The sequence below is a fragment of the Haliotis rubra genome, unplaced genomic scaffold, assembly GCF_003918875.1.
Source record: "Haliotis rubra isolate DU_JTF1 unplaced genomic scaffold, ASM391887v1 Scf921, whole genome shotgun sequence".
Lineage (NCBI taxonomy): Eukaryota > Metazoa > Mollusca > Gastropoda > Lepetellida > Haliotidae > Haliotis > Haliotis rubra.
In genome coordinates, this window is record NW_025767659.1 from 103,632 (window position 1) to 226,859 (window position 123,228).

General features: G+C 41.2%; 3 protein-coding genes and 1 long non-coding RNA gene across 7 annotated transcripts; all 4 read right to left on the reverse strand.

The window, feature by feature from the left end:
- Window positions 1-8,013: 8,013 nt before the first annotated feature.
- On the reverse strand, window positions 8,014-20,596 carry LOC124264393. Of its 4 annotated transcripts, none has more exons than XR_006895122.1 (5): window positions 19,918-20,596; window positions 18,665-19,719; window positions 8,760-9,355; window positions 8,341-8,607; window positions 8,014-8,140 (listed from the first exon to the last, which is right to left on the reverse strand). It is a non-coding gene; the product is annotated as an uncharacterized LOC124264393 (long non-coding RNA). The 4 variants fall into 4 exon arrangements; XR_006895125.1 differs by having other exon boundaries at window positions 18,665-18,726; window positions 19,131-20,596; XR_006895124.1 differs by having other exon boundaries at window positions 8,760-8,944; window positions 18,665-20,596.
- A 9,994-nt stretch (window positions 20,597-30,590) lies between these two features.
- LOC124264398 lies at window positions 30,591-37,627 on the reverse strand. The gene is made up of 7 exons (XM_046699141.1): window positions 37,512-37,627; window positions 36,212-36,366; window positions 33,617-33,759; window positions 31,865-32,058; window positions 31,600-31,730; window positions 31,176-31,327; window positions 30,591-30,828 (listed from the first exon to the last, which is right to left on the reverse strand). Exons 1-7 carry the CDS (start codon window positions 37,625-37,627, stop codon window positions 30,811-30,813), a joined length of 909 nt encoding a protein of 302 aa, XP_046555097.1. The 3' UTR covers window positions 30,591-30,810.
- A 20,301-nt stretch (window positions 37,628-57,928) lies between these two features.
- On the reverse strand, window positions 57,929-62,161 carry LOC124264399 (lysophospholipase 2-like; the record flags this gene model as incomplete). The annotated part of the gene is made up of 3 exons (XM_046699142.1): window positions 57,929-57,997; window positions 61,888-61,942; window positions 62,100-62,161. Coding segments are annotated over 3 exons (186 nt in total), but the record flags the coding sequence as incomplete, so codon positions are not given.
- A 1,404-nt stretch (window positions 62,162-63,565) lies between these two features.
- On the reverse strand, window positions 63,566-73,972 carry LOC124264400 (putative protein TPRXL; the record flags this gene model as incomplete). The annotated part of the gene is made up of 8 exons (XM_046699143.1): window positions 73,898-73,972; window positions 73,182-73,339; window positions 71,063-71,132; window positions 68,472-68,684; window positions 67,217-67,224; window positions 66,648-66,927; window positions 65,299-65,532; window positions 63,566-63,613 (listed from the first exon to the last, which is right to left on the reverse strand). Coding segments are annotated over exons 1-8 (1,086 nt in total), but the record flags the coding sequence as incomplete, so codon positions are not given.
- Between the last annotated feature and the right edge of the window lie 49,256 nt (window positions 73,973-123,228).

Below are 123,228 nucleotides of genomic sequence, written 5' to 3' on the forward strand. Positions count from 1 at the left end.
ACCGCAGACGGAAGGGTGAGGATATGGCGTCGTCGAGGTGAAAGATTCTCAGAACCCTTTGTTTTGGAGAGAGATCGTTGGGGAGGGCCTTCCAACATGTTTTGAGGGTGCCATAAGCTGAGGACGTCATGTTCAATATGTATTTTGCTTCAGAACAGTGGGCAAAGTGGTAGGGGTGTCACTGCCTAGCGCTACATGGAAGAAGTGTTGAGACCAGTAATTCGCCCATTTTATGCTCAAAGAGATCATCATGTTTTTCAGCAAGATATGAGCGAGAGCGCACACATCAAGACGGACACAGACAACATCTAGACGATGGATTGGCCAGCTTGAAGCCTGAATTTGAATCCCATCGAACCCCGCTGGGATGAGATGGACAGACACATTCACCAACAGCGAGTACGTCATGTTTACTGCAACTGCAACAAAGTGTTGTCGACGCAGGAGGTTCCTTTGACGTATCTTAAACACCACGCAGGAGGAGATGTGCAGATGTTGCTGATGTCAATGGAGGTCACACCCGTTATTGACGTTAACGTTTGTTTCCCTGTAAAGGACAACTCCTAAAGGCATGCGTCATGTGATTTATTGGGGATTTCTATGTCATGTGGAGAATATAAACTTAAGTGCTTTCTCTTGGGTTATCGTTATCTTTTGATAAAGAAAGGTTGTTAGAAAAAGCGCCATGTTCTCACTCATTGTAAATATCATGATTTCACACTTTGCGTTTCTTTTGGCGGTGAGTATATATTATTTTAGAATTGAATATGCAAACCAAGCATCGCACACATCCGTTGTAAATTATGTAACTATGGCAATAGACTGTATACGGTTGAAACGGATAGTAATTGAAAGTACTCGAGTACTCGCCTTCAACTACTCGCGAGTACTCGAGTACTCGTCCTCGAGACTGCGTCTTTGTTTCAGGTACGAATGTTAAGCTATGGAAGTGTGGTCTCATCTGACTATCCATGTGTTGTTATGTGTATGCGTACATTATATTCGAAGCTCATTGAATAAGAAATAAACAATGGACCCGCTCTTTCGTAATTAACGCCATGTACTATGTTGTATTCTCAAACTGATAAGTAATTGCATGATCTACTGATATGAATAAATAACACAAGTTTAAAAACAACTCCAAACTTTGGAGCGTGATTGCTCTGCCATGTTGCGACTGACACAACTACACGTGGAATGAGAAGGGAGATAATTCTTTTTAGACGAGTACTCGAGTAACGCTCCTACCGGCCTCGTACTTGCACCCGGGTAACTGTTTAAGACCTAAGGAGACAATATGCGCCATACCCTGCATGTATGTGGTCAACAAACTACATTTGGTACAATATTATGCATAAAAAATAAATAAATTACTTGTCAACTCAGGAGAGTACATACCTTTCAAAATAAAAAAAAACCCTACGTAATTGGGTGAGAATGCAGAATGTTACGTTGTGTGATAATAAGTACAATTCCCTTGGCAATTCAAACCAATTCACTCGAAACTGTCATGCTAGAGTACGTGACAGAGATCGTGGGTGTTTTTGTATGAATCTGTGTGCTCTGTTCAATAATATATGTAGACGATCTATACACAGTCTCAAGAAGTTGTACATACATATGTAACACAGATAGCTTGCGTGCGTACACTTTTCATGTTTGTATTCGTATCTGTGTGTTTGTTTCTGCATTCGTATTCGTTAGCTTGTGTGTGTTCCAAATATAGCATGAAAACGTATGTGCACGTGTGTGTGCTGGTTAAAGCACCGGAAAGAAAGAAAGAGAGAGAGAGAGAGATTTATTGTGACAACCATCCTTCACAATGCGGTAGGAAGGGCAGACAACTATACTTCACAATGCGGTAGAAAGGGCAGACTAGCACGAGCCTAGTATTGCATGTAAGCTTTATTTCAATCTGATAAGGTATGTTGGTGCACATTGAAATATCATATCAGGGTATATGAAGGTCATCTGAGCAAGTTGCATTCACCCTACCACACAGGTGGTCCTATCACATTTACTCAGCTGACAAACATAGTATCGGCCTCATATCAATTGTCTCCCTTTTAATGAAAAACGAATAGCTTGTTCAGATTATTCTCACGCATATGTTATTCACGCATTCACATCCTGGAGGAAACATTATGCGCGCTGTTAAGTCCACAAAGAGTCTCTTATCACCAACCTGCCTGACCTACAAGGAAGTAATGTAAAACTTTGTTGCCGAACTCTTACCGAAGAAAGTGGTGCGTAAGCACAACATGTATGTTATTGACACCTCGACCGGGAAGTAGAGCTTCCATTTGTCTGGTTACATCTGCCTAACTCTGAACCACAATTCTGATAGCTTGACGACAGCTTGTTGTATATCTACTGTGTCACCTGTATATTGAGAGCTGTTTTGGTATCTAGCTATTGACACCGTTATAACGACGCCATAGCCAGGTAAATACGGTATTACCAATGTGTGTCAGAAATATAACACACGATATCTAACTTCCTCCGAGGTAATGTCCAGAAGGAACATTAGTTCACTTATAATAACTGTTGATGCATTCCTTGTAGGACATTGAACAGAAAACATACATTCATATGGTGCCAAATATGAAATTCGAAGCAATTTCTTGATCAAGATAATTATCGCAGCCTGTTCAACTTCACAGAACACCACAAGCAGTGTGCGTGAATACAGCGTGCTTACTACTATGGACATGTCAACCGAAAATACTTGAGGGGAGCATGCCTGTCTTTCACTGAGTTATTTTTTTCTATTCAAACTCTTCACAAGATAATGTGACTTTAAACATTAATTAAAAGTACGTACAGAGATGACAAAACAGTTGGGGATAATTAGAATAGTGAATGGAAAGTTTATAAAAAGGTATTGAAAAAACATTAATAGATATTTAAAACATTCAGTTGTCATAATCTATCATAACACATATCAGTCATATGGGAGAACTGAATTGGCAATCTTTTGGACTGTCCTAACTCAGACGTATTACTGTGAAAAATAACTTTCATAAGGATTAAATTACATTTGTGACGTCATTCCATTGTCTGTTTGCTCCATTACTTTTCAGGAATGGAGCGATGTGTACCAGTTTCAAAATAACACCTTCATTTTGTCATTTTGACATTTAATCTTGATAACAGAAATATTCCCAATACTTCGAATGTAATTTAAGTAGGGTAATATCCTCGTAACTCGTAACTCTCCATTCCTTAAAAATAATGTGCCTCGGCCCCTCCGGGGCCTCGGCTCCATTATTTTTAAGGAATGGAGAGTTACTCGGACATTACCCTCTACATAAATCCAGGTTGCATACGAATGTTTTAACCCCTGAGTTATCTCATGGCTCCCTCGCTGAGTATTCATGCCCTGTGACCTCACGGTTGTTCTGTGATTTTTGTATATGTACATCATCCAGGGCTCCAGATAAGTTTTCATGATCAGGAGCCCTGCATCATCCCTTGCCAAACTGACAAGCAGTAGTGTCATTGCGAACAATCTGTCTCAGGAAAAGGTTCTAAAAAAATAAATGTTGGCACCATATCTCAGTATCCAAAGAAATCACTGTGATCCTATAAGTAAACCTATTCACAAGGGTAAAAACGTACGTTGCAAGATTATACCTGTCGTTTCATTGCTCGGTCCTCTACTAAGAACGGTTCGACCGTTTTGGCCTCATCCCGTGTATTTTCGAGGCGCTGGTAATGGAAAGAACGCAATGAAATCATTACGGAATAGACTTTTTCTTGGCTATTTTCCTTTTGAGCGAAGAATCGCTTCTGGATCCAAACATTCCACCTTAACTGTTTGTAAGGACACAAGGGCTGAACCTGAAGTAAATTAATAATAATTAGTATATAGTGATAGGGAAAGGGGTCATTTGGGCCCACAGAACTTGAATTTGAATGCGATAGGGGCACACAACATGAACTTGTGTATTGTAGTTATTGTTGATTGTCCTCCATTTCTGAATTGCAGCAGATGGCACGGACACAGTGCATGTACAATACATTTTAGGGGCCCTTGTATAACTCTACATAAATCAATCAAAATTTCGAAGAGGCACTTCACCCTTGTTGAACACGTACTCTGCGACACAAACTAACTCTCTAATGTCAACCGGATCAATTCATCAGGAGACTCGTAGAAAAACCAAAATGAAGCGCTTATAAAATATCTTGAAAAGCCCAATAAATGAAGACCTTCCAATCGCCATGTAATCAGTTGTGTTGATTCTGAATAGAGGGGAATGACAGAGAACAACTATCGATGATTTCATTTCCATACAGTTCCAGGATCTGATTTTCTTACGCACCTGTGGGTGAGAAACCGGTGTGAGTGAGTGAGTTTAGTTTTACGCCGCACTGAGCATTATTCCAGCTACAGTCAGCTCTCGTTAATCCGACACTCATTAATCCGACAATCACGTTAATCCGACAAAAAAATTAGGGAACCATTTAAAACAGTGATAATTACTCTTGTTAATCCGACATTCTCGCATTCCGACTCCTACACGCCAATCTAGCAGCTGATTATTGTAAATACAGTGTAAAAAACATTCTTTAATCCGACAATCAACACAGCCGGTCGGATGATCCGACCGTATATCCGACCGTATACAAACAATCACACGTGAGTGATAATTAGCGTGTGCCTTACTGGCTGCTTGACAGCGGCGTCAGTGAACATCAAACTTGTTAATTAGGAACACAGGATAATTAATTGAGACGATTTAATCAAGAAATAACAGTGGAGCGAGCTGTATAAAATGTTTATGATACAACCGACATGAGTTTTCATCACAAGATATTGGTCACGAGTACACCACCTGCTAAGCGACCCCTTGTAGAAGTTACGCCATTGATCAAGAAAGAAATTTCCTTTTGAAGAAAGACAAACCCCAGACAACACAACAAGAAGTCATCACTTTTGCTGAGCAGAAGTTTGATGTGAAGATTGGACGATCAAGCGTATCTGACATCCTGAAGCAGTCTGCTTAGTGGTTGAACGTCTCTATGACTGATTCCAATGCTTCAAGCTATCTGAGGCCAAAACATCGTTGAACACTTTGCAAACATTTCTGACACACCACTTAGATGTGTTTGATGTTAATGACCATCAAAGGTTTTTTCGAGTTATAAATTATATATGTTATGATACACGCCTGAGTGTACATTAGACGTCCACATGTTATTATGGAATTAGTTGTATGGAAACTGTAACATCCGGGTCATAATGGCAGCTGATATGCGGTAAAAACAAACGTGTGCCAATGTGGTCATGAAATAGATATGAAACTGTTCGCTTATGTGAATGTATATGTATGTTATGCCATCTATGAATGTTAATAAATGAAAACAAGTATGTATTGTTAGTATTTTTTATTTCTGTGAATATTTTTACATACGATGAAGATAACTAGATCTACCATTTCTGATATGCATGTATATGTCGGCGGTCTGTAAATAATCGAATCTGGACCAGACAATCCAGTGATCAACAGCATGAACATCGATCTGCGCAATTGGGAACCGATGACATGTGTCAACCAAGTCAGCGAGCCTGACCACCCAATCCCGTTAGTCGCCTCTTACGACAAGCATGGGTAACTGAAGGTTCATTCTAACCCGGACCTTCACGGGTAGAAACCCTGTGAGAAAACTGGTATCAAACATATGTTTGAGATCTATTTCCAACCTGTGATTGGTTACTCCATGGTGATGACCTTGGGTCTTAATTGGTCTCAATTAAAATTCATTGATAAGTTTCTCGTGCTTCAATCGAATGCAGACCTGTTACTCGTGCCAAACACTTTAATTATCCTGCCTTATTTGTGTGATTGTCTTGTAGTATGTTATTATGAAATAAACCGAAATTAGCTTAGATAGCAACATGTATCTATTTTCCTTTTATGTTTTCCTTTGTCGTCTGCTACCGTAGTTGCTGCAGATTAAGCATAGTCACGACTTCAAAATGGCCTCAACAATAAATAACATCTGTGTAAACGATTACGTGAAGATCGATGGCAAAGACAAAGGGCGTGTTATCTCCATTGTGGCCCCCCTTGGAACATACAACATGTACAACATTAGAACTTACACAGGGGAGATGCGACAGGTTTCAAGGTAACGTCTTACGAAATTACCTGACACGGTAACGTCAGTGCCAGTTTGTGGTGAGATCGATTTACCTACTGACTTAATTGATGAACTGATGAAGGATGAATTTTTACCGATGAACCTGGTGATTGTAACGATACGGATCGATCCCCAAACCCTGAACAACTATATGATCATTCGCAAATTGACAAATTCGTTCATGACAATGAGAACCGAAACGCACAACGTAAAACAATGTACAACATGGGGCGTTTGCAAGGGTTCATGATTGCAAATGGCGACACACGTCCTATCGTGTCCATCCAACCAACAGAAGAACTTTGTGACATTTGGTGTACATTTTTATTAGCCTCAGAAATGAAGATGATAGCAATTATGAACCATCTACAGTTCGTGGGATGTTGTCCAGTTTTGACAGGTACCCTAAGTCAAAGCCCTTCATCACTTATTAATGCAAATGATTCAAGAAATGCTGTGATGATCCTTACACCTAAATAGTGTGTGCGCGCGTGCTTGCATACGTGTGTGGCGGGGGTACCCTACATCCGGCCGAAAACTAAACTCACTCACTCACTCATTTGTTGTGTTTAGTTGTCAATGGTTCATTGTCTTCTTGATTTTGTTTCCGTTTCAACACCTTTGATGATCCCCACAGGGTACCAACGTTTCACACGTCTGTGCAGTCTTATTGCAGTAAATTGGGATGGCATGCATCTCATCTTTTCGAGAACTATCCTGTTTTCTGTGGAACAGAGGGGACTTACAGTTGGAAAGTCAGAAATGTCGAATACGTCTTTTAACCCGACTTCATAGATGTAATAAGAGAGGATGCTGTAGCACAAGGAATCAGTTGTGCTTCTGATCCACAGGTAGATACGATGTAGTTGTGGTAGAGATCGTAGAATATTATCTTGGATACATTTAGAATGGAATTCAGATACAATCGCTCCTTGAGGATATGGACTGCACCTAACTTGAAATTTCCTCAAGGCGTGAAAAGAGCTTTTGCTCATGATAATTCCGGCCCTCCTTTGTCCTTAAACCAACTTCACATCCACGTGCCTGCGTAAATTCTCCATGAAGAATTCACCGAAGGTTCATTTCATCAATTTGTAGCGATCCTTTTTCAAAGTGAACCCTGAACCTACACTACACTGGGTTATAATTCAATCTATTCTTTCAGCCAAGATTCGTGGTTGAATTGGAGCATCCAGTGGACTTTGGCCAATCTTCAACCCAAAGAGAGGTAAAATTTCAGATACTGATAATGGATCACTTACTTCGAATTGGACTGAAGACCGGTGATAAGTTTTTTCTGTGCTATAGTCCAATCTTTCAGGACGTGTTCGGCATATGGCGAGAACATGTCTTCTGTCACTCTCAGTCTCACAGATGCTAGGGATATACTTCGTGTAAGTCATGGCGTTCACGAGGATAGTCCCCTCTGCACTATCCAGGATACAGGTAGCTAACATAATAGACTTAACAAATATATATATTAAAGCTGCATCACTTAATCACATCACTAGGAACCACCACTAGTGAGTGAGTGAGTTACTATTTAACGTCACATCAGCAATATCCCAGCCATATCGTGAAGAAAACAATCCATACAATAAACAGTGGAAACAAAAAAGACTAGAGAATCACAGATATAAATATACAACTAGCGAGCAAAGTTAAAATATTCCAATCAAAGAAGACAATACTATATAAAATACGGGCTATAGATCGCCAACAACTGAAGGTAGATCACAATACTAGGAACCCACACTAAGTACAGTTGTACTGACAATAACATGCGTGGACATACACTATCAAGATAGAACTTCTCTATGTACTGTAACAGTTTTTCAGTATAACAATATAATACCGACTGCTCTTCAGAGCAATATACATAATCGAATGTCTGCACATACAGCAACTCACATTACTATCACACTGGCTCTGTAACCTAGCGACAGCAACACGTTGAATTACAACAGATCTTAGTCCCACTGTCACAAATCTGAAACATACAACAAAATGTTAAAATACTGAAAACGACATGCTTTACATAGAAACATGACGTAGTGGCCGCGCTTGCACTGGAGCGAGAATACACAATTCAAGTCTTAATCCCCTGAAATACCCCTGTTTAGCGCCACCTGCTGACGCAGACTACTCTACTCACATTAAAGCTCCACACCACTAGGAGAAAGTAATTACCTTCTTATTCATCCTTCAAACGAGCTTGTCATCCGTCGACTATCAGTCGACACTACAATGTGAGTGAACATTACATTTAGACCACAGGGCATCGATCTTTCGTTGTCCACTCGGTAACTGGCTGTCATGGATAGTGGAGTGCAGTAACATAGATCCCTGTAGATCCTAGATAGCCTAGATAGCGTTCAGGTAGAGTCGGTCTTATCGACAGGTGGTGTAATGTCCCCCTCAAGTACAAGGATTCTGCGATCACCCATCCCTAGTACACTGCAATAAATATAGTTGCGACCAGGGTATGAATAAACGCCTTTAAACATAAATAATTTAAGTTTTTAATTATCTTAATATTACGGCATCTCTTGCCAATTTCTAGGATCCATTTGTGCATAGGAAAGATACAACATTGCTAAAACACTTACCTCACATTCACTACGTTCACTAATATTTTGCTGCAGTTGACCTAATGCTTTGGAAACGTATGTCAGTCTGCACGGTAGATTGACAGTCCGGCTTGGTCACTGGGTCATCTTGATCTGTAGCCAGTCTGGTTTGTCTGTCCTTTAGTCGACTATTCATCGGCCGGGATCATACAGCTGAATTACTACTGCAATCGTCGGTAAACAACAAATGAATATCACAAGTTATGATATTTGTTAAATAGCTTTCCTGCTAGATGTGCAATATAACTCACAAAACCAATAAACAGTGTTGTGTACATTGATTTTATATTGTGAAAACACTATCAACAAAGACGATAACGCGTGCAAGAGATACATTTTATGCAAAAAAATGTGAATAACTGGAGGTATTGCTAATAGAAATTACATATTGAAAGTGCGTGTGTGCTTCTGCGTATGCGTGTTTGAGTGTGTTTGTGTGTATGTGTGATGATGTTTTTCGTTTGAGTGCATATGTGCGTGCGAGCGAGTGTGCTTGTACGTGTGCGTGCGAGTGTGTGTGCGTATGTGCGTGTCGTTTCTGGGCCATCAGGTACACGTATCTCCGTACATCGGATCTGAAAGGAACACACAGTTGCCAGCTACTACGTCAATGAGTGACAAACATAGCTTATAACCAATGCGCACTAAATTCATGGTTCAAGGGTTGGAGGGACAACACAGATGATTGAAATGGGTTCTATCCTTCCACACTTTACGGCAAGTACTATGTACCAGGTCAATACTGGTGGTTTTACTGGTTCCGACTCTACCTCACCTATCGTTTTTCCACAACATTAAGCGCCGCCATATAGCTGGAATATTGCCGAGTGAGGCGTAAAACTAAACTCACTCACTCTACAACATTAAGACAAGCATATATTTAAAGGACTGCGTGCTTATCTTGGAACAAACTGGCTACTTGCGAATGGCAATTGGATTATTCAAACGTGAACATGATACGTGTGATAATAATAGAAGTGTTTAAGTGAAGTTCTGTCATCGAGATTACATGGTACTATCATGGAATAATAATCCATACGAAAATTCATTATTAATTATAACCACTACAAGCGATATATTAGGATTCAGATATTAGGAAAATATAAAATATAGAATATTAGTTTCATCATGTATTTGTAATAGCTTAGAGAAAGACTCCAGTCAAAAGTAGTAAAACTCATCTCACAGACATACTATTGAAAAAGGTATAAGTTACAATATCACAGATGTTGAAGATAAATACTAGCCTAAGGTTTCAAGGACTCAAACCTTTCAGTAAGACAAAGTAATGTCTAGACGATTTAATGAACTGCTTTCATAAAGTAAACATGTCATCACCTCCATTAAAATATATTGCGCAAACACTTTAAATTAGGGTCATTAAGCCATCTATTGTAACACCATAGTCAGCACAATTAGTGCCAGTTAAATAAGGAAGCTTCCAGGACATGTGTCAGCACAATTAGTGCCAGTTGAAATAGGATTACTAGGATTAAGTAATAATAAATATACACTTGTATAGTACTCTCCCTGTCTGGTCATTTCATCTGTAGGACACACCCCATACCGCATATTCTGTATTTCATTGGTTAGTATAGGGAACACCCATTTTGTATCATTCAACGAATCTTTTTATCGTTTCAATTTTAGATAAATAGTGACCAACTCCATTTGCTTGTCAGTAGGGTTTAGACTCCCAACACAAGTCATCTCTAACCCTCAGCCCAGAGGGTTGTACCGACTCTCTGTGGCCACCCCATGTTATTTTGTTCTTGTTAATAAAACTGTAATTAGCTTCTTGTGACTTCGGACTCTTTGCTGAGCTAATTCCCCAAAGCAGACCAGCACGTCAGCTAGATAAGGGGGTTTCACCGGAACCATCACTTGGGCCAAAAGACCCTTATCATATTAGTTGGCGGAGAATCAACGATTTTCGGAACCTCGGAGCCCAGGAACTAACTACAACCAGTTACAAGAACACATGGAATAACAAGCGACTGCATCTACCTCTGATCTCAGCACTGGATTAAGGACCACCAACTCTTAAAGTCACCAACCAAGGAAGAAAAAATCTTCAAAAATTGTAAGTACTCCTTTACATTGTTGATTTCTTGTCTTTCTTAATTATAGTACGGTACATACTATAAGGTGTCATGGCCAATATGGAGTCTGGTATGGAAAGTAACTTTGCAAGTGAAATTCCAACTGTGTCCTTAGTTACGCCCCTTGCCAAAAGTGTAATTCAGGTAACATTTGGCACTGAAACAACAACTTGTTTAATAGATACAGGGGCATCCATTTGCTGCATTTCGTTTGCTTTTCTAAACAAAGCTTTCAACAAACCAGTTTTTGGAAACTCACCTTTTCCACACATTCAAGGTGTTGGCGACGAATTGCACAAAGTGTTGGGTTCAGTTGTGTTGGATTTTGTCATTGAAGATCAGGAATTTTCACAACAATTCTATGTCCTGCCCTCATTACCACAGTCAGTCCTACTAGGTGAAAACTTCCTCAATGACAACGATGCAGTCTTAGATTATAGCTGCCATTCCCTCATAATAGGGAACAGCACCTCAGATAGGCAATACATCAATTTCATTGCCACTTCAGTTCAAGAAATTTGTGGATTAGCAAAAACAATAGATCAAATTTATATGCCCCCTCAGAGTGAAATTCATTTTAAGGTAAAACTGCCTGAGGTAAAAGATGATTCCCTCATCCTCATTGAACCAATCGCCTCCCTCACTGCTCATTCTGAAGTAGCAAGTGGTAGGACCCTCTCAAAAGCGCACAGGAAAACTGCTACGTTTAGGCTTATGACAAGAAGAAAAGGTTTTAGACAAGGGTACAGTTGTAGGCAAATTTTGTTACATTGACAACCACTCTATCTTTGAAACTGACTGCAACCAACCTTTCATAAATACAGTTAACAATAACATTAAGAAAACAGACAATGACACTAGGGATTATGTCAAAATTGCTCAAGATTTAGGATTCGACTTGACCAAGACTCAACTGACGCCTGACCAACAACAAAGACTACTCAGCTTTTTAGGACAAAATAGAGACATGTTTTCAACAAGCCTTGCAGATTTAGGAAAAACTGTCATGCACGAGCATGTCATTGACACGGGCAACCATCCCCCTGTTAAGTGTAGGCCTTATCGTCAGTCTCCCCATCTCCAAAAAGTCACTGAAGAACTTGTAGAAGATTTTCGCAAATATGATTTAATTGAGGAGTCCACTTCAATGTATTCAGCCCCCATCATGTTAGTTAAGAAACGTGACGGCTCATATAGATTTGTTTGTGACTACAGAAAATTAAATTCTGTCACATTACCAATGTCATGGCCACTCCCTGTTTTTGACGATGTTGTTGATCACATCGGCAATGGCCAAGCTACAATTTTCTCCACTTTAGATCTTGCCAATGGCTTCTTCCAAGTGCCATTACACGAAGACTCGAAGAATAAAACTGCTTTTGTCACCCATCAAGGCCTTTATCAATTCAAACGTTTGCCCCAGGGTTTGTCTAATTCTCCACTTTGTTTTCAGCAACTCATGAGCAAAGTGCTAAGAAAATTGCTTTTCAAAGTTGCGTTGATTTACATTGATGATTTGATAATCTACAGCAAAAACTTTGAAGAACATCTCCAACATTTGGAGCAAGTCTTCTACTATCTCAAACAGGCAAAATTAACACTGAAGCCATCAAAATGCAATTTTGCAACAGACAAGGTTTCATTTCTTGGTCATGTTTTATCCTGCGGAGGTGTTCAAGTTGATGACAAAAAGGTCGAAGCAATTAAAACCTTCCCAATACCCAAATCACAAAAACAGGTTCGTTCATTTTTAGACCTCACACATTTTTACAGAAAATATGTGAAAGATTATGCTAAAATAGCACTGCCATTGAATGCATTGTTAAAAAAGCATTCAGAGGCAGAAACTGGTAAAAAACCAAAGTTCCAGTGGTCACTTGAGTGTGACCAGGCTTTCAACACACTCAAACATGCTATGTGTAACACACCCGTTCTGGCTTATCCAGACTTTGACAAAGAATTTTTTCTCGCAACTGATGCCAGCGATATGAGCATAGGGTTTGTCTTAAGTCAAAAAGACGAGAAGAATAATGAACACCCTATAGCTTTTGGAGGCAGAGCTCTTCACGGCAGCGAGAAGAACTGGAGCATCACAGAGAAAGAAGGTTTAGCTTTAGTTGAAGCCATTAGATCATTTCGTCCATACCTTGCAAATTCCCAATTCACTGTCTACACAGACCACATCTCATTAAAATGGCTCAAATCCATCAAGGATGCCACAGGTAGGTTAGGGCGATGGTCATTAGAACTGTCTACCTATACTTTTGATATCATTCATCGCAGCGGTAAAGCCAATGGGAATGCCGATGCGCTCTCACGCAGGGAATATGAGGAAAATATTAACTGTCAGAATCAAACAGAAGAAGATGCTGAGAAAACCGTCTTTACAGTAAGTTCACTTGGGAAAAGAAGCCACACCAACATTTCAACAAGCCCACAACTATCCTCACACGTCACCCAATCAACTCAGACTGAGGATGATTGCATACCAAGTGTTAATCACTTAGTTAGTGAAACACAGACAACTCATTTGTCTGTCACCTTTGAATATGAAGCGGACTACCAAACAGTACCAGCAAACATTGTTGCAGCATTACACGCTACAAGTGACGATGTCACACAAGCCACAATGGTTCAGGTAAATATAAATGCACATCCCAACTTGCATCATCTACAAAGGATTTGTCCAGATTTCACACAGATTTTCGACTACAAAGAAGATGATGTCCTTCCAGAAAATGAAAAGGATCGCCAAAAGATTCTTATTGAAGCCACTACCTTTGAAATCGATGAAGGAATTTTATACAGATTTGTCCCACAGAGACAGAAGGGCCATGCGGACAAATTCATTAAACAGCTGGCAGTTCCAAGAACTCTCAGGAATCAGGTCCTGAGATCCTACCACGATTCTGAGTTTGGCGGTTGCCACCATGGAAAAGAAAGGATGCACAACACCATGAGACCAAAATACTACTGGCCCAAGATGTACACCGATATTGCGACATATGTTCAGACATGTGAGGTATGTCAACAGACCAAGAGGCACTACCACAGCAAAAAAGGCACCTCTACGTCCACTACCTGTTGAAGAAGTCTTCACCCGATGGCATGTTGACATCCTTGGTCCTTTACCAACAACATCAGATAAGTACAAGCACATTTTGGTCATCACTGATGCAGCATCTAGATGGTGTGAAGCCTTCCCCCCTGAGAACCCAAGAAGCCACAGAGGTAGCAGATGTTCTCGTGAGAGAAATATTTTGTCGGTATGGCGCTCCAAGGACCTTAATTTCAGACAGAGGTCAGAACTTCATGTCCAAATTAATCAAGGCTATTTGTGAACTTTTGGCAATCAAATTCACTCATACCAGCCCATACCATCCCCAAACAAATAGCTGTGTAGAAAGGCTCAATTCCTACATCAATCAATCACTAAGAGCCTATTGTAACAAAACTCAAAATGATTGGCCCCGGTTTCTTCCAGGCATCATGATGGCCTATCGGATGGCTCCAAATTCATCAACCCAAAAGTCCCCTTTTGTTATGCTTTTTGGCCGAGAAATGAGAGCTCCACAAGACGTTTCGTTAATTCCAAAGGAAAATTTAGGCCACAACCACAAAAGCTATCTTTCAAATTTGCTTGAGGAGTTAGAAATTACAAGGACTATTGCAGCTGAAAACACCACTCGAGCAAAGGAAGTGTATTCTGAACAATACAATCGTAAGGCTAGAGAGCCAGATTTCTCCCTAGGCCAAAGAGTTTGGCTATATTGTCAAAAAGTAGAAAAAGGCCTCTGCAACAAGTTAACAAAAAAATGGTATGGCAGTTACTACATTGTTCATTTAGGTCCAAATTTCACCTACAAACTACGCCGAAGTTCTGACGACAAATTACACAAACCACTGGTCCATGCCAACCGTCTGAAGCCATATTTCGATCCAGCTGCTCGCCCACAGTATCCGCCAGAACCATACCTCAACAACAGCAACAATATGGATTCAGACGTGGTAGATGACAACGAGGAACAAGTCAACGACCCACAGCTTGACAGCAACAACGCCCAGTCAACAAGTTCAACCAAAGATCAATCACCTGTACAACAGAGAGGTAAGAAAACCAATCCAAAAACGAAGGCACACAAACCAAATACTACGAAGAAGAAAGCCACTCCGGAAAACTCTGCTGGCCTCAGTGCAGCAGTTACTAAGCAGAAGCAGAACACCCCAGGTCCAAGTAATCCAACCAATCGCAAGGAGAAAGGAAATACAAACAAGGGAAAACGAGGAATAAACAACAAGCATCATCAGCCAAAATCAAGGCCACAATCAGAAGCAAGTCAAGTTCAACAACCAACCCAACAACCAACGTCAACAAATGATGCCAAGGTTTTCAATCCTGATGACATTCACTCAATTCTTGCTTCCAAGAGAGCAAATAACAAAATCTACTACAGAGTGAAATGGACGGATCCAGAAAGAGGAAACACATGGGAATATGGCAGCAGCATTTCAGACTCAATTCGGAGAGAATTTCACGTCAAGAGAAACATGTCAGGAAAACGACGAAAACGGCCACTGAAGAATCACAAATTTTTCAACCAAAGAGAATCAACACAAAACGATAAATCGGTCAATGTACTGTCAAAAAAGTTTCAGACAGCAATCAATCATTACAGACCCAGTATTGGACGTTGAACCATACCCAATGGAACCTATACACCTACGAGAAATCAATCCAAATATAAAGAGAGTTGTGGGCATTGAAATAGTTCAAGGAGACTGCTATGTCAAAGTCTCATATAACTATGACAAAAGTGATCATAGATATCATACAGCGTATTTTGAAGCTGTTCCTCTCCTCTCATACAGGATTACCTCAATGAGAGTTGGGTGGATCTCTGTAAATGGTTTGATACTGACACCCCAGAGGATTATGATACTCCTGGTGAATTACCCATCTATAAATCCAAACACTCTTTTGTACAAGAAGAAGGCACCGGCATTGTTGGCTCCTTTGAATACCGTGCAGTGCACACTGATTACAGATGCCATATACCTTACCAATATTCATTCCCGACCCACACCTGTGGTCGCCAGATAGTCATATTCCTGCAAAAGGTACAGCACCTCGTTAACAAATGGATCTGTTAGCTCTGGGTAACGTATATTTGTCCTGTCATTTCACTTAGTGTTACCTGATATCACTAGTTGTGAGCAAATGACATCAGCCTGATCATCTGAGTTATTTGCATCACAACAGATTTTGAGCATTGATCTGATCAACCAATCTCAAATGCAAAGTGAACTCATATAAACTTAGCCAACACGAAACGAAAGCGAAATACTCTGCACCGAAGCAGAACGAACTTAGCCAACACGAAACGAAATCGAAATACTCTGCACCGAAGCAGAATGAACTTAGCCAACACGAAACGAAAGCAAAATACTCTGCACCGAAGCAGAACGAACTTAGCCAACACAAAACGAAAGCGAAATACTCTGCACCGAAGCTGAACAAACTTCGCCAACACGAAACGAAAACGAAATACTCTGCACCGAAGCAGAACGAACTTAGCCAACACGAAACGAAAGCGAAATACTCTGCACCGAAGCAGAACAAACTTAGCCAACACGAAACGAAAGCGAAATACATCCCACCGAAGCGGAACAAACTTAGTCAACACGAAACGAAAGCGAAATACACCATCCTGAAATGGAACAAACCTTACCCAACGCAAAACGAAAACGAAATACACCGTCCCAATGTGGAACAAACTTAACCAACGCGCAATGAAAGCGAAACAAACCTACCAACGCGGAACGAACATAACCAATGTGAAACAAACGAAAATAAGCCATACATAAAAAAATAAAATAACGCGCAAAATGCTGTACTCGAGCGAATTAAACTGAACCTCAGCCAAACGTACTGGGCTGGCTGAAGCGAAATGAACCAAAATTTGAGTGATGTAAACTCAATATAAACCAAGGCTAAAATAACATAAAATTATACAAAAATCCCTAAACAATTCAGATATTTAAAAAGTTGAAACTAACAAAATCAGCCAAATTAACAAGGTACCTAACAAATGGTTCAAAACAAAATATGTATATGTATGAGCTCAATGAACCTATGCACTTGTTATATGTACTAGCACATCTATATATAATTGCTCATACACAATATTATATATCAATATATAACATACCCACGCACATTGTGTAGTCCAACGCAAATAGTATCATTTCATTCCAGGTCACGACTGTCATTTTGTTTTCTTCTATGCATTAACAACTCAAATTTATTAGCAGGTAAATGTATCTCCATATATTTACTTCATGTACATTTTATTTGTATGTACTCCGTACACTTGAAACCATCAGAATAAGTTTTCATATATTTTTGACCGCAAGCTAACTCTCATTTGTTCTGTCATCGAGATTACATGGTACTATCATGGAATAATAATCCATACGAAAATTCATTATTAATTATAACCACTACAAGCGATATATTAGGATTCAGATATTAGGAAAATATAAAATATAGAATATTAGTTTCATCATGTATTTGTAATAGCTTAGAGAAAGACTCCAGTCAAAAGTAGTAAAACTCATCTCACAGACATACTATTGAAAAAGGTATAAGTTACAATATCACAGATGTTGAAGATAAATACTAGCCTAAGGTTTCAAGGACTCAAACCTTTCAGTAAGACAAAGTAATGTCTAGACGATTTAATGAACTGCTTTCATAAAGTAAACATGTCATCACCTCCATTAAAATATATTGCGCAAACACTTTAAATTAGGGTCATTAAGCCATCTATTGTAACACCATAGTCAACACAATTAGTGCCAGTTGAAATAGGATTACTAGGATTAAGTACTCTCCCTGTCTGGTCATTTCATTTGTTGGACACACCCCATACCGCATATTCTGTATTTCATTGGTTAGTATAGGGAACACCCATTTTGTATCATTCAACGAATCTTTTTATCGTTTCAATTTTAGATAAATAGTGACCAACTCCATTTGCTTGTCAGTAGGGTTTAGACTCCCAATACAGGTCATCTCTAACCCTCAGCCCAGAGGGTTGTACCGACTCTCTGTGGCCACCCCATGTTATTTTTGTTCTTGTTAATAAAACTGTAATTAGCTTCTTGTGACTTCGGACTCTTTGCTGAGCTAATTCCCCAAAGCAGACCAGCACGTCAGCTAGATAAGGGGTTTCACCGGAACCATCACTTGGACCCCAGACCCTTATCATAATAGTACTATGCTTTGCTGGTTTTCCAAAACGTAAGCCACAAAGTCGCTAGAAGTGTGCTTGTACGTCAAATGGGAACACTAATATATTTGCTTAGATCACACGAGGTATGAATGGTGAAAGCTGATTGTTAAGAAATCAAGAATTAAGACACAACACATTCTCTATCAGAACGATGCAAATGATCAAATACAGTGAGGAGAAGTATTATTTCCCGAGATTTTACATGTACATTTGGACGTTAAAACAGGTTGGACAATTAAGGGGTGAACGTTTATAGATTGGGTGGTGGATATCCTTTCTCATACAGTCTGATCTGTTAGGCTCCACAGGATAACTTCTGGATGTTTGCAAATAATGTGAACAAATCCTAAATATATGCAATCTCATTTGTATGATAACTGAGTTATCGCCAGTGTGTGTTTATACATCACCATCAAATACTTGGAGTTATACTAGCATTCACGTTAGGCACGTGCACAAGTGCTGACAAAGTTACTGTTTCATTTACCGGAGCTGTGCCTTCTCCATCCTTTGTCCCACACCTGGCTGTTCCTCTATTTGCACTCCTCCCTCGTAACAAAAAGTGGACGTGTAAATACTTTAATGATGATTTGTTAAACAGCTTTTCTTATTTTTAGGACATAAATTCTGCAAAAAAACTCACAGAGTTGGTCTGATGTTTTGATTATGATCACCGTTTTATTGAGCATTATATGTTTATTAGTTTTCGAGTTAGATTGCAGTTCATCGGTCCGATTTTGATGCAAAAGAACAATAGTAAACAATTACTTGATGATCATGCATTATCGTGTTTGTTATCGATGCATAAACCAATATGGTATGCTCCCGGAATATACAAATAAAGGGTCTTTATCCTCGCCAAAGACGTTCAGTACCAATGTACGTTATACATGAATCCATATCACACCCAGGTCAAAATCCTAGTGAAAGTTCTATTCACTTAAAATACTTACCTACAGATGAGTATCCAACATTGTCTACTTCATTTATTGGGCTCCATCACTAGAAGGAAGTAACACTTTGAGCTCATATTCATTCACAGTTGGGTGTTGTGCGAATGTGTCTAAAAACCTTCAGTTTGAATACGTTGAATAAGTTATGTACGTGTATTAAACTAAGCAAAGAGACTGATACATTTTAAACATCACCTTTCTCCCGGAGACGATTTTGTGAAATAATGGAAAGGCATATATTCATGTTTGTTCTTGGTTAATTCAGTTTAACAAAACAGGTGTATTTTCCGCCAAACATAGTGCATTTCAAAACTTCACACTATCCCTCCATAATATTTAATTGTCAGTCTCTCAACAGCACGATGAAATTATCAATTAACAATGATTCATTTATATGATAAATACATTTGTCGCATATGTGCCAGTGTGATGATGAATTGTACCTTTCCATACATACATATCTATATTCTTGTCTGAGAAAACAGGCATATAGTAGCCCTTCAACCAGTAGGATGAGAAGAGCAGTTCCGATCACAGATTCAGCTATAAACAAAAAACCATGCGTGTGAGCACTCAGAACACAAGAGAACTGGAACATAACATTAAGTAACCAATACAATGGTACAGAAATTAACATTGCGAGGGTAGCCACTAAAGATGCATTTGTCTTACTGTGTTTTCTCACATACATGTACACGTGGAAATCAGTGGCCTGAAAAGTTGTTGTCACAAATTGTGTTGAATGTGTATGAACATGCATGTTCTGAAGCATAAACATATCAGGTACCTGAGATGGGTCCTTGCTTCCAGGAAGACAAATGCTGTGGTTGATGCCTCGTACTTTGCATTCCGAGCATGCAGCCGGAAGGTGTATGTCTCTCCAGGTGCCAAACTGTTCACTTCCAACACAAACATGTTACCAGTATCTCCGAAGTAACCAAATACATTCCATGTGGAAGAGCCAAATTTTCGGTATTCCATTACAAACTCCTGGGGGTAGCCGCCATCGAACCCAGGCGTCCATGTCAACCACACAGACGATGTGTCTCGTTGTCAATGACTTTGAATCGTGTTGGTTCATCAGGTGATCCTAACTCAGTTAAACAAAGACTGTCATCACAGATAAACAGTTGATTTGCATAAGGGCAGTGCGACTCAAACTGCACACTTCATTTAAGACATGTTATTTCGAGATCAACAGTGTAAGCGTTAGTTGATTTCACACTGAGCATAAATGAGATATGACATGGAGCATATGTGTGGAAAATGAGAATCATGGCGGAAAGAATAATGAACGAATGTGTGAAAGTCAATAGATAAAAGCAATAGGGCATTTGTTCATATGATTTCTCTAAAAATCTGAAATCAATAGATAGCTGTTTTCAGGTTTGCTTCTATCTGCAAATGGAACAGAATCGAATATGGAGAACGTCATTGCATAGACATGATCGAAATTTGTACCTCGACCATTTGTGTCGCTGTTCCTAAACTCACTATTTACTCACCTTCCTAAAGGGTTAGTTTTTTCACACTCTTAGTTTGGGAATATTCAACTTAAAGGAAGTATTCGAGAGACACTTGACTAGCTTAGCACATACTAATGTAACAATGCCAGTCTTTCATTAGACAAGCCGGGGAATGGGAAATCAGAGAATAAACACGGGATTCTTTTGTAATATAATCAAAACGAAAACACACAAAAAAATAGTTACAAAAACAATCTAGTCTATTGCATTCAATTTACATATAGATTCTCGGCATGCACCTTCAAATCCACTACGATTTTGTCAGGCATATGAGTCATACTACATCTTGCTTTTTTATATCAACGGGGTTGAAGGTGATGTCGGGTGCATCTAGGGAATACAACAGTTAAACATAATCATGGCACGAATTGTCATATAATTCAAGCTGTGGTTAGATGTAGAAAATAGTTACGGTCCAAAGGATTTCCTTACTTGTTAGCATTATCTGCTAATAACCAGCAGCTGTCAAGATTTATGTCACATCTATGCTGCTCTAGCTAATGTGACATACACGACCGACACTTTATGTACACAACGGCCTTGAGAGAACATCCGTACTGTAGACCACTATGTGGTGTTACCTAAAGAACTCGAAGTAAACAGCGGCCCTGAGAGTAGAATAGAAGCGAGCAAACGCTTTACACATCCATACCAAATCTCTGCTAAAGGCAAAGTCGACTGTACAGTCATGGACATTTGTTTTACACCTGCAGAATGAAGTTTGTAAACAAATCGAGTCTAGACCAGAGAGTCCAAAGATTGTCGCCATGCGATATGAAATAGTCAAGATACTAGGTGTACGCGAAAAGGTGAGAGTATCCTGCCCCACCGGTAGCACCATCATAAACATATCCAAAGTCTAGTCAATTGTTCACCTGAAAAAAGTAGAAATGAAAAGTTGTCGTTTATTAAATATCTCGTTAATCTTAATATTATGAAGTATTGTATTTAGTCCATGCAATACGGATTCATTTATCTGAGGAGTACACATACCAAGCACTATACAATAATTAATATCAGACATAAATACAAATATATTTCAAAAGCAATTAATACAAAAACTATTCGTTACACGCTACAAGCTATAGAAGTTCAACAAGTTTCAGAAAACATTATTTCTATAGTGCCTTTAAAATGCAATTATGTTTGTTTTGCTAGTTAAAAAAAAATATAAAATAAATAAACCAAAAAAACCCAAATAAAAACACAAACAAACATTCATTAGAGGTAATCAAAATATTTCAGGCAAAGTTGAAAACAGAAATGAGCAAAAGCTGTTATATTTTCTATACGTCAGGTCTGCACAATCATTCACACGATTCATTCTTTGAAAGCACATTCTCACCAAACATACTCCCTAGGCCTTATGTTTATGTTATCAATTTCAATAGTTGCGGAATTCTGTTAAACAATACACACGTATATACATGGAGATACCATATTGGAGCAGGACCGGACAATATGTTATTCAACTTACACTTGACATCCCCGAGTGACAGAGTCTTGGTGACCACCACTGCTGTCCTGGTGTTTCTCACGCTATATCTGACATCTGGCTTGCTCCTGACAGGACGGAATGTCCGAGTCTGTGACCACGTGGTACTCGGTGATCCTGTCACAGATCCTGTACTTCCTCCTGTAATGTCCGACCCGTCACTGTAGTCCCAGGTGAAGGTCACTCCGGGAGACACGGAGGTCAAGGCCTCACATGTCAAGGTCAGGTCACGGTCCTCCGCTACCACAGTGTTTGCTGGTTTTGTTACTCTCACCTGGTCTGTTTCTGGTCCGTCTGGTTACAAGTAAACAGAATTATCAGTAAAGTTACTAACTGGGTATCTCTTGGTCTCAGGGTTTCTGAAGGAGCAGAATCAGGTGGTCAGGCTCGCCGACTCATTTTACACGTCATCGTATCCCAGTTACGTTGATCGATGCTCATACTGTTTATCACTGGATTGTCTGGTGAAGACTCGATTATTTACAGACCGCTGCCATATAACTGCAAGACTGCCGAATGAGGTGCAAAGATCAGCCGGACACTTTCCATTCAACATGCGTAAATGACAAGGGTGCTCTTTTTGTCGATCAATATTTATATGTATTAAAATATAGTCAAGATATACCCTTTAAAGTTGCCTGATGCAACCTATATAAGATAACCATTACTCAGTAAACTCAGACTCTAGTACAGATCCAATACACCAATACAATACTCAGTCAGTCTGTGTCGACGTACACCTAACCTCAAGTTTCGCACTGTTACACTGTTACTACTTACACCAAATCTCAATTGTGGCCCTGTTAGATTTTGTCTACTTACACCAAACCTCCAGTGAGGCTCTGTTAGACTGTGCCACTTACACCAAACCTCCTGTGTGGCTCTGTTAGACAGAGTCTACGTCCACCAAACCTCCAGTGTGGCTCTGTTAGATTGTGTCTTCTTCCACCAAACCTCCACTGTGGCTCTGCTGAATTGTGCCTACTTACATGAAACCTCCAGTGTGGCCCTGTTAGACTGTGTCTACATACCCCAAACCTCAAATGTGGCTCTGTTAGATTGTGTCTACTTACACCAAACCTCAAGTGTGGCTCTGTTAGACTGTATGTACTTAAACCAAACCCCCAGTGTAACCCTGTTCGACTGTGTCTACTTACACGAAACCTCCAGTATGACCCTGTTAGATCGTGTCTACTTACACCAAACCTCCAGTATGGCTATGTTACGCAGTGTCTACTTACACCAATTCTCCAGTGTGGTCCTGTTAGACTGTGTCTATTTACACCAAACCACCAGTGTGGCTATGTTACGCAGTGTCTACTTACACCAATTCTCCAGTGTGGTCCTGTTAGACTGTGTCTACTTACACCAATTCTCCAGTGTGGTCCTGTTAGACTGTGTCTACTTACACCAAACCTCCAGTGTGGCTATGTTACGCAGTGTCTACTTACACCAATTCTCCAGTGTGGCCCTGTTAGACTGTGTCTACTTACACCAAACCTCCAGTGTGGCTATGTTACGCAGGGTCTACTTACATCAATTCTCCAGTGTGGCTCTGTTAGACTGTGTCTACTTACACCAAACCACCAGTGTGGTCCTGTAACACAGTGTCTACTTACACCAAACCTCCAGTGTAGCTCTTTTAGAGTGTGTCTACTTACACCAAACCTCCAGTGTAGCTCTTTTAGACTGTGTCTACTTCCACCAAACCACCAGTGTGGTCCTGTAACACAGTGTCTACTTACACCAAACCTCCAGTGTAGCTCTTTTAGAGTGTGTCTACTTACACCAAACCTCCAGTGTAGCTCTTTTAGACTGTGTCTACTTCCACCAAACCCCCAGTGTAACCATGTTAGACTGTGTGTACATGCACTAAACCTCCCGTGCGAAGCTGTTGAACGGTGTCAACTTACACCAAACATCCAGGGGAATCCTGTTTGACTGTCACTTCCCACACCAAACCTCCAGTGTATCTCTGTTACATTGTGTCTACTCATACCAAACCTCAACTGTGGCCCTGTTAGAATGTCTACATACACCAAACCCCCAGTGTGGCCCTGTTAGACTGTGTCTACTTACACCAAACCTCAAGTGTGGCCCTGTTAGATTTTGTCTACTTACACCAAACCTCCAGTGAGGCTCTGTTAGACTGTGCCACTTACACCAAACCTCCTGTGTGGCTCTGTTAGACAGAGTCTACTTGCACCAAACCTCCAGTGTGGTTCTGTAAGACTGTGTCTACTTCCACCAAACCTCCAGTGTGGCTCTTTTAGACTGTGTCTACTTACACCAAACCTCCAGTATCACCCTGTTAGACCGTGTCTACTAACACCAAACCTCCTGTGTGGCTCTGTTAGACTGTGTCTACTTCCACCAAATCTCCAGTGTGGCTCTGTTAGACTGTGTCTACTTACACAAATTCTGCAGTGTGGTCCTGTAAGACTGTGTCTACTAACACCAAACCTCCAGTGTGGTCCTGTTACACAGTGTCTACTTACACCAAACCTTTAGTGTAGCTCTTTTAGACTGTGTCTACTTCCACCAAACCCCCAGTGTAACCATGTTAGACAGTGTGTACATACACCATACCTCCCGTGTGAAGCTGTTGAACGGTGTCAACTTACACCAAACATCCAGGGGAATCCTGTTTGACTGTCACTTCCTACACCAAACCTCCAATGTATCTCTGTTACATTGTGTCTACTTACACCAAACCTCCAGAGTGGCCCTGCTAGTCTGTGTCCACTTACACCGACCCTCCAGTGTGCCCCTGTTAGAATGTCTACATACACCAAACCCCCAGTGTGGCCCTGTTAGACTGTGTCTACTTACACCAAACCTCCAGTGTGGCTATGTTAGATTGTGTCTACATACCCCAAACCTCAAATGTGGCTCTGTTAGACTGTGTCTACTAACACCAAACCTCCAGTGTGGCTCTGTTAGACTGTATGTACTTATACCAAACCTCCAGTGTAGCTGTGTTAGACTGTGTCTACTTCCACCAAACCTCCACTGTGGCTCTGCTGAATTCTGCCTACTTACATGAAATCTCCAGTGTGACCCTGTTAGACTGTGTCTACTTCCACCAAACCCCCAGTGTGGCTCTGTTAGACTGTGTCTACTTACACCAAACCTCCAGTGTGGCTATGTTAGACTGTGTCTACTTACACCAAAGCTCCACTGTGGCTCTGTTAGACTGTGTCTACTTACACCAATTCTCCAGTGTGGTCCTGTTAGACTGTGTCTACTTACACCAAACCTCCAGTGTGGCTCTGTTAGACTGTGTCTACTTCCACCAATTCTCCAGTGTGGTTCTGTTAGACTGTGTCTACTTACACCAAACCTCCAGTGTGGCTCTGTTAGACTGTGTCTACTTACACCAAACCTCCAGTGTGGCTCTGTTAGACTGTGTCTACTTACACCAAACCTCCAGTGTGGCTATGTTAGATTGTGTCTACATACCCCAAACCTCAAATGTGGCTCTGTTAGACTGTGTCTACTTACACCAAACCTCCAGTGTGGCTCTGTTAGACTGTATGTACTTATACCAAACCTCCAGTGTAGCTGTGTTAGACTGTGTCTACTTCCACCAAACCTCCACTGTGGCTCTGCTGAATTCTGCCTACTTACATGAAATCTCCAGTGTGACCCTGTTAGACTGTGTCTACTTCCACCAAACCTACAGTGCGGATCTGTTAGACTGTGTCTACTTACACCAAACCCCCAGTGTGGCCCTGTTAGATCGTGTCTACTTACACCATACCCCCAGTGTGACTCTGTTAGACTGTTTCAACTTACACCAAACCTCCAGTGTGGCTCTGTTAGACTGTGTCTACTTCCACCAAATCTCCAGTGTGGCTCTGTTAGACTGTGTCTACTTACACCAAACCTCCAGTGTGGCTCTGTTAGACTGTGTCTACTTACACCAAACCTCCAGTGTGGCTCTGTTAGACTGTGTCTACTTACACCAAACCTCCAGTGTGGCTCTGTTAGACTGTGTCTACTTACACCAAACCTCCAGTGTGGCTCTGTTAGACTGTGTCTACTTCCACCAATTCTCCAGTGTGGTCCTGTTACACTGTGTCTACTTACACCAAACCTCCAGTGTGGCTCTGTTAGACTGTGTCTACTTCCACCAAATCTCCAGTGTGGCTCTGTTAGACTGTGTCTACTTACACCAAACCTCCAGTGTGGCTCTGTTAGACTGTGTCTACTTACACCAAACCTCCAGTGTGGCTCTGTTAGACTGTGTCTACTTACACCAAACCTCCAGTGTGGCTCTGTTAGACTGTGTCTACTTACACCAAACCTCCAGTGTGGCTCTGTTAGACTGCGTCTACTTACACCAATTCTCCAGTGTGGTCCTGTTAGACTGTGTCTACTTACACCAAACCTCCAGTGTGGCTCTGTTAGACTGTGTCTACTTACACCAAACCTCCAGTGTGGCTCTGTTAGACTGTGTCTACTTACACCAAACCTCCAGTGTGGTTCTGTTAGACTGTGTCTACTTACACCAAACCTCCAGTGTGGCTCTGTTAGACTGTGTCTACTTACACCAAACCTCCAGTGTGGCTCTGTTAGACTGTGTCTACTTACACCAAACCTCCAGTGTGGCTCTGTTAGACTGTGTCTACTTCCACCAATTCTCCAGTGTGGCTCTGTTAGACTATGTCTACTTACACCAAACCTCCAGTGTGGTTCTGTTAGACTGTGTCTACTTACACCAAACCTCCAGTGTGGCTCTGTTAGACTGTGTCTACTTACACCAAACCTCCAGTGTGGCTCTGTTAGACTGTGTCTACTTACACCAAATCTCCAGTGTGGCTCTGTTAGACTGTGTCTACTTACACCAAACCTCCAGTGTGGCTCTGTTAGACTGTGTCTACTTCCACCAATTCTCCAGTGTGGTCCTGTTACACTGTGTCTACTTACACCAAACCTCCAGTGTGGCTCTGTTAGACTGTGTCTACTTACACCAAACCTCCAGTGTGGCTATGTTAGACTGTGTCTACTTACACCAAAGCTCCACTGTGGCTCTGTTAGACTGTGTCTACTTACACCAATTCTCCAGTGTGGTCCTGTTAGACTGTGTCTACTTACACCAAACCTCCAGTGTGGCTCTGTTAGACTGTGTCTACTTACACCAAATCTCCATTGTGGCTCTGTTAGACTGTGTCTACTTACACCAAACCTCCAGTGTGGCTCTGTTAGACTGTGTCTACTTCCACCAATTCTCCAGTGTGGTCCTGTTACACTGTGTCTACTTACACCAAACCTCCAGTGTGGCTCTGTTAGACTGTGTCTACATACACCAAACCTCCAGTGTGGCTATGTTAGACTGTGTCTACTTACACCAAAGCTCCACTGTGGCTCTGTTAGACTGTGTCTACTTACACCAAACCTCCAGTGTGGCTCTGTTAGACTGTGTCTACTTACACCAAACCTCCAGTGTGGCTATGTTAGATTGTGTCTACATACCCCAAACCTCAAATGTGGCTCTGTTAGACTGTGTCTACTTACACCAAACCTCCAGTGTGGCTCTGTTAGACTGTATGTACTTATACCAAACCTCCAGTGTAGCTGTGTTAGACTGTGTCTACTTCCACCAAACCTCCACTGTGGCTCTGCTGAATTCTGCCTACTTACATGAAATCTCCAGTGTGACCCTGTTAGACTGTGTCTACTTCCACCAAACCTACAGTGCGGATCTGTTAGACTGTGTCTACTTACACCAAACCCCCAGTGTGGCCCTGTTAGATCGTGTCTACTTACACCATACCCCCAGTGTGACTCTGTTAGACTGTTTCAACTTACACCAAACCTCCAGTGTGGCTCTGTTAGACTGTGTCTACTTCCACCAAATCTCCAGTGTGGCTCTGTTAGACTGTGTCTACTTACACCAAACCTCCAGTGTGGCTCTGTTAGACTGTGTCTACTTACACCAAACCTCCAGTGTGGCTCTGTTAGACTGTGTCTACTTACACCAAACCTCCAGTGTGGCTCTGTTAGACTGTGTCTACTTACACCAAACCTCCAGTGTGGCTCTGTTAGACTGTGTCTACTTCCACCACCTCCAGTGTGGTCCTGTTACACTGTGTCTACTTACACCAAACCTCCAGTGTGGCTCTGTTAGACTGTGTCTACTTCCACCAAATCTCCAGTGTGGCTCTGTTAGACTGTGTCTACTTACACCAAACCTCCAGTGTGGCTCTGTTAGACTGTGTCTACTTACACCAAACCTCCAGTGTGGCTCTGTTAGACTGTGTCTACTTACACCAAACCTCCAGTGTGGCTCTGTTAGACTGTGTCTACTTACACCAAACCTCCAGTGTGGCTCTGTTAGACTGCGTCTACTTACACCAATTCTCCAGTGTGGTCCTGTTAGACTGTGTCTACTTACACCAAACCTCCAGTGTGGCTCTGTTAGACTGTGTCTACTTCCACCAATTCTCCAGTGTGGCTCTGTTAGACTGTGTCTACTTACACCAAACCTCCAGTGTGGTTCTGTTAGACTGTGTCTACTTACACCAAACCTCCAGTGTGGCTCTGTTAGACTGTGTCTACTTACACCAAACCTCCAGTGTGGCTCTGTTAGACTGTGTCTACTTACACCAAACCTCCAGTGTGGCTCTGTTAGACTGTGTCTACTTCCACCAATTCTCCAGTGTGGCTCTGTTAGACTATGTCTACTTACACCAAACCTCCAGTGTGGTTCTGTTAGACTGTGTCTACTTACACCAAACCTCCAGTGTGGCTCTGTTAGACTGTGTCTACTTACACCAAACCTCCAGTGTGGCTCTGTTAGACTGTGTCTACTTACACCAAATCTCCAGTGTGGCTCTGTTAGACTGTGTCTACTTACACCAAACCTCCAGTGTGGCTCTGTTAGACTGTGTCTACTTCCACCAAACCTCCAGTGTGGTCCTGTTACACTGTGTCTACTTACACCAAACCTCCAGTGTGGCTCTGTTAGACTGTGTCTACTTACACCAAACCTCCAGTGTGGCTATGTTAGACTGTGTCTACTTACACCAAAGCTCCACTGTGGCTCTGTTAGACTGTGTCTACTTACACCAAACCTCCAGTGTGGTCCTGTTAGACTGTGTCTACTTACACCAAACCTCCAGTGTGGCTCTGTTAGACTGTGTCTACTTACACCAAATCTCCATTGTGGCTCTGTTAGACTGTGTCTACTTACACCAAACCTCCAGTGTGGCTCTGTTAGACTGTGTCTACTTCCACCAATTCTCCAGTGTGGTCCTGTTACACTGTGTCTACTTACACCAAACCTCCAGTGTGGCTCTGTTAGACTGTGTCTACATACACCAAACCTCCAGTGTGGCTATGTTAGACTGTGTCTACTTACACCAAAGCTCCACTGTGGCTCTGTTAGACTGTGTCTACTTACACCAAACCTCCAGTGTGGTTCTGTTAGACTGTGTCTACTTACACCAAACCTCCAGTGTGGCTCTGTTAGACTGTGTCTACTTACACCAAACCTCCAGTGTGGCTCTGTTAGACTGTGTCTAGTTACACCAAACCTCCAGTGTGGCTCTGTTAGACTGTGTCTACTTCCACCAATTCTCCAGTGTGGTCCTGTTAGACTGTGTCTACTTACACCAAACCTCCAGTGTGGCTCTGTTAGACTGTGTCTACTTACACCATACCCCCAGTGTGACTCTGTTACACTGTGTCTACTTACACCAAACCTACAGTGTGGCTCTGTTAGACTGTGTCTACTTACACCAAACCCACAGTGTGGCCCTGTTAGACTGTTTCAACTTACACCAAACCTACAGTGTGGCTCTGTTAGACTGTGTCTACTTACACCATACCCCCAGTGTGGCTCTGTTACACTGTGTCTACTTACACCAAACCTACAGTGTGGCTCTGTTAGACTGTGTCTACTTACACCATACCCCCAGTGTGACTCTGTTAGACTGTTTCAACTTACACCAAACCTCCAGTGTGGCTCTGTTAGACTGTGTCTACTTCCACCAAATCTCCAGTGTGGCTCTGTTAGACTGTGTCTACTTACACCAAACCTCCAGTGTGGCTCTGTTAGACTGTGTCTACTTACACCAAACCTCCAGTGTGGCTCTGTTAGACTGTGTCTACTTACACCAAACCTCCAGTGTGGCTCTGTTAGACTGTGTCTACTTACACCAATTCTCCAGTGTGGTCCTGTTACACTGTGTCTACTTACACCATACCCCCAGTGTGACTCTGTTAGACTGTGTCTACTTACACCAAACCTCCAGTGTGGCTCTGTTAGACTGTGTCTACTTACACCAAACCCCCAGTGTGGCCCTGTTAGACTGAGTCTACTTACACCAAACCTCCAGTGTGGCTCTGTTAGACTGCGGGGATGTCTGACCGTTGATGTTTTCAGCCTGACAACGAATGCGCCCCCCACCCCCACCCCCACCCCACCCCCACCCCTGGTCACTCCTACTGACAGTGAATGTGACGGAGCTTGTTGTTTTCACCAGGACACCAGATGTCGTCTCTGTGCTAACTGTCGGTGTCGTTCCTGATGGCAAGGTCGCCCAGGTCACAGTAGAAGTGGGAAAACTGGCTGAGGTTACGCAGGTCAAGGTCAGGGATTGACCTGCCATTAGTGCTATCTTCTCATTATCAGAACTGATGTTTGTCAGTGTCACCGAGGTAACTGGGACTGCAACAGCAAATATAACTGTTATAACAATTTTAGTTAAAGCAGTTTTAGAGGTAGTATGTTTTGCATCACTTTAATATAATAAATAGAAACATTTCTTCCACCTTAAATGCATTGTAAACAAAAGCACACATGCCTTATGATATCGTTATTTAAATCTTGACATGAATATAATTGAGAAACATATACATCGTCATACATCCTAGCGTTAACATAACAATTTCTATTGTATTACCTACAGATACCCCATAAATATTTAGTAACACATATCTCAACACGTTAAAGTCCATGTAATTATAAAAAATCAGTGAAATAGTTGTAGGTTTAATTGCCAAGTGACCGCTCACCAGGAAACTGTATGGGGTTGGATGTGACAGATTTGTATACGTGGGGGGATCGAAGGAGTCATGTTCCACACTGACAGTGAGAGACACCTGCCTGTTGTAGAGACTGACTGTGTTCCCTGGTAGAGACAGAGTGTTGGTTGTCTGGACCTGACCTGATGGACATGATCCCTGGGTTGAAGATGTACTGCTGGGAGGGACGCCACTCACACCCTGTAAACACAAAACAGTAGTTAGATAGACTGACTGTGTTCCCTGGTAGAGACAGGGTGTTGGTTGTCTTTTCCTGACCTGATGGACATGATCCCTGGGTGGAAGATGTACTGCTGGGAGGGATGCCACTCACACTTTGTTAACACAAAACAGTAGTTAGATAGACTGACTGTGTTCCCTGGTAGAGACAGGGTGTTGGTTGTCTGGACCACACCTGATGGACATGATCCCTGGGTGGAAGATGTACTGCTGGGAGGGATGCCACTCACACCTTGTAAACACAAAACAGTAGTTAGATAGACAGACTGTGTTCCCTGGTAGAGACAGGGTGTTGGTTGTCTGGACCTGATGGACATGATCTCTGGGTGGAAGATGTACTGCTGGGTGGGACGCCACTCACACCCTGTAAACACATAGTTAGTTAGATAGACTGACTGTGTTCCCTGGTAGAGACAGAGAGATGGCTGTCTAGACCTGACCTGATGGACATGATCCCTGGGTGGAACATGTACTGCTGGGAGGGATGCCACTCACACCCTGTAAACACAAAACAGTAGTTAGATAGACTGACTGTGTTCCCTGGTAGAGACAGAGTGTTGGTTGTCTGGACCACACCTGATGGACATGATCCTTGGGTGGAAGATGTACTGCTGGGAGGGATGCTACTCACACCCTGTAAACACAAAACAGTAGTTAGATAGACTGACTGTGTTCCGTGGTAGAGACAGAGTGTTGGTTGTCTGGACATGACCTGATGGACATGATCCCTGGGTGGAACATGTACTGCTGGGAGGGATGCCACTCACACCCTGTAAACACAAAACAGTAGTTAGATAGACTGACTGTGTTCCCTGGTAGAGACAGAGTGTTGGTTGTCTGGACCACACCTGATGGACATGATCCCTGGGTGGAACATGTACTGCTGGGAGGGATGCCACTCACACCCTGTAAACACAAAACAGTAGTTAGATAGACTGACTGTGTTCCCTGGTAGAGACAGAGTGTTGGTTGTCTGGACCACACCTGATAGACATGATCCTTGGGTGGAAGATGTACTGCTGGGAGGGATGCTACTCACACCCTGTAAACACAAAACAGTAGTTAGATAGACTGACTGTGTTCCCTGGTAGAGACAGAGCGTTGGTTGTCTTTTCCTGACCTGATGGACATGATCCATCGTTGTAACATATAATTACCAATCAAAGACTTGTATTAAACGTCTGATCTCCCATAGCCATCAATCATTAACTACTGTGATAACCGCTGCCAACTTCAGGCATACAACATTATAAGAATTATTATAATAATGTAAGGAATTACAATACTTATAGCCCTATGTACGGCTATACATGTTTCATCCTAAAATGCACTGTTGTTTCTAGTTTATCTGAAATGAACAAAATAGGCAATCTTTTATCCAGAGTTCTCAAGACGCATTCAGTGAAACACATGTTATTCAGTAATTGGATACAAGTGGCACTTTCGGTTACAATTCATGTCCTCAGAACAGTTTATAATCGCGTTTTTCAATGAACTCAAATACTTTCAGGTACATTCTTGCAGACACTTGGAACAATGTTTTAGTTCTATACCCCCAGCAATTTGAAAGTCTGAAACACAAAAATCTGATTCAAAGGCTTGCAGTTTTTAGAGGTTGAGTGTTCTGTGTTCGGAGGATTGTCTATCACAAAATGCTAGTTATCTTGGTTCTCAGCAGGAAAAGAGATGTGCAAAGGTTGAAGGTCTTCAGTAACCTTTCAGTAAGATGTTTCAAACAAGATACGCATAAAATATTTTTATATTTCTTTCAACTTTGGAGATTTGGTAGTTTATGTTTTTTTCCCAACGGAAAGATAAACAGATCTTCAGCATATACATTGATGCCAATGATGATATTGATGATGTCAACTACAACAATGAAATACGTTTATTCATGACATGATATCACGTCAGTGAAATACATAATATCGTATCTGTTATGATAAATAACGAACCGTGACTAATTTTTCAGAGCTTTTGCCGTAATAATTGAAAAGCGATAAACCCATTGTGTTTACTGTGCACATTCGATGCAGAACTACAGTGGAGTAGATATCTCAACTTTTAAAACCACGGGTTTGTGTGCTACAGAGTAAAACAAAAGGCATTTACTCTAGGCTTGCTCTAAGACTGCATCAGAATTATCATTGAAACATGCATACACACGACGATCTATTACATACAGTTCCTACCTGTTGGTATCTCCATGTGACGACGGCAGCAGGGGAAGTACACGGAGTGGTCACAGTGACGGAGATGGTGTTCTGTGGGGTCACGGACGGCGGAAGAGATATCAGTTGTGGAGAGAAGGTCACAGAGCCCCAGTCCAGGACAACTAGTAAAAAGGAATGACAAAATTATACGTCTTGTGTAAATCTATAACCGACTTGAGAGTTCGCAGGGACCAGTGAGTCAAGATATAGACTCTTGATCACATTGCAAGGCTGCATCTGGTAATGCAGGTACATTTCTGCTATAATCTGACCAGTATGTATTTATGTAATTCATGAAAAAACTGAAACGTATATATTCAAACATAAATCATTTTTTGCAAACTGTTTCTCAACACCGTCTGTCATTACTGTTTTTACGTGATCATTTCTTACTATTTTCATAGCTATTTTCAATTTACACTAAACGGGAATTGTCCAGGCATGGTATTCGTTTGACGTCCTACATTTGACCAGCTATATCATGCCGTGTGTCTGTTTGATCTGGGAGGGAAGCCCGCCATGACTAAGCGTCGACGTGGACATGAAACATTCAATATTTATTAAGGGAAAGGAAATACATGTATTGTCATATAGAGTATTTGTAGAGCACATAGAAGTGATACACATAAAGACAAGAATGTTATGGATGTCAGCTTCTTTACTTTGATGGAAGTTTCGGAGTATATTTTTATTCCTTCATCAGGTGAAATATTGTCAATAAACGTTGTGCATTACTAGAATCTTTGGGGTATCACATACCGAGCTGTTGGGTTACGTGATTTGAACAAACAAGAAACCTTCGCTGTACAAGTTTATAAATAAACCCGTTCGATGTCACATTATTTACTTGATGTCTTATGCAGAAAACTCCAGTTGTACTAGGGACTAGCATAAACATATTGATCATTCAGTTTGTATGTATTCCACATAGGTTTACAGCTGTTGTAACAGGGCGTCATATTGAACATATTTGGCATCTTCATAAAAGCTATACACACTTGTTTATGATATTGTCTGGATCATACAAGGGAAATGTTTATGATTGTGGAAAGGGTATATAATCGAATGCTTACAATTTTACTGTGTATTCTGCTAAGACAGTACACAGCGTTAACCAATTTGCATTCTTTCCATTGCCCTTATTCCTCAAATAAACATATTGTTCTTCAAACAATTACCTTGAGTTGTGTCATTGTTAGTTGTCAGTGCACTTTCATACTGAGTCAAAATTCATATTGCATCCATAATATGTCGCCCTTTGCTTTGACATGTTTAAATAAATAGGAATTAAATCAAATGGGATGGAGAAGGACAGGGTCTTTGACAATCTGAACATTCATTGTGCAAAATGATAATGTTTGCGATATGTAAGCAAACTAAACATTTTCTTCCACATTAATCACAAAACTAAGTATTGCATTGCATTCCCCATAGGTGAAAATATTCAATGAAGCAATTTTCAACTTGATTAATAAAAATGATATGTCAGTTTTCAGGTTTTAGTTTAGCGTTGCCGGCCGTCATAGATTTCTCTATTTTGGGGCATTGTAGGACATTTTTGAGCTTGGCATACAGCATATTTGGATTCAGCACCCATCAATACCCCTAAAAAGCTTGTACGCCAAATATTAACACGATTTGCCTTCAGCGCCTTAAGTAAGCACTTTTCCCTCAAAGCCCCCTACACTATTACCGAAGTCACACTTCTTTGATGTGCATTCGAGATATAGGATGCAAATATTGATAGACACCATAAACACCTGGGCATGCTCACGATAGGCATGAGATACACCCGGGATACATGATACATGTTCAGTATATAAAGTGTCAGTGATAAACTGCTCCCATTGGTACTTACAAATATTTCGCTGCACTCGAAATACGATATTATTCAATGTTCAGTTTGGTAGAGATCAACAGCCCATAGTCATTCTAACCTGTATTTGGCTTAACAACAGGTAATGTTGCACAAATAGACGCTTGTCGTCATTAGTAGTTATATCTGGAATACGTGACAAACAACATCAGTTAATTCACTTATTTACTTGAGCCAATCACCATGGTGTAACCAATCACAGGCTTGGAAATAGATCTCACACATATGTTTGATACCAGTTTTCTCACACGGGTTTCTACCCGTGAAGGTCCGGGTTAGAATGAACCTTCAGTTACAGAAGTTGAACAGGCTGCGATAATTATCTTGATCAAGAAATTGCTTCGAATTTCATATTTGGCACCATATGAATGTATGTTTTCTGTTCAAAGTCCTACAAGGAATGCATCAACAGTTATTATAAGTGAACTAATGTTCCTTCTGGACATTACCTCGGAGGAAGTTAGATATCGTGTGTTATATTTCGGACACACATTGGAATTCACCTGGCTATGGCGTCGTTATAACAGTGTCAGTAGAAATACCAAAACAGCTCACAATATACAGGTGACACAGTAGATATACAATAAGCTGTCGTCAAGCTATCAGAATTGGGGTTCAGAGTTAGGCAGATGTAACCAGCCAAGTGGAAGCTCTACTTCCCAGTCGAGGTGTCAATAACATACATGTTGTGCTAACACCTGTTTCTTGGGTAAGAGTTCGGCAACAAAGTTTTACATTACTTCCTTGTAGGTCAGGCCGGTTGGTGATAAGAGACTCTTTGTGGACTTCTAACAGCGCGCATAATGTTTCCTCTAGGTTGTGAATGCGTGAATAACATATGCGTGAGAATAATCTGAACAAGCTATTCGTTTTTAATTAAAAGGGAGACAACTGATATGAGGCCGATACTATGTTTGTCAGCTGAGTAAATGTGATAGTACCTGTGTGGTAGGGTGAATGCAACTTGCTCAGATGACCCTCATATACCCTGATATGATATTTCAATGTGCACCAACATACCTTATCAGATTGAAATAAAGCTTACATGCAATACTAGGCTCGTGCAGGTCTCTCCCATACCACCACCCCCTCTCCTCCCTCCTCCCTCCTCCCTCTCTCTCTCTCTCTCTCTCTCTCTCTCTCTCTCTCTCTCTCTCCGGTGCACATACCTTTTCATGCTATATTTGGAACACACACAAGCTAACGAATACACATGCAGAAACAAACACACAGATACGAATACAAACATGAAAAGTGTACGCACGCAAGCTATCTGTGTTACATATGTATGTACAACTTCAGCCTTCTTGAGACTGTGTATAGATAGTCTACATATATTATTGAACAGAGCACACAGATTCATACAAAAACACCCACGATCTCTGTCACGTACTCTAGCATGATAGTTTCGAGTGAATTGGTTTGAATTGCCAAGGGAATTGTACTTATCATATAACGTAACATTCTGCATTCTCACCCAATTACGTAGGGTTTTTTTTATTTTGAAAGGTATGTACTCTCCTGAGTTGACAAGTAATTTATTTATTTTTTATGCATAATATTGTACCAAATGTAGTTTGTTGACCACATACATGCAGGGTATGGCGCATATTGTCTCCTTAGATCTTAAACAGTTACCCGGGTGCAAGTACGAGGCCGGTAGGAGCGTTACTCGAGTACTCGTCTAAAAAGAATTATCTCCCTTCTCATTCCACGTGTAGTTGTGTCAGTCGCAACATGGCAGAGCAATCACGCTCCAAAGTTTGGAGTTGTTTTTAAACTTGTGTTAATTATTCATATCAGTAGATCATGCAATTACTTATCAGTTTGAGAATACAACACAGTACATGACGTTAATTACGTAAGAGCGGGTCCATTGTTTATTTCTTATTCAATGAGCTTCGAATATAATGTACGCATACACATAACAACACATGGATAGTCAGGTGAGATCATTATTTTTCAAAAGACCACACTTCAATAGCTTAACATTCGTACCTGAAACAAAGACGCAGTCTCGAGGACGAGTACTCGAGTACTCGCGAGTAGTTGAAGGCGAGTACTCGAGTACATTCAATTACTATCCGTTTCAACCCTATACAGTCTATTGCCATAGTTGCATAATGCACAGACCAAATGCATGATAAGTCAGGCATGTTATGTATCGAGTTTACAACGGATGTGTGCGATGCTTGGTTTGCATATTCAATTCTAAAATAATATATACTCACCGCCAAAAGAAACGCGAAGTGTGAAATCATGATATTTACAATAAGTGAGAACATGGCGCTTTTTCTAACAACCTTTCTTTATCAAAAGATAACGATAACCCGAGAGAAAGCACTTAAGTGTATATTCTCCACATGACATAGAAATCCCGAATAAATCACATGACGCATGCCTTTAGGAGTTGTCCTTTATAGGGAAACAAACGTTAACGTCAATAACGGGTGTGACCTCCACTGACATCAGCAACATCTGCACATCGCCTCCTGCATGGTGTTTAAGATACGTCAAATGAACCTCCTGCGTCGACAACACTCTGTTGCAGTTGCAGTAAACATGACGTACTCGCTGTTGGTGAATGTGTCTGTCCATCTCATCCCAGCGGGGTTCGATGGGATTCAAATTCAGGCTTCAAGCTGGCCAATCCATCGTCTAGATGTTGTCTGTGTCCGTCTTAATGTGTGTGCTCTCGCTCATATCTTGCTGAAAAACATGATGATCTCTTTGAGCATAAAATGGGCGAATTACTGGTCTCAACACTTCTTCCATGTAGGGCTAGGCAGTGACACCCCTACCACTTTGCCCACTGTTCTGAAACAAATTACATGTTGAACATGACGTCCTCAGCTTATGGCACCCTCAAAACATGTTGGAAGGCCCTCCCCAACGATCTCTCTACAAAACAAAGGGTTCTGAGAATCTTTCACCTCGACGACTGTTGTAAGGTTGTGGACTTTTTGGTCGGCCATTTTCTTTTTATGACGTAACATACGTGTGACCTTTGTGTGACCCACCCTTCTTCGGGAGTCCCCTTCTGGTGTGTGTGTGACCTTCAGGTTGACCTCATTTCACAATGAGCTGACCGTGGTACTTTCCCAGAGGTATTTTTAGACTCGTGTGTGGGCAATATAAGGCCTCCGAACAGTCCCCATGTCATTTGGTCGCCAGAGACAAGGCACGCATCCTCTTGACTCTACTGATTCTGGTAGCTGTTTACCTCGAAGATGGAAGCCGTTCACCGTGATATCCTGAGGAAGAATTACTCCGGCCTAGTGCAAGCTATACAGTATGTACAAGAGGTGGTCGACAAACTGTTACAGTTTGAAGTCCTTACCATCTTCATGAAGGCAGAGATTATCAAAAAACCACAAACCTCCTTTGACCGGGTCAGAACCTTAATAGATACCCTTCCCAGGCGGGGACCAGAAGCCTACACCCTCTTCTGTAAAGCTTTGGAGGAATGCGGAGAGATACAGGCCATGACATTGTTGGGATTAGAGACAGACAAGACAGAGCTACAGGATCCTCGTTGTCATATAGACTTAGGCAACGACGTATTTGTGACGGCCAATATGTGGAATGATGTACTGAACATTCATGTAAGGAAGTACGATGTTTATCCCAGTGGGAGAACTTATCCTACCAAACGTGGTATTGTTTGAAACATTGGCTGGAACTTCGTGGAGTCCATTTCAAGCTTCAGGAGGCCATCGATCAAGGAAGGGCCCATGATTATGCTCATGTGGGAGCCAATATGTATGCTACTTTGGATTCAAATGGTGGTGTAGATCTACGACACTGGGAGAAAAATGAACAACTGGGAAGACTGGTACCTACGGCTAAGGGTATCTTGTTGTCCCTGGACCATTGGAAGAAACTTAGAGACTGTTGTGATGTGATGACAGATTTCGTGCCCGAACTCAAAGACATGGTTCCCTGTCTCCTTCAGGATGATCATCAAAACCAGATGGGACCTTTAACGTGTTCCTTCTGTAATCCCAATGACTATGAATGTTGGAGTAACTGACTATTTTTCTATGGATGGAAGTCTCCCTTCAGTAATTTTCATTCATGCACATTACACATAGATGATCGTACTGTTATAGTGACTAATTCAGGACAGTCATCGTCCAAATATCTAAAAAGTCCAAAACTATGTACTCAAGACATGTGAGACCTTATTGTAATATATAAATGACGCTAAGCTGTATTTTTAATCACTACTGTACATCCTTATCACTACCGCATTGTAAATTGACTTGTCAGCCCATTAATTATTGTATAAGACATTTATAACCTTCATTGGTAATCCCCCATGGCCGTGTCTGCCATCACATCAACTGGTCAAGGAAGTACTATTGTTTTTCTGTCTGTCCATTGATGAGTCGTCACCTGACCATTGTTGTCAAAAACTGTATATATATATATATACTAGGTATGCTCACATGTAGACAGTGAATGAGGACAGTGGAAGGAGTACGAGTTCGGTAGTTGGACTGTCCGTTGGGACGACCACGAGCAGGATAATGCCGCTCGTTGGAAACGCCCTGTGGTTGAGCTGGTACTCCGCTGTTTATGTATGTCTTGTGTATTTGTTTGTCATGTAACTAAAGAAGTTTGAACTCAACTATGCCTTCGTCTTCATCAACGCACACTTCATCTTAATTATGAGCTAATTCCCCAGTTGACGCGTAACACCACGCGTTGACAATTTGGTGTTAGAATCCGGCTGGAGTAACTTTTTAGATTACTCCCGATCTTGAAAACCTCTCTATGTGCCTACCATTAACATTGTGTATCAAGGATGATTCCCCAAGTTCTACATCTACCTGAAGAGATTACAAGCGTCTTGATCAACAAGGATCATCAACGCCACCATCTTCACTGATGCATCATACAACAACCACCTGATGGACAACCTACAAGTTAAGGATGAAACACCCAGATACCACAGTCCAAACAAGTACTTGTGTCTTTCCCACAGAGATCTGATCACAGCCATCATTATGGAGACCCTGTATTTTCATACAGAAAATACCTCAAGGACATCTTCAAGATGGACATTGTGTACAACAGAACTCATCAGGACGTATTTATCTGTGTGTTCTTAATTGGACTCAGTTCAGGATATACAATGTGTTATTGTTGATAAGTGCAACCAGGTATGTTATATCACAGACCAGTACATTATTACGTTCTTATGTCTATACCATAATGTATTAATTGCATGTGAACAATGTGCACCAAATTACTTCTGTAAAATTAAGTCAGAATAGGGATATTCTTGGGACCAGCCACCCACAGACGCACATGTATATTATGTGTCAGTATTAAGAAGACATTAACAGCGAAGTAATATTCAGCATTTTAGTGTTTTGAAGTCAGAGTAGGATTATTGTTATTTTTTTTCTCATTGGGCATAGCACCCACACTATATGGGCAAGCTCTGTCAACGACACAGGAATAGCACCCATTGTAGGATTATTATTTTTTTATTGGGCATAGCACCCACACTATATGGGCAAGCTCCGTCACAGACACGGGAAGAGCACCCATCGTACTTAAACGGGCAACAGTACCCACGAGTACCGTTTGAGTCGCACGGTAAAGTTTGACTCCTGGTTTCAAATTTCTTAATGCAAAATATTTGCTGAGATGTTTATGTGTACTTTTTTTATGACGCTAATTACATGTATTGTCATTATTTGGTACTGAGACTCTAAAACTCTCAATTCTAGCTTATTACTAAAAATCTTGCTTCTCACTAACAATTGTAATTTAGCAATGGGATAAGATAGGTCTCAACCTTAACACGTAGGTGTTATTAATAGTGCTAGGAGATAGAGACGGCCGCTCTACTTCACCCCAGACTTATCTCACCCCTGATTTCAAAAATCTTTTTAATGAAATGTTTATTGAATCTGTCCAACGCAGTAAATACCTGCATGTGAAATGTGCATTACAACACATCAGACTGGCAAGATAATCACTCCTATACTGGCATTGCATAGGCATATCTGTTGCACGAGATTTCAATGACTTTAAGAATTGTTCCTTTGTGATTATTTACTAATCTGAACTGTTGGTATTTATATAGCTTCACTCCTATCAGTTTGGACTCAGTTTATTTAAGCTTGGGGTCCAAGCTTTACGGAGCAGAGGGAAGTTGTTATAGTGACTAATTCAGGACAGTCATCGTCCAAATATCTAAAAAGTCCAAAACTATGTACTCAAGACATGTGAGACCTTATTGTAATATATAAATGACGCTAAGCTGTATTTTTAATCACTACTGTACATCCTTATCACTACCGCATTGTAAATTGACTTGTCAGCCCATTAATTATTGTATAAGACATTTATAACCTTCATTGGTAATCCCCCATGGCCGTGTCTGCCATCACATCAACTGGTCAAGGAAGTACTATTGTTTTTCTGTCTGTCCATTGATGAGTCGTCGCCTGACCATTGTTGTCAAAAACTGTATATATATATACTAGGTATGCTCACATGTAGACAGTGAATGAGGACAGTGGAAGGAGTACGAGTTCGGTAGTTGGACTGTCCGTTGGGACGACCACGAGCAGGATAATGCCGCTCGTTGGAAACGCCCTGTGGTTGAGCTGGTACTCCGCTGTTTATGTATGTCTTGTGTATTTGTTTGTCATGTAACTAAAGAAGTTTGAACTCAACTATGCCTTCGTCTTCATCAACGCACACTTCATCTTAATTATGAGCTAATTCCCCAGTTGACGCGTACATACACGCGTTGACAGTACCTTCAATTGTACTGAACAATATTACATGTATTCTAAGGCAATTTACTTTGGTGATCATACACTCGCAAGTCGTATTTTACAAGAGACTGTTCCGGCTAAGCAAAAACGTCTTGGGAGATGTGTGAAAGGCTTTACTCAGAAAGTGTGGGACACTGTCAGTCTTGATGTTATGACTAAGGCATTAATGGCTAAATTTTCCCAAAACAATGACTTGAAACAGATATTGATTCAATCCTACCCTAAACCGTTAGCTGAAGCTAGCCCTTTTGATAAAAGATGGGGGATAGGCATTGATGTTTCTCATCCTGATATTGACAAACCCTGGAAATGGCCGGGGGAAAACCTGTTGGGAAAAACATTAATGTATGTCCGTGAAAGGTTGTTGTTGTAAATATTGTGCTCGATATAAATATAATTCTTGTATTGTATTTTTGTCTTGGGTTTTGTTTAAATAGCATGATGTATGTGAAACATGTTCAGTTGTGTTTGAGATGGCACCTTGGGAACAATACCTGAATAGGATCTATTACGATCCAAAACACACTGGTAGTTATGCTGGAACCAAGAAGTTGTACGAAGCTGTGAAAGCAGAGGGTCAGTTTAAAGTTGATTTACATCGAATTAAGAAATGGTTGAAAGGTCAGGAGAACTATACTATGACTCATCAAGTCAGAAGAATATTTCCAAGAAATAAATATGTGGTGGAAGGTTTAGACAGTCACTGGCAATCCGATCTGATGGATATGGTATCACTGGCAAAGTACAATGATGGTGTTAAATACCTATTAGTCATCATAGATCTATTTTCACGATATCTATGGGTGTATCCACTCAAATCTACAAAGGGAAAAGAAGTGGTGAAAGCATAGACCCACTTATGGAAGACACAAGATCGTAGGCCTGGTATTTTTCAATCCGACATGGGTTCAGAATTTAAGAATCGGTGGGTAAAAGCCTCTTTGAAAAAGCACAAGGTAACCCAGCTGTGTATACTGAACGAAACCAAGGCCCCCTATGCTGAGAGAGTGGTTAAAACCATTAAAATGAGATTGTATCGATACATGTTGAAACACTTTACCTACAGGTATGTGGATATCTTACCAGATGTAGTCAAGAGTTACAATCACACTTAACATAGAATGTTCGGACAGTCTCCTGCTAGTGTGACTGAGAAAAATGAAAATGAAGTGAGACTCTCTCAGTATTTGATTAAACCCCCAAAAGTTAAACACAATAAAGTGGGGGATAAAGTCAGAGTGAGTCATCTGAAGAGAACTTTTGATAGAGAATATCAAGAGAAATGGTCTGGTGAAATTTTTACAGTAATAAGAAGATATTGGTCTCAAGGTAACGACTTGTACAATTTGAAAGATTGGGGTGGTGATCCTATCGAAGGTGCCTTTTATTCATCAGAGCTACAAGCAGTGGTAGAAAATCCCGATCAGGAGTATAGAATTCAAGACATTGTCAAAATGAGGACCAGAATTAAACGAAAAGAAGCGTTAGTGAAATGGTTCCAATGGTCTAAAATATACAATTCATGGATCCCAGAAGACTGACTGACTGAGTTTAGTTTTACGCCGCTTTTAGCAATATTCCAGCAATATCACGGCGGGGGACTCCAGAAATGGGCTTAACACATTGTGCCCATGTGGGGAATCGAACTCGGGTCTTCGGCGTGACGAGCCAACGCTTTAACCACTAGGCTTCCCTACCGCCCCCGTTCCCAGAAGAGGATGTGAAACAGTATAAAAGCACAAGGTAACCTGTTTTAAAGTCATTATGATGGATAGTGTGACTGAGAAAAATGAAAATGAAGTGAGACTCTCTCAGTATTTGATTAAACCCCCAAAAGTTAAACACAATAAAAAGAAGTTTACTTTCAAAGTGGGGGATAAAGTCAGAGTGAGTCATCTGAAGAGAACTTTTGATAGAGAATATCAAGAGAAATGGTCTGGTGAAATTTTTACAGTAATAAGAAGATATTGGTCTCAAGGTAACGACTTGTACAAATTGAAAGATTGGGGTGGTGATCCTATCGAAGGTGCCTTTTATTCATCAGAGCTACAAGCAGTGGTAGAAAATCCCGATCAGGAGTATAGAATTCAAGACATTGTCAAAATGAGGACCAGAAATAAACGAAAAGAAACGTTAGTGAAATGGTTCCAATGGTCTAAAAAATACAATTCATGGATCCCAGAAGAGGATGTGAAACAGTATAAAAGCACAACGTAACCTGTTTTAAAGTCATTTATGATGGAAGACACTGAAGCAGCATCATCTCTCACACAGAGTACATCATCTGACACCTGGACATTTTGGGGGATAAAAAATGGTCAAAACACAAACAGTGTTTTTCTCTCAGATCATCATTATTTACATTGTAGTCATTACGTGTATTGTCAATTTGTCTTTGGACAGAGGAAACTCCAATCTGTGGACCGCACTACTCAGCAGTAGTTTGGGATATTTGTTACCTAACCCCAAGATTAAATCTAAAAATGGATAAATACATTACGATCAGAAGAACAGATAGTGAACACCTCTATCCCTCTATAACTTCAGAGTGGGTTTGAATGAACCATTACATCTTGACCAAAGGTGGAGGATAGGACTAACAGAAATATGTATATTGTCCTGGGACATAGATAAAACAAAATTGGAACGTCGTGACATATATGTCTATTCCTGATTCATCATATCCTGTGCGATTCATCATATGTTGGAGAACTAAACAACCTGTAATCAGACATTTATGTCTCACGGGAAACCGAAAAGAACGTTCTTTTTCATTTTCTCAGTGTCAGTATGTCCCTATGAACTGAACTGTATGTCAGACTGTGGATGTCTATATAAAAGTCCACGAGGGCAATCCAGCTTCATTTATCCGTGGACCAGTGACAGTGACACTTCATCTCAAGCCGCTCCCGTTTTGGTTTTCATCATGAATAATCCACAATACAAACTCTTCGTACCTGATGCCGATAAATGGACCCGCTTTTACATGCTTAGGGCTGAAGGGAAAGAAGATCCTTATCAATATATATGCGTGGAGGAGAAAAATATGCCATGATGTCTGTCGATCGATATTTGGAACTGTATGACCCAGAGTGGAAGAAAGATAAACCAAAAGAAACTTCAGAGCAACCTAAGATTAATTTTGCTACCCCTACTCAACAAGTGGTCAACAGGCCAAAGCTCTTATTCAGATGCAGAAGAAACCTATAAAAGGGGCAACTAAGGCTGGAAAAAACAGTTCCTCCCAGAAGCGCAAGCTGTACACATCTCAAAAAGGTGGTTCTGGAGATAACTTGGATACACCCACCAAAAGGAAGAAATAATGGCTTCATACACTGAAAATGTATCCGTTGAAGCATAATGCTGATGAATTTGATCTCTTCACTGTACCTCCTACCTACACATCGGTGGATAAACAATATTGTATGACCTATAGACCTTCGTCTCAAATTACAACCGATTCCAGTCCCATTGAATTTAACATCTCAGGACAAGGGGTAGATTACATCGACTTGAGGAGAACTCAATTACAGGCCAAGATACCCAAAGCAGATTGAACAGACATTACAACAGATAAAAAAACAGCACCAGTCAAACTATGGCTTCAAAGTCTGTTCTCTCAAGTGGATTTGTCACTCAATGGAAAACTCATTACGAGTTCGACCAATCGATATCCTTACAAGAGTTATATCAAGGTTCTTCTCAACGACACCACATCAGTGAAACAATCTCTACTACAGTCCCAACTCTATTACAAAGATGATGTGGGTCATTTGGACGTAACCACTCCTAATTCATCCAACAAGGGTCTGTTTCAAAGATATGTATACTCTGAACATGGAACCGTGGATATGTGTGGACCTCTCTATGAAGATTTGATGGATTCAAAACGCTACTATAATAATGGCGTGGATTTACAAATACGAATGTTCCGCACCCCAGCTGCATTTAATCTCATGTCTGGAGAAGATTCACCCAGTTACAAGGAGAAAATAGAAAATATCTATTTGAGCATGTGCAAGATTCGACCCAGCTCAGCCATCACCACCAGTCATGCCAAAGTTCTCGCTCATCACACTGCAAAGTATCCTTTCACCAAAAGTGACATAAAAACTGTATCTTTACCCCAAGGACAGCTGAACTACACAGTGGATAATTTGTTTCAAAACAAGGTCCCCAACAAAATCGTAGTAGCGTTGGTATCTGCAGAAGCCGTCAATGGAAGTTACACCAAGTCTCCCTTTAATTTTCAAATGTATAATCTCAGTTCTATTGTTCTTTATGTCGATGGAGAATCACTGCCGGGGGAACCCCTACGAGCAACTGATAAACAGTATATTGCAGCTTATAATACTTTGTTTGAAGGAAGAGCATCCAGAGGGTTGAACATCAACAGGTACGACTTTAAGGGTGGATATGCTCTGTATCAGTTTTGTTTAGAACCCTATCATTTGAAAGAAGACTACTTGGATCTGATAAAAAGAGGAGCGTAAGGCTACACCTTCAGTTTAACGCAGCCTTACCCGAGACAACGAGTCTGATTCTCTATTCTGAGGATAATCTCATGCTAACCGTGGATAACGCGAGAAATATATTGTACTCTGCACCATGAATACACTACAACTGATGTGTGCCCTTGATGCGGATGGAATCACAAAACAGTTTAATGTTAAAATAGGTGCAGCAGACCAACTTTCAAAGAAAAACATCTCCTACCCTTGAGGTTTTATTGTCAATACACAAAATTCAACACGACGAGGTCAGCACTGGATTGCTACTTGGATGCATTCACCAAATTATGGAGAATTCTTTGACAGCTTTGGAGAAAAACCCAGTTACTATCGAAGAGAATTTCAAGACTTTTTATGTAAAACTGAGTCTTGTTATCAATGCAATAACAAAGTACTTCAAAGTAGAAACAGCTCTACTTGTGGACTGTATTGTGTTTACTACATTATGATGAAGTGTAGAGGATATGTGTTGTATGACATTCAAAGCAGTTTCACTTTAAATACAATGGTCAATGATGACATGATGTATGACTATGCATCTAAGTATTTTAATGCATGTGTGTAAAAGTGTCCATACTATCTAGATTTAGTCATGGTAAATGTTCATGTTTATAGTGATGAGATAATGTACTTAGCAATAAACATAAAAAAACACTGAAATTTAGCTAGCCCACAGAAGTCCCCTATCGGAGAAGGACGGTTGGGAGGTATGGCACTGTGTTCTGTTATGAAAACAAACAAACAACAAGATATACAATTTCATTTGTTTAATAGCTCCGTTCACATCAGTAGGACTATAGGTTAGGAGCAAACCACAGCGTACTTTACAAACACATCCATACATTTACAATGTAATCCATTTAAAAAGTCTTTTTTTTCCCTCTGTTGAGCTTGTATTCCCGGAGGCTTAGGCTTCAGTGTCATTTCCGGTGTTTTGGAATTCATGTCCACTTCCAGCCGTTGTCGGTTGCCTATAAGTCCTTGAGGAATATGTATTTCTTTTAAGGCCTGATAGAATTCAGTCATTCCCTTGGATTGTAATCGCTTATACAGATACTGGGAGTCTTTGAGTAAGTCTGCAATATGACTCCCTTGAATGACTTGACCCTTGTAGATGAGTACACCTTTCCGATTCCATGACAGTCTTTGTTCAGGATCACTCTGAATATGTCTCAATAAAGCAGCACCTGTCTGTCTGTAAAGTTTAGGGAGCACACTCAGAATCAAGTCTGCATCCATGGGTTCTGATTTATCATCAATGGTGTTAGGATGATACAAATGATTGTCATTGACATCTGATGAAGTATCCATTGCACCACCACTCAGTGGACTCGCATGATTTTTCAAGAGTCGTTTGTATTTATCCATTGGAACGAGTACCTGTTTTAGGATATGCTCCATTACAAAGTCTTCAATAAAGGCCCAACAACCTTCAACACTAAACTAATGACAGCTACACTTTTTGACAGTAATTGTTTTTTCTGTGCCTTAGCTATGGTTTTATTACCAAGAAAATGAAGCACTTTTCTGTGTTTTCTCAGTGCGTTCAAATTATGCTTTGACAGAGGAACATCTGAATGTAACAGATTATAAATAATCTCTGTCAATGTTTTTAACTGTTCATCAGTGACTCTTTGCAACAGCAACTTCTTTTGAACAGGGGATGTACTCTCATACAAAAAGCGCAAGAAATATTCGTTCTATCTGATTGTCTTTGAATGGTGTTTCTTTCAATGTTCACCACAATTTATACACAACAGTCTTGATCACTGGTGACTCACTGAATGAACATAGCAAACAAAGTCTGCGGTATTTATACTCTTGGTACATACACAACGGGATCTTCCCCTGGACAAATTCTGGTTCTGAGTCTCAGTTTATCTTCTGCACGTGGAGACATGTCCAACACCAGGTATCCATATGGCTGTTTCATAGCATCTGTGTATGCATCTACGAGAACCCCAGCACGTCCTGGAAATAACTGTCTTCCAAGTGTCATTATCTGTGAGGTATCGCGCACATTCTTGAATAAGACCAAGTACCAAGTGTTTAGGGCTATAGTTCGTGATGACTTGCCTTGCCCGTACAAGTTCTGAGTAATAAATATAACACTAAGGCATCTATGATGACAACCTTGTGTAAATAAAAGTTCCATGTCTTTAGAGCTTAACACTTGATGCAAAAGAGTCCATGTTGTCCATCAGAGAAAAACTGTTCAAAACCTTAATTTTAGCACGTGCATCGACGCTTCTGGAGGGAAAGTATGTATTTCACTTTTAGGTATGCTTTATAAAGGATTGTGTAAAAAAAACCAGTTCAGTATTGACGCTAGGAGTTGCACATGCCACACAAACGATGCCTAGACTAACGACTGAGCAGAGGGGAATAGGCATTGAACAGTCGCACGGAGGTAGCTCTGCAACAGCTGTAGCCAGACAATATTGAGCTGTCATCTTACCACCATTACACGACTTGCCCAACATCACCGGGAAACCGGGGCTGCTGCTGATCGTCCGGACGGCCACGAGTGACTACTCATGTGCAAGATCGGTTCATCTCGGTCACTCATCTAAGGAACCGGTCTCAAGCAGCAACAGTAACCGCAGCCTTAGTTCATGGGTCAAGGGGAACAGTGTCCAGCGATCCGATTAGGCGTCATCTTCGGGCTGCTGGAATACACTGCCGACGGCCATATGTGGGGCCAATTTTGATACGTCCACAACGCCCTCACACAGCAAGGGTGTTGATGGATTATCTGGCTCAGAACAACATGAACTTTCTTCTATGGCCGTCTCTTTCCCCGGATATGGCTCCCATTGAACATTCTGGGACGAAATTGGACGTATGATTGTTGCAGGTAGACAGCCACTCACACTTGCACAGTTGGAACAGAGATTGGTGTTTGAGTTGAACCACTCAGGCGCGTAGCAAGCCATTTTTTTCGTGTAAGCCCGATAGGTTCCAAAGTTAAATATATTTAGATAGTATTGAGGGCTTGTCCAACCTTTTTAGCAACAATCGTGTTAAAGCCCGGACTTTTTTTCAATAATGGTAGCTACGCCCCTGCTTGCCCCAAGCATTCTTTCAGACCCTACGGAACTCAGTGAGTCGACGTTGCACGGCCTGTGTGCAAGCTCAAGGTGGCTATATGCGCTACTAAAGAGACGTTCTGGAGTATCTCTTTTGACCGACTGTGATTAATTTGAACTTATTGCGATTCAATGTCAACTTTCGGCTGTTAAATTACCAGTGTTTTCTATGGAATAAATGATTAGACACAATTTTGGTTGTCTTCTATTTAAAAACTTGACAAAAAGCCAGACTTGCGTTTCTTTTGCTGTTCAGTATATATAATAGACATTAGTTATCCATATATAAGGACAAAGGTCCATGGATTGAGTCTGACCGCTTCAACAGTCAGCCAGTGGATCATTTCATGTTCGTCCAAATGCTACATGTTAATGTGACACTTATTTCTGTACAAAAACCTATGATTTGACCAGTTTCAGTATAGATGTAGTACTATACAGCCATCTAGTCACCTGAGGCGATGTTATGAAATAGTATTACACAGCCATTGATATGCCCAAATATTGACGGGGTGGTGGGGTAGCCTCGTAGTTAAACCGTTGGCTCGTCACGCCGAAGACCCGGGTTCAATTCCCCATATAGGTGCAAATTGTGAAGCCCATTTCTGGTGTCATCGCCGTGATATTGTTGGAATAAAAGCGGCGCAAAAATACACTCACCAACTGAGCCAAATATTGACAGAGTATTTGTCAAATGCTTCACTGTACTTAGCTAAAGTTTGTGGCAGATGAAATCAAGTTTCTTAGCGGATAAATATGAATGGGTCACAGTTTGTGCTCTTTGACATGGTAAATTATGTGGATACCAAGAACAACAGTTCTCCTGCTTCCGGTCATCCAGCGATGTTCTATTTTGCGTCAATTAGTCTCACATCTTATTTGAACAATTGAAATTGATGATGTTGCAGTCCACCCCGAGTCAGATTTGCAACCGACATGCATGCGGATTTCAACGAACTGGTACATTTCTCACACATGCACACCTGCCTTGGATATGAACCACTATCTAATATCGCTCATGACATATGACTACACAGCCATCATGACTCTCCAGGTGAGTTTATGACACAGTACCACAGACATCATGACTCTCAAGGTGAGTTTATGACACAGTACTACACAGCCATCATGACTCCCAAGGTGAGTTCATGACACAGTACTACACAGCCATCATGACTCTCCAGGTGAGTTTATGACACAGTACTACACAGCCATCATGACTCCCAAGGTGAGTTCATGACACAGTACTACACAGCCATCATGTCTCTCCAGGTGAGTTTATGACACAGTACTACACAGCCATCATGACTCTCAAGGTGAGTTCATGACACAATACTACAGACATCATGACTCTCAAGGTGAGTTTATGACACAGTACTACACAGCCATCATGACTCCCAAGGTGAGTTCATGACACAGTACTACACAGCCATCATGACTCCCAAGGTGAGTTCATGACACAGTACTACACAACCATCATGACTCTCCAGGTGAGTTCATGACACAGTACTACACAGCCATCATGACTCTAGATGAGTTCATGACACAGTACTACACAGCCATCATGACTCTCTAGATGAGTTCATGACACAGTACTACACAGCCATCATGACTCCCAAGGAGAGTTCATGACACAGTACTACACAGCCATCATGACTCCCAAGGTGAGTTCATGACACAGTACTACACAACCATCACGACTCTCCAGGTGAGTTCATGACACAGTACTACACAGCCATCATGACTCTCTAGATGAGTTCATGACACAGTACTACACAGCCATCATGACTCTCTAGATGAGTTCATGACACAGTACTACACAGCCATCGTGACTCCCAAGGTGAGTTCATGACACAGTACTACACAACCATCATGACTCTCCAGGTGAGTTCATGACACAGTACTACACAGCCATCATGACTCTCCAGGTGAGTTCATGACACAGTACTACACAGCCATCATGACTCTCCAGGTAAGTTGGTGAAATATCAAAACAAAAATGTTGGCTGTTATACCTATCATGTGAGCACGTATCTGAGGTAAATCTACACGAATATCATTTGGTCGGCGGACTATAGTAAAATGCATACAACTTCGTCTTTGCTGGAAATGATTGTATAAACTCTCGGAACTGTTTTTGTGACTAAGCTACTAGAATCTAGGCTACTGAACGGGAATCTAACCTGCATATACAGATCTAACACGCAAACATGAATGAAACTAGACAAAGACTGGGAATACACACATGTGTGTCGAAACATAGAAAAGAAATATTCGTTTGTACATGAAAAACATAAACTTGAGGAGCCCACGACGCAATGTGCATAAATAAATATCCCTGGATAGTGCCTAAGAATTATCGGTTATCTAGAACTAGCATTTACAATGATAGGTATTTAAAAAGTGCTACATTATCGTAGGAACGTTTCAAACCTAACTCTAACATATTCTAGACGATAATTACAAAGAAATAACAAGTTAAACATAAACAAGAATAAAGTTTAAATGTTTTTTACCTTGAAACAAGAAAGGAGGCAGAGCTATGAGTTCCTGGGTTTATTCAAGCAAGTGTGCCTTAGATGGAAGAACCCAGGATTTTATATCCCACAGCTCTGCTCGTTTGTCATTATCAAGTTTCTATAAAGTTGAAGTTTCCATATGCGTTATCTACCCTTTGTTGACAAAGTATATTACACGAGGTAGGTGGTAAGAAGATGATTACCTAACAAGGTTTGATTTTCTTTATGGTGTAGCCACAGTCAGTTTGCGCCAGCTGCTTAACAAAATATCTGTCAGCGCTTGACCATTGCATTTACGACAGGACAAAGAGGATGGCATGATGGTTATCTCGATCTTGTTCAACAAAAGTTGATCTCGATTACGACTTGGTTGGTGGTAGACATGCTCCTGCTGGGATGGGACTACTTATCTGCACTTGACTAAGGGATGTACCAGAGAAGAAAGGCCGGGGCCGACACAGCTCGCTAGCTTCATCTTTGATTAATTAGTTTAAGGTTGGTGTGGATGCGTTTGCTAATTGCCTACTACTGCGCTTGACATGCGGGGCTATAAACAAGATACACTATGCACTGCGACTTGCACGTATACGGAAATTCTTTGTTATGACTCATGCTGTTGATCACTGTATTGTCTGGCCCAGACTTGTTTATTTACAGACCACCGACATATAGCTGGAATATTGCTGAGTGTGGCATAAAACTAAACTCACTCACTCAATTATACCCCTGTTGGCGCCTTTGCAGCACGTAAACATGCGACCTATAACTTTCCATGTTCATTCCAGAGTGCTAGGGTATTATCACCCCTTTGGATTAAAACTTAACAGCAATTATTGCTCTTAGAATCAAGAGGTGCTGAACTAATGTTCATGTGTAGTTTCTACCAACAGAACGTCTTCCAGTGACATACAAACACAGAGAGAGAGAATGTTTCCAACCACACAGTTAGCAATATGCCAATATCAACTTGTATTGAAATGTTTGAAATGTATTTAATAGGCCTATTGCTTGTTTTTTTAAGTTGGACATATAGAGCATGACATAGTTGCTTGGGGAAAGTATGTCTATTGATTGCGAATAACACTCAGATAACACGCATAAGTCACACAACAATCATTCAAAATGAAGGAAAAATTTTACTGACAATATTTAATGACAAAGTCGAGTCAAGCCTGGCTGAAAGTCAGGCCTGAGCACTGAAGGTGCAAGTTGGGGGTGAGCTTGGGCTTTGACATGCATTCGGAAAACAATTGTGAAACCTTGTCATCAATAACATGCAATAAACACAATCGAGACCCGAAAGATCACATGCTAAGTTTCCGAATGCTTTTACTGGTGTTGACTCAGATAAATCACCAGTGACTTATGAAATTTTATACGATAAAAATTCTTATTTTTTTAAATAAAATATCAGAGGTTTTTAAAGACAAATCAGAAAGCGGGTTTTGTATTTGAAAATCGGAGTAACACCACCAAAATCGTAGTGGCTGGCATCTCTGATAGCGGTATGCATGACCTGGTTGACTGCAAGTCACTTTACCCAAATGGTTTGGATCATCTGTTCATGGTATCAACCACTAGTTTGCCTGGGCCAGGCTGCATCATTTACCAACTGTTGTTATATAGCTATCATGCTGATGACGTCTGCATAACACAACACTTATTAGTTGTTAACATTTACAATAATCATAATTATATCATATAGCACTTCCATATTTGGGAAATATTATATGGTAGTTCATGTTTTAGGTACCTTCAAATGTTTATTCAAATTCACATTAGCACATCAGACACAAAAGTCTAGTACAAAGGACATTGGAAGCTGTCTAAACCGGCACTGTCAGGACTAAGAAATAATCTGGTTTAGACAGAGTGCCAGATTGTATAGCTGACACAGTTACATGAGACTAGAACTTAACCAGTTTTGTCACTCTCATATACATTCTTGTATCACATGGTTCTCTCAATTACTGCATGCACTGACTCCTCACCGCGCGCTGGACTAGACAGCGCTGTATGAACACATATTTTATGCCGAGATCTGGAATTGACAGCTGTCGAATTGCAGAGCTAATAAATGATGATAAATGTACCAGCCATGGAAGGGACTGAGATTTTATGCTGGTGTTGACAACTTGCCGGTTTTGACAGCTTCCACTGTAAGATACTTTGGAATAATGAATTCTACTTTAAACATATGAATATCAAACATACACAGTTTCATTCAAGGTCACAACAGTACAAGTCTGATTCACGGGACATTCCTGCTCCTCCTCTAGTAAACACAAGTACGTGAAGAACATGGAGCTGAGGCCCTGCAGAGTTATCAGGATATATCCCTGCATAAAACATAACCCTACTTTTACACTCTGACAAAACCTTCTCTTGCGGAAAATATTTAAAATGAAACTCTTATAGCTATAGCTATAGTTTTTGAGATGCCATTGTGCACATTATCTACTACAGTTGTTTATGCAACAAGCTGACATTTACCATGCATGGGTACAATGCTCCATAATTTTGTTGTTGGGTCCCAAACGAGTATTTCATTAATCACTTGCACTTGTAAATACATGTTGAATACAGCCCTGATAAAGGATATACACATGTATATGTTTAAATGATGTTTGACTGGTGACTCATGTTTTTCACTAAAATTGGAAATGTTTCACTTGGCCAAAAAACCTAGATAAACAAACAACATACCTGGTATATGAGAAAGACAATCTTACATGAAATGTCTATGGCTGACCTATACAATGATTTAAAGTTCACAATATTAAAGAACAGTCCACATTATTAAGCTTTCAAACAAACCTATATTATTCTGGATGATGGTAATTTGGTGCGTGCACATACATATGACTTGTATGTAACAAATAATTTCTTACTAAATTCATTTCCACAGTCTGAAACATGAGACTGTTTGATTATGACAATATAGCCACCTCGCCCTTCAACATAGTCCTAACTGAGATAAAGCATCCAGTAATGCATGGCTCCCACACATTATGTACATTTGGAAGAAACTCTGGCTTTTCATGTAAAGGTTTGTATTGTTGTTTATGATTCATAAGGCCAGACCAACTTTATTTCTTGTTTTACGGATCCGCTGGTCGTATTTTTTCAAGAATAAGAAAAAAAAATTAATTAATTTTCCCCACTCAAAAAAATTAATCCTACGGTTTTTATTGGCCAAAAATATAAACTTACAAGAATTCTTTTTGTAGATTGTATTTTGCCCCATATACACTTCATAAATTGCCAAAAGTAAAATATTTTTAGTATTTAGAACGAATATTACTTTGACTGGTGATGTTATTTTTTGTTTATGCATCAAACTTCATGTATGACATGCTACTTGGGACAAACTGACCTAATTGCAACAGTTATTTGGCTAGATCTTTTATCCCCTGAGCCATTTATAACAGTTCTACATGAACAAAATGTTTTGGCAGCTGAAATAGGGAAGACTTAATGGTGACAGGGGTCACTATCAATATCAGCAACGTCAGGATGCGATGATAATGGTATTTTCAAATACAAAAAGTATAACATGCAACTTCAATAACATGATATTATGCCTAATGTAATATAATGGATGAAACATCTGCTTCTGATCAGTTCTTATATTACTGGGTATATTTAACTGAATTACAGGAAGATTGGAAGATTGGAAGCCCACATTAATCGTGGAAATAGCAACATAAACATAATACCTCGCTACTGAAACAGTAAAAACGGCAACTTTAAATCGCTAAAACTGCACAAAAACACAAAGAGCCTGCAACTTTGATTTTGCGCATGCGCACATGGAAGAGGACGTCTCGACCGCATGTTAACATTAGTCAGTTGGGCAAAAGTTACATTCCCTTTCTAAGTATTTCTGTTGTATTATTTGGCATTTATTATCATGATACTTGTGTGCACACTTGCATAGTTTACTTTCCATTCGTATGACATGATTGACAGCAATTATTTCGACATATTTAATACTTTTTCTACGCGAGACGATTCACGGTTGCTCGGAAATTGGAACGAAGCGCGAATTGTAATGCGCATGCGCAGTAGAGTTCGCTGATATAAAAATGTTGCAGTTTCATAGTTTTTCGTTGCCGTTTGTACTGTTTCAGTAGCGAGGTATTATGTTTGTGTTGCTATTTCCACGATTAATGTGGGCTTTTCTGCGTTTTTCTGCACAGTGGGAATGTTTTCTTTGGTAGGCCTGACTGTGTCCTTCCAAAACTTTCACATGCCCAAATTGTCAACAACAAACTGCATGCTCCAGTAATTCTGAGGCAGAAGCGTAGAAGAATGACAAATGTGCAAGTTTTGGGAGACATCTGAAACACTGACAACAGACCAGTATCAGGTTTTAATGAATTACTATAGCAGTTTAACATGTTCCACACAACAAGTCATCACAAGTCACACTTACACACGACCCTTTACAGATGTGTACAGCCTATGACATTTACTGAGACACTCATTATCCTGTAGATATTACTGGATCATGCATTACTAGTACAGCCACAAAATACGTCAGGCCAAATGGCAAGGAACAGTTGTTGATGTCCAAAGGTCATTCTTAACATTCCGTGTATGCACATTCCATGCAAACACAAAACATGTGGCAGTCATCAAAACATCAACTTTTGTGTGTGTGTGTGTGTGTGTGTGTGTGTGTGTGTGTGTGTGTGTTTGTTTGTTTGTTTTGGAGAAATACTAAACTGTTTAAGAGGTCACTCAGTGAACACTAATATGCCAGAGCTATCCACCCTAGTGAATTGTACTCAGAATTTAAAATCTCTATTTCTGTCAATGACACTTTTTTGAAAATGCTTAAGTGAGTGAGTGAGTGGCGGGGGACACCCATGTGGAAATCACACCTGAGTCTTCAGCATGACAAGCGAACCAATAAGATACCCTACTGCCCCTGAGAATGTTTCAGTAACATACACAATAGTGTTACAGTGGAGTGGTGTTGTAGCTTGATAGTGTCTCCTGTTTTAAACTATTTTCACACTCACTCTATATTAATTTATAAAAATGTCCTCATAATGCATCTTTGCAATCTGTTTTGTCACCATGCAGGCTCAACATGTCCCTTCCCCCCTTAAATTGCTTATTTCCATGGTATGTTTTATATCTATAACAAGTTGTGGCTTTAAGTAACTCATTGCTCACAATTTTTTAAATTTTTATGATATAAATTTAAATCCCATAATCATATTTTTAATACTTGTAATTTACAACAAAACACTTTGTTAATTATTGTCCTCAAATATTTCTATGTCCTGAATATTTATAAATACTTACATACAACTGTAACAATCAGCAAAACCTGTTTTTATCCAAGTAAACCTTTTATCAACCTCGCCTGCTTGTGTTTAGCCATTAAATTATCAGTTTCAGCATGTCTGAAGGACTTGTCCAGCTTGCACCATCAACGTTAGATGTACTGGATACGTTAGGTGTACTGGATACGTTAGATGCACTGGATACGTTAGATGTACTGGATACGTTAGATGTACTGGATACGTTAGATGTACTGGATTGGCTAGATGTACTGGATACGTTAGATGCACTGGATACGCTAGATGTACTGGATCTGTTAGATGTACTGGATTGGCGTGATGTACTGGATACGTTAGATGTTCTGGATTGGCTAGATGTCCTGGATACGTTAGATGCCCTGCATATGTTAGATGCACTGGATACGTTAGATGTACTGGATACGTTAGATGTACTGGATACGTTAGATGCACTGGCTACGTTAGATCTACTGGATATGTTAGATGCACTGGATACGTTTGATGTACTGGATACGTTAGATGTACTGGATTGGCTAGATGTACTGGACACGTTAGATACACTGCATACGTTAGATGTACTGGATTGGCTAGATTTACTGGATACGTTAGATGCATTGGATACGTTAGATGTACTGGATACGTTAGATGTACTGGATGCTAGATGTACTGGATACGTTAGACGTACTGGATAGGCTAGATGTACTGGATACGTTAGATACACTGGATACGTTAGATGTACTGGATTGCCTAGATGTACTGGATACGTTAGATGTACTGGATACGTTAGATGTACTGGATACGTTAGATGTACTGGATACGTTAGATGTACTGGATACGTTAGATGTACTGGATAGGCTAGATGTACTGGATACGCTAGATGCACTGGATTGGCTAGATGTACTGGATGCGTTAGATGTACTGGATATGTAGATGCACTGGAAGGGCTACATGTACTGGATACGATAGATGTACTGGAAGTGGTGATGTATTGGATACGTTAGATGTACTGGATTGGCTAGATGTACTGGATCCGTTAGATGCACTGGATACGTTAGATGTACTGGATACGTTAGATGTACTGGATACGTTAGATGCACTGGATACGTTAGATGTACTGGAAGGGCTAGATGTACTGAATACGATAGATGTACTGGATGGGCTAGATGTACTGGATTGGCTAGCTGTACTGGATACGTTAGATGCACTGGATACGTTAGATGTACTGGAAGGGCTAGATGTACTGAATACGATAGATGTACTGGATGGGCTAGATGTACTGGATTGGCTAGATGTACTGGATACGTTAGATGCACTGGATACGTTAGATGTACTGGATACGTTAGATGTAAAGGTAGGGCTAGATGTACTGGATACGTTAGATGCACTGGATACGTTAAATGTACTGGATACGTTAGATTTAAGGAAGGGCTAGATGTACTGGATACGCTAGATGCACTGGATACGTTAGATGTACTGGATACATTAGATGTACTGGAAGGGCTAGATGTACTGAATACGATAGATGTACTGGATGGGCTAGATGTACTGGATTGGCTAGATGTACTGGATACGTTAGATGCACTGGATACGTTAGATGTACTGGATACGTTAGATGTAAAGGTAGGGCTAGATGTACTGGAAACGTTAGATGTACTGGAATACGATAGATGTACTGGATTGGCTAGATGTACTGGATGGGCTAGATGTACTGGATACGTTAGATGTACTGGATACGTTAGATCCACTGGATATGTTAGATGCACTGGATACGTTAGATGTACTGGATACGTTAGATGTACTGGAAAAGCTAGATGTACCGGATACGTTAGATCTACTGGATTGGTTAGACGTACTAGATACGTTAGATGCACTGGATACGTTAGATGTACTGGATACGTTAGATGTACTGGATACGTTAGATGTACTGGATACGTTACATGTACTGGATACGATAGATGTACTGGATACGTTAGATGTACTGGATTGGCTAGATGTACTGGATACGTAGGATGCACTGGATACGCTAGATGTACTGGTTACGTTAGATGTACTGGAAGGGCTAGATGTACTGGATACGCTAGACGTACTGGAAAGGTTAGATGTTCTGGATTGGCTAGATGTTCTGGATACGTTAGATGCCCTGGATATGTTAGATACACTGGATACGTTAGATGTACTGGATACGTTAGATGTACTGGATACGCTAGATGTACTGGATACGTTAGATGCACTGGATATGTTAGACGTACTGGATACGTTAGTTGTACTGGATTGGCTAGATGTACTGGATACGTTAGATCTGTTGGATACGTTAGATGTACTGGATACGTTAGATGTACTAGATACGTTAGATGTACTGGATTGGTTAGATGTACTGGATACGTTAGATACACTGGATACGTTAGATACACCGGATGCGTTAGATGTACTGGATTGTCTAGATGTACTGGATACGTTAGATGCACTGGATAGGTTAGATGTACTGGATACGTTAGATGTACTGGATACGCTAGATGTACTGGATACGCTAGATGCACTGGATTGGCTAGATGTACTGGATGCGTTAGATGTACTGGATATGTAGATGCACTGGAAAGGCTACATGTACTGGATACGATAGATGTACTGGAAGGGCTAGATGTACTGGATACGTTAGATGTACTGGATTGGCTAGATGTACTGGATGCGTTAGATGCACTGGATACGTTAGATGTACTGGATACGTTAGATGTACTGGATACGCTAGATGTACTGGATACGTTAGATGTACTGGATACGTTAGATGTACTGGATACGTTAGATGTACTGGATACGTTAGATGTACTGGATACGTTAGATGTACTGGATACGCTAGATGTACTGGATACGTTAGATGTACTGGATACGTTAGATGTACTGGATACGTTAGATGTACTGGATACGTTAGATGCACTGGATACGTTAGATGTACTGGATACGTTAGATGTACTGGATACGTTAGATGTACTGGATACGTTAGATGTACTGGATGCTAGATGTACTGGATACGTTAGATGTACTGGATACGTTAGATGTACTGGATACGTTAGATGTACTGGATGTTAGATGTACTGGATACGCTAGATGATACGCTAGATGACTGGATACGTTAGATGTACTGGATACGTTAGATGTACTGGATACGTTAGATGTACTAGATACGTTGGATGTAGATGTACTGGAAGGGCTAGATGTACCTGGATACGTTAGATGTACTGGATACGTTAGATGTACTGAATATGCTAGATGTACTGGATACGCTAGATGTACTGGATACGATAGATGTACTGGATACGTTAGATGTACTGGATACGTTAGATACTGGTACGTTAGGATGATAACGTTAGATGATACTGGATACGCTAGATGCACTGGATACGTTAGATGTACTGGATACGTTAGATGTACTGGATACGTTAGATGTTAGATAGATGTACTGGATACGTTAGATGTACTGGACTGGATACGTTAGATGTACTGGATACGTTAGATGTACTGGATACGTTAGGATACTGGATACGTTAGATGTACTGGATACGATACGTTAGATGTACTGGATACGTTAGATGTACTGGATACGTTAGATGCCTGGATAGATAGATGTACTGGATACGTTAGATGTACTGGATACGTTAGATGTACTGGGAGATACGTTAGATGTACTGGATACGTTAGATGTACTGGATACGTTAGATGTACTGGATACGTTAGATGTACTAGGATACGTTAGATGTACTGGATACGTTAGATGTACTGGATACGTTAGATTAGATGTACTGGATACGTTAGATGTACTGGATACGTTAGATGTACTGGATACGTTAGATGTACTGGATAGGTTAGATGTACTGGATATGCTAGATGAACTGGATACGTTAGATGTACTGGATACGTTAGATGTACTGGATAGGTTAGATGTACTGGATACGTTAGATGTACTGGATACGCTAGATGTACTGGATACGTTAGATGTACTGGATTGGCGTTAGATGTACTGGATACGTTAGATGCACTGGATACGTTAGATGTACTGGATACGTTAGATGTACTGGATACGTTAGATGCACTGGATACGTTAGATGTACTGGATACGTTAGATGTACTGGAAGGGTTAGATGTACTGGATACGTTAGATGTACTGGATACGTTAGATGTACTGGATACGTTAGATGTACTGGATACGTTAGATGCACTGGATACGTTAGATGTACTGGATACGTTAGATGTACTGGATACGTTAGATGTACTGGATACGTTAGATGTACTGGATTTAGATAGTTGGATGTACTGGATACGTTAGATGTACTGGATACGCTAGATGTACTGGATACGCGTTAGATGTACTGGATACGTTAGATGTACTGGATACGTTAGATGTACTGGATACGTTAGATGTACTGGATACGTTAGATGTACTGGATACGTTAGATGCGTTACACTGGATACGTTAGAGATGATACTGGATACGTTAGATGTACTGGATGGGCTAGATGTACTGGATACGTTAGATGTACTGGATACGTTAGATGCACTGGATACGTTAGATGTACTGGATACGTTAGATGTACTGGATACGTTAGATGTACTGGATACGTTAGATGTACTGGAAGGACTAGATGTACTGGATACGTTAGATGTACTGGATATGTTAGATGTACTGGATACGTTAGATGTACTGGATACGTTAGATGTACTGGATACGTTAGATGTACTGGATACGTTAGATGCACTGGATACGTTAGATGTACTGGATACGTTAGATGTACTGGATACGTTAGATGTACTGGAATGTTAGATGTACTGGATCGGCTAGATGCATTGGATACGTTAGATGCACTGGATACGCTAGATGTACTGGATACGTTAGATGTACTGGAAGGGCTAGAGTGTACTGGATACCCTAAATGTATTGGATACGTTAGATGTACTGGATTGGCTAGATGTACTGGATACGTTAGATTCACTGGATATGTTGGATGTACTGGATACGTTAGATGTACTGAATTGGCTAGATGTACTGAATACGTAATATGCACTGGATATCTTAGATGCACTGGAAGGGCTTGATGTACTGGATACGTTAGATGTACTGGATTGGCTAGATGTACTGGATACGTTAGATGCACTGGATACGTTAGATGCACTGGATACGTTAGATGTACTGGATACGTTAGATGTACTGGATACGTTAGATGTACTGGATACGTTAGATGTACTGGAAGGGCTAGATGTACTGGATACGTTAGATATACTGGATTGGCTAGATGTACTAGATACGTTAGATGCACTGGATACATTAGATGTACTGGATACGTTAGATGTACTGGATACGTTAGATGTACTGGATTGGCTAGATGTACTGGATACGTTAGATGCACTGGATACGTTAGATGTACTGGAAGGGCTAGATGTACTGGATACGCTAGATGTACTGGATTGGCTAGATGTCCTGGATACGTTAGATGCACTGGATACGTTAGATGTACTGGATACGTTAGATGTACTGGATACGTTAGATGTCACTGGATACGTTAGATGTACTGGATACGCTAGATGTACTGGATACGTTAGATGTACTGGATTGGCTAGATGTCCTGGATACGTTAGATGCACTGGATATGTTAGACCCATTGGATACGATAGATGTACTGGATACGTTAGATGTCCTGGATTGGCTAGATGTACTGGATACGTTAGATGTACTGGATACGTTAGATGTACTGGAAGGGCTAGATGTACTGGATACGTTAGATGTACTGGATACGTTAGATGTACTGGAAGGGCTAGATGTACTGGATGGGCTAGATGTACTGGATACGTTAGATGCACTGGATACGTTAGATGTACTGGATTGGCTAGATGTACTGGATACGTTAGATGTACTGGATATGTTAGATGCACTGGATACGTTAGATGTACTGGATACGTTAGATGTACTGGATACGTTAGATGTACTGGAAGGGTTAGATGTACTGGATACGTTAGATGTACTGGATGGCTAGATGTACTGGATACGTTAGATGCACTGGATACGTTAGATGTACTGGATACGTTAGATGTACTGGATACGTTAGATGTACTGGATTACGTTAGATGTACACTGGATACGTTAGATGCACTGGATACGTTAGATGTACTGGAAGGGCTAGATGTACTGGATACGCTAGATGTACTGGATTGGCTAGATGTACTGGATACGTTAGATGTACTGGATATATTAGATGTACTGGATACGTTAGATGTACTGGATACGTTAGATGTACTGGATACGTTAGATGTACTGGAAGGGCTAGATGTACTGGATACGCTAGATGTACTGGATACGTTAGATGTACTGGATACGTTAGATGCACTGGATACGTTAGACCCATTGGATACGATAGATGTACTGGATACGTTAGATGTCCTGGATTCGCTAGATGTACTGGATACGTTAAGATGTACTGGATACGTTAGATGTACTGGAAGGGCTAGATGTACTGGATACGTTAGATGCACTGGATACGTTAGATGTACTGGAAGGGCTAGATGTACTGGAAGGGCTAGATGTGCTGGATACGTTAGATGTACTGGATACGTTAGATGTACTGGATTGGCTAGATGTACTGGATACGTTAAATGCACTGGATACGTAAGATGCACTGGATACGATAGATGTACTGGATACGTTAGATGTACTGGAAAGGTTAGATGTACTGGATACGCTAGATGTACTGGATACGTTAGATGTACTGGATGGGCTAGATGTACTGGATACGTTAGATGTACTGGATTGGCTAGATGTACTGGATACGTTAGATGCACTGGATACGTTAGATGTACTGGATACGTTAGACGTACTGGATACGTTAGATGTACTGGATACGTTAGATGTACTGGATTGGTTAGATGTACTGGATACGTTAGATGCACTGGATACGTTAGATGTACTGGATACGTTAGATGTACTGGAAGGGCTAGATGTACTGGATACGTTAGATGTACTGGATACGTTAGATGTAATGGATTGGCTAGATGTACTGGATACGTTAGATGCACTGGATATGTTAGATGTACTGGATACGTTAGATGTACTGGATACGTTAGATTTACTGTATATGTACATGCACTGGATATGTTAGATGTACTGGATACGTCAGATGACCTGGATACGTTAGACATACTGGCTACGATAGATGTACAGGATACGTTAGATGTACTGGATGGGCTAGACGTACTGGGCACGTTAGATGTACTGGATACGTTAGATGTACTGGAAGGGCTACATGTACTGAATACGTTTGATGTACTGGATACGTTAGATGTACTGGATTGGCTAGATGTACTGGATATGTTAGATGCACTGGATATGTTAGATGTACTGGATACGTTAGATGTACTGGAAGGGCTAGATGTACTGGATACGTTAGATGTACTGGAGTGGCTAGATGTACTAGACACGTTAGATGCACTGGATACGCTAGATGCACTGGATACGTTAGACGTACTGGATCCGTTAGATGTACTGGATACGTTGGATGTTCTGGATACGTTAGATGTACTGGATGGACTAGATGTACTGGAATGGTTAGATGTACTGGATACGTTAGATGTACTGGATACGTTAGATGCACTGGATACGTTAGATGTACTGGAAGGGCTAGATGTACTGGATACGTTAGATGTACTGGATTGGCTAGATGCACTGGATACGTTAGATGCACTGGATACGTTAGATGTACTGGAAGGGCTAGATGTACTGGATACGCTAGATGTACTGGATACGTTAGATGTACTGGATTGGCTAGATGTACTGGATACGTTAGATGTTCTGGATATGTTAGATGCACTGGATACGTTAGATGTACTGGATACGTTAGATGTACTGGATACGTTAGATGAAGTGGATATATTAGATACACTGGATACGTTAGATGTACTGGAAGGGCTAGATGTACTGGATACGCTAGATGTACTGGATTGGCTAGATGTCCAGGATACGTTAGGTGCACTGGATATGTTAGACCCATTGGATACGATAGATGTACTGGATACGTTAGATGTACTGGATTGGCTAGATGTACTGGATACGTTAAATGTACTGGATACGTTAGATGTACTGGAAGGGAGAGATATACTGGATACGTTAGATGCACTGGATACGTTAGATGTACTGGAAGGGCTAGATTTACTTGAAGGGCTAGATGTGCTGGATAAGTTAGATGTACTGGATACGTTAGATGTTCTGGATTGGCTAAATGTACTGGATACGTTAAATGCACTGGATACGTAAGATGCACTGGATACGATAGATGTACTGGATTGCTTAGATGTAGTGGAAAGGTTAGATGCACTTGATACTCTAGATGTACTGGATACGTTAGATGTACTGGAAGGGCTAGATGTACTGGATACGCTAGATGTACTGGATTGGCTACATGTCTTGGATACGTTAGATGCACTGGATATGTTAGATGCACTGGATACGTTAGACGTACTGGATACGCTAGATGTACTGGATACACTAGATGTACTGGATTGGTTAGATGTTCTGGATACGTTAGATGCACTGGATACGCTAAGTGTACTGGATACGTTAGATGTACTGGAAGGGCTACATGTACTAAACACGTCAGATGTACTAGATACGTTAGATGTAATGGATTGGCTAGATGTACTGGATACGTTAGATGCACTGGATATGTTAGATGTACTGGATACGTTAGATGTACTGGATACGTTAGATTTACTGTATATGTACATGCACTGGATATGTTAGATGTACTGGATACGTCAGATGACCTGGATACGTTAGACATACTGGCTACGATAGATGTACAGGATACGTTAGATGGACTGGATGGGCTAGACGTACTGGAAGGGCTACATGTACTGAATACGTTTGATGTACTGGAGACGTTAGATGTTCTGGATTGGCTAGATGTCCTGGATATGTTAGATGCACTGGATATGTTAGATGTACTGGATACGTTAGATGTACTGGAAGGGCTAGATGTACTGGATACGTTAGATGTACTGGAGTGGCTAGATGTACTAGACACGTTAGATGCACTGGATACGCTAGATGCACTGGATACGTTAGACGTACTGGATCCGTTAGATGTACTGGATACGTTGGATGTTCTGGATACGTTAGATGTACTGGATGGACTAGATGTACTGGAATGGTTAGATGTACTGGATACGTTAGACGTACTGGATCCGTTAGATGTACTGGATACGTTGGATGTTCTGGATACGTTAGATGTACTGGATTGGCTAGATGTACTGGATGCGTTAGATGCACTGGATACGTTAGATGTACTGGATACGTTAGATGTACTGGATACGTTAGATGTACTGGATTGGCTAGATGTACTGGATACGTTAGATGTACTGGATACGTTAGATGCACTGGATACCTTACATGTACTGGAAGGGCTAGATGTACTGGAAGGGCTAGATGTACTGGATTGGCTAGATGTCCAGGATACGTTAGGTGCACTGGATATGTTAGACCCATTGGATACGATAGATGTACTGGATACGTTAGATGTACTGGATTGTCTAGATGTACTAGACACGTTAGATGCACTGGATACGCTAGATGCACTGGATACGTTAGACGTACTGGATCCGTTAGATGTACTGGATACGTTGGATGTTCTGGATACGTTAGATGTACTGCATTGACTAGATGTACTGGAATGGTTAGATGTACTGGATACGTTAGATGTACTGGATACGTTAGATGCACTGGATACGTTAGATGTACTGGAAGGGCTAGATGTACTGGATACGTTAGATGTACTGGATTGGTTAGATGCACTAGATACGTTAGATGCACTGGATACTCTAGATGTACTGGAAGGGCTACATGTACTGGATACGCCAGATGTACTGGATATGTTAGATGTACTGGATTGGCTAGATGTACTGGATACGTTAGATGTTCTGGATATGTTAGATGCACTGGATAAGTTAGATGTACTGGATACGTAAAATGTACTGGATACGTTAGATGAAGTGGATATATTAGATACACTGGATACGTTAGATGTACTGGATACGTTAGATGTACTGGATACGATAGATGTACTGGATACGTTAGATGTACTGGATTGGCTAGATGTACTGGATGCGTTAGATGCACTGGATACGTTAGATGTACTGGATACGTTAGATGTACTGGATACGTTAGATGTACTGGATTGGCTAGATGTACTGGATACGTTACATGCATTGGATATGTTAGATGCAGTGGATGCGTTAGATGTACTGGATACGTTAGATGTACTGGATACGTTAGATGTACTGGATACGTTAGATGCACTGGATGCGTTAGATGGACTGGATACGATAGATGTATTAGATACGTCAGATGTACTGGATTGGCTAGATGTTCTGGATACGTTAGATGCACTGGATACGTTAGATGTACTGGATACGTTAGATGTTCTGGATTGGCTAGATGTCCTGGATACGTTAGATGCCCTGGATATGTTAGATGTACTGGATACGTTAGATGTACTGGATACGTTAGATGCACTGGATACGTTAGATGTACTGGATATGTTAGATGCACTGGATACGTTAGATATACTGGATACGTTAGATGTACTGGATACGTTAGATGTACTGGATACGCTAGATGCACTGGATACGTTAGATGTACTGGAAGGGCTAGATGTACTGGATACGTTAGATGCACTGGAAGGGCTAGATGTACTGGATACGTTAGATGCACTGGATACGTTAGACGTACTGGATACGTTAGATGTACTGGATACGTTAGATGTTCTGGAAGGGCTAGATGCACTGGAGGGGCTAGATGTACTGGTTACGTTAGATATACTGGATACGTTAGATGTACTGGATTGGCTAGATGTACTGGAAGGGCTAGATGTAGTTGTATCTGCAATCGGACAGAGAAAATACTTTCACTGTTGGAAATTAATTGGATTAAGATCACATATGAACTGTGATCAGTGGTTAAGAGATACCATAAGTGTTATTTGCACATTAAGTCACTGACTTTGGTTTTTAACTGACCCAAGAAATAATAACCTTTTTCTGTTTTATGCGAAGCTATATTCTCCTACTCACCACAAGTAATGTATGTACAGCTATCAAACTACTCTGTCCTTGAACAAAGGAGATAATTCTAGGATATACAACTTTAAAATTTCAGTGAATGTGAAGTTTTGGTGAAGATACTAACAACATTACCAACTAAGGCTGGCTGAAACATCAATAATCGGGAATATCATCAATGCAAAGAATTATTCACAATTATTGTACATAATCTATTGTAATGAAATAAAGCTTTAATGTACTCACATAATACACAAAGCTAGGTCCATATTCATGGGCTGCTTCTAGATTATGTTAAAGACACTGTTTTTTAGGTAATTCATGCATAAATGTGCAACCATTCACCAGTGATACAAAATACAGCATGTTGATTTCTTTCAAACGCTTTTGGTCATTTTTGCTCAAGGTTACTTCTCCGATATACATTGTTAAATTGCTTGATGTTAAGTTAACAGATATCAATCTGTATGATCTATAGCCAGTTCTATTATTAATAAATTTAGTATCTCCATTGTTCATCATACCAACCCCTATAGACTATAAATGCCATTTAAAGAAGTTACTCAGTGTTTTATTAGGTTCCTGACTTGTCAAACATAAGGTAGGTATGTTCCATTGATTATCCCTGATACACTCACAGCTAGCTAGTATTTTTTTTTCTAAAATTCAGGATTCAAATGTTGGATAACATTAGGAGCACCTCAGGGAATCTGCCAGAAATATGTTTACATTATAGCAGTCTTACAATATATTGTGTTCCAGACAATTCATACATGATACCATTTTTGGTTTATCAAAGTATACTCCAATAATGACTCTTTATGACTCTTTTCATAGAAATACATACTCTCTTAAACATATTTTAAAACATTAGAATAGACACATGTGATTTCATAATGTGACATGTTCCATTAAGTTTCCAACTACCAAGGAGGTTAAACTTACTTTTGATAATAGACAGGGTACCCCGAAACATTCTCATATCTATGATAAAGCATTATGGTATACTTGGCTAAATTACATTTATATAGCACAAAAGGAAGATTCTATGAAAACATGCTATCTCTGTACCGAAATACACTTTGTACTATTTCAAATACAAAAACCCCATGCATTAAAGTAAGAGATCATGCTTGGCCAACGTGGAGAGTCAAACATCTTGCCTATATTGAATCACAGGTTGTGTAACCTGTTGTGTCTTTGTAGCAAATGAATAGTGAGTACATGAATAGTGCCTCTGATCACCAAGAAGTGACGGCGTTAACGGGTAGGACGAGATGCAATTGTGAATGCAAAACTATGGGCAAAACAAACATGCAGTTGGGTTAAAGAGTCTCCACTCTGAGGCTGCAACATGCACACTCTTGACAAGTTAAAAACACTTTAAGCATGCAACCACCACAGAGCATATAGCATGGTGTACTTGTAATATTGCTATCATTCTAATTCAGACACAAATCTTGAACTTTAAGTTAAACAAAATGAAAGTGCCAGAGATTAACCAGTCGTACTTATCTGATGAACAGATTCCATCTGGGTTAAACAGACAAATAAGCATTGTCTAAATCAGTGATTAATGATGACAGATAGAACACACTCGGGATAGATCACTGACACAAAGTTTCAGTATTTTATCAAGACAACAATAATCAAATGTTTTGTTTTGTTATCAACAGAGCCAAAATTCGCACTGGCTACACTTGTTGGCAGGGCTACATGTGATATTTTCTGTTGTTGCAATAGCTAAATCACTACTGTCTTTACTGCAATAGTTGGACAACTACAATATTATTATGAGAGCCTTTCCTTCTCACATAATGTATCACTAGTGGATCAATCATTGCTTTCACATCATCAAGTAATTTTCATTAATGGGAAACTGACAGCTTCTGAAATATGATTCCACAAAAGCCATATTAAAACTAAATGGGAAACAATAAAGATGGCATACAGAAAGGCAAGTGTTGTTGTTTCACAAAGTTGTCTTTTGTCATCAGCCAAAATGTAGAAACTATAATAAGTTAGAGAAGGATGGAAACAGATAACACATGACCTCTTTCACCAAGAAACCTACGTACTGACAGTTTGAACCAACATACTTTAGTTCACAGGAGGTTCATACAAGGTTCCTGCCAACATGTACAACATGCAAGTCATGCATCTCACAATACATGCAGAAAACACTCTCCAAGCATACACTGTCTATATGCACATCACAAACCAGCACTACAGGAGCCCTGCAATCACTATCTCCAGTGACCAAGGGGATACTAGCATGCAGGCAGAGCTTCCTGTAACCAGAAACAGCAGACACAATGATACATTGATCACCAAGATATAGTGGCAGTGATCTGTTTGTTGTTGGACACTGCACTATTGTGCCATATGACACTGGTATGTAAATACACAGAAAATACAGTACAGTTTTGACATCACAGACATCCACAATTTGCTGATGGTGATACACATAATTCATGTCAGAGATTCTGACTACACGAACCATTCACTTACCAGAAACGTCAACTGATGTTCATACAATCAACTGAACAACTCGTTTTTTTATAGGAGAGTTACATAATGTTTAGAGTGTTGTTTCATTGCTTTTTAAGGTGAGCAGATTGCTACAGATTGACAGTATTGAAGTGGAAGCCCATGACCAATTTCTTGATGAATGAAGATATGCTGTAAAGGTTTGTCCCAATGTTGAATGACACATGTTCCACCGAGTAGCATGACAAATCCTGATAAGCACATACAAATATTCAGAAAATGACTGTTGCATGATTTTCCAGTCATCTAGTGAAGAGGTAAAAAGACAGTAACAATAAATCACCCAAATGAACATGTGGACTGATATTAAACACTTAAACTCTAACAAACTTTATTTACCAAGCTATTATAAACAGATTACCTGAACTACCACATTGGGTCAGGTGAAAAAAAAACGTGCATGTTGTTGAGAATTTTCTCAGATTCTCATATATCCATGACAATCTGTGATAATCAGTCCATAGTTAGCAGGACTGCTAATCAGTGATAGACTTACCTTGTCACACTGCCATGTCATTTATATAATACACAGGTTATTTATGAATACTGAGTAGCACCCTAGATGTCAAGGTCAACTATTTATTTCACATTGCAGAACCCTTGATGTCAAGGTGTGTGAAAGCATAAATCTACAAGGAATTTTATTAATAAAATCTATGACTGTCAGTCAAAGAATAATTCCAACACCAAATCAGCTATCTCTGACCACATCAAAGCAAACCCCAATCATCAAATAGAGTGGTCCGACTTCACCATTCTCGCCAACAACCAAACGGACTTCACTAAACGCAAGCTCACCGAAGCCATTCACATCAAATGCCATAAGCCCACCATCAACCATGACCAAGGATACTTCATTCCATCAGCTTATGATCCACTCCTCCACCAAGCCCAATCTATTGTATAAACATCGCACCTATTGTATAAACATCTCCTTCATTGTAACTACTCCTGTATTTATACATCTCTGGCTTCTATTCACTATCCTTTGTGTACTCACTGGCTTCATCAGCTTACTGCTTAACCAATTATGGCAATTATGTTGTTTCCTTTGTCAATTACAATGTATGTAGTTTCATTGTTATATACAGTATATATATGCAGCTCCTCCACTTCATGTATCACTCTTGCTTGACAACGGTACAAGAATCTGTATCGAAACGTCGCAATCACGAAATAAAGAAGTTGTTATCCATAAAAACGTGTTCCATATTGTACGTCTCAACTTCTGAAAAGGCCACTCAAACAAATAATATATACCAGCTCTCAACTACTGAAAACTCTGTTGTTTTTAGTCCCAGTTTGAATACCCATCCAATATACAACTTGTTGCAGTCGAGAGTTTTTTAATTACTAGCTCTCTCCCCTTCATCAGGTAGACTGTTCCTCTAACACTTATAAACAATTAGAGCTGTACGAAGTTCATACAATATTTATTCAGCTAATTACATAGGTCATTGTTGTGGAAGAGTACAAGTATACACATATACTGAGTTACACAATATATCATATACACTACTTGGTAAGTGAATTAAGAAGTTATTGTGCTGTATAACATTTTAAACTATGGACAGCACAAGCGACACAGACTTTGTAAACACTGTGATGGGTCCACCATTGACAGCTCAATGGAACTCTGGTACTTTAATATCAAAGTCTCAAACACCGGGGCCGAGAAAAGTTCAACATTTCTTCTTCTTCAGTATATTTACAAAAACTATTTTGCCACCCAGCCTGTAACACGAACAAATTCAATGGGCAACTTCTGTCTTCTCCGGAACTGATCCTACAAACGACGGAGGCGAGCATCTAGCTCTCTGGACATACATTTCCTGGGTGCTGCAGGAGCTCCACGGTTCAGCTGGGCAATCCGTCTCCTGTTCATTGCCTCTATGCTCTTGATCGCCTCGATGAATTCAAAGATGTTAGGGTGACTGTGCCTGATGCCCTGGTTCAGAGAGTGATGAAAACCTTCAAGGTGGTTATAAGTTTGTGGGACTTCTGTCTGAGAATGGTTCCACACAGGGATGGTGAAACGTGTGTCATCATGAAACAGCCTCTCACAGATGTGTTAGGGAACTCAGAGATAGCCTTGTGAACAGGGTACTCAAAGTCTACCTGACTAGTCAGTGGTTGAAGAGGTCTGCCAGTCAATTGTTGAACAGCATCCTTCAGCACACGATGTCTACAGTGAGTAGCTCGCTGACGATCAGGCATAAGACAGAAAGCTATGGGAATCACAGTATTGCCAGTACAACTGATGCCAAAAGTCTTGGACACGAATAAAAAGTTCCATTCGTGAAGAGGACATCAGCCTGCTGTAAGGTTGAGAGTGCTTCCTCCATAGAAAACACCAGCAACTTGTTACCGTCTCCGTCTTCAAAAAAGTAAGAAACCGACATCCATCAGATGTAGTAGTCCATGTTCCTTCTAGGGTGACCCCTCTACGATGTTCAGGCAATGCATGAGTGGTATTCCTTCTATGTCTATAGAATGATGATTTCACTCTGGACAGAGGTTGTGCATCAGCAGCAGCAGCAACAGGCAGTTGGCAGAGCTCTTCATTATAGATCTGGGTCATTGGAGTTGACTCATCCCTGGAACTTTTTCTCAGTGTCTAACTGCGGCTGGACTGTCGGGCCTGTGATTGTGCTCTCCAGTAACTGATCTGATGAACACGCTTCCAGTAGACGGCACATAACCTGACTTGTTCAGCTTATACAGAAAGTTGAACACCAGCCATAGCTAACACAAAATCTCTGTGACTGGGTCTTCTATACTTGCTGATAAATGTGACAGTTAAAACATTTTAATTTTAATCAGAGTAGAGGGATTATCTTAGCTTGGGCTGTAATTGGATTATGTCCAATTTTCAAAACAAACAACTTGCACTAAAAGTACGAAAGGTTTTAATCTGAGTAGACGAGTTATCTCCAAATATCAAAACAATTATGTTCAGTTTTCAAAACAAATGAAAGTATGATGATTATATGTACCTTTAATCAGAGTAGAGGGATTATCTTAGCTTGGGCTGTAATTGGATTATGTCCAATTTTCAAAACAAACAACTTGCACTAAAAGTACGAAAGGTTTTAATCTGAGTAGACTAGTTATCTCCAAATATCAAAACAATTATGTTCAGTTTTCAAAACACATGAAAGTATGATGATTATATGTACCTTTAATCAGAGTAGAGGGATTATCATAGCTTGGGTTCTAATTAGTGTTTGCAATACTTTAATTTGCCAGTTGGCCGTCAGGGCCTGCTACCGCCTGCAGGCTTTAAAATCTACAGACCCTGAATGAAATCTGCAGGCCCATTTGTTGAAGTCAAACCAATAAGATCAAGCAGTTGTGACTAAGGTAACATAATCCCCCGCCTCAAATTATCAAATAATAATAAAAAATAATGAAAGTGAAGGTCGTAGTTTAAGATGAAGTTAAATGTCAACAAAAGCATGACCAGTCAACCTCTCTTGATATCTTGCCCTGTAGCTGTTCAAACACACATATATTTTCACGACTAGCTTTGACCTTGACACGAATGTCATGGTGTATGAAATATGCAAAAAATAGTAATAAAGAAATTGCTTATCAAAAAACATTCAAGAGAAGTCTTGAAAGTCTATGAAGAAAATCCTGTGAACTGTTTTTGAGATATTTTTCTAACAATCTTAACATACTGAAATCTTCAAAGTGTTACTCTGACCTTGAAAATTACGTGAAAATCACGAAAATCGACTGGGCCCTGCACCTTCCCTATGTGAAGCCTGGTGTTAAATATAATGAAAATCCAAGGAGTGGTTCTTGAGATATCTCGCTGACAAGATTAACATGCAGGTCAACATGCTGAAATCTTCAAAGTGTCGCCGTGTCCTTGAAAATTATGTGAAGGTCACCAAAATCGACTGGGCCCTGCGTATTCCCCAGATTCTTCATCAAAAGTTAATCAAGAGGTCCCACACACTTGGCAGGTATACACCTTGATCGCGATTAATTGCTGGTTTATGTCTCCTTATCTCTACAGCCTCCTGTAGATCAATTAATCGTGATCAACGTGTATACCTGCCAAATGCGTGGGACCTCTTGATTAACTTTTGATGAACTTTAAATAAAAGAAAAAAACGAGTCTACTAATCGTTTTGGAAAGCCTGTTATCAAGTAACCTTTGTGTAATTAGCAGTTGTTGTGTATTGACAATTCAACTTTCAACTCTATTATTTAGCATGAATTTCATCATTATATAATTAACTCTTCAAACTCATCATTATGTAATTAACTTTTCAAACTCACTTATACAGTACTCTCCCTAGTGTACTGTGATGTCACTTGCATTGTGACGTCATAACTCAGTTATGACGTCATAGTGACAACGTCATAGTCCTAACTGCCAGTTCACCTGATGAAGGGACCTGGAATGGTCTCGAAACGTCGTGAGAGAAATTAAAAAGAAGGTTAATCCATAAAAATATCTTGGACATCAATGCACATCTTCTAAATGCCACTGAAAGACAACGACTTCCTCAGCAAGCCATAAATACACTTGACTTCCTGTACCACGGCTGCGATTGTGAACCTACCTGGAGGTATTTACAAATGTTGCATGTCCAACAATAGTTTGTTATTATTGAATAAAGTATTAAGTGTTACCAATTGAAAACAAATTATATCGATAATTGAAGGTTGATTGTCTAACGATCAATAACCGATTATTTGATCGATCGGTGCACCACTAGTTAGGGTGTGTATAAAGAATTATGGTCATCTTTACCAGTTTGGTAAAACACAGGCACTAGTGCGGTGATGATGGACCAAGAGAGAGATCTGGGCTATAAATCCTGGCAAAGCTAAGGGATGCAACTCTGCACAAAGAGGTACAGTGACGTTGCAGACAGGTCGAAGAATCTGATCCCTGTAGCCCACACCAGTTAAGTTGCCCTGAACAATCACCAAAGGAGTTCTTTGGCGTGCTGTTATTCCACCCCAAATCATCACAGAACCACCACCAAAGCGATTCCTCTCCAAGACACAGGCCTGTGCATAATGTTCTCCCACGCGTCTATAGGCACGTTGACGTCCATCACTGTGGGAAATGTTAAACCTGGACTCATCTGTAAAAACAACATTTCTCCGCCAAAACAAGGGTCTGCGGACCTGATTTCGGCACCACATTCGGCGAGCTTGTCAATGATATGTGTCAGGATAGGCCTTATGGCGGGACGTCGTGGTCTGATCCCGTGATGACGTAAACGTTGTCGAACTGTGTTGTGTTGGATACGGCAAAGTCCTGGGATGGTCCGGGCAAGCATCACTGCAGTCTGAAACCTGTGGCGAAGATGGGTCACCCTTATCCATCTGTCATGTCTTGGCGTTGTTACAAGTGGACATCAAGAACGTGGCCGATCGATAACGTCATTTGTGTTCTGGTAGCGTCTCACCAGTGCAGAAATGGTGTTCCGGAGGCATTGGAAATGTGCAGCCACTTGTCGTTGAGACATTCCCCCCACGTACCATCCCAATGGCCTCATGACGTGTAGACGCGAGTCTTGGAAAGCTATGCGTTTCTATAGCCGTTTAATGTTTTGAACGATCGCAAGGGCAGGGGTTGAGCTTTCTAAAGTGACAGAATTGTGTGGCATTCATCTGCTCTGTGTCTCAAGGACGAAACCACTGACATCACGGAACGTGGCACGTGCATGCATGTTGGATACATATCACTCATCTCTGAGTTTAAATCCTTATGTGTCTACACAGGTTTGATAAATTTTGATTTTAAATTTGTGTATGCACAGTTTCTTTATGTGCCTAGTATTCATTCTGTCAAGTTAGTCTTGATATTACACTATCTGGCCATAAGAGTACATTGTGTTTCTGTACATTTGTAATCAACCATATTTTTTAAATCAAGATTTACTTCAATTTTCTTCTCATTATTTTGGCTACAGATTATCAATATGAACTCAATGTATTCCTACCACTGTAATAATTTCTTATTTAATTATGATATGAAGTTACATCACCCATAGCTGAGGGTGAAAACATTTGCCACCAAACTAATACAATGAGCAATCTTTTTGATGAAAGGGACAACTCTCATTTTGAATTGTTGTAAGCGACAGGCCAACACTGCTTCCAGTTTCACGGTTTTTGCTTCCTTAGTTACAGCTTTGAGATTTACGTAATTAGTTGACAACACCTTTTTGTAGTTGAGTTGAGTTGAGTTGGGCTTTACGTCACATCGGCATTATTCCAGCCATGTAGTGACGAGAACAAGTTTGCATTAGTAAACATTGTAAGTACATACTCGGAATGAGTTTTATTTCAAAGACATTTATTGATTACATTGTCATTCAAAAGCAGAAAAAGTCATAGCATCAAATTTAAAGGCAGGCGGTTTGTTACATTTCATAGTTACAATTTATGATTGTTACATTTCATAGTTACAATTTATGATACAGATCAACTTCCCTCAGGTAGTTCAGTATCAGATGGGCGCTCACGCGTGAGAACAGATATTTTAGGTTTGTTGCATCATAATGTGAGTCCTTTGCAGGCGATAAGTCCACGCATTCAAGCAGAATATGCTTGACGGTGAACACCTAGGTATAACCGATTGTTGGCTTCAATTCATGGAGTTTGTTTCTTCCTACTTGAGTGTCCCACCTTTTTTGCATCAGGTCCCTAGTATAGCTTTTGATAGTGGGTTTGAAGTCACTGTATGGGATTAGCAGTGGAGATAGGGGCTTTTCGAGAGCTGCTTTTGCTGCAGCATCGGCCTTAGTGTCACCTGCTATGCCGACGTGACCCGGCAACCAGCAGAGGATGATGTCATATTGGCCAGTAGAAAGGTCGTTGTACAGTTCTAATATGTCCAGGATGATTGGGTGACTTGAAGTCACGTTTAGAAGTGCTTGAAGGCAGGATAATGAATCTGTAAATACGATGAAGTTTTTGGACTGATTTTGCTGTTGAATGTAGGTCAAAGCTGAAAAGATAGCTTTGGCTTCAGCGGTGAAAATGGAACTGTTGTCGGGGATCCTAGAGGAGACAGTCTTGGCTCCAATGACTGTAGCTGGCAACTTGGCCATCGTCCTTGGATCCGTCTGTGAAAATGGATCTGTGAGTGTTATACTTAGAACGTAACTGGTTGTATTCCTGTTGGAACACAAAGGGATTTGTTTCAGACTTTTTGAGTTTGGTGAGGGTAAGATCGACCTGTGGTTTCACCATTTGCCATGGTGGTGAGGACAGAAGTCGGTATGGTGCAATGATGTCGAGATCAATTTTAGCTGCAGTTATGTGTGGTTTGATCCTGATTCCAAGTGGTGGGACCAGGCTTGGCAGTTTAGGAAATAAGTTTTCATAGAGCGGGTTGAAAACACAATTGTATGCTGGATTGGACTCATTTGAACGTAATTTAGTGATATACTGCTGTGAGAGTTTAATGCGGCGTTGTTCAAGGGAAGGTTCATTGGCCTCTGCATATAGACTGTCTACCGGAGAGGTCCTAAAAGCTCCCAGGCAGAGCCTCAGTCCTTGGTGGTGGATAGAGTCTAATTTGTCTAAATTGCTTTTGCAGGCTCCACCGTAGACAATGGAGCCATAATCTAGTTTACTGCGAACTAATGATCTGTACAAGTGAAGGAGGTGGTCTGATCCCCTCCCCACTCTGTTTGAAACTACTTTTAGCAAGTCTAGAGCCTTCAAGCACTTGGTTTTCAAATATTTTATGTGTGGTAAGAATGTCAGGTGGCAGTCGAATATGAGTCCAAGGAATTTGGCCTCTTCTACTACCTTGATGGGAGTACCATCTAAAGTTAGGTCTGGATCCTTGTGTGGTTTGTATTTACGACAAAAGTGAATACAATTTGTTTTGGATTTTGAAAACTTAAAACCATTTTCATTGGCCCAGTTTTGGATTTTGTTAATGCAGAGTTGTAGCTGCCTTTCTATTGCGTGCATGTTCTTACCACGACATGAAATATTGAAGTCATCCACGAAAAGGGACCCATCAACGCAACTGTTCAGAACGTTAGTGAGGCTGTTAATTTTGATGCTAAAAAGTGTGACAGACAGGATGCTGCCTTGGGGGACGCCCTGATCTTGGTGGAAATAGTCAGACAGTGTGGAACCCACCCGAACTTGAAATTGTCTATTATTTTAACACAGAGATATGAATTGAGGTAATCTACCCCTCAATCCAAACTCGTGTAAACCTTTTGGATACCATGTTTCCATGTTGTATCATATGCTTTTTCTAAGTCGAAAAAGATAGATACTGCATGTTGTTTGTTGACAATGGAGTTTTTGATGAATGATTCTAGACGCACCAGATGGTCAATGGTACTTCGGTTTTTTCGGAAACCACATTGGAGGTGAATAAGGAGGTTATTGGTTTCCAGGTACCAGATTAATCGATTGTTGACCATGCGCTCCATGGTTTTGCAAACGCAGCTAGTTAGTGATATAGGACGGTAGTTTGAGGGATCAGTATGATCGCGACCGGGTTTTGTTATTGGGATGATAATGGCATTGTGCCACGAAGGGGGAAAGTGTCCGGATGTCCAGATGTCATCAAATATATTTAGGAGTGTTTCCAGGCCTGTGTCAGGGAGGTGTTTCAGAAGCTGATAATGGATTTCATCAGCTCCTGCCGCAGTATCCTGAGCTTGTCCTAGGGCAGTATGTAATTCATGGAGGGAAAACGTTTCGTTGTAATCCTCCCCATTATTAGAGTTAAAATTGACTGGTTTCTTTTCTTGTTGGGTTTGATATTTCTGGAACTGAGGGTTATAATTTGATGAGGCGGAGTGGTTTGCCCAAGTTTCGCCGAGTTTGTTTGCAATTTCAGATTTATTTGTTAGAAGGGAGTCACCATCTTTCAGGTGGTGAGCTCCTGATTTTGACCCTTTGTCCTTGATCTTTTGAATCATGTTCCACACCTTGGACATGGGTGTGCGGGAGTTGATTTTGGACACATATTTCCTCCATGAGCGGCGTTTAGTTTGTTTGAAGGTACGTTTTGCCCTGGCATTTGTCATTTTAACAGCATTCAGGTTATGCACTGTAGGATGTTGTCGGAAATATTTTTCCGCCTTCTTCCTATTTTTCCTAGCTTGTTTGCAGTTTGTATCAAACCATGGTTTGCGTATGTGCAGGTTTGCAGAGGACTTAGGAATACTTTTGTCTCCGATGGCGTTTAAGACGTCTGAAAATAGTTCCATGGGGTCAGGAACATTCCTGAAGTTGTCCGGCTTAAGTTTTTCTGAACATAGGGTTTGGAATAAAGGCCAATTGGCCTTAGTAAAATTCCATCTTGTTGATGGTGGTTCATTCGTTGGGTTGATAGGAGTAAGAATTGGTGGGAAGTGGTCGCTTCCACAAAGGTCGTCATGGACCGACCATTCGAACTCATTTAAAAGATTAGAATCTGTAAGTGATAGATCGAGAGCAGAGTATGTTCCAGTGGCAGGATGGAGGTAGGTGTTTGATCCATCATTGAAGATGCATACATCATTATGTGAGAGAAACTCTTCAAGTATCTTTCCCTTACTATTTGTATCATTACTCCCCCATAGGGGGTTATGGCCGTTGAAGTCGCCCATGATTATGCAGGGCTTTGGGAGTTGATCATATAAGTTCTGAAGATCTGATAGGCGAACAGTTGAGGTGGGAGGGAGATAGAGGGAACATAGTGTAAATCCTATGTTCAGAGTCATGCGGACAGCAACAGTTTGTAGGTTGGTTTTAAGTGGAACAGGGCTATGAAGGATGCCCTGCCTCACCAGGATAGAAGTGCCTCCTGTAGCTTTTACACCGGGAGGAGAAATGGAATGGTAGGAACTGTACCGACGGATGTCAAATTCATCGGTCCTTTTTAGGTAGGTTTCTTGGAGACAAAACGCAGATGGTTTGAAGTCTTGAATCAATAACTGTAATTCATTATAATTATTCTTAAGTCCTCTGCAATTCCATTGGATCATGTTTTGTGGATTCATGGTGCTTCCACTGGTGACATGTCACGTGAGCGTGAGAAAGCGTTTGATGAACTCTTGGGGTTGGAGTTACCTCCATATCCAGAGGGCCAAAGGAGTTATGGACCTCGATGGGGACCTCTGAAGGAGAGGTGGTCTTTGGTTTTGTGTTTGGCAGTTCAAACTGTTTTAGTCTGTCTAGCCGCTTTCGCTCCCTTTTTCTGCGCGCAGTTTCTGTTTCTGGTTTTGGCATTTGTTCTGGTGTTTGTGATTCAGAAGTTTTGACTTTTGGCGTTGGAGATGGAGTGGCTGAGATAGGCTGAGTTGTGTTGAGTTCAGTTGACTGAGAAGACGTGACCCAGGTCGGTCTGACATGAGATGGCTGCAGTAGTGATGGTAGGACGGGAGACAGCAGCAGAGTAGGTGATGGTTGAAGGGGCTGCAGTTAGACTTGCAACCCTCTTCTTTGCTTCGTGAAAGGAGATATTTTCTTTGTGTTTAATCTTCAGAATCTTGGATTCGCGTTTCCATACTGGGCAGAACTTGGAAGAGGCCATATGGTTACCACCGCAGTTTGTGCACTTCACTTCCTTAGTACAGTCGTTGCCCTCATGCTTGTCAACCACAGCGGTAGCAGACAGCAGAGGAACGACAGGACTTGGATCCATGTCCAAACTTTTGGCAGTTGTAGCACGGGAGTGGATTGGGGACATACACCTCCACACCAATGCTACAATAACCAGCTCTAATCGAGTCAGGAATGTTTGCTCGCGCGAACGTGAAGAGATAGGTGTTCGTTGGTTGAACAACACCATCCTTTTTGAAGGTAAATCGTTTGACGGCTGTGACGGATTGCTGAGAGGGTTCCTTGACAATTTGTTCTTCAGTCATGTCAGACAGGCATCGAGCTCTGTCCCGTACAATGCCTCTACACGAATTAAGGGTTTTGTGTGCTGAGACAGCGACCTTGATATTTACAAATCTTGTATTTTGAGAAGATTTAAAGATTGGTGTTTCCGGGTACATTCTATCAGGAGAGAGCCAGATCGGAGCTTTGTGACATTGGCAACCTCTCCGCAGATACCAGCGATACCTTTGGAGATTGCAAAAGGGTTCAATTGCAGAGGTTGCTTGTAAGAAGCCTCAATAATCAGGAAGCGTGGCCAGTAGTCAGGTCGGGGGCGTACTCTCGTCAGACGAGGAATTGTTGGTATCCATGTGTCTTCGTTTTGAACCGGGGTATTGGGAAGCCATGTCGTGGGTAATGTGGTTCGGCATCCCCTCTCCCCACCCACCGTGGAGTGTCAACAAGGACGATCTTATATTGCAGCGGATCTCCAAGCTGCAAAGACCAGGAATAGGGGGATGTTATACTCCAGTGAATTTGACATGAAATGCTGTAGCTGCCTACCAGATTAAAGGTCAGGATGGTTCTGTCCATGAAGATCAATTGGAGACGTACAGAAATCGGAGGTCATTACCAGATTGGCCCATGAGCCATCGCCTTCTGTGCATGTTTCATAGAGTATTTGTTAACATTTTGAACATGGTCAAAAGTGTTATGTAATACCACGTTTTGTATAGACATTCCATGCACAGGGCAAGGCGTGACCAGCCGATTGGTAGAATCGGGCCTATTCTACCACCCGTCTAGGCAAAGTTAGGGTCGAAGTGGTGTGTTGGATTAGTGAACACTATTGCAAGTCATGGCTGGTAATTTCAGTTCTTTATCCATTCCAAAGTTGAAAGACGAATTGAGCATGAAGTGTTGTCATCTGGGCTAAGCAGCTTGGATTCCAAAATTATTTTGCCTTTTACAGGCCTGAATGATATGCCTGAAATACCAAATTTGGTGACATTGAACAAATAGAGGATCAGTACCTCTTACTGTGCGGTGACCCATAAATACCCGGATGATATCCCAGAATTCTCGACTGGTTCATGAACTATGCTGCGCCACATGCATGTGCAACTGATAGTATAGATTGATCAACAAAATGCAATCTTTTTTGCTCGATAATACTCCCATCTTCATTATTATGACAACAAATGAAAACAAGGACGAGTAGCTAAAGCATGAGATTCCCCCGAACCGTGACAAAATCAAGCTTACAGTCATGGGAAAGGCATCCCCAGACCATAACTGACCCCCCAACAAACGGAACTGAAGCCTGCATGTTACTTGGCACATATGCCGTGTTTTTGGTCCTCCAAACACGTTGGCGGCCATCTGTGACATGTAAAGGAAGCAGCTCTTGTCCGACCAATGAACCTGTCTCCATGACGTCAAATTCCACTGATGTCGGGCCAAACACCAATCCAAACAGGCTCTTTTATGGAGATTAGTTAGTTCTGGAGGCTTAATTACCCGTCGTGCCCTCATGCTGATCGACTTCAAGCGGTTTCTCTCTGTTCTGTTGCTCACAGCTCTGTTTGGAAGCCAAAGGGTTTTTAATACGCCACTTGTGGTGAAGGGTTGACGTCGCACAAAATGTGCCAGGTTATTACCTTCCACTCTGGTAGTCTTCCTGGGTCGGTCTGGCCTTGGACGATCCCTCACATGGTCGAAGGCGATGAATTTTCTCACAAGTCTGCTAATGATAGAGTGATGAATGTTCAGCTGACGACCAATTGTTAAGCTGACGACCAATTGCTCAGCCTGTCTGTGTCGCTCTATGTGTATAGAATTGAAACAATAAAAAGATTACAACTTGTTAACAATACAGAATGGGGTGTGTCCTACAATAACCAATGAAATACAGAATGGGGTGTGTCCTACAAGAACCAATGACATACAGAATGGGCTGTGTCCTACAATAACCAGTGAAATACAAAATGGGGTATGTCCTACAATAACCAATGACATACCGAATGGGGTGTGTCCTACAATAACCAATGACATACAGAATGGGGTGTGGTTGTGAGTGTGTGTGTGTGTGTGTCCTACAATAACCAGTGAAATACAAAATGCGGAGTGTGCTACATTAACCAATGACATACAGAATGGGGTGTGTCCTACAATAACCAATTAATTACAGAATGGGGAGTGTCCTACAATAACCAATGAAATACGGAATAGGGTGTGTCCTACAATAACCAATGACATACAGAATGGGGGGTGTCCTACAATAACCAGTGAAATACAAAATGCGGAGTGTGCTACATTAACCAATGACATACAGAATCGGATGTGTCCTACAATAACCAATGAAATACAGAATCGGGTGTGTCCTACAATAACCAATGAAATACAGAATCGGGTGTGTCCTACAATAACCAATGAAATAAAGAATGGGGTGTGTCCTACAATAACCAGTGAAATACAAAATGGGGTGAGTCCTACAATAACGAATGACATAGAGAATGGGGTGTGTCTTACAATAACCAATGAAATACACAATGGGGTGTGTCCTACAATAACCAATGACATACAGAATGGGGTGTGTCCTACAATAACCAATGAAATACAGAATGGAGTGTGTCCTACAATAACTATAGAAATACAAAATGTGGTGTGTCCTACAATAACCAATGACATACATAATGGGGGGTGTCCTACAATAACCAATGAAATAAAGAATGGGGTGGTGTGGATGTGTGTATGTGTGTGTATGTGTCTCTTGCAATAACCAATGAAATAAAAAATGGGGGTGTCCTACAAAAACCAATGAAATACACAACGGGGTGTGTCCTACAATGACCAACGAAATACAGAATGGGGGCTGTCCTACAATAACCAATGAAATACAGGATGGGGGCTGTCCTACAATAACCAATGAAATACAGAATGGGGGTGTCCTACAATAACCAATGAAATACAGAATGGGGTGTGTCCTACAATAACCAATGAAATACAAAAGGGGGATGTCCTACAATAACCAATTATTTAAATTGGGTGTGTCAAACAATAACCAATGAAATACAGAATGGGGGGTGTCCTTCAATAACCATAGAAATACAAAATGGGGTGTGTCCTACAATAACCAATGACATACAGAATGGGGTGTGTCCTACAATAACCATAGAAATACAAAATGGGGTGTGTCCTACAATAACCAATGACATACAGAATGTGGGGTGTCCTACAATAACCAACGAAATACGGAATGGGGTGTGTCCTACAATAACCTATGAAATATAAAGGGGGGGATGTCCTACAATAACCAATGAAATACAGAATGGGGTGGTGTGGATGTGTGTGTGTGTGTGTGTGTGTGTGTGTGTGTGTGTGTGTGTGTGTGTGTGTCTTGCAATAACCAATGAAATACAAAATGGGGGTGTTCTACAATAACCAATGAAATACAGAATGGGGTGCGTCCTACAATAACCAATGAAATACAGAATGGGGTGCGTCCTACAATAACCAATGAAATACAAAATGGGGTATGTCCTACAATAACCAATGACATACAGAATGGGGTGTGTCCTACAATAACCAATCACATACAGAATGGGCTGTGTCCTCCAATAACCAGTGAAATACAAAATGGTGTATGTCCTACAATAACCAATGAAATACAGAATGGGGTGTGTCCTACAATAACCAATGACATACAGAATGGGGTGTGTCCTACAATAACCAGTGAAATACAAAATGGGGTGTGTCCTACAATAACCAATGAAATACAGAAGGGTGGGGTGGGGTGGGGGTTCTACAATAACCAATGAAATACAAAAAGGGGGGTGTCCAACAAAAACCAATGAAATACAAAATGGGGTGTGTCCTACAATAACCAATTAATTACAGAATCGGATGTGTCCTACAATAACCAATTAATTACAGAATGGGGTGTGTCCTACAATAACCAATGAAATGCAGAATAGGGTGTGTCCTACAACAACCAATGACATAGAGAATGGGGTGTGTCCTACAATAACCAGTGAAATACAAAATGGGGGGTGTCCTACAATAACCAATGAAATACAGTTGAGTTGAGTTGAGTTGAGCTTTACGTCACATCGGCATTTTTCCAGCCATATAGTGACGAGAACAAGTTTGCATTAGTCAATATTGTAAGTACATACTCGGAATGAGTTTTGTTTCAAAGACATTTATTGATTACATTGTCATTCAAAAGCAGAAAAAGTCATAGCATCAAATTTAAAGGCAGGCGGTTTGTTACATTTCATAGTTACAATTTATGGTTGTTACATTTCACAGTTACAATTTATGATACAGATCAACTTCCCTCAGGTAGTTCAGTATCAGATGGGTGCTCACGCGTGAGAACAGATCTTTTAGGTTTGTTGCATCATAATGTGAGTCCCTTGCAGGCGATAAGTCCACGCAGTCAAGCAGAATATGCTTGACGGTGATCACCTCATCGCAAGAGACACACATGGGGGGTCCATCCCCATCCGTTTTCAGCAGATAGTCATGTGTAAATCGACTGTGGCCAATACGACATCGTCGTAAAATTACCTCATCGCGTCTTGACTGACAACCCAAGTAGGTATAACCGATTGTTGGCTTCAATTCATGGAGTTTGTTTCTTCCTACTTGAGTGTCCCACCTTTTGCATCAGGTCCCGAGTATAGCTTTTGATAGTGGGTTTGAAGTCACTGTATGGGATTAGCAGTGGAGATAGGGGCTTTTCGAGAGCTGCTTTGCTGCAGCATCGGCCTTAGTGTTACCTGCTATGCCGACGTGACCCGGCAACCAGCAGAGGATGATGTCATATTGGCCAGTAGAAAGGTCGTTGTACAGTTCTAATATGTCCAGGATGATTGGGTGACTTGAAGTCACATTTAGAAGAAGCTTGAAGGCAGGATAATGAATCTGTAAATACGATGAAGTTTTGGACTGATTTTGCTGTTGAATGTAGGTCAAAGCTGAGAAGATAGCTTTGGCTTCAGCAGTGAATATGGAACTGTTGTCGGGGATCCTAGAGGAGACAGTCTTGGCTCCAATGACTGTAGCGCTGGCAACTTGGCCATCGTCCTTGGATCCGTCTGTGAAAATGGATCTGTGAGTGTTATACTTAGAACGTAACTGGTTGTATTCCTGTTGGAACACCAAGGGATTTGTTTCAGACTTTTTGAGTTTGGTGAGGGTGAGATCGACCTGTGGTTTCACCATTTGCCATGGTGGTGAGGATAGAAGTCGGTATGGTGCAATGATGTCGAGATCAATTTTAGCTGCAGTTATGTGTGGTTTGATCCTGATTCCAAGTGGTGGAACCAGGCTTGGCAGTTTAGGAAATAAGTTTTCATAGAGCGGGTTGAAAACACAATTGTATGCTGGATTGGACTCATTTGAACGTAATTTGGTGATATACTGCAGTGAGAGTTTAATGCGGCGTTGTTCAAGGGAAGGTTCATTGGCCTCTGCATATAGACTGTCTACCGGAGAGGTCCTAAAAGCTCCCAGGCAGAGCCTCAGTCCTTGGTGGTGGATAGAGTCTAATTTGTCTAAATTGCTTTTGCAGGCTCCACCGTAGACAATGGAGCCATAATCTAGTTTACTGCGAACTAATGATCTGTACAAGTGAAGGAGGGTGGTCTGATCCCCTCCCCACTCTGTATTTGAAACTACTTTTAGCAAGTCTAGAGCCTTCAAGCACTTGGTTTTCAAATATTTTATGTGTGGTAAGAATGTCAGGTGGCGGTCGAATATAAGTCCAAGGAATTTGGCCTCTTCTACTACCTTGATGGGAGTACCATCTAAAGTTAGGTCTGGATCCTTGTGTGGTTTGTATTTACGACAAAAGTGAATACAATTTGTTTTGGATTTTGAAAACTTAAAACCATTTTCATTGGCCCATTTTTGGATTTTGTTAAGGCAGAGTTGTAGCTGCCTTTCTATTGCATGCATGTTCTTACCACGACATGAGATATTGAAGTCATCCACGAAAAAGGGACCCATCAACGCAACTGTTCAGGACGTTAGTGAGGCTGTTAATTTTGATGCTAAAAGTGTGACAGACAGGATGCTGCCTTGGGGACGCCCTGATCTTGGTGGAAATAGTCAGACAGTGTGGAACCCACCCGAACTTGAAATTGTCTGTTATTTAAAACCGAGATATGAATTGAGGTAGTCTACCCCTCAATCCAAACTCGTGTAAATCTTTTAGGATACCATGTTTCCATGTTGTATCATATGCTTTTCTAAGTCGAAAAAGATAGATACTGCATGTTGTTTGTTGACAATGGAGTTTTGATGAATGATTCTAGACGCACCAGATGGTCAATGGTACTTCGTTTTTCGGAAACCACATTGGAGGTCACTGAGGAGGTTATTGGTCTCCAGGTACCAGATTAATCGATTGTTGACCATGCGCTCCATGGTTTTGCAAACCAGCTAGTTAGTGATATAGGACGGTAGTTTGAGGGATCAGTATGATCGCGACCGGGTTTTAATTATAGGGATGATAATGGCATTGTGCCATGAAGGGGAAAGTGTCCGGATGTGCAGATGTCATCAAATATATTTAGGAGTGTTTCCAGGCCTGTGTCAGGGAGGTGTTTCAGAAGCTGATAATGGATTTCATCAGCTCCTGCCGCAGTATCCTGAGCTTGTCCTAGGGCAGTCACGTAATTCATGGAGGGAAAACGTTTCGTTGTAATCCTCCCATTATCAGAGTTAAAATTGACTGGTTTCTTTTCTTGTTGGGTTTGATATTTCTGGAACTGAGGGTTATAATTTGATGAGGAGGAGTGGTTTGCCAAAGTTTCGCCGAGTTTGTTTGCAATTTCAGACTTATTTGTTAGAAGGAGTCACCATCTTTCAGGTGGTGAACTCCTGATTTTGACCCTTGCCCTTGATCTTTTTGAATCATGTTCCACACCTTGGACATGGGTGTGCGGGAGTTGATTTTGGACACATATTTCCTCCATGACCGGCGTTTAGTTTGTTTGAAGGTATGTTTTGCCCTGGCATTTGTCATTTTAACAGCATTCAGGTTATGCACTGTAGGATGTTGTCGGAAATATTTTTCCGCCTTCTTCCTATTTTTCCTAGCTTGTTTGCAGTTTGTATCAAACCATGGTTTGCGTATGTGCGGGTTTGCAGAGGACTTAGGAATAGTTTTGTCCCCGATGGCGTTTAGGACGTCTGAAAATAGTTCCATGGGGTCAGGAACATTCCTGAAGTTGTCCGGCTTAAGTTTTTCTGAACATAGGGTTTGGAATAAGGGCCAGTTGGCCTTAGTAAAATTCCATCTTGTTGATGGTGGTTCATCCGTGGGGCTGATAGGAGTAAGAATTGGTGGGAAGTGGTCGCTTCCACAAAGGTCGTCATGGACCGACCATTCGAACTCATTTAAAAGGTTAGAATCTGTAAGTGATAGATCGAGAGCAGAGTATGATCCGGTGGCAGGATGGAGGTAGGTGTTTGATCCATCGTTGAAGATGCATACATCATTATTGGAGAGAAACTCTTCAAGGATCTTTCCCTTACTATTTGTGTCATTACTCCCCCATAGGGGGTTATGGCCGTTGAAGTCGCCCATGATTATGCAGGGCTTTGGGAGTTGATCGTATAGGTTCTGAAGATCTGATAGGCGGACAGTTGAGGTGGGAGGGAGATAGAGGGAACATAGAGTAAACCCTATGTTCAGAGTTATGCGGACAGCAACAGTTTGTAGGTTGGTGTTAAGTGGAACAGGGCTATGGAGGGTGCCCTGCCTCACCAGGATAGAAGTGCCTCCTGTAGCTTTTACACCGGGAGGAGAAAAGGAGTGATAGGAACTGTACCGACGGATGTCAAATTTATCGGTCCTTTTTAGGTAGGTTTCTTGGAGACAAAACGCAGATGGTTTGAAGTCTTGAATCAATAACTGTAATTCATTATAATTATTCTTTAGTCCTCTGCAATTCCATTGGATAATGTTTTGTGGATTCATGGTGCTTCTACTGGTGACATGTCACGTGAACGTGAGAAAGCATTTGATGAACTCCTATTGGTGTCTGGTGGAGATGGAGTTACCTCCATATCCAGAGGGCCAAAGGAGTTATGGACCTCGATGGGGACCTCTGAGGGAGAGGTGGCCTTTGGTTTTGTGTTTGGCGGTTGTTCGAGTTGCTTTAGTCACTCTAGGCTCTTTTTTCCCTTTTTCTACGCGCAGTTTCTGTCTCTGGTTTTGGCATTTGTTCTGGCGTTTGTGATTCAGAAGTTTTGACTTTTGGCGTTGGAGATGGAGTGGCTGAGATAGGCTGAGTTGTGTTGAGTTCAGTTGGCTGGGAAGACGTGACCCATGTCAGGTCGGTCTGACAGGAGATGGTTGCAGTAGTGATGGTAGGACGGGAGACAGCAGCAGAGTAGGTGATGGTTGAAGGGGCTGCAGTTAGACTTGCAACCCTCTTCTTTGCTTCGTGAAAGGAGATATTTTCTTTGTGTTTAATCTTCAGTATCTCGGATTCGCGTTTCCATACTGGGCAGAACTTGGAAGAGGCCATATGGTTACCACCGCAGTTTGGGCACTTCACTTCCTTAGTACAGTCGTTGCCCTCATGCTTGTCACCACAGCGGTAACAGACAGCAGAGGAACGACAGGACTTGGATCCATGTCCAAACTTTTGGCAGTTGTAGCACCGGAGTGGATTGGGGACATACACCTCCACACCAATGCTACAATAACCAGCTCTAATCGAGTCAGGAATGTTTGCTCGCGCGAACGTGAAGAGATATGTGTTCGTTGGTTGAACAACACCATCCTTTTTGAAGGTAAATCGTTTGACGGCTGTGACGGATTGCTGAGAGGGTTCCTTGACAATTTGTTCTTCAGTCATGTCAGACAGGCATCGAGCTCTGTCCCGTACAATGCCTCTACACGAATTAAGGGTTTTGTGTGCTGAGACAGCGACCTTGATATTTACAAATTCTTGTATTTTGAGAAGATTTAAAGATTGTTGTTTCCGGGTACATTCTATCAGGAGAGAGCCAGATCGGAGCTTTGTGACATTGGCAACCTCTCCGCAGATACCAGCGATACCTTTGGAGATTGCAAAAGGGTTCAATTGCAAAGGTTGCTTGTCACAAGCCTCAATAATCAGGAAGCGTGGCCAGTAGTCAGGTCGGGGGGGCGTACTCTCGTCAGACGAGGAATTGTCAGTGTCCATGTGTCGTCGTTTTGAACCGGGGTATTGGGAAGCCATGTCGTGGGTAATGTGGTTCGGCATCCCCTCTCCCCACCCACCGTGGAGTGTCAACAAGGACGGTCTTATATTGCAACGGATCTCCAAGCTGCAAAGACCAGGGATAAGGGGATGTTATACTCCAGCGAATTTGACATGAAATGCTGTAGCTGCCTACCAGATTAAAGGTCAGGATGGTTCTGTCCATGACAATCAATTGGAGACGTACAGAAATCGGAGGTCAGCATCACCAGATTGGCCCATGAGCCACCGCCTTCTGTGCATGGGTCTGCGAGGCTAATTTGTTCCGTAGAATATTTGTTAGGATTTTGAACATGGTCAAAAGTGTTATGTATTACTACGTTTTGTATAGACATTCCATGCACAGGGCAAGGCGTGACCAGCCGATTGGTAGAATCGGGCCTATTCTACCACCCGTCTAGGCAAAGTTAGGGTCGAAGTGGTGTGTTGGATTATTGAACACTATTGCCGGTTCCGTCATCCTCAACCACCAGACTCCCTTCCTCTGCCGACACAGGGATGCAACCCACGGCAAACGGGTTGCCCAATTTGATCGCCTCTTACGACCAGCAATGGGGTGCTGTGGACCTATTCGACCCCGGGTCCACACGGGGGCGAAGAGCTATTGGCGTTACCCAGCACCCACCACGAGGAGGTTGCTCTTCAAAGGGTGCCCAATGAAATACAGAATGGGGTGTGTCCTACAATAACCAATGACATACACAATGGGGTGTGTCCTACAATAACCAATGAAATACAGAATGGGGTGTGTCCTACAGTAACCAATGAAATACAAATGGGGTCTCCTACAATAACCAGTGAAATACAAAAAGGGGGGTGTCCTACAATAACCAATGACATACAGAATGGGGGGTGTCCTACAATAACTAATGAAATACACAATGGGGGGTGTCCTACAATAACCAGTGAAATACAGAATGGGGTGGTGTGGATGTGTGTGTGTGTGTCTCTTGCAATAACGAATGAAATATAAAATGGGGGTGTCCTACAATAACCAATGAAATACACAACGGGGTGTTTCCTACAATGACCAACGAAATACAAAATGGGGTGTGTCCTACAATAACCAATGAAATACAGAATGGGGGCTGTCCTACAATAACCAATGAAATACAGAATGGGGGTGTCCTACGATAACCAATGAAATACAGAATGGGGTGTGCCCTACAATAACCAATGAAATACAAAAGGGGATGTCCTATAATAACCAATTATTTAAATTGGGTGTGTCAAACAATAACCAGTGAAATACAGAATGGGGGTGTCCTTCAATAACCATAGAAATACAAAATGGGGTGTGTCCTACAATAACCAATGACATACAGAATGGGGTGTGTCCTACAATAACCATAGAAATACAAAATGGGGTGTGTCCTACAATAACCAATGACATACAGAATGTTGAATGTCCTACAATAACCAATGAAATACAGAATGGGGGGTGTCCTACAATAACCAATGAAATACAAAAGGGGGGATGTCCTACAATAACCAATGAAATACAGAATGGGGTGTGTCCTACAATAACCATAGAAATACAAAATGTGGGGTGTCCTACAATAACCAATGAAATACAGAATGGGGTGTGTCCTACAATAACCAATGAAATACAAAAGGGGGTGTGTCCTACAATAACCAATGAAATACAGAAAGGGGGTGTCCTACAATATCCAATGAAATACAAAAGGGGGTGTCCTACAATAACCAATGAAATACAACATGGGGGGTGTCCTAGAATAACCAATGAAATACAGAATGGGGGGTGTCCTACAATAACCAATGAAATACAGAATGGGGGGTGTCCTACAATAACCAATGAAATACAAAAGGGGGTGTGTGTCCTACAATAACCAATGAAATACAGAATGGGGGTTGTCCTACATTAACCAATGAAATACAGAATGGGGGGTGTCCTACAATAACCAATGAATTACAGAATGTGGGTTGACCAACATTATCCAATGAAATACAGAATGGGGGGTGTCCTAAAATAACCAATGAAATACAAAAGGGGGGTGTGTGTGTCCTACAATAACCAGTGAAATACAAAATGGGGTGTCCTACAATAACCAATGAAATACAGAATTGGGGGTGACCTACATTAACCAATGAAATACAGAATGGGGGGTGTCCTACAATAACCAATGAATTACAGAATGTGGGTTGACCAACATTATCCAATGAAATACAGAATGGGGGGTGTCCAACAATAACCAATGACATTCAAAATGGGGTGTGTCCTACAATAACCAGTGAAATACAAAATGGGGTGTGTCCTACAATAACCAATGAAATACAAAATGGGGGGTGTCCTACAATATCCAATGAATTACAGAATGGGGGATGACCTACATTATCCAATGAAACACAGAATGGGGGGTGTCCTACAATAACCAATGAAATCACGTTTAACTTTAACTTTATCAGGTTTGTTTCTCCATATGAACTTGAAACATTTTCGTTGAAAGTCATCTATTACTTTGTCAGGAGGATTTGGGATGGAAGCGAAGAGATGATTTAATTTTGGAATGATTAACGTTTTAAGTACAGTATTTCTACCCAAAGGAGTGAGATTTCTTATAGACCAAATTTACATCAGGGTTCGCAGTGTCTCAATTTATCTTTATAGTTAAGATCAACCATCAAGATCTAAATCAAATCGTATTCAAAGTAATTCAAAATTACTTTGTTCCCAATTTAGATTGAAATTTCGACAGAGCTTTATTCTTGAGCGCTTTTTAGAACCAATCCATAAAATTCTAGTTTTGTCTATATTTACTTTCAATCCTGAAAAACGGGCAAAACATGTTCAAACCTGAAGCACTGCTTGCAGACAGCGTTCAGATCCATCTAAAGAGTAGGTAGTATCATCGGCAAACTGATTGAGTAAGAATTCAACATTGTTTACATGTATTCCTTTTATTTCTGCATTATTCAGGGCTCGATTTAAGAGATGTTAACCTACTTGCACCAGGTGCAACCTAAGATAAAGACCTAGTAGCACCAGCCAAATTCCAGTTGCAACGTAGTGTGTTAAAATGTTTCGGTGCACATAAACCTTAATCAGTGATGTAGCACCCATGAAACCATAGCAACACTGAGACACAGCTGATCCCTGTTTACAAGAGCTGTCATAGCCGAGACGTGTTTATGAATAGCAATGTTTCATTGCCATAGCTATTCAAAGTTTAGAAGAAAAATGGGCTGGCATATTATTGCATATGTTAGATTTATTGTTGATTTATTTCTCGACAATTCATTGCACCTTGTGCAAGATAGACTCATAGCTAGGTTGTATTTTGTAATATTGGGCTGCACCAGTGCAAGTAACAAAGCACTAAATCGAGCCCTGTTATTTCATATCATTATTGCTAAAATTTCCACACAAAGTATGAAGAGGTATGGCGAAAGAGGATCTCCTTGCCGACAGCCTCTATAGATGTTAAAGTTTGAAGAACCAAAACTAATACACTTGAAGTTATATTTTTATCAAATATACGTACCCAGCTTTTGATGGAATCTCCAAAATTGAAATAGGTGAGTGTCTTTTCGATGAATGACCAGTCTACTGTATCAAATGCTTTTTCAAAATCTACAAGAAGTAAAAGTCCAGGTATCTGGTATGTATCGGTGTAATCAATCAAGTCATAAATTTGCCTAATAACATAACCTATGTATCTTCCAGACATGAAGCCCTTTTGATCTTCAATTATCAAAGTGTCAAGAACAGACTTTATTTGTTTTGAGATAGCCATAGAGGCAACTTTATAAAATTTTGACAGTAGTGATATCGAGATCGGGCGCCAGTTTTTAATATATTGTTTAGGTTTATATCCCTTGGGAATACAAGTAATAAGTCCATGCTTTTGAGTAACTGAAAGTTCTCCTTTTCTGTATCCATAGTTTAAAGAACGTAGAAGGTATTCTCCTAAATCGTGCCAGAAGAACTTTAGGAACAAGTGTAGAAGTGAGCAAAGCTCACATACCCCCGATATTTGGGACATGGAAATGACTGATATTGATATATATAATGTGACAAGGATCAGCAGCTCACAAGACTTTCTCTTTGACTCTACTAAACTTTATATACATGTTAGATGATAGTTTTGGCATGTACTGATTACGGTAATAATTTATGGAAACTAGTTTTTTTGTGTTTTCCGTGGAAACCTGACATACAATTGAACGTAGATAAAGATTGCTATTTTGTTAGCACATGGCATATCTGTGGGTCATGACTAACTTGTGTATTAAGTTTGGTGAACCTAGCATGTATAGTTTCGATGATATGCCGTGGTCAGGTAACCATCAAATACATTTTGCACGTACCTAGCATGAACCTAGCATGTAAACTTTAGGAGATATGCTCTGGACAAAATAATCAAACACATTTGGCTCAAAGTCGTGTTCCCATGGAAACAGCAAAAAATACAATTCATATCTGGATCTAAACCCCAAAAGGCACATCTAGGGATCATGCTTGATATGTGTACCAAGTTTGATGAAGCTAGCATGTATAGTTTGGAAGATCTGCTCCGGACAAGATGACATCCTCATAGTCACAGCCTAAGTCGTGTTTCTATGGAAACAGCAAAAAAACTAAATTCTGAAAAAACTATAAAATAGCAAAAGGCACATCAATGGGTAATGATTAACATGTGTGTGCAGTTTGGTGAACCTAGCATGTAAACTTTAGGAGATATGCTCTGGACAAAATAATCGATGACATTTGGCGCTAAGTCGTGTTCCCATGGAAACAGCAAAAAATACAATTCATATCTGGATCTAACCCCCAAAAGGCACATCTAGGGAACATGCTTGATATGTGTACCAAGTTTGATCAAGCTAGCATGTATAGTTTGGAAGATCTGCTCCGGACAAGACGACATCCTCACAGTCACAGCCTAAGTCGTGTTTCCATGGAAACAGCAAAAAAACTAAATTCTGAAAAAACTTTAAAATAGCAAAAGGCACATCAATGGGTAATGATTAACATGTGTGTGAAGTTTGGTGAACCTAGCATGTAAACTTTAAGAGATATGCTCCGGACAAAGTTTCGGGACGGACGGACGGACGGACGGACGGACGGACGGACGGACAGAATGAACGCTATATACCCCCGTTACTTCGTAGCGGGGGTATAATTATGCAGTAAAGCCATCTGCGCCTGGACTTTTATCCTTCTTAAGACATTTAAGAGCAGTTAGGATTTCGTCTTAGCTAAGTTCACCTTCGAGGCTGGACGATACGTTGTGACTCAGTTTCGAAATTTTACAATTAGTCAGTAGGTCGTCAAGATTTATATTAGAAACGTCACGATTACTATAAAGCTTTTGATAGAACATTTTTACTTCATTTTGGATATCATCTTGGGTGGTTATAATATTTCGATTGACATCTACAATTCTTGAAAATGATTTATTAAGAAAGTTTCTAGATTCTAAATTTAAAAATTAAAAGAGGTTGTTTTTTCTCCTTGTTCAATCAATGTAGCTTTGGAACTAAGAATTGACCCTTGAGTTTTGGTTTCGTATATTTCTTCAAGTTCCTGCTGTAATTGTTTAATTTCAGAAATCAGATCTGCCTTTACTGTGGCATCGTTTGATTCATCTAGCTTAACTTCTGTTTTATTGAGTTTATCTGTGAGTTGTGTTTCTTTCTTAATTCTTTCCCTTTTCGGAAATGAAGAGTACTTTATGGTTTCTCCTCTTATCATAAGTAAAATAGTTTCAAAAAGAAGCTGGTCGTTTACTCGTTTGTCCCAACTTTGTACTGCTGAACTGTTTGGGAAATAATGTCCTTAATTTTCATTACATATGATTGGTCATTCAATAAAGAATTGTTAAATTTCCAAAACCCTTGTCCACATGGTAGGTCTGTTAGTTTGAATGTCATTGATATCACCGAGTGGTCTGATTTGAAACCGGGTTCAATTACTGATTCTGTGACTGATGGTAACATATTATGGAATACAAGATAATAGTCCAGGCGCGCTTGTTTCAAGGGGGTCGGCTGTCGCCATGTGTATCGCCGATCAAAGGGATTTCTTTGTCGTCAAGGGTCAAGAAAGTCTAATTCATCTTTAAGTTTCAAAATCTGTTCTCTAGCATTAGGGTTGTTCAAGTATTTATAATTATACTTATCAACAGCAAAATCTTGTACCATAACGAATTCTGGCTGAGAGAGAGGATAAATAGAAGTAGCTTCCGATTCCGAGAGGTCCGGTACAAGCGGTAAAATTGGCGGCCTATCAGTGTCAAAATGATCCATGGCTCCCGTGGAAATCCCGCTTGGCACGTGGCTACTGGACTGCTGGTCCTGGATACCTCTAACCCCCGTGGCTCTTTGATTAAACCCAAGGTGGGAGACGCAAGCCGAGGGCATGGAGTCAGTCCCGCTAGGATATAACTGCAGCACATTCCCCGCCTGGGATAAGGTAGCAGGCTTTGAGTGACTTGGATCTAGCGTGACCGCCTTACTCCCAGGGACAAGGGACACGGCTAGTTTTGCCTGGACCACAATTAAAGCCTGCCTGGGGTTAGCCAGGTTGACCCCGTCTCCTGTGGGGAACGGCCTTCTGATCGTCGTAAGGTGATACCGGGCTTTCCCAGGTAGAGCATCCCCGAGTTTCACAGAAACTGACTCTTGCCCCTGGCTCTTGCCATCGATGCAAATAAATCCGAGATAGCAGAAATGTCCAAATGAGATGAATTCGACTTAGATCTAGATCTAGATTTGGATTTGGATTCAGATCTCTGTGAGGATGGTGGGGACCCCAAAGCAGATTTTTCACTGACGACGGGGAGCTCTTACGTTTTGTAGTCTGAGATCTTGCAGATTCCATATTTAACCACTCAACTTCTGATAATTCTGAACACATAAGGCAACAATCTTGCAAAGTACAAGGATTACCAGTAAAACAAGAAATGCAGAGAGAATGGGGGTCTAAATCCGACATAAATTTTTGACATTGCACGCACTTACTCTTAGCCATAGCTAAAGTTAGACAAAGGAAAAAAGGTGGGAAAATATATAGCAAGTATAGACGTAATTAAAGTTGCGGGCAACCTTGAGGGCTCCTTGGCTTGGATGATTTCTAAACATTTGGTACCTGATGTCGAAAGCAGTAACGGTTATAGTTTATGGTGTTTATTTTCGGGTGAGTGTAGATACAATTTCCAGCTAAAAGCACCTCTACTGCAGTGTATTTTAATGTTGTGTAGCGCTAGCTCTCGTCATTGTCAGTTGAAATTGACATCATCTCCCATATCTGCACGTGGACCACGCTTTGCAGTGGTAGTCTCTTTATGGCAGATATCGTCCCTGCGCTTTCCTTCAGACTGTCGCATGCTTTGCACGGGTAATCTGCCGTGTCGTAAATCTCCGAGAAAGTTATGACACATTCCAGACATCACAAAGTCGGCGAGCGAGTGAGTGGATTTGTAGGATTTCGACGGCTGCCTCTAACCACGAAACGGTGATATTTTTAACATAAACCTTAGAATAAAAAATGATCAGCAAACCATAGACATATACACTGCCAATTTTCATAGCCCTCAGTAGAAAAGCAATCCAGATTAGCAACTCGAGTGAGGAAAATAGAATATTATTTGTCCCTCCGTTGTCTTTGAAGCTATGTTGCTGCAACTGGTACACACAACTGACACTGGCGGCATAAATGCACATCCCAATTTGGGTCGAAATCGGAAGGTTGGTTTCCGAGTTACGGGTGTTTAAAGCTGGAAAGCATGAGCTGTGAGGACCGGAAAACTTGACCCCTGGTCGGCTGGGGGTGATGTACCTTTTAAGAAGTTCCGGAGAAGAAAGAGTTCGCTCTTTGACAGGCCGTAGCTCCGTTGTCCTTGGGTCTACGTTCAAAACAATGAGAGTTCTGGAATCGTCGGAACTTCAGCTATCAGACGCACCGTGGACGCAACGGTGGATTTTAGCGACTTGAGCCGTCCAGGCGAAATGGTAGGCATTTTGATTGCGCATCTGCTCCCGAACTATATGGCCGACAAACGATCAAACTTTTGATATGCATGTAAAAACACGAAATGTTAAGCATGTTATGTTGATGCATACTGCCAGGTTTTACTGCCTTCTGTGCAGAACTTGAGCAGCTATGCTGTTTATAATGTAGTATCATCAGAATCTGACGAAATCCAATATGGCCGCCAAGCAATACACATTTTGACATGCACCCAAGAACAAAAAATGTTCAACACACTTAGTTACTACGTACTGCCAGATTCTAGCTGCATAGTTGAAACATTTATGACGCTGCGATTTTTCGAAAATACATTTTAGTACAAAATAAACAACAGAAGCAAACATCTAGATATCCGTAACTAATCAAGATATCGCAACGTAGCTTATAAGCATTAATATTTGGGGTATCTCATGTATATCTGCACATTTACAGCATTCTGCATTTCATACATTCAGAGTTATGGCTTGCGAAAAATGCCTACCCTACAAAACCTGCACGTTTCCGATAAACATCTTCAATCCAATATGGCCGCCGCATCACGTGACTTTTGACATAGGACCAAGAACAGAAAATGTTCAACAACCAAAGGCCACTTCAGAACAAGCATTTAAAGTGTTGTATGTGATAAGTTTAGTTTGGCACAAAGTGGCAAAGAAGCCCATGAAAGTTTTTGAAGACAACTTTTGCCGAAAAGTAGCGCCCAATATGGCGGTCATGATATAAACATAGGCACATTTGACGATGCTACTGAGTAGGAACATGCATAGACACAAAGTATGCAACGTTTGAAAGCCGTAGGTCTTGTAGTTTCAGTGCAGCACATTTTGGGAGGAAAGTAGTCAGCATTTTGCTTAAAAACATTAAAAAAATCTTCAATCCAACATAGCGTCCAAACGGTGCATTTGAGCGACTTGAGCGGTCCAGGCGAAATTGTAGGCATTTTGATTGCGCATCTGCTCAAGAACTTTGGCAAACATTGGAGCATTAGTGTTGGAGATATTTGCATTTGCATTTGAAATTTTTGAATTAATTTTCAATTATCTGCCCTTTGCTATTAAGCCTAGAACCTTGAGATTTTTGCAGAAACAACTTCAGCACTGTGGGCATCTGGATGAATTTTTTCAAGCGATTCAGTCCACTGGTGCTCTTTGTACGAGTGGAACAAAATCCGGCGGAATAAGAAATAATAATAATAAAAACATTAACGATTACAATAGGTCTCCTGCCTAAAGGCAAAGGAGCCCTAATAATATCAAATTTGATGTCCAAAGGACTAATGTCGACAACACTAACCTAAACTAGGCACATAAAGAAACTGTGCATTGTCAAAATATTATCCCAGTTGATAAGTACAATGTCAAAAGTATATATAAACTGTAATGGAGGGATCATGAGACCATAAAGTGTCGGGAGAATTTCAATTGAAAAGTCAATCACAATGTCGTCATGAGTCCACAAGCGGGACAGGGGTCCTGCCGTATCAGGGCGGGCATTGTCCTGTTGGAATGTTAACCCAGGGCCATGACGTTGCAGAAAAGGAATCGCCACGGGTCGAAGAATCTGATCCCTGTAGCCCACACCAGTTAAGTTGCCCTGAACAATCACCAAAGGAGTTCTTTGGCGTGCTGTTATTCCACCCCAAATCATCACGGAACCACCACCAAAGCGATTCCTCTCCAAGACACAGGCCTGTGCATGATGTTCTCCCAAGCTTCTATAGGCACGTTGACGTCCATCACTGTGGGAAATATTAAACCTGGACTCATCTGTAAAAGCAACATTTCTCCATCAAAACAAGGGTCTGCGGACCTGGTTTCGGCACCACATTCGGCAAGCTTGTCGATGACGTTGTGTCAGGATAGGCCGTATGGTGGGACGTCGTGGTCTGATCCCGTGATGACGTAAACGTTGTCGGAACTGTGTTGGGGTGGATACGGCGAAGTCCTGGGATGGTCCGGGCAAGCATCACTGCAGTCTGAAACCTGTGGCGAAGATGGGTCACCCTTATCCATCTGTCCTGTCTTGGCGTTGTTACACGTGGACGTCCAGAACGTGGCCGATCGATAACGTCATTTGTGTTCTGGTAGCGTCTCACCAGTGCAGAAATGGTGTTCTGGTGGCAGTGGAAATGTGCAGCCACTTGTCGTTGAGACATTTCCCCACGTACCATCCCAATGGCCTCATGACATTGTGAGGACATGAGCCTTGGCATGCTATGCGTTTCAATAGCCGTTTAATGTTTTGAACGATCGCAAGGGCAGGGGTTGAGCTTTCCAAAGTGACAGAATTGTGTGACATTCATTTGCTCTGTTTCTCTTTCCCGGACTGCATGTGCAACAACGTCTTGCACGTCTCAAGGACGAAACCACTAACATCTACATGTGTCTACAAAGGTTTGATACATTTAGATTATAATTTTTTGTATGCACAGTTTCTTTATGTGCCTAGTATATATAGGGATGGATCAGTGTAGAAATCGAGCTGACAGAAATCAAATTCTCACTTCATTCTATACACGTGTACAGTGTATACCATACAGAAACTTTGTGAGGATTTTCAAAGTACTGTACAGTGACGTCTAGGTCAGGGGGAGGTAACTCTGTCAGTTGAAAGGACATACCACTAGGGATAGCTATGACTTAGTGTTAAAATTTTCACTTCATTCTGTATGTGATGCTATGAATACTTTATTTACAAAACTGAAGAGAAAGAGTAGCACGGCATGTTGACAACAAATCCTATTTGGTCGAACGAGGGATCACATTGTGCAGGCTTGCAAGCCTGACACTGAGAAGTATGGACATAAGTTTGAAGCTTACTACAATAGGGTGTTGATGCGTTACATCTTGATATCAAATTTTCAAGATTTGACTCATAGTGGCGAAAAACATTATGCACCAAAGCCTATTCTTGTCTCCTCGCCGCCATCTTTGACGATTTGTATGCAGTTTCAGATGCTACGACTGCCGTGTTGGGATGCTATGAATGCCGTTTTCTATGTATTGTTTCGGTTTTAGAGGATATTGTTGCAGTTTTGGAAGTTTATTTTCCTATTTGGGTGATTTTTGTTCTGTTTTGGTGTATATGAGTTCAGTTTTGATGATTTGTTCACCGTTTGTATGGTAGGCCTGCATATGGAAAACTAGGCAGAACCTAGGCAGACTAGGCAACCTAGGTAAAAAAAAAAAGGTACAAACTAGGTGTAAACTAGGCAGAACCTTGGCAAACTAGGCAGAACATAGGCAAACTAGGTACAAACTAGGTACAAACTAGGCAGAAACTAGCCAAACCCCAAGCTAACGCCAAGCAAAATCAAGCAAAAGCCAAGCAAAGCCACTAAGCCTGGCTTGATATCTCTAGACGTGACCTACTTTCTGTACAATGCTGTGTGTGTGTGTGTGTGTGTGTGTGGACTGGAGTCAGCTCAGTTAAACATTCCTGACCTAGTACTTTCTGTACAATGCTGTGGCTGGGAATGGAATGTGAGTGGGCATTTAAACATCCATTTAGAGATTTGTGTACCTTACGTGTATACAAGTAAAGTCATGGATGAATGACATTTTGTTAAACTAAATGAGGACAAAACAGAGGCTATGCTTGTAGGCCCTAAAGCCTGTGTGTCAAAAGTGAACATCAGCCATCTCACTATTGGGGAAACAGAGATTTACTTCTCAACTTCTGTAAAAAGATCTAGGATTATACTTACAGTCAGACCTTTCAATGGAAAGACAAGTATCGGAGATCTGCAAGTCATGTTATCATCATATCCGGACCATCGGAAAAATACGACATCTACTGACTGAATGTTCTACAGCTGCCCTTGTTCGTTCCCTCATTCTTTCCAGAATAGACTATTGTAATAGCTTGCTTTTAAACATCCCACAAGAGCTCTTAAACCGTCTGGGGGCGGTGGGGTAGCCTAGTGGTTAAAGCGTTGGCTCGTCACGCCGAAGGCCCGGGTTCGATTCCCCACATGGGCACAATGTGTTAAGCCCATTTTCGGTGTCCCCCGCCGTGATATTGCTGGAACATTGCTAAAAGCGGCGTAAAACTAAGCTCAGTCAGTCTTAAACCGTCTGCAACGCATAGTGAATATTGCTGCATGTATTGTGAGCAAAGCACCAAAGTTCTCAAGCATGACACCTATTCTAAAACAGTTACACTGGTTGCCCATAAGAGCTAGAGTGAACTTTAAAGTTTTAACCCTTGTCTTCCAGTGCTATTAGGCACTGTTTCGGCCTATCTCAAAGAACTGTTCAAACCATATCCTCCACGCAGACAGCTTCGCTCCAGTGACAAAAACTTACTTCACATTCAAAAATGGAAGTTGAAATCCTATGGTTTTCGCTCATTTCAGGTGGCGGCCACGATGAACATACAGGAGCTTAATAAATCTAAACTGTTATGGACAAATAGAGAGAGAAAATTTGTTTATGCCAGACCAATTTTATTTCTTGTTTCATGGATCCGCCTGTCATAATTTTTCAAGAATTAGAAAAAAGAAATAAAAAAATCCCCGCTCAAAATATACACAGTAAAAAAAGTGTTGCAGCCCCTATCTTTTTTCCAGGGTATGATGTTTTTGGCGTAACTGAACGATAACAGAATGAGAATTAGAACCTGGATGGTGCATACACCAACAAACCAGTATTGTGCCTATAAAATGAACTGAAATGGGGTATCCCGTGACCTCATGGTATGTAAGGATCTTGCCCTTAAGTATTGTGTTCAAATTCAAGGAAAACGAGACGGTTTTAAGTATGGTAAAAAATGGAAAATACATGTCGAAACAAAACTTCTCTTAGGCTGAAACTCACATACAGAGAGTGGACAAACACGAACAGTCAATATCGTGAACTTCCGCCCAGTACTTGGATAACAGCTTCCAGTCGTCGTCTCATACCCTTCACCAGACGTCGAAATCGTTCTATGGGCAGCTGCTGCCACTCTTCGTGCAATGCTGCTTCCAGTTCCCGCACGTTCTATGGAGGAGGATCCCTGCGTTGTATCAGACGGCCCAAAATGTCCCATATGTGTTCCAGGGGATTGAGATCTGGACTCATTGCTGGCCATGGGAGGTGAGTCAGTGCATTGTTCTGGGTGACCTGAGTCACAGCTTGTGAACGATGTGGCTGAGCATTATCATCCATGAATATTGTCCTGGTTGCAAGTGGATGATTGTCAAAATGGGGCACAACAAACTGGATCAAGCGCTTCCTGAATGTAGCGATCGCCCGTTAAAGTGCCTTGTATGGTCACTAGATCCAGCTTACAGTCAAATGAGAAGCAACCCCATACCATAACCGATCCACCTCCATATGGTACCGTTGGCATGATGTTCCTACGTACATAAGCTGTACCCGGACGTCTTCAAACTCTGACTCTGCCATCCACAACATGCAGAAGAAATCTGCTCTCGTCTGACCAGTGGACTCTTCTCCAAGACCTCAAGTTCCACCCTTGACTCTGTATACACCAGGCTAGACGTAACCTCTTGTGGTTCGCTGTGAGTTGGGGGCGCTTGATGACTCTTCTGGACCTCAATCCAGCGGCCTTGAGTCGATTTCTCACTGTTTGGTGGCTGATCTGACGATGAGGAAGCCATTGGCGTTTCAGGGTTGCACTTGAAGCAAAGGGTTGTCGCCTTACCAGCCTTAGCAATGCTCTGTCATCCCTGACTGTGGTTATGCGTGGTCTGCCTGAAGGTCTGCGATTCTTTACATCATTAGTCTGCGCATGTTTTCTCACCAGGCGGCTTATTGTGGAGTAATGACGCCCGGTTCTTCTGCAAATCTCCTTGAAGGAAAGACCTGCCCTATGGAGTCCATAAATCTGTCACTTGACTGCATCTGCTATTCTCGCACCCGGCATGCTGCATTACAATGGATTCAACGGCCAGAAAAACAATTTTTTATAGGCCAGATTCATCACATGAGCATACTGCAATTTGCAAAAATCATGAAGAATGATATTCGCGTGCAGGTTGCTACGTTTTGGAGATTGTTTTCACTACGAAAACATTAATGACTTCAACACCAAATCCTAGCAGAATGGTTATCATCAACAACCTAATCGTGTGTTTTGGATATGCCAACGTAACCAGAGTTTTAATATGGTTGAGTTGAGTTGAGTTGGGCTTTACGTCACATCGGCATTATTCCAGCCATATAGTGACAAGAACAAGTCTGCATTAATATACATTGTAAGTACAGAGTGGTTTCGTTTCAAAGACATACATTCATTATGTTGTCATTTTAGAACAGAAAATGTCATAGCACTAAATTGAAAAACAGGTACATTCGTTATTGACATTACAGTTACATTTTATGATATAGATCGACTTCCCTCAGGTAGTTTAGTATCAGATGAGCGCTCACGCTGGAGAACAGATCTTTCGGATTGGTTGTGTGATAATGCGTGTCCCTTGCAGATGTAAAATCCACACAGTCAAGCAGAATATGCTTGACGGTGAGAGCCTCATCGCAGGAGAGACATATGGGGGGTCCATCCCCATCCGTTTGAGGCCAATACGACATCGTCGTAAAATTACCTCATCACGTCTTGACTGGCAACCCAAGTAGGTATAACCGATTGTTGGCTTCAATTCATGGAGTTTGTTTCTTCCTACTTGAGTGTTCCACCTTTTTTGCATCAAGTCCCGAGTATAGCTTTTGATAGTGGGTTTGAAATCACTGTACGGGATTAGCAGTGGAGATAGGGGCTTTTCAAGAGCTGCTTTTGCTGCAGCATCGGCCTTAGTGTTACCTGATATGTCAATGTGACCCGGTAACCAGCAGAGGATGATGTCATATTGGCTAGTAGAAAGGTCGTTGTACACTTCTAATATGTCCAGGATGATTGGGTGACTTGAAGTCACGTTTAGAAGTGCTCGAAGGCAGGATAATGAATCTGTAAATACGATGAAGTTTTTGGACTGATTTTGCTGTTGAATGTAGGTCAGAGCTGAGAAGATAGCTTTGGCTTCAGCGGTGAAAATGGAACTGTTGTCGGGGATCCTAGAGGAGACAGTCTTGGCTCCAATGACTGTAGCGCTGGCAACTTGGCCATCGTCCTTGGATCCGTCTGTGAAGATGGATCTGTGAGTGTTATACTTCGAATGTAACTGGTTGTATTCCTGTTGGAACACCAAGGGATTTGTTTCAGACTTTTTGAGTTTGGTGAGGGTAAGATCGGCTTGTGGTTTCACCATTTCCCATGGTGGTGAGGACAGAAGTCGGTAAGGCGCAATGATGTTGAGATCAATTTAAGCTGCACATATGTGTGGTTTGATCCTGATTCCAAGTGGTGGAACCAGGCTTGGCAGTTTAGGAAAGCTGCCTTTCTATTGCATGCATGTTCTTACCACGACATGAGATACTGAAGTCATCCACGAAAAGGGACCCATCAACGCAACTGTTCAGGACGTTAGTGAGGCTGTTAATTTTGATGCTAAAAAGTGTGACAGACAGGATGCTGCCTTGGGGGACGCCCTGATCTTGGTGGAAATAGTCAGACAGTGTGGAACCCACCCGAACTTGAAATTGTCTGTTATTTAAAAACCGAGATATGAATTGAGGTAGTCTACCCCTCAATCCAAACTCGTGTAAATCTTTTAGGATACCATGTTTCCATGTTGTATCATATGCTTTTTCTAAGTCGAAAAAAAAGTTTTCATAGAGCGGGTTGAAAACACAATTGTATGCTTGATTGGACTCATTTGAACGTAGTTTAGTGATATACTGCAGTGAGAGTTTAATGCAGCGTTGTTCAAGGGAAGGTTCATTGGCCTCCGCATATAGACTGTCTACCGGAGAGGTCCTAAAAGCTCCCAGGCAGAGCCTTAGTCCTTGGTGGTGGATAGAGTCTTATTTTTCTAAATTGCTTTTGCAGGCTCCACCGTAGACAATGGAGCCATAATCTAGTTTACTGTGGACTAATGATCTGTACAGGTGAAGGAGGGTGGTCTGATCCCCTCCCCACTCTGTATTTGAAACCGCTTTTAGCAAGTCTAAAGCCTTCAGGCACTTTGTTTTCAAATATTTTATGTGTGGTAAGAATGTCAGGTGGCGGTCGAATATGAGTCCAAGGAATTTGGCCTCTTCTACTACTTTGATGGGAGTACCATCTAAAGTTAGGTCTGGATCCTTGTGTGGTTTGTATTTACGACAAAAGTGAATACAATTTGTTTTGGATTTTGAAAACTTAAAACCATTTTCATTGGCCCATTTTTGGATTTTGTTAAGGCAGAGTTGTAGCTGCCTTTCTATTGCGTACATGTTCTTACCACGACATGAAATATTCAAGTCATCCACGAAAAGGGACCCATCAACGCAACTTTTCAGAACGTTAGTGAGGCTGTTAATTTTGATGCTAAAAAGTGTGACAGACAGGATGCTGCCTTGGGGGATGCCCTGATCTTGGTGGAAGTAGTCAGACAGTGTGGAACCCACCCGAACTTGGAATTGTCTGTTATTTAGAAACCGAGATATGAATTGAGGTAGTCTACCACTCAATCCAAACTCGTGTAAATCTTTTAGGATACCATGTTTCCATGTTGTATCATATGCTTTTTCTAAGTCGAAAAAGATAGATACTGCATGCTGTTTGTTGACAATGGAGTTTTTGATGAATGCTTCCAGACGCACCAGATGGTCAATGGTACTTCGGTTTTTTCGGAAACCACATTGGAGGTCACTGAGGAGGTTATTGGTCTCCAAGTACCAGATTAATAGATTGTTGACCATGCGCTCCATGGTTTTGCAAACACAGCTAGTTAGTGATATAGGACGGTAGTTTGAGGGATCAGTATGGTCGCGACTTGGTTTTGGTATAGGGATGATGATGGCATTGTGCCACGAAGGGGGGAAGTGTGCGGATGTCCAGATGTCATCAAATATATTTAGGAGTGTTTCCAAGCCTATGTCAGGGAGGTGTTTCAGAAGCTGATAATGGATTTCATCAGCTCCTGCCGCAGTGTCGTGAGCCTGTCCTGGGGCAGTACGTAATTCATGGAGGGAAAACGTTTCATTGTAATCCTCCCCATTATCAGAGTTAAAATTGACTGGTTTCTTTTCTTGTTGGGTTTGATATTTCTGGAACTGAGGGTTATAATTTGAGGAGGAGGAGTGGTTTGCCAAAGTTTCGCCAAGTTTGTTTGCAATTTCAGATGTATTTGTTAGAAGGGAGTCACCATCTTTCAGGTGGTGAACCCCTGATTTTGACCCTTTGTCCTTGATCTTTTGAATCATGTTCCACACCTTGGGCATGGGTGTGCGGGAGTTGATTTTGGACACATATTTCCTCCATGAGCGGCGTTTAGTTTGTTTGAAGGTACGTTTTGCCCTGGCATTTGTCATTTTACAGCATTCAGGTTATGCACTGTAGGATGTTGTCGGAAATATTTTTCCGCCTTCTTCCTATTTTTCCTAGCTTGTTTGCAGTTTGTATCAAACCATGGTTTGCGTATGTGCGGGTTTGCAGAGGACTTAGGAATACTTTTGTCTCCGATGGCATTTAGGACGTCTGAAAATAGTTCCATGGGATCGGGAACATTCCTGAAGTTGTCCGGCTTAAGTTTTTCTGAACATAGGGTTTGGAATAAAGGCCAGTTGGCCTTAGTAAAATTCCATCTTGTTGATGGTGGTTCATCCGTGGGGTTGATAGGAGTAAGAATTGTAGGGAAGTGGTCGCTTCCACAGGTCGTCATGGGCCGACCATTCGAACTCATTTAAAAGATTAGAATCTGTAAGTGATAGATCGAGAGCAGAGTATGATCCAGTGGCAGGATGGAGGTAGGTGTTTGATCCATCGTTGAAGATGCATACATCATTATTGGAGAGAAACTATTCAAGGATCTTTCCCTTACTATTTGTATCATTACTCCCCCATAGGGGGGTTATGGCTGTTGAAGTCGCCCATGATTATGCAGGGCTTTGGGAGTTGATCGTATAAGTTCTGAAGATCTGATAGGCGAACAGTTGAGGTGGGAGGGAGATAGAGGGAACACAGTGTAAATCCTATGTTCAGAGTCATGCGGACAGCAACAGTTTGTAGGTTGGTTTTAAGTGGAACAGGGCTATGAAGGATGCCCTGCCTCACCAGGATAGAAGTGCCTCCTGTAGCTTTTACAGCGGGAGGAGAAAAGGAATGGTAGGAACTGTACCGATGGATGTCAAATTTATCGGTCCTTTTTAGGTAGGTTTCTTGGAGACAAAACGCAGATGGTTTGAAGTCTTGAATCAATAACTGTAATTCATTATAATTATTCTTAAGTCCTCTGCAATTCCATTGGATCATGTTTTGTGGATTCATGGTGCTTCCACCGGTGACATGTCACGTGAGCGTGAGAAAGCGTTTGATGAACTCTTGGGGTTGGAGTTACCTCCATATCCAGAGGGCCAAAGGAGTTATGGACCTCGATGGGGATCTCTGAAGGAGAGGTGGTCTTTGGTTTTGTGTTTGGCAGTTCAAGCTGTTTTAGTCTCTCTAGCCTCTTTCGCTCCCTTTTTCTGCGCGCAGTTTCTGTTTCTGGTTTTGGCATTTGTTCTGGTGTTTGTGATTCAGAAGTTTTGACTTTTGGCGTTTGAGATGGAGTGGCTGAGATAGGCTGAGTTGTGTTGAGTTCAGTTGGCTGAGAAGACGTGACCCATGTCAGGTCGGTCTGACATGAGATGGATGCAGTAGTGATGGTAGGACGGGAGACAGCAGCAGAGTAGGTGATGGTTGAAGGGGCTGCAGTTAGACTTGCAACCCTCTTCTTTGCTTCGTGAAAGGAGATATTTTCTTTGTGTTTAATCTTCAGTATCTCAGATTCGCGTTTCCATACTGGGCAGAACTTGGAAGAGGCCATATGGTTACCACCACAGTTTGTGCACTTCACTTCCTTAGTACAGTCGTTGCCCTCATGCTTGTCACCACAGCGGTAACAGGCAGTAGAGGAACGACAGGACTTGGATCTATGTCCAAACTTTTGGCAGTTGTAGCACCGGAGCGGATTGGGGACATACACCTCCACACCAATGCTACAATAACCAGCTCTAATCGAGTCAGGAATGTTTGCTCGCGCGAACGTGAAGAGATAGGTGTTCGTTGGTTGAACAACACCATCCTTTTTGAAGGTAAATCTTTTGACGGCTGTGACGGATTGCTGAGAGAGTTCCTTGACAATTTGTTCTTCAGTCATGTCAGACAGGCATCGAGCTCTGTCCCGTACAATGCCTCTACACGAATTAAGGGTTCTGTGTGCTGAGACAGCGACCTTGATATTTACAAATTCTTGTATTTTGAGAAGATTTAAAGATTGGTATTTCCGGGTACATTCTTTCAGGAGAGAGCCAGATCGGAGTTTTGTGACATTGGTAACCTCTCCGCAGATACCAGCGATACCTTTGGAGATTGCAAAAGGGTTCAATTGCAAAGGTTGCTTGTAACAAGCCTCAATAATCAGGAAGCGTGGCCAGTAGTCAGGTCGGGGGGGCGTACTCTCGTCAGACGAGGAATTGTCGGTATCCATGTGTCGTCGTTTTGAACCGGGGTATTGGGAAGCCATGTCGTGGGTAATGTGGTTCGGCATCCCCTCTCCCCACCCACCCAGGAGTGTCAACAAGGACGATCTTATATTGCAGCGGATCTCCAAGCTGCAAAGACCAGGAATAAGGGGATGTTATACTCCAGCGAATTTGACATGAAATGCTGTAGCTGCCTACCAGATTAAAGGTCAGGATGGTTCTGTCCATGACAATCAATTGGAGACGTACAGAAATCGGAGGTCAGCATTACCAGATTGGCCCATGAGCCACCGCCTTCTGCGCATGGGTCTGCGAGGCTAAATTGTTTCGTAGAGTATTTGTTAACATTTTGAACATGGTCAAAAGTGTTATGTAATACCACGTTTTGTATAGACATTCCATGCACAGGGCAAGGCGTGACCAGCCGATTGGTAGAATCGGGCCTATTCTACCACCCGTCTAGGCAAAGTTAGGGTCGAAGTGGTGTGTTGGATTAGTGAACACTGTTGCCGGTTCCGCCATCCTCAACCACCAGACTCCCTTCCTCTGCCGACACAGGGATGCAACCCACGGCAAACGGGTTGCCCAATTTGGTCGCCTCTTACGACCAGCAATGGGGTGCTGTTGACCTATTCCACCCCGGGTCCACACGGGACGAAGAGCCATTGGCGTTACCCAGCACCCACCACGAGAAGGTTGCTCTTCAAGGGGTGCCAGTTTTAATATGGGGGTGCAACACTTTTTGCCCCATATACACTTCATAAATTGCCAAAAGTAAAATACTTTTAGTATTTAAAAGGAATATGACTTTGATTGGTGATTTGTATTTTTATTTTATTTTTTATATTTTTTCCCCTCCTGCCTTTAGGTTTTCTGAGGACAAAAATCTGTAAAACAAGAAATAAAATTGGTCTGGCCTTATTTTTTATATATCTGTTGGCCAAAAATGTAAATGTGCAAGAAAATTCTTTTAGATTGTTTTTTGCCCCATATACACTTCATAAATTGCCAAAAGTAAAATACTTTTAGTATTTAAAAGGAATATGACTTTGATTGGTGATTTTGTATTTTTCCCTCCCGCCTTTAGGTTTTCTGAGGACAAAAATCTGTAAAACAAGAAATAAAATTGGTCTGGGCTTATTATAAAAATGACTAAATATGTTTAGCAATAGAATATGATAGTTTCTAATAAGCAGATATAAAGCAATACTTACCACAGCATATCTGCACAGAACTTGCAAAGTAAAGATATTTCAGCATTTTTTAAACATAGCTGAAAGAAAGAAGAAGATGAGCCACCTTAATGCCAGAACCGAAGAAAAGGGTTTACTTATCAGGGTTGCCACTTATCAGTAGTTTACTTATCGGGTTGCACTGTAACATAATATAATCAGTGGTCAGGTTGACTTATACTTCCCTGATCGTGTGAAACAAGTCCTCTTTTGTCCTTATGTCAACTTTTCTGGTTTGGATTGCTCTTTTCATTTTCAACCAAATATTGTCAATGATATTCAAATCCGGTGACTGTGCAGGCCAAGTCAGGCACTTAATATTGTTCTGTTCTTTGTATGCGCCAACAATACAGGCCCAATGAACGGGAGTACTGTCATCCTGGAAAATGTAATTTTCGTCAGGGAAGTGCCTTGCTAATAATGGCCACAAATTATCATTCAGTATATCATATATTTCCTTCCAAAAGCACACCATACACAAAGATGCAACCTCACACAATGACAGATACCAACTGTTGTTGTAATGCACACACACATTGCGGGTGCTTGACTTCGTCGGCTTATCTCCAGATATACACATGGCTATTTTTGCCGATTACTTCTGACTTTCATATTACAGAATTCAATTTCCCTTTATAGTCCATGTCCTTCGTTAATTACACTGTTAATGACACTTGTTTCTTACAACCATCTTCTTTTTAATGATTCGCCTGTGGAAACCTTCACTGTGCAAGGTTGTCTATAATACAGTCCTGCCAGACACATGGTGATTCATATTATGGGGTATGTCCGTCAAAGTTAACCTATGACTATTTTTCACCATTTGAGAAAGCAAGGTCTTGTCCCTGTCTGACTACAATGAATGACATCCTTTACGACGCCGATTTTCCACACTTCCAGTGACACTACATTTTTCAACAACACTGTGAACAGTAGTCCTAGGAATCCCAACAACCTGGCAACTTCACTAAATTTTTGCCCTTCCTGATTTAATCTAACAATAAGTTCTTTGGTGTCAGTGTCAAGTTCTGAATTTTGACAACCCATTTTGCCAAACGGCAAAAACGTTGGAAATGCGAAAGGAGACAGCAATTTGAGCTTATCACGTGATAGTCACATGCATAAACTACAACTCCAATAGGGCAGATGTTTATGTTGCGTGTAATGCACCACATGATGACAATGCTAAACTGATATAACTTTCAAAGACAGCAATGCAGAATGGAAAGTGATGAATACTTTTGGCACGAGTCTGTACCTTTTTATATTTTGGTTTTATAATCCCAATTAATAAATTATTATATTTTTATGTATTTGGGAACTTCATAAAATGTACACAATCTGTTTTTAGAGAATTTATAACATGACTGTAATATCTAAACATTTTATAGATTGCCTACGTGAATTATATTTCACACACACGAAATATGAGGGACCTAGAGTATGTTAGTCTGTCTCATCGAACTTCACAGCAAAAAAATTTGAAGATTTTCAACTGGACATGTGACTATTTCATGTCTTTCACATTGGTGCATAGTTTCATTGGTCACCCTAAATAGCACACCTGACAACTATTTGCATTATGTCCACCATCGATCAGCGTCATCTCAACATTAACCGGAAGAGCTAAAAACATCTGCTCAACAAATCTGTACGGTGAAATTATCTGAGGAAAGTCTTTGTAGAATGTAACCTCTACCCGTCTGAAATTGTCAACAAAACCATCAATGCTACCCTGTCACCGCCTTCCAAAGGACCTAAACCAGAGTCAGCCCCACCATCAAGATATCTATTCCCTTCATTGGTAAAACAACCCACCATCAACAACAACAACCTGACATTTTTTATCTATAAAATAAACTGTGATTGTGGACTGAGCTACATTGGCAAAATGGCGCGACCGATCAACATCAGAGTCAAAGAACATTGCACCTTCGTTACCAATTCCGACAGCAAATCAGCCATCTCAACATCTGACCACATCAAAGCCAACCCCAATTACCAAATAGTGTGGTCTGACATCACCATTCTTGCCAACAATCAAACAGACTTTACTAAACGCAAGCTCGCTGAAGCCATTCATTTCAAACGACAACAGCCCACCATCAACCGTGACCAAGGATACTTCATTCCATCTGTTAATGATGCACCCCAACACCAAACCTAATCTATTGTATATGCATAAACAATGTATAAACATCTTCTTCTCTTATAAGATGACAAAACTTTATGGATGACAACTGCTTTATTTTGACAATGGCGACGTTTCAGTATAGATTGAAGCCTAAGGAGGAATGGTGGGGTATATCAGTTTATATACAAGATACATGTACATAAGATAATGTGATAACAATAACAAAGGTGGGATAACAAAGCATGAAAGAAAGTTACAATAACATGGTGATGAGCTAAGAAAACATAGATGAGATGAGTGGGATTACCATGACAATTATTGAATGTACGTTAATTAGGCAGAACCCAAGGTGGTGGGGGATTAATTAGTGGGAAACCAGTGGTGAGGAAAGTCAGTTAAGCAGGTTGATGAGAAGCCAGAGGGTGTCCTCCCATTAGTCATACGTCCCACTGGTCATACGGGTTAAAACAACATTTAGTATGGGTGACTGCACCAACAACTACATTTGTAATACCTTTGTAAACTTAAAGTGGAATGGTCCAAGAAACAAAAATACAGCTTCACATCAGTGAACTTTAATAATCTGTCTTTAGCATGGTATACAGTCGAACCCCGTTTATCCGGACATTTTGGTTACACTCAGAAATCGTCCGGATAGCAAGGTTAACTCGATCAAACGAGCAACACGTACTGACGATGCATAGTGACAAGACGTTATATACAGTACAATTTCTATGTAGTTAATCCTAATCCTAATTAACATGTGTTTTCGATACTGATGAGATGTTCAAATGGTTCATGGCCGGGAAGGCTAAAATCGTGATGCTTCTTGGTTCAATGAGTGTAGCCTTCGCGGTACTTGCAATGCAGTGTTATGGCTGAATGAACATGGCGCGCCTCACTCGTAGGCTCTGACAAATTACAAAGAAAACAGGATTAACGGGGACGCTCTTGAATTTGGGCACATATAAAATTACAATGAAATACATTTACCTGTACACATTTTCACGTCTATTCTTCATTATACATTTTCTTTAATTCGACATTAAATAGTTCATTTTGAGAAGTCTTACCAGGGTAGGAAGGCCCTTTTTTTAATTTACAATAATATCAGGTCGCTTTCTCTCAACCTGGAGTCTCTTTTATTTGTCTTTGATTGTTATGTTGACAGTAGTCTCTCGCATGCGTCTGAGATATGGGGATATAATAAAGGCTTAAACATTGACAGGTTGCATTTGTGATTTTTGTGAAATGTTATTAGGAGTTAAGAAATCACATGTAATTCCATGGTTTATGCCGAGTTATCCGCTGGTATTTATAAGGCAATATAGCATGATTAGACATTGGTGTCAGCTTCTTGTGTCTGAAAATAGCATTTTACGGGGTTGTTATGAGTATTTGTATGAGGAGGTGGAGACCCGTGGTGTAAAAAAATGGGCGTATCAGGTGAAAAGTATATGGTCAGACATTGGATTAAGTGAAATATGGTTAAATAAGGCAGGAATTACCACTAGATTATCTAATAGTTATATAACAAAGAAAAAATTATCAGGCTATTCAGTTTTTCTTTAGTGAGCTGTCCAACTCATCGAAATGTGGAATTTATAAAAAATATTATTAACCAGTGTACAGATAACGGTAATAAAGGAATCGAATACTATACAATGTTTTGAAAAGAAATCAATCTACTCCCGACATGGATTATGCTTCCCGGCACCATATCTTTAGCTTTGGCGGTACTCCCCTACTCCTTTGGAAATTAGTTCTCCCAGGAAACCCGAAATATACATTTTAGCCTTCCCAGGACATCTAAAAAATATATTTTAGCCTTCCCGGCACGGCACCGTTCTCACACCTGCCAAATCCTAATTAACAACTCAAGTGGCACGCATCCCTAGTGTTTTGATGAGTTATTAATCAATTCACATCAAACGCCAACCGAGAGAGATTAACAATGAATACACTTAGTCATACGATAACATACAAATACATATGCACATTCATACAGAGCTTTATGTCCGGATAACAGGATCATTTTTCAATGGAAATCTGTGGGAATGGTTTGAGAATTCTCGGTCCGAGTCCGGAAGCGCGGGTTCCGTTTAAGCGAGTACAATTCTTGAAGGTAAAGTTTCGTTTCACCCAAATAATCGTCTGGAAGGCTGGGTTTCCGGATATACGGGGTCCGACTGTACATACATAACCTGATCTTGAACATAGCATACATACATAATCTGATCTTAAGAATGGTATACATACATAATCTACACACTTAAACAGTATCATCAACACATTATTCTTTATTTAAAGAACTTCAATTCACAGTTTTGTAATTAATGGTCAGTTGGGTAGAGGTAACCAACAGCATCCAGAAATTGAGTTTTTTCTGGCCTGCTTCAAATTGGTCCCACAATCGGGGAGTGATATGCTAGAGTCTAACATGAAACTTTTATGCACTATTTTATGCTTTTTCACGAGATTGAGTAAACTCAATCAAACAGTTTAACATTGATTTAAATGTTTTGATTATCAACGGTTGTCGTGTATTATGTTCATATAGCTTCAATGTAATTTAATTTAATAACAATTGTTTATATGTTTTCATTACCAAAGACTGTGTCATTCTCAGTGTTAGAGATTAAGCTAACCTCAAGCTCTCTAATTAGTGGGCTAGTCCATTTTGCACAAAGGGTATATGACTGTTGTTGTTAATTACTCCCTCATTTGCCGTATGACTAGTGGGAGTAGGACTAATGGGCGTAGGACTAATGGGGCATGACCCGTCAGAGTGGGTTGAGAGGATAATTATTTGTGGATTAGGTTGTTGTAAGCTGAAGGGGTGTAACAACCCTGATCTATAGCGGGATTAAAATGGAGTATTTGTAATGCTTCGGCCATTTTTAACTTAGTGTAATCATGTTTGTTGTTTGTAGGTGTTTTGACAGTGTCCCAGTTGATGTTGTGTTGAGGAAATTTGGTGATGTGTTCCAAAATGGCTGATTTGGTGTCTGCTTTGTTTGTGGATGTCTTATGTTCTTTGATGCGTATGTTGAGTGGTCTGGATGTTTCACCAATGTAGCTACTGCCACAGTCGCAGCTGATGATGTAGGCCACACCATTAGGCTGTTGTTGTTTTGTAGTGTGTTTCCTACCGTTTGCCTCAATGATAGTTTTGAGAGGTGTGTCTGTGGAGAAGTTCTGTCTATGCCTGTTTGCTGTTTAAGTAAGCGACTTATGTGATGTGAAGTTTTGCCGATGTAGGGTAGTGAGATGGGAATGGGAGTGGAGTCAGGTTTGCTAGGGGTAGGTTTAGGGGCTGGGTTGAGGTGGAGTTAATGCCACCGTCAACGAGTTTAGTTAGCGATATGAGAGAGTGGAGATAATGCCGGTTTTAGTTCTGAGAGAGTGGTTAGAGTCAAAGTGAGTGTACTGGTCAGTGTGGGTTGGTTTGCGGTAGACAGAGGTTTGGATAGTGTTGTCAGCGGTACGAGTGACTAGGATATTAAGGAAGGGGAGTTGTGAGTTAGTTTCAGTTTCATTGCTGAATTAGATACGAGGGTGCTGTTTGTTAAGGTGTTGGAGAAGGGCAGTGGGGTTATTATTTTGAGGGAGGATGACAAAGGTGTCATCAACGTTTCTGAACCAGCAGGTTGATTTGATTAGTGAAGTCCTGAGAACATGCTGTTCGAAGCAGGTCATGTAGATTTCAGAGAGGATGGGAGAGAGAGGGGAGCCCATGGGTAAACCATGGATTTGCTCATAGAGGTCATCACCCCAGGTAAAGTAGGTTGAGGTGATGGAGTTAGAAATGAGTCAGTAGAGGAGGTTGGTGTCAAGAGGGGTGTCAAGGTTGTTAATGCATTGGTAGACGATGTGTAGGGTTTCATTAATGGGGATGCTGGTAAACAAATCCACAACATCATAACTTAAAATTCTTTTCTTTTGTAACTGTTCCTTCATTTGGACATCATTGGCTTTCCCTTTGTCTACTCACTGACTTCTTCGGTTCACTGCCTTGCCAATTATGTTAATTATGTTGTTTTCTTTGTTATATTCAGCATTTATACATCTCCTCCTCTTAGTTTAAACAACGAAAACGGACAACGGCTACTTGAACTTTGCTCCTACCACGACCTGTGTATCACCAACACCTTCTTCCCCACCAAACCCCACCACAGAGTGTCTTGGAGGCACCCGCGATCCAAACACTGGCACCAGCTGGACTTCTTCATCACCAGGAGACCCATGCTCAACCACATGCATGTCACACACACTTACCATAGTGCCGACTGCAACACTGATCACTCCCTGGTCAGCAGCAAGGTGCGCCTCCGCCCCAGACGAATCCGTCGCTCCAAGCAAAAGGGCCACCCTTGCATCTACACTGATGCCAGAACTGCTAAATGCTTCGCTAAAACCATCGATGAGGCACTGGAGGACTGCCCCACAGAGAGTGCTACGGCGCGATGGAAGCTCATCTGCGACACCATGTACAAGACTGTCTCCGACACCTTTGGGTAGAGCAAGGGTAGAGCAAGGAAGAGCAAGGACTGGTTCGAAGCTGGAATTGAGGAGATGGAGCCTGTCATCACCACCGAGAGAGCCGTGCACCTCGAGTATAAAAGACAGCCCTCCGAGTCAACACTAGCTGCCTTTAGGGAAGCGTGCAACATCGCGAAGAGTTGAGTTGAGTTGAGCTTTACGTCACATCGGCATTTTTCCAGCCATATAGTGACGAGAACAAGTTTACATTAGTAAATATTGTAAGTACATACTCGGAATGAGTTTTATTTCAAAGACATTTATTTATTGCATTGTCATTCGAAAGCAGAAAAAATCATAGCATCAAATTTAAAGGCAGGCGGTTTGTTACATTTCATAGTTACAATTTATGGTTGTTACATTTCACAGTTACAGTTTATGATACAGATCAACTTCCCTCAGGTAGTTCAGTATCAGATGGGCGCTCACGCGTGAGAACAGATCTTTTAGGTTTGTTGCATCATAATGTGAGTCCCTTGCAGGCGATAAGTCCACACATTCAAGCAGGATATGCTTGACGGTGAACACCTCATCGCAAGAGACACACATTGGGGGTCCATCCCCATCCGTTTTCAGCAGATAGTCATGTGTAAATCGACTGTGGCCAATACGACATCGTCGTAAAATTACTTCATCGCGTCTTGACTGACAACCCAAGTAGGTATAACCAATTGTTGGCTTCAATTCATGGAGTTTGTTTCTTCCTACTTGAGTGTCCCACCTTTTTTGCATCAGGTCCCGAGTATAGCTTTTGATAGTGGGTTTGAAGTCACTGTACGGGATTAGCAGTGAAGATAGTGGTTTTTCGATAGCTGCTTTTGCTGCAGCATCGGCCTTAGTGTTACCTGCTATGCCGACGTGACCCGGCAAACAGCAGAGGATGATGTCATATTGGCTAGTAGAAAGGTCGTTGTACAGTTCTAATATGTCCAGGATGATTGGGTGACTTGAAGTCACGTTTAGAAGTGCTTGAAGGCAGGATAATGAATCTGTAAATACGATGAAGTTTTGGGACTGATTTTGCTGTTGAATGTAGGTCAAAGCTGAGAAGATAGCTTTGGCTTCAGCGGTGAAAATGGAACTGTTGTCGGGGATCCTAGAGGAGACAGTCTTGGCTCCAATGACTGTAGCGCTGGCAACTTGGCCATCGTCCTTGGATCCGTCTGTGAAAATGGATCTGTGAGTGTTGTACTTAGAACGTAACTGGTTGTATTCCTGTTGGAACACAAAGGGATTTGTTTCAGACTTTTTGACTTTGGTGAGAGTAAGATCGACCTGTGGTTTCACCATTTGCCATGGTGGTGAGGACAGAAGTCGGTATGGTGCAATGATGTCGAGATCAATTTTAGCTGCAGATATGTGTGGTTTGATCCTGATTCCAAGTGGTGGAACCAGGCTTGGCAGTTTAGGAAATAAGTCTTCATAGAGCGGGTTGAAAACACAATTGTATGCTGGATTGGGCTCATTTGAACGTAATTTAGTGATATACTGCAGTGAGAGTTTGATACGGCGTTGTTCAAGGGAAGGTTCATTGGCCTCTGCATATAGACTGTCTACCGGAGAGGTCCTAAAAGCTCCCAGGCAGAGCCTCAGTCCTTGGTGGTGGATAGAGTCTAATTTGTCTAAATTGCTTTTGCAGGCTCCACCGTAAACAATGGAGCCATAATCTAGTTTACTGCGGACTAATGATCTGTACAAGTGAAGGAGGGTGGTCTGATCCCCTCCCCACTCTGTATTTGAAACCACTTTTAGCAAGTCTAAAGCCTTCAAGCACTTTGTTTTCAAATATTTTATGTGTGGTAAGAATGTCAGGTGGCGGTCGAATATGAGTCCAAGGAATTTGGCCTCTCCTACTACTTTGATGGGAGTACCATCTAAAGTTAGGTCTGGATACTTGTGTGGTTTGTATTTACGACAAAAGTGAATACAATTTGTTTTGGATTTTGAAAACTTAAAACCATTTTCATTGGCCCAGTTTTGGATTTTGTTAAGGCAGAGTTGTAGCTGCCTTTCTATTGCGTGCATGTTCTTACCACGACATGAAATATTGAAGTCATCGACGAAAAGCGACCCATCAACGCAACTGTTCAGAACGTTAGTGAGGCTGTTAATTTTGATGCTGAAAAGTGTGACAGACAGGATGCTGCCTTGGGGGACGCCCTGATCTTGGTGGAAGTAGTCAGACAGTGTGGAACCCACCCGAACTTGGAATTGTCTGTTATTTAGAAACCGAGATATGAATTGAGGTAGTCTACCCCTCAATCCAAACTCGTGTAAATCTTTCAGGATACCATGTTTCCATGTTGTATCATATGCTTTTTCTAAGTCGAAAAAGATAGATACTGCACGTTGTTTGTAGACAATGGAGTTTTTGATGAATGCTTCCAGACGCACCAGACGGTCAATGGTACTTCCGTTTTTTTCGGAAACCACATTGGAGGTCACTGAGGAGGTTATTGGTTTCCAGGTACCAGATTAATCGATTGTTGACCATGCGCTCCATGGTTTTGCAAACGCAGCTAGTTAGTGATATAGGACGGTAGTTTGAGGGATCAGTATGGTCGCGACCGGGTTTTGGTATAGGGATGATGATGGCATTGTGCCACGAAGGGGGGAAGTGTCCGGATGTCCAGATGTCATCAAATATATTTAGGAGTGTTTCCAAGCCTATGTCAGGGAGGTGTTTCAGAAGCTGATAATGGATTTCATCAGCTTCTGCCACAGTGTCGTGAGCCTGTCCTAGGGCAGTACGTAATTCATGGAGGGAGAACGTTTCATTGTAATCCTCCCCATTATCAGAGTTAAAATTGACTGGTTTCTTTTCTTGTTGGGTTTGATATTTCTGGAACTGAGGGTTATAATTTGATGAGGAGGAGTGGTTTGCCAAAGTTTCGCCGAGTTTGTTTGCAATTTCAGATTTATTTGTTAGAAGGGAGTCACCATCTTTCAGGTGGTGAACTCCTGATTTTGACCCTTTGCCCTTGATCTTTTGAATCATGTTCCACACCTTGGACATGGGTGTGCGGGAGTTGATTTTGGACACATATTTCCTCCATGAGCGGCGTTTAGTTTGTTTGAAGGTACGTTTTGCCCTGGCATTTGTCATTTTAACAGCATTCAGGTTATGCACTGTAGGATGTTGTCGGAAATATTTTTCCGCCTTCTTCCTATTTTTCTAGCTTGTTTGCAGTTTGTATCAAACCATGGTTTGCGTATGTGCGGGTTTGCAGAGGACTTAGGAATACTTTTGTCTCCGATGGCATTTAGGACGTCTGAAAATAGTTCCATGGGGTCGGGAACATTCCTGAAGTTTTCCGGCTTAAGTTTTTCTGAACATAGGGTTTGGAATAAAGGCCAATTGGCCTTAGTAAAATTCCATCTTGTTGATGGTGGTTCATCCGTTGGGTTGATAGGAGTAAGAATTGTTGGGAAGTGGTCGCTTCCACAAAGGTCGTCATGGACCGACCATTCGAACTCATTTAAAAGATTAGAATCTGTAAGTGATAGATCGAGAGCAGAGTATGATCCAGTGGCAGGATGGAGGTAGGTGTTTGATCCATCGTTGAAGATGCAGACATCATTATTGGAGAGAAACTATTCAAGGATCTTTCCCTTACTATTTGTATCATTACTCCCCCATAGGGGGTTATGGCCGTTGAAGTCGCCCATGATTATGCAGGGCTTTGGGAGTTGATCGTATAAGTTCTGAAGATCTGATAGGCGGACAGTTGAGGTGGGAGGGAGATAGAGGGAACATAGTGTAAACCCTATGCGGACAGCAACAGTTTGTAGGTTGGTGTTAAGTGGAACAGGGCTATGGAGGATGCCCTGCCTCACCAGGATAGAAGTGCCTCCTGTAGCTTTTACACCGGGAGGAGAAAAGGAGTGGTAGGAACTGTACCGACGGATGTCAAATTTATCGGTCCTTTTTAGGTAGGTTTCTTGGAGACAAAACGCAGATGGTTTGAAGTCTTGAATCAATAATTGTAATTCATTATAATTATTCTTAAGTCCTCTGCAATTCCATTGGATAATGTTTTGTGGATTCATGGTACTTCCACTGGTGACATGTCACGTGAACGTGAGAAAGCGTTTGATGAACTCCTATTGGTGTCTGGTGGAGAACATCGCGAAGAGGATCGCCAGCAAGTGCGCAAATGACTACTGGCTGAAGCTGTGCAGTGACATCCAGTCCTCTGCGGACTGTGGAAACATCCGTGCCATGTACGACGGCATGAAGAAAGCATTTGTCCCCTATTTGGCCCCGCCATAAGACCACTCCCCTTAAATCCACCTATGACATCATCACAGACCGTGGCAAGCAGATGGAGAGATGGGC

Coding starts and splice junctions, on each gene's coding strand:
- LOC124264398 (XM_046699141.1), bottom strand. CDS start 37,627: ATGGCAATAGACTGTATAGGGTTGAAACGGATAGTAATTGAATGTACT. Junction 36,367..37,511: donor AGACTGCGTCTTTGTTTCAG/GTACGAATGTTA, acceptor TAGCTTGTTCAG/ATTATTCTCACGCATATGTT. Junction 32,059..33,616: donor TCACATGGAGATACCAACAG/GTAGGAACTGTA, acceptor TTGTGTTTACAG/GGTGTGAGTAGCATCCCTCC.